We start from the raw sequence: 144179 nt of genomic DNA on the forward strand, positions 1-144179 counted from the left end.
TCCGAGAGGGAGCGCGAATCCACGGAGGTGGAAGTAGCAGCGTAGGGTTATCATAGGAGTCGTCCAATTATGGTTATTGAGCAGCGAGTTTGCGGTAGTGGTATGGGAGCACATCCGGTTTGGATGGTTGCTTAGGCTCGGCAGGAATGCATGGATGGAATCTCAGAATTCCAGATGGATTTGTTTTTGTGGTGAAAATTCATCCGGAAGGATGTTTGAGAGTGTCATCAGTGTATCGGGGTTTTCCTAACCCGAGGACACTAGAGCCAGTTTGGTGCGGTTATGAGATTGCGGTGGAGAACTCGTGGGAGTTGCTCTAGGGCCGAAGTTGTGTCATCCTGTCAGCAAAGAAGATAGAGTTGGGTTTCGGATTTCGATGGTTGAGTCTTGGTTAACCTGGTTTGGTGGATGCCAGGCGGTGCAATGCGGGGAAATTCTGAAGTAGAGTTGCTGCAGGCTTCGAGGACGAAGCCTAATTTAAGTGGGGGAGAATTGTAACACCCCGTTCTTTAAGTGTTTAAATATGAGTCCCTGAGATTTAAGAGGAAGGTTAATTCTGGTCCTTTTGCGAGAAATGAGTTTCATCCGAGAAGGTTTCGGGCTGTCGTATGTGTTAGAAGCACTGGGCTTCTCGTCACCCCATACGAATGTAAAGTTATTTGGGAGCGGGTTTAGATTAGAGGAGTTCCGGTGTTTTGAAGTTGATCTTTGTTTATAGCTCATGGTGGTATAAGTGGAAAAGGGTCCCATGCATGCATGGCATGCATGCATTTATTGGTGAAGTCTGGCTGGGTACGCCTAGCGTAAGCTGGACGTACGCCCAGCATAAGGGAGCGATAAGTTGCGGGTGGCTGGGTGAGTACGCCCAGCGTACCAGGGAGGTACGCCCAGCATACTCTCAAAAACTCCAAACCCTAATTTAGGGTCAGCCACTATATAAGGAACATGTTGGTTCACCCCTTAGCCTCCTTATGCTCATCCTTAACCTCAGAAAACCCTAGATCTCGTATTTCCTCCATTATTTGGGTGTGTTTGACCTTGGGAAGCTTATTTTGGCAAAAGAAAGGCTTGAAGGAGAAAAAGGAAGTTATCAAGGAAGAAGAGGAACGATTGGAGCTTGTAGATCTGAAGAGATACCATCCTCTGGAGCTTGTTTGAGGTATAAAGCTTCTTGCTTGACCTTCATATTGTATAAATCTATGTATTTTGAAGCTTTGTCCCCATTCTTGTCCCAAAAGTCCTCACCTTGTTGCATATTTCGATTTGGTCAAGATTATCTGTCCTTTAAGACCTTTAGGGAGGTCTTGAGTGAGAAAAATAAGGTCCCAAGGACGTCCCAAGTGATAAAGTCTGAGACTCTCTGAGTTCTAATCATTTTTGGCTTAAGGATCTTGAGTTTGGGCTAAAGAGCTTAAACCATTAAGTCATTATGTGGATTTGTTGAGCATCAGGGTTACGCCCCGTGTAGCCTTAGAGTACGCCCCATGTAGCGGGCCAAAGCCCCGATCCTCATTCACATATTCATTTCTGTACGCCCAGCGTACCAAGGAGGGTACGCCCAGCGTACTCCTCCTATTGGACTTTCATTTTGGGCTTTGAGTTTGGGCCGTTGGTGGACAGTTGGTTATTGGGCCAAGTCTGGAAATTTATGGATAGAGTATTTTGGGCCCAATTATTGTTATGGTCATTGGATCTAGGCCCATTTGATGAGGTGGGCCCAATTTGGTAAATTGGGCCAATATTGGACTTTGTATAACATTCGGACTTTGGCCTTGGCCCGATAAGTGGATGTATGCTTGGCCTAATGTTTATTTTGTTATGATGGTTAGTTCGGGATTTGCGGTGAGTTGGTGATTCGAGAGTCTGCTTCTTCAGTTCAGAGTATCGACATTCGCGAGGTGAGTTATCCTCACTATATCAACTGGGTCTAAGGCACCAAGGCCGACCCTTATCGGATTGAGATCTGGGTATTTGTTGCTATGTTATGGCTTTGATATGTTTGCATCCTGGTAGCTAGGATGGTATATGTTAGAGACTCGATTGAGATCGGTATCCTGAGAGGTAGGGTGATGCTATGCTAGTGACCGGTTAGGTCAGTATCCTGGTTAGGATGTTGATATGTTATGTGATCTGTTTGGTCGGCTTGTTGACTGTGAACTGTTATATGATTGTATGTTTATGTGCACATGGTTGTTTGGACTGGAGATGGGTTGAGGCGGGTCCTGCTTTGTGCTGTAGGCCAAGATACCCAGGGCGGACCGGTTGTTCCGAAGGCCCAACGAGCGGTCCGGATAGGCTGCAGGCCCCGAGAGGGCGGACCAGATGTGCCGAGGCTTGGAGAGTGGACCAGGCCGACTGAAGGCCTGGTGCGGGGGACCAGTCACACTGTAGACTCAGAGAGTGGACCAGGTGGATTGAAGGCCCGGTGCGGGCGGACCAATCACACTTCAGACTCGTTGTATGTGGCTAGACTCGGAAGGTGGACCAGGTGGATTGTTGGCCGGTGCGGCGGACTAGTCACACAGTAGACCCGAAGTGCATGGCTGTTCTGTGATTGGATATGTTATGGCATGTTATGCGTGTATGGTATATGTGGTTGGTATTTTGGGGTTATCTCAATAAGCTTTCGGGCTTACAGTTGTGGTTTTATGTTTTTCAGGTTGTTCAGGAGACCGTTGCTAGGTAAAGGCGTGATCGTACTGCTCCTCATGTTTTTGGTCGAGATGTGATTCTGGGAATACTTTAAATAAATTGTATTGAAAACCTTTTTGTAATAATTTTAATGGAATCGGGTTGTTTTGAAAAATTTTAATTGGTTGAAATTTTTCGGTCGTTACAAGTTGGTATCAGAGCAACTAATCACCACCCTTGGGTCTTGCAGCAGCAACAACTGCTGTGGCTGCAGCAACAGCAACATCAGTCAAGGCAACATAACGCTCGTCAAACGTCTCGATCAGCGTGGTCTTAATAGACTGAAACTGTTGGATAAGGTGTCTAAGTCCATAACTATTTCGGGTTAGTACTTGACCCGACCCGGCATGGTCCATTTGGGTTGCATGGCAGCATGCTCTGATACCAACTTGTAACGACCGAAAAATTTCAACCAATTTAAATTTTTCAAAACAACCAGATTCCATTAAAATTATTACAAAAAGGTTTTCAATACAATTTATTTAAAGTATTCCCAGAATCACATCTCGACCAAAAACATGAGGAGCGGTACGATCACGCCTTTGCCTTGCCACGGTCTCCTGAACAACCTGAAAAACATAAAACCACAACTGTAAGCCCGAAATCTTAGTGAGATATCCCCAAAATACCAACCACATATACCATACATGCATAACATCCCATAACATATCCGATCGTAGAACAACCATGCACTTCGGGTCTACTGTGTGACTGGTCCGCCGCACCGGCAAACAGTCCACCTGGTCCACCCTCCAAGTCTAGCCACATGCAGCGAGTCTGCAGTGTGATTGGTCCGCCCGCACCGGGCCTTCAATCCACCTGGTCCACTCTCTGAGTCTACAGTGTGACTGGTCCGACCGCACCAGGCCTTCAGTCGGCCTGGTCCACTCTCCGAGCCTCGACACGTCTGGTCCGCCCTCTCGGGGCCTGCAGCCTATCCGGACCACTCGTTGGGCCTTCGGAACAACCGGTCCGCCCTTGGTATCTTGGCCTACAGCACAAAGCAGGACCCGCCTCAACCCATCTCCAGTCCAAACAACCATGTGCACATAAACATACAATAAAATAACAGTTCACAGTCAACAAGCTGATCAAACAGATCACATAGCATATCAACATCCTAACCAGGATACCGACCTAACCGGTCACTAGCATAGCATCACCCTACCTCTCAGGATACCAATCTCAATCGAGTCTCTAACATATACCATCCTAGCTACCAGGATGCAAACATATCAAAGCCATAACATAGCAACAAATACCCGGATCTCAATCTGATAAGGGCCGGCCTTGGTGCCTTAGACCCTGTTGATATAGTGAGGATAACTCACCTCGCGAATGCCGATACTCTGAACTGAAGAAGCAGACTCTCGAATAACCAACGCACCGCAAATCCCGAACTAACCATCATAACAAAATAAACATTAGGCCCAACATCCATCCACTTATCGGGCCAAGGCCAAAGTCCAAATGTTATACAAAGTCCAATATTGGCCCAATTTACCAAATTGGGCCCACCTCATCAAATGGGCCTAGATCCAATAACCATAACAATAATTAGGCCCAAAATACTCTATCCATAAATTCCCAGACTTGGCCCAATAACCAACTGTCCACCAACGGCCCAAACTCAAAGCCCAAAATGAAAGTCCAACAGAAGGAGTACGCTGGGCGTACCCTCCTTGGTACGCTGGGCGTACATAAATGAATATGCGAATGAGGATCGAGGCTTTGGCCCGCTACGCGGGGCGTACTCTAAGGCTACGCGGGGCGTAACCCTGATGCTCAACAAATCCACATAATGACTTAATGGTTTAAGCTCTTAAGCCCAAACTCAAGATCCTTAAGCCAAAAATGATTAGAACTCATAAATTCTTAGACTTTATCACTTGGAACGTCCTTAAGCTCTTAATCCAAGGTCTTAATCCATTAAGACCTATATATCTCACACATGGAACAACTACAGCCCTTGGGACCTTATTTTTCTCACTCAACACCTCCCCAAAGGTCTGAAAGGACAGATAATCTTGACCAAATCGAAATATGCAACAAGGTGAGGACTTTTGGGACAAGAATGGGGACAAAGCTTCAAAATACATAGATCTATACAATATGAAGGTCAAGTAAGAAGCTTTATACCTCAAACAAGCTCCAGAGGATGGTATTTCTTCAGATCTACAAGCTCCAATTGTTCCTCTTCTTCCTTGACAACTTCTCTTTTCTCCTTCAAGCCTTTTTTTGCCAAAATAAGCTTCCCAAGGTCAAACACACCCAAATAATGGAGGAAATACGAGATCTAGAGTTTTCTGAGGTTAAGGATGAGCATAAGGAGGCTAAGGGGTGAACCAACATGTTCCTTATATAGTGGCTGACCCTAAATTAGGGTTTGGAGTTTCTGAGAGTATGCTGGGCGTACTCACCCGGCCACCCAAAACTTATCACTCCCTTACGCTGGGTGTACGTCCAGCTTACGCTGGGCATACCCAGCCATACTTCACTAATAAATGCATGCATGCCATGCATGCATGGGACCCTTTTCCACTTATACCACCACGAGCTATAAAAAAAGATCAACTTCAAAACACCGCCACTCCTCTAATCTAAACCCGCTCCCAAATAACTTTACATTCATACAGGGTGATGAGAAGCCCAATGCTTCTAACACATACGCCAGCCCGAAACCTTCTCGGATGAAACTCATTTCTCGCAAAAGGACCAGAATTAACACTTAAAGAACGGGGTGTTACAGCATGGCCCCCGTCTCAAGTTAGGCTTGAGATTCACGAGTACCATATCATCCTCAACTATACCCTAGATTGATGTGCCGGTTAACCACACGAGCTCCACCAACAGAATATAAAGAGAATGTGCAATTTTTATGGATAATATAAACTCACATTCTATTAATAAAACAGGATTTTTTTTTATACTTGTATTTAGAATACTTTTAGATTTACCATTATCACTATCAAACCATTTTGGTAACTCTATTCTCAAAATGCAATAGGGCGGTGAGGGTGGTAAGCGCGAAGCATATTAAAAACCGACCTCCTTAGGAATCAAAGAGACCTCCTTAAACCCCTACATTAGAACGGGTGAGCCTAGTCGAGGTAAGACTGACAGCGTCAATATTTAAACAAGCGAGGGCGCATGCTGTAACTTTCTTACATATATAGTAGACACAATTCTAATATATATAAATACAAGGGGTAAATTTAAAACTCTTTAAATTTAGTTGTCTATTATTAATTCTAATTAATTGCGATGACACAATGTAACAATTAATAAATCATGTGTGGTTAATATTCAAATTTATAAAACTCTATTATAAATAATATTATAATATTTGAAATCACTATTTAAATAATAAATATATATTCAAATTCAAATAAACACATTTAAAATAATGTATATCAATTATCAATATTAAAAAAAACAATTTAAATTAGGTATTTATCCATATTTAATAACCTTCATATTTGAAAAATGGCAAAAATCCGAAAAACCTAATTTTGCCGAGCTCACGTCGTGAGCTCCTAGCTCTCACGTCGTGAGCTGCGACTAAGGTATTATCAATTACGAATTTTTCAATAATCCTGCTACCATTCAATTTCAAAAAAGTATTTTCAGGAAACATGGATGTTGGGTGATAGTAACCATGAACCAATGGCTCTGATACCACTGTTGGGTTTTTCTACGCATCAAATACACTCTAAAACTAGGCAGTGGAAAAATCGAAACAACGATATACCTAAGTGTACATGCATCCTACGAATCTATGGCTTCATGCTAATTACATCAACCCTAGAAAACATAAAACGTAAGTAAGAAAACATACCTCTTATGTAGCCCTTGATCTCCATGGTTGAGATCTTGAACCTCCATAAAGTTGCATGGATGAAAGGACCCAAACCAGAATCCCTCTAATGGTATCACACCCAATGACACCAAAGAGTGGAATAAAAATAACTAGGAGAAGAGTGAATTTCACAAACCCAAAGGGGTTAGAAATCATCCCTAAGAGGGGGAGGAAGAAGGGTTGGCGAATACTTCAAGCCAAGGAGCAAGGAGGAATGGAATCCCTAAGGCCGTATTTATAGCCTTGGATGCCTCCTTAGGTTTAGTACTCCTTCCCATGTGGGATGGAGGCCTAACCACGAAATTTCACTACTTTCCCATGTGGGATGGAGTGATTTTCATCCAACCCTAATTCCATAAGGTTCTGGAACATTCCTGATTAACCAACTATCGATTAATGAACATTCAACCCTTTAATTAATTAAACTGTTAATTAATTCCCAATATATATTTCCAAAATATATTTCCAATTACTTTATTATTAATTATTAACCATAATAATTAGTAACTAATTTCTCCTTTATTTATTCTACTCAATTTGGGTCTTTAGGGCAACCCAAAAGGTGTTGGATAAGGTATTTAAGTCCATAGCTATTTCTGGTAAGTACTTAACCCGACCCGACATGGTCCATTTGGGTTGCATGGCACCATGCAATTGGATAGACTAAATGAGAAATAACACTTGGAGATTATTAATATATTATAAGTTCTAATATATTAATAATATTATTTAATTAGTTTGGTCAAGAATTAATTTAGAATTAATTAAGTGATCAAAAGATAACTAATTAAATATATGGGTTGATTATGTAAATCATCCATATCTTGTATTGTGGGCTAAGAGGCTCCATGGATTATGAAGTTGGGTTCCACCCATAGGATGCTCCATGGGAGTTAGAAACCCATGGGTCATTGAAATGAAGAGTCATGACACATTAGGGTTTACATGGTGTAACCCTAGATGTGTCAACACTATATCAGAGTCTCATACTCCACCAAAATTGGGTACACATATGAAACAAGAGGGCTAGGCCGATTTTAAGAAGTGTGTATTCTCTCAAAAGTCTTTCCAAGAGCATTTGGTGTTGTGTGAAGCATTTGAGGCATCACACTTGGGGTGCTAGGCTCACAAGGTTTCAAGGAACATAAGCAACAACAAGGTAAGTTATTCTATCTTTCATTCAAGTTAAAAATTGTTCCCCATGTATGCTAGATAGGAATATAACCTTGGAATTCAACTTTGCATGATAATTAGACAAACATAGATCCAAGGTTATTAGGGTTGCATGTACACTAAGGAAGTGTTAGAATGCTCAAAACCCATCAGTGGTATCAGAGCATAGGCTTGTTTGTTTGTTATTTGTGCTAAATTGTTGAAAAAAGTCGATTTTGTGCAATCTGCCTGATGAACTCGCCGAGTCCATGGGGGGACTCACCGAGTTCATGTGTATCTTCATCCTACTCGCCGAGTAGGTTCGTGCACTCGGCGAGTAGGAGCCTCAGAATGCAGATTTTCGACTTTAGTTGCTGGAAATGGACTAGAAACATTACCCTAAACTGTTTTGGTACTTGAAAACTTGTTTTAGATGGTATAATTTCTTTGCTAATCCATTTACAGCAACAAGTTATCAAATTACAAAGTTTTATGTGTAATTTTGATTCATGAAAGTGTTCATGTTCATGTTCTTGATCTTATGATGTTTAGATGATAATAGGAATTGTTTGTAATCTATGTGGTAGATTAATTCATGATCATTATGTGTTTTAATGGAGGCCATAACTTGTCCTCAAGTTATGGAAAACCAAAAGTCACTTTGCTTTAAAACCATTAAAAGAACAAATGGGTTATAAAAATGAAGAGTCTTCATTTTTAATACCCTAATTAACTCATAAGTTACAAGAAATGAAAAGTTTTGAAAGTTTATAAAACTTGCCCTCAAGTTTTGGAACAATTAAAGTCATGTTAAAAACTTTAGTTCCACCCCTTAGAATTTTAAAAGTTAAAATTCAACCCTTATACTTATAATATTATAAGTTAATATATATATATATATATATATATATATATATGTATGTATGTATGTATAAGTTCAAAGTTGTCTTACCGCTAGTACGCCTCATTCACGAATCCAGTCTATAAGGTGGGTATAAGTTGTTGCCTATAAAATGGCAACTTAATGGGTGTCCACTCTCACCCACCGCTTGCTTGACTGGTGGAGGGTCGTTAGCCAAACGGGTAGGACAAGGACTTATAAATTCTCACTAAAAGTATGATGAATATTATAAAGGAACTAAATGCTTTTATTGAATTCCCAATCTTAGTTACTTTAGGAAAAATGTGAATTTGGTGCTAGCCCATGGAATTCACACTTTGTACCTTACCAAGTCGTTGGTGGAGCGTGTGTGGTTAACCGACACACTAACTTGGACTAGTAAGGATCACGAAGGGTGACTTAATGTTTGTCATAGATCAATGGAGCGTGTGTGGTTAACCGGCACATTGATTGGGTGATAATATTAAGGGTACCAAGTGAATTGGTATGGTTATTCACACCTTGTTTTGTGATCCTCGGCATCCCAGTCACAAAATTTGAGAGGGCACACTCGAGATTGAAACATGCCATTGAAAAGTTCAATGAATCTCAAAAGATCTAGGAATTTCAAATCCAGTTAAAACCTAATAAATTATTTCGTTTTTCATGGTGGAAATTGGTGAATCGTCATTCGCCTAACTTCAAATATTTTATAGCTTGGATTACGGCATCCTTCTTCTAAATTATAAAATATTGTGTTGGGTCCTAGCCTTAATATTTTATATTGGGTGTTATATTAAGGACTTTGAATCAACTAACTTGATTTTCTCCTATCATAGATGTCTGGTTCAGACAACTATGATCTTCCCAAATCTCTTGAAGATGGTGTCCCTCAACATCATTGTCCTACCCGTTCGGCTAACGACCCTCCACCAGTCAAGCAAGCGGTGGGTGAGAGTGGACACCCATTAAGTCGCCATTTTATAGGCAACAACCTTATACCCACCTTATAGACCGGCTTCGTGAACGAGGCCTACTAACGGTAAAACGACTTGTTCTTATACATACATATATATATATATATATATATATATATATATATATATATATATAATAAACCATTAATGTTATAAATAGTATAAGTGTAGAATTTTAACTTTTAAAACTTCTAGTGTATGGAATTAAAGTTTGTGTGAGACTTTACAAATTCCAAAACTTGAGGGCATGTTTTGAACAATTCATAAACTTTTGGATATTCATAACTTATGAGTTTTAATTAAGTGTTTAATACTTTTAATGAAGAGTCTCTTGGAAATCCATAACTTGAGGACAAGTTATGAAGTCCATAAAAGCATTTATTAGAAAAACTCTTCTAAAGTGTAACTTATGACTTCTTAAAAAAACATTTAAAAGAAAAAACTTTTGGAATTCCATAACTTGAGGAAAAAATATGAATTCCGTTAAAACACATTAAGATCAAGAATTAACTAACAAACAATTTGCAAATAATTCCTATGATCTAACAAAACTCATATGAACATGAACATCCACATCAACAATTTCAAGAATCATATGAACACATATAAACTTGAAATTTTGATTATAACTTTGAAATTGGTCCACCATCATCATTACCACATCAAAAACAGGGTTTATGAGTCCAAAACAGTTTAAGGTAATGATACTAGACCAATTCCAGCACCAAAACTCGAAGATATGCTGTCTGGGGTTCCAACTCGTCGAGTGCATGAACCAACTCGCCGAGTTGGATGAATTTTGTCTTGGACTCGAAGAGTCCCTTTCATGGACTCGGCGAGTCTGCTGTGCAGACAGCACATAAACTTCGATTTTCAGCAATCTGCATCAAGTATTCAAGAAAACAAGCCTAGGCTCTGGTACCACTGTTGGGTTTTGAGCAATCTAACACTTCCTATGTGTGCATGCAACCCTAATAAACCTTGGATCTATGTTTTCTTCTAAAATACATGCAAATAATAATTTCCAAGGTTTCTTCCTAACTAGCATAACATAAGGATTATGAATCATAAAACTACTAGTAGAAATACATACCTTTTGATGGTGGTTGATTGCTTGGAGTTTGAGAGCCTAGCACCAATAATGTGAATGCCTCAAATGGAATCACAAATCACCACAAACACTTGGAAAATTTGAGAGAGTAGTATACTTTCTTATGAAATCGGCCACCACTAAGTCTCACACAACTAGTGTCACATTTCTTGCATCATATGCTTCTTTATATAGTGTGCATGGTTAGAGTGAAACCCTAATAACCCATGTCTTTTCCTTTCCAAGCATCCATGGGTTAAAAGCTCCATGGATCATCCATGGACTTTCATATTAGCTTAGCCCATTAACAAATGAGTATTAGCCCACACTATATAAAATATAATAGCCCATAATTTAATTAGTTTTCTTTTTAATCTCTAAAGTAATTCATAATTAATTTAAGACTAAAGCTAATTAAATAACATGACTTCATATTAATATATTATAACTTATAATATATTAATAAATCGTAAGTATACAATTCTCATAAAATTATCCATAAATCGTTTGGGTGAAGTGCAACCCAAATGGACCATGCTGGGCCGGGTCAAGTATGTACCAAATAAGTTATGGACTTAGACACCTTATCCAACATGTGGATCAGTTGCTGAAGCTTAATGTGAACTTCCCTGAGGAGCTTGTAATAGATATCATTTTGCACTCCTTACCATCGTGCTATGATCAATTCCGCATGACATATCACATGAATAAGGAAGAGGTCACACTCAGCAAACTTTAGGGTCTTCTCAAGACCGCAGAAACAGGTCTTAAGGGGAAGTCAGTTGTTAACACTCCTACTCCAAACTCCGCTCCGGTTTTGGCAATCGGGAAAAGTCGAGGGATGAAGAGAAAGAGCTCTTCGAAGGGTACCAGGGCTAGGACCCTTGATGGCTCTTCTTCAAGTGGAACCAAGAAAGGTTTCGTCACTCTTTCTTCTAACCTAAAAGAGGTTGAATGCTTCTATTGCCATGAAAAATCACATTGGAAGCGAAATTGCCCAAAATACCAGCAAGATGTGAAGGATGGGAAAGTTAAACCCAACCATGCAGGTATTTACACTATCTTATCTAATAACTCACCCCATTCTAATTCTTGGGTCCTTGATACCGTTTGTGGTATTCATATCTGTTATGATTTGCAGGGACTAAGAAGAAGTGAGAATGTGGAGCAAGGAAGAATAAACTTAATCATGGGGAATAGGAAAGCTTTACCTGTCACCAATATTGGAGTTTATACTTTATCGCTAAGTAGTGGGTTTAGTTTAGATTTGAATAAGTGTTGTTATTCGCCAGAAAAGGCAAGAAATATTATTTCCTTTCATGCATTGTATAAACAAGGTTTCACCTTTTCATTTGATAATGAAGTTGGTTCGATTAATGCTTTCTTTAATAATCTTCTTTATTTTAAAGCATTACCTTGTGATGGCGTCCATGAAACAGTAAATGTGGTTGGTAACCTAGGAAATAATGTATTGTGTATTGATTTTGTTAATAATAACATGGATAAAGCATCATTATGGCATTGTTGTCTTGGACATATAAGCAAGAAACGCATAGGCCAACTCCAAAAGGATGGGGTCTTGGAGTCATTTGACCTAAAGTCAGATGATAGTTGCGAATCATGCTTACTTGGAAAAATGACAAAGTCACCCTTCACAGGTTCGTGTGAGAGGGGTGAAGGTTTGTTGGATCTTGTGCACATGGATGTGTGTGGGCCCTTCAAATATGCCACTAGGGATGCGAATCGTTATTATTTGACTTTTACTGATGATTACAATAGATATGGATATGTCTACTTAATCAAGCGTAAGTCAGAGACTTTTGAAAAGTTTAAGAAATTTAAACAAGAAGTAGAGAATCACTTGGGCAGGAACATTAAGATGCTTCGATCCGATCGAGGTGGTGAGTATCTTAGTTCAGAGTTCCTCGACTATCTTAGGGAATGTGGGATTGTCTCACAATTGACACCTCCCAGGACACCGCAGTTGAATGGTGTAGCTGAGAGGCGTAATCAAACCTTGTTGGATATGGTTCGTTCCATGATGAGTCGAGCTTCGCTACCAATCTTATTCTGGGGGTATGCCTTAAAGACTGCCGCCCATATCCTTAATCTAGTCCCTACAAAGAAAGTTGCCAAAACTCCTCATGAGATGTGGACTGGTAAATTACCCAAACTAGACCACATCAAGATTTGGGGTTGTGAGGCTTTAATGAGACGCAAGATTCATGATAAGCTCGAACCTCGAAGCGAGAGGTGTATTTTCATCGGCTACCCACAGCAATCCTTTGGTTACCTCTTCTACATACCTAGTGAAAATGTGGTCTTTGTAGCTAGGAGGGATTTATTTAGAGAGAGAGAGAGAGGGTGCATAAGCCAAGGAAATAGTGGGAGGCAAGTTGGTCTTGAAGAAATTCAAGAGTTAAGCGGTGAAGGAACTTCAAACCCTAGCACTCAACTTGAGGAGGAAACTCCTGTTGAGCCAATTGACAAGTCTTTACCTCTGAGGAATTCCACAAGGGTTAGGAATGCACCTGAGCATTACTATGGACTCCATATTATTGTAGAAGTTGATACACTTATCACTGATGAGACACTGATAGGTCTGAATGAACCTAACAATTACGCGGAAGCCATGGCAGGCCCTGAGTCAGCCAAGTGGAAAGAGGCAATGGACAGCGAGATACAGTCCATGTATGACAATCAAGTTTGGAACTTGGTTGAGAATGTACCAGGTCGTAAGACAGTAGGGTGCAAATGGATCCTCAAGAAGAAGACCGACATGGATGGAAAAGTACACACTTATAAGGCACGACTGGTAGCAAAGGGTTTCTCACAAACTCTGGGAGTTGATTATGATGAGACCTTTTCTCCAATGGCTAAGATTAAGTCTATTAGGGTTCTGTTAGCCATAGCTGCATTTCATGACTATGAAATATGGCAAATGGATGTGAAAACCGCTTTCCTTAATGGAAAGTTGGCTGAAGATGTTTACATGAGTCAACCAAAAGGTTTTGTCATCAACGAGTACCCTAATAGAGTGTTTAAGCTTGAAAAATCCATTTATGGGTTAAAGCAAGCACCTCGCAGATGGAATCTTTGCTTTGATGAGAAAGTCAAGGAATTTGGCTTTTCTAGGAGTGAAGATGAATCTTGTGTATATGTCAAGGCTAGTAGGAGTATAGTCAGCTTTTTGGTATTGTATGTGGATGACATACTACTCATAGGAAATGACATCCCAACTCTACAGGAATTTAAGTCCTGGCTTGGGAAGTGTTTCTCTATGAAGGACCTAGGAGAAGCTGCCTATATTCTAGGGATAAGGATCTGAAGAGATCGGAGTAAAAGACTAATTGGACTTAGTCAGAGTACCTACTTAGATAAGGTGCTAAAGAGATTCAGCATGCAGGACTCCAAGAAAGGAGAGTTACCCATCCAGAGTAATGCCAGATTGAGTAAGACACAAAGCCCTAGCACTGAGGTTGAGATAGCAGAAATGAGTCGAATACCTTATGCTTCAACTGTAGGATCGATCATGTATGCTATAACGTGTACTCGACCTGATGTAGCTTTTGCCCTGAGCATGGTTAGTAGGTATCAGGGGAACCCTGGCAAGGCACAATAGACTGTGGTAAAGAATATCCTCAAGTACCTACGGAGGACTAAGGACTGGGTCCTTACCCTTGGTGGGAATGATGACTTGAGGGTTGTAGGGTATAGTGATGCTAGCTTTCAGACTGATAAGGATAATTTCCACTCTCAGTCTGGCTGGGTCTTTACCCTAAACGGAGGAGCAATTTCTTGGAAGAGTTCCAAGCAAGAGACAGTGGCTGATTCAACTTGTGAATCAGAGTATATTGCAGCTAGTGAGGCAGAAAAGGAGGCGATATGGCTGAAGAAATTCATTGGATACCTTGGAGTTGTACCAGCTATTAAAGAGCCAATGGAAATTTTCTGTGATAGTGAAAGCGTTGTTGCCTTAGCCAAGGAACCAAGGGATCACGGGAGATCCAGACACATCGACAAAAAATACCATTTTATAAGACATCGAATAGAAGAAGGACTCCTCGTGGCAAAAAGGGTATCATCGGATGAGAATCCAGTAGATCCCCTCACGAAGGGACTAACTCGGGTTACGCATCTCCAGCATGCTCGGAGCATAGGGCTGAAGGATGATATTAGATTTAGTAGTTACATAACCTCGAAATTTGTAAAGTGTAATTGACATTAGATGATGAATAAAAAGGTGTTTTATTTATGAGTAAAGTGTTGCTATCTCTTGTCGATCGTTTACTATATTTCTTTTGCATGTTTTGACTTCGAGAATAATTATGTTTGCTATATCATATTATTCAAACCTCCACAGTCGATCATATGTCGGAAGTAGGTATGAATCAAGACTATCATGATTGGTTGCAGAGGTCTAAGGTGTTGGACATGGCTACAACAATCATGAGTGCTCATAAGTTCTGAGCATTGGAATCAACCCACGCTCACTGGAATCACGTCATGGAATTTATCTCGAGTGATCGTGAGACGGTAACATCATATAAGTCTTCAAACCTAGAGATATGATTTGTTACTTACAAGTTGGTTATGCATTGATTGTACGAAAACGCATTGGTAACTCAATGTTATAAAACGTGCTTTTGAGTATAGTTCAATGAGTGGTAGAACAAACATATGCGTCGAAGTTTATCTGTTCCTTCTTGGATTAGAAGTTGATATCTGCGCCCCTCGATGATTTTGTTTTGACCTATGTATCAGGCCCGGTCAAAACTAAGTTGATGTGTTCAATTAAGTTCTTTTTCAAACAAATCGGAAATCGAGAAACAAACTGGTGGACAATAAGTAAGACATTGTTCCATGTGTTTGTCCGACTGATATCTAGAACAGAGGATTATATGATGACTTATCTTAAATGGTGTATCATCATCTTCTTAGTTCCGAGAGACCTTGAAAGAGCTACGATTTCCGGTCGGTTCCTGAAGTATTAGAGTTATAGTTATTAGACTTATCCAAGTGGGGGACAGTTGGATAAGCTGTCTAAGTCCATAACTATTTCTGGTAAGTACTTGACCCGACCCGGCATGGTCCATTTGGGTTGCATGTCACCATACAATTGGATAGACTAAATGAGAAATAACACTTGGAGATAATTAATATATTATAAGTTCTAATATATTAATAATATTATTTAATTAGTTTGGTCAAGAATTAATTAAGTGATCAAAAGATAACTAATTAAATATATGGGTTGATTATGTAAATCATCCATATCTTGTATAGTGGGCTAAGAGGCTCCATGGATTATCAAGTTGGGTTCCACCCATAGGATGCTCCATGGGAGTTACAAACCCATGGGTCATGGAAATCAAGAGTAATGACACCTTAGGGTTTACATGGTGTAACCCTAGATGTGTCAACACTATATAAGAGCCTCATACTCCACCAAAATTGGCTACACATATGAAACAAGAGGGCTAGGCCGATTTTAAGAATTATGTATTTCCTCAAAAGTCTTTCCAAGAGCATTTGGTGTTGTGTGAAGCATTTGAGGCATCACACTTGGGGTGCTAGGCTCACAAGGTTTCAAGGAACATAAGCAACAACAAGGTAAGTTATTATATCTTTCATTCAAGTTAAAAATTGTTCCCCATGTATGCTAGATAGGAATATAACCTTGGAATTCAACTTTGCATGATAATTAGACAAACATAGATCCAAGGTTATTAGGGATGCATGTACACTTAGAAAGTGTTAGAATGCTCAAAACCCATCAAAAGTACCCTGCTATTATTAGAAATATGACCAATAGTTAATGATCTTGGACACTATTCCAACAATAGCACGACCTATTGTGTCACAACTAGCATTTTAGCTAGGAAATTATGTTCTCATGTAATCATTCAACTATTTTAAAACATGTACTCTAAGTAAATATCACCCAGTGCTCATTTAAATGCACCTTCCATGTTCAACAAAGAGTCTAAAAACCCTAAGAATCCCGGTTTAAGTCCATGTTAGACTAGGATCACCTTATTGGCCCTAATGGACCAATAAGCATTCAATTCAATTATATTGGGCTTAGAAACCCTATTTGGATTCTAAATGGACCCAATTCATAAATCTATAACTATCTGGACCATTTGGGCCTAGAATGATTCATTCTAACCCTAATGGGCCTTATTGGGCCGTAATAACTCCAATTAACCCTAATGGACCATAAAATCCATCCTTTTATTCTAATTGGGTCGTGAACCATCAATAAGGGCCCAATGGGCCGCAAACTATTTATTGGACTTCACAAAATCAAGCATAACAAAGAGTGGGCCAAGAGAATTTAATTTCATCCATCTGAAGCCCAATTCTCGGCCCATGATAAAAAAGAGAAGGAAAACAAAGGAAAATATTATGGTGCCACCTCACTAATACATGGAGGTAATCCATGCAAATTACCCCCTAAACAAATACCAAGTCCCATACATCTATGCACCTATCACATCTTCATCTCTCTTCCCTCTCTTTTTCTTCCTCTCGGCAGAAGGTAAGCACACACACACACAACATCAAACTCTCTCAAACACTCAAAAGAATACTCCTTCCATTCCTCTCATATTTTCAAAGATCTAGGGTTCTTCAAGAAGATTTCTAACAAAAATCATCATTTTCATGGTAAGTCCTTACATATCCAAGTTATATAACTTCATTCTCATGTTAGATCACTCCTTCTAAGCAAGTTTTTGGTGATTAGACACCTAGAAACCTCCTATGTTTGAGATCCACTCAAGAAAGCTTGCTGGGACCAAAAATCTCTTCATCTCTTCTTTAAAACCGAAACATCAAAGAAAAGGTGAGTTCATACCCCCTTGTTTTTGGTTTTTATATGATTTTTGGTGGGAGAATACAAGTAAAATGTGTAAATCTATGTGTTATATCGATGTCTTGTGTGATTTCTTAATTTATTTTGTAAAAATGTGTTAGATCTTAACATATCTCTACCTCTTAAGCAACATTAAGTAAAAATTCATGAACTAAGACATCTTATACATCATATTATCTAGTTAAAGTGTTTATATGGTTAATATATAAGAATTCAAAGCAAAAATCTTGTTAAGGGTCATAACTGTCAAGAAAACGAAAGATAAGGGAAAAAAGTGACATTTACGGTTTCATAAGGATCAAACAAGTCCTACTTGTGTAAAAATGGATTTTTATGATAAACATGCTTTCCAAAGGGCCAAAAATGTAAATTTTAGCTTAATGGGCCTAATATTTGAGCCTCACAGTTTTGGGCCCAACTTTGCGAAAAGTGAAAGTTTTGGGATTAAAAATGTTATTTGACCAAAGTTTGAGTCATAAATGTAAATAAACCAAATTTAGGGGTGAAAATAACATTTATTTCTAAATTGGACCAAAAATGTAACTCTTATCAAAATTGGGCCGAAAGTGTCAATTTTACAAACAAGGGGCTGAAAATATAATTTTCTGCAAAACTTGACATAAATGTCAAAATATAAATTTTGGACTAAATCTGTGAAATTCCAAACATTTGGGACGAAATTACAATTTTTTATAATTATGAACTAAAATGTTATTTTTACAAAACTTTGGGCCTTAATTGAGAATTTGAGGATTATTGGCCAAGAACGTCGTTTTTACAAAAAGATGGCTTTTTAGAATCAATTCGGTAAACCTCGACCTAAAACAAACAACGAAACAATAACGAATGGAAGAAATACACCGATAACAATTTTATTGGGCCTAATATTCACATTACTTGGCCAATGGGCCTTAAGTTTATATTGAGCCCAATAATTTCCATGACATATTTATTGCGCCTTGCGACCCATTTACATGTTAATTTGGGCCTGAGCTATTGGTCACATGTTTGTTGGGCCTTGGTGGTCCATTTACATGCCTATTGGGCCAAATTACACTCTTACATGTTATTGGAGCTTTGTGGTCCATGTACATGATAATTGGGCTTGGACTGATATTCACATGCTTAGTAGATCGTAACTATACCTTTACATAATTCTTGAACTTCGTATACTTATATACATACCTTTTGATTTGAAAATCTACAACATACACGTAAACATTAAACATGGTGAACAACATAACAAACATGAAAGGTTGAGAATCTAGTGAGGCATGTCGGTTGGCACCTTTGAGTGTACAATCATAGCCTGTAGATATAACCAAAGTTTCTTGGAGGGAGAGCAGGAGTTTGTGTATAGATCTATACGGGCTGACCCCCATGCCTTAGCTGTTCGCTAGAGCTAGACTAGGTCAGTCTAGGGCGACAAAACCTTGAGCAAATACCAGCGTCTGGAAAATGCCAAGACATGCAACCTAGTCATTATCATGCATGGTTATAACGGCTCATATAGAGATCCAATACCAATTTAACATATCGAAAATTAACCCTTCGATTGTGTCAATACGAAACAACATAATTAATGATACAGGAACCTTGACATTTAAACTTACTTACAATACAAAGAAATTTAAACTGCAATCATATATGTCATTTCTATGAAATTCACACATGCATTTATACTTGATTTTCACATCGTTTTCAGACATTCTATAGAAAATATCGGATTTTATGGGTTTTACAAAAGATACAAAGACTATTAATCAAACATAATTATGAACTCACCAACCTTATATATGTTGACCATTTTCAAAATAACTTGTATTCTCAGGTAACCATTAAGTAGGAAGATTTTCAAGTGTGTATGGATTTATTTTGTGTAACATCACTCATCATACTCTTAATACTTTGAATTTATGTAATTTATATAAATGTACTTGATGTGAACAATGCTTGTTGTTATATGTAATGTTGGTGATGAATGTGTTATGTTTCATGTATATTCATTGTGATGATAATTCAATTGTTAGTCACACGAGCCCCCAGACATTTCCGCCGTCTAGTTTGGGGTGCGACAGGTTGGTATCAGAGCAATGTTTATAGTGAACTAGCATATCTAACCATACATGATATGAACTATAAGCACAATGGGACTAAATAACTCTGAACAATAAAAAAATTTCATACTTATGTGCGCATATTAGGATAATAACCTAATAATATTTAATAAAAGCTTACGTAGGAAATTGAACACTATGATTAAATCTGGTCAGTTATGTAGTCATAATAGGCATAAATATAGCCTAATCAACTATATTTATTCAGAACATGACCAACACGTGTTCGGGAGTAATCATAGCAGGAAATGAATCCAAAAGCCTACCTCATTCCCCAATAACTCTAGGGATAATCAAAACATGACTTTTTCATGCACCCTCATGCTGTCACCATGGATGACGCTCAGGAAGGAGCCCATTTTTATCAAGCCCTAGTGACTCATGGGATGCTTGAGGAGATTCCCAAAGAAGAACAAGGGGGAACCCCTGGCATTGGGCCTGCCGAGTACACTGATACAGACTATGAGTTTGATAGGACTGACGAATACATGGAGGACGATGGGGACACAAATGAAGCCCCCGTCGAACCACCTACCGATGAGGCACACCAGGACCACCCTGCCCCACTAGGGGATCCCGTTGATGAGGATCGTTCTCTGGAAGCAGAGGTTGCCACACTTCATCACCAACTATTTGCTATGGAGGCACGAGCAGTGCAAGCTGAGCAGGAAAGGGATAAGGTCATCGAAGAGATGACCGAGAGGGATCAGTTATTAGCACAACATTTTGGGATATTATTTCGCAACCACCATTAGGCACTTCTCAGTACGATCAGGATCAGTAGTATCTCTTAATAGTATTAGGTTTCCCTTAGGTGTACTATGTTCTGTACTATCGACCTTATGTTTTAGTGACCACACTACTCGTAGGGTCGTCAGGATGCCGGATTTTATATTTTCCCATGTACTGTATGCCTTCTGGCAAATTTTCATGTATCAAAAAAATTAGTATTAATGAAAATGCTTTATGTTTTATCATGACGTTTTCATCTGCTATGTGTTTTACTTCCTTGTTTTATATTAATGCATGGAATTACTTAAATACACACTATGCGCCTAGTCTATGGGATTCCAAACTCGCAAAACAATAGGAACTGAACATCTTTCCGTTCCATGATAGAAAGATGCATCAAAGACCCAACCGTGGAAACAACACAACACCAACCGCACCGGAAATAAAATTGGTTGCATTCTAAGCAGCAGTGTCTGTTGCGGTCACTGCAACACTTGCGCAGATTCACAATGGAAACAACGGAGAAGGCAATAGACAGGAAATCGGAAGCACAAATTGAGGAAAAAAACACGGAGCCATCCGAACATGCACCTACAAGGACTTCACCAACGCCAAACCTTGAACCTTTAATGGGACAGAAGGCATAATGGCACTGAAGCCATGGATTGAGAAAGTAGAATCAGTTTTTGAAATCTGTGGGTGTCCAGATGAGTGCAAGGTCAAGTTCGCAGCCAACACATTCACTGATCAAGCTCTCTCTTGGTGGAATGGCCACATAGAGGCCATGACACTCCCGGTGGAGATCGCGATGCCCTGGGAAGAGCTTAACGAAATGATGTTGGTTGAATACTATCCAAGAGGAGAAATTCAGAAGATGGAACAAGAGTTGTAGAACCTCATGATTCAAAACTCTGATATCGACACACACACACACACACTTATATATATATATATATATATATATATATATATATATATATAGGTTATATATAGGTTTAGTGAGCTATCTCTTCTATGTCCCGGAATGATCACCTCAGAAGGGAAAAAGATTGAGAGGTTTATCTGGGGATTGACTGCACCTATCCAAGGGAATGTCATTGCGGAAAATCATGAGACGTTTGATAGCACTAAGAGGCTGGCCAAGAAATTGTATGATCATGGCAACTAGAAGGGTGCCAAAACAGGAGAAGCGGAACTCAAGAAAGAAGGTGAGAGCAAGAAAGTGAATAAAACAAGCGAAAGGGAAAACAGAACTCAGAATCATCGAAGAAGCAACAATCTATGACTGTCCATGCTGCAACTCAATCTACCACCACACCACATGCTCCAGCCTCATCCATGCCAGATGCTCCAAAGGAGTATTTAGGAAATCTCCCCAAGTGTAACAAATGCAAATTCCACCATCATGGGGAATGTAGAGAGATGATTTGCACCAGGTGTAACCGGAAAGACCATACAACAAAGTATTGTAGGGCTCAACTTCAACAAAACCAAATTCCAAACAACAACAACAACAACAACAATAACAACACCAATGTTGGGGCCAGTTATACCAGTTACAGATGTGGGAAAACCAGGCATTTCAGGCAAAATTTCCCCAACGCAAATAATCAAGGGGCAGGAGCACCAGGGAGAGTGCTGACAATGGGTCAGGGTGAAGCAATGCAGGACCCAGCCGTTGTCACCGGTATGTACCTGTTGGATATAGTGTCTAAGTCCATAACTATATTTGGTATGTACTTGACCCGACCCGGCATGATCCATTTGGGTTGCACTTCACCCGAACAAATTATGGATAATCTTTTGAGAATAGTACAAGTTATGATTTATTAATATATTATAAGTTCTAATATATTTATATAACATCATATTATTTAATTAGTATTGATCTATAATTAATCTAGGATTAATTTAGAGATCAAAGATATTACTAATTAAATATGGGCTTCTATATTTATATAGTGTGGGCTAATGCTTATTTGGAATGGGCTAGGCTTGCATGGAAAGTCCATGGAGCTTTAACCCACGGATCTCATGGAAATGAAGAGACATGGGTATTAGGGTTTACATGGATGTAACCCTAATCCACCTCACTATATAAAGGAGGCTTTGGTTCTTGAAATAAAACTAGTGGACACCAGTTGAGGTGAGTAAAGCAAGAGGGCCGATTTTAAGATAGTAGTGACTATTCTCACAAAGTTCCAAGTTTGTGGTGATTTGTGATTTCCATTTGAGGCATCCACACTATTGGTGCTAGGATCTAAAACTCCAAGGAATCAACTACAACTACAAGGTAAGTATTTCTACTAGCTTTATTTGATTCAACTACCCCATGCCATGCTAGTTAGGATATGAACCTTGGAAAAATAAGTATTTGCATGTATCTTAGACAAACATAGATCCAAGGTTTATTAGGGTTGCATGTACACTTAGGAAGTGTTAGAATGCTCAAAACCCATCAGTGGTATTAGAGCCTAGGCTTGTTTGTTTGATACGTGATGCAAGATATTGAAAAAAGTCGAAAAACTTGTTGTCTGCCTGATGAACTCACCGAGTCCATGGGGGGACTCACCGAGTTCATGTGTATCTTCAACCTACTCACCGAGTAGGTTCATGCACTCGGCGAGTAGGAGCCACATAGTGCAGATTTTCAACTTTAGTTGCTGGAAATGGACTAGAAACATTACCCTAAAATGTTTTGGTACTTGAAAACTTGTTTTAGATGGTGTAATGTCTTTGCTAATCTATTTACAACAACTTGTTATCAAAATTACAAAGTTTTATGTGTAATTTTTGATTCATGAAAGTGTTCATATTCATGTTCTTGATCTTATGATGTTTAGATGATCATAGAAATTATTTGTAACCTATGTGGTAGATTAATTCATGATCATTATGTGTTTTAATGGAGTCCATAACTTGTCCTCAAGTTATGGAAAACCAAAAGTCAATTGAATTAAAACCATTAAAAGAACACAAGAGTTAGAAAAATGAAAAGTCTTCATTTTATTACTCTATTAAACACATAAGTTACAAGAAATGAAAAGTTTTGAAAGTTTACAAAACTTTCCCTCAAGTTTTGGAACAATTAAAGTCATATTAAAAACTTTAGTTCCAACCCTTAGAATTTTAAAAGTTAAAATTCAACCCTTATACTTATGATATTATAAGTTAATAATATATATATATATATATATATATATATATATATATATATATATATATATATATATATATATATATATGTATAAGATTAAAGTCATCTTACCGCTAGTACGCCTCATTCACGAAGCCGGTCTATAAGGTGGGTATAAGGTTGTTGCCTATAAAATGGCAACTTAATGGCTGTCCACTCTCACCCACCGCTTGCTTGACTGGTGGAGGGTCGTTAGCCGAACGGGAAAGACAAGGACTTATAAATTCTCATTAAAAGTATGATGAATATTATAAAGTAGCTAAATGTTTTATTAAATTCTCAATCTTAGTTACTTTAGGAAAAATGTGAATAAGGAGCTAATCAATGAAATTACACTTTACACTTTGTCTAAGTCGTTAGCGGAGCATGTAACTTGGACTTAACAAGGAAGGTAAAGGGTGACTTAATATTATCATAGTATCGATGGAGCGTGTGTGGTTAACTGGCACATCGATTGAGGGGTAATTTATTAAGGGTACCAAGTAATTTGCATGGTTACTTCACACCTCGTTTTGTGATCCTCGGCATCGCTGTCACAAAACTTGGAGGGCACACTCGAGATTGAAACATGCCTTTGAAAAGTTCATTGAATCTCAAAAGAATCTAGGAGTTTCTAAAAACCAAATTAAATATTTTTAATATTTCGACTTTGGTGGAAATTAGTGAATCGTCATTCACCTACCTTTCAAATATGTTATTACTTAGATTACAACATACCTCTTCTAAGTATAATATATTGTGATTGGGTCCTAGCCTTAATATTACATTTGGGTGTTTTATTAAGGACTATCTCTATATCTAAACTAATTCTTTCTTTCTTCTCTTACAAGATGTCTGCAAACAACACTACTTCTGGCTCTAATCCTAGTGGCTCTTTTTCTCTTATGAACTTATGTGGGAAAGTCACTTTGGATGGATCCAAATTTAATGAATGGATCAGAAACATCAGAATGATTACTCACTACGAGGATAAGGAATATGTCCTCGATAAGGAGATTAAGGAGATTGATGAGACAGTTGCTACTCCTCAAGAGATCGCTGAGTTTAGGGCACATAAAAGGGATGCCACCAAGGTGGCATGCATCATGATGGCCACTATGACTACGGATCTCCAAAAATCCTATGAAGATTTCTACCCCTATGAGATGCACCAAGACTTGATGGAAATATACCATCAAAGTGATCGTCAAGAGAGGTATGGAATCATCTCCTCCATGATAACAACTCGCATGAAGGATGGTAAACCCATCACGGGCCACATGCAGAAAACGCAAATATTAGTGGACCGTTTGCTGAATCTAAATGTGAACTTCCCCGAGGAGCTTGCAATAGATATCATTTTGCACTCATTACCTACATGTTATGATCAATTCTGCATGATATACCACATGAACAAGCAAACTTCAAGGAGTCATAAAGACCGCGGAAAGTGGTCTTAAGGGTAAGGTAGTTGTTACTACTCCTACTCCTACCAACTCCGCCCCTGTCTTGGCAATCGGGAAAGGACGAGGGAAGAAGAGAAAGAGTTCTTCGAAGGGTACCAAGGTTAGGGCCCTTGATGGCTCATCTTCAAGTGGAACCAAGAAAGGTTTCATCACTCCTTCTTCTGGCCCAAAAGAGGCTGAATGCTTCTATTATCATGAAAAGGCAAATTGGAAGCAGAGCTGCCCAAAGTACCAGCAAGATATGATGGATGGGAAAGTTAAACCCAACCATGCAGGTATTTACACTATCTTATCTAATAACTCACCCCATTCTAATTCTTGGGTCCTTAATACCGGTTGTGGTATTCATATCTGTTCTGATTTATAGGGACTAAGAAAAAGTGAGAATGTGGAGCAAGGAAGAATAAAGTTGATCATGGGAAACAGGAAAGCTTCACCTGTCACCAAGATTGGAGTTTATACTTTATTGCTAGGTAGTGGGTTTAGTTTAGATTTGAATAAGTGTTGTTATTCGCCAGAAATGGCAAGAAATATTATTTCCTTTCATGCATTGTATAAACAAGGTTTCACCTTTTCATTTGATAATGAAATTGGTTCGATTAATGCTTTCATTAATAATCTTCTTTATTTTAAAGCATTACCTTGTGATGGCGTGTATGAAACAATATCTGTGGTTGATTACTTAGGAAATAATGTACTGTGTATTGATTCTGTTAATAATAATAACTTGGATAAAGCATCATTATGGCATTTTCGTCTTGGACATATAAGCAAGAAACGCATAGGCCAACTCCAAATGGATGGAGTCTTGGAGTCGTTTGACCTAAAGTCAGATGATAGTTGCGAATCATGCTTACTTGGAAAAATGACAAAGTCACCCTTCACAGGCTCTTGTGAGAGGGGTGAAGGTTTGTTGGACCCTGTACACACGGATGTGTGTGGACCATTCAAACACGCCACAAGGGATGCTAATCATTATTATTTGGCTTTTCAAGGAGTGAAGATGAATCTTGTGTCTATATCAAGGCTAGTGGGAGCATAGTCAGCTTTTTGGTACTGTATGTGGATGACATACTACTCATACGAAATGACATCCCAACCCTGCAGGAAGTAAAGTCCTGGCTTGGGAAGTGTTTCGCTATGAAGGACCTTGGTGAAGCTGCCTATATCCTAGGGATAAGGATTTTGAGAAACAGGAGTAAAACACTAGTAGGACTTAGTCAAAGCACCTATGTGGACAAAGTGTTGAAAAGATTCAACATGCATAATTCCAAGAAATGTGAGTTACCCATTTAGAGTAACGCCAGATTGAGTAAGACACAAAGCCCTAGTACTGAGGCTGAGATAGCAGAAATGAGTCGACTACCTTATGCTTCAGATGTATGATCGATCATGTATGATATGACGTGTACTCGACCTGATGTAGCTTTTGCTTTAAGCATGGTGAGAAGGTATCAGGGGAACCCTAGCAAGGCACACTGGACTGTGCTAAAGAATATCCTCAAGTACCTACGAAGGACTAAGGACTGGGTCCTTACCCTTGGTGGGAGTGATAGCATGAGAGTTGTAGGGTACAATGATGCGAGCTTTCATACTGATAGGGATAATTTCCGCTCTAAGTCAGGCTGGGTCTTTACCCTAAACGGAGGGGCAATTACTTGGAAAAGTTCCAAGCAGGAGACAGTGGCTGATTCCACTTGTGAATTAGAGTATATAGCAGCAAACGAGGCATCAAAGGAGGCTATATGTCTAAAGAACTTCATCGGAGACCTTGGAGTTGTACCAACTATAAAAGAGCTAATGGAGATTTTCTGTGACAACAATAGTGCGGTTGCCTTAGCCAAGGAACCAAGAGATCATGGAAGATCTAGACACATTGACAGAAAATATCACTTCATCAGACATCGAATAGAAGAAGGAACCCTCGTGGCAAAGAGGGTGTCATCGGCTGAGAACCCAGCAGATCCCCTCACGAAGGGACTGAGTAGGGTTAAGCATCTCCAGCATGCTCGAAGCATAGGGCTGAAGGATGATATAAGTTTTAGTAGTTAGATAAATCATGAAATTTGTAAAGTGTAATTGACATTAGATGATGAATAAAAGGTTTTTTATTTATGAGTAAAGTGTTGCTATCTCTTGTCGATTGTTTACTATATTTTGTTTGCATGTTTTGACTTCAAGAATAATTATGCTTGGTATATCGTATTATTCAAACCTCCACAGTCGGTCATATGTCGGAAGTGATGGGTTTTTGCCATACCATATGAACATTCCTATGTGCACATGCAACCCTAATGCTTGGATCTAGGTTTCTCTAATTGAACATACATTGAATCCAAGACTTCTAATGGCTAATAGAGTATAATAACAATATGAAATCAGAGATTAGAAGTTTACCTTGAATCACTTGCTTGATCTTCCTTTCCTTGAGGCTTTAGAGTCACAATTGTCACTCCTCTAATGGCTTACAAACACCAACTAGCAAGAGGATGATTTAGGAGAGAGGAGAGGGGATCAAATCGGCCAGGGTTTCTTCCCAAAGCACAAGTGCCGATTTATCTTGACCCATAGGGTCTATTTATACTAGTTAGGCTCCTAGGGTTTCACCCTTAAACCCTAATTGGATAACTTAGGCCCTAAGCAATCCTAATCCCTTCATGATAAGCCTTTGGACGATTTTAAGGCCTATCCAAAGTCCTTAAACCGTCCACCCTTTATCCATAAGGGATTTATAGCCCAAAGTATAACTATCATACATTTGATAGTTTATGCCCCTTTATTCAATTAATCTCTTTAAGTCACCAAATTAATTCCTAATTAATTTATGACTTATATTAATCAAATAATAATAATATTATTCCTTATATTATTCTTATAATATATTAATAATATTTATTCTCTCATAATAATCCTATCAAGTTGCTATGGTGATGGCAACCCAAAAGGACCATGTTCAACCGGGTCAAATACTTGCCTAATATAGTTGTAGCCTTAGACACTATTCCAACAGTCTCCCACTTGGATAAGTCTAGTAACTATATATATATATATATATATATATATATATATATATATATATATATATATACAAGTATATTCCGATTAGCAATCCTAGTTCTCAAAGACGCTATCAAAGTCTGATCTAATCAATCTTGTCCATTAGATAAGGGATCGTACAATCCTCTGTTTAGATATCATGCTGACAATTCTATGGAACTAATTTGTCTAGCATTTGGTTTCTCGATCTCTGATTTATTTGACATAGAACTTAATCGAACACATCAATTCAGTTCTGACCGGGCCCGGCACATAAGTCAAATCAAATCATCGAGCAGCCGAGATATCGCTTTTACCCTCTTAGGATAAAAGTAACAGATAAACTTCAACTTATATGCATTTACTTATTCATTAATCAACTATGCACAACAATGCGTTTTATGAGATCAAGTTACTGATGCGGTTTCGCATTATCAATGTACAACCAATTAACAAATAACAAACCATATATCTTGGTTTTAAGACTATATGATATTATTGTCTTGCGATCACTCCTTTTATCACATTCCATAAGGTGATTCCAACAAGCGCGGGTTTGTTCCAATGCTCAAAACTAGTTCATAAGCACTCATGAACGTTGCAGCAAACTTTTGCTATGTCTAATACCATTTTGACAATCTACACACCAATTCATCACAATCTTCATTCATACCTACTTCCAACAAATGAATGACTGTGGATAATTTGAACAATTCGATTATTCTTAATAAACTCAATTATTCTAGAAGTCAAAACATGCAAAATGAAACAATAGTTAAACAATTAACATAAGACAGTAACATTACTCATAAATAATCCTCTTTTATTTAATCATCAAATGTTAATTACATTTATCTATTACACGTTTCCAATACTATCTAATCTAAACTAATATCATCCTTCAGCCCGATACTCCTAGCATGCTGCGAGTGCTTAACCCTACTCAGTCCCTTCGTAAGCGGATCTGCTGGGTTATCGTCTGATGATATCCTCTTCACTACGAGTTGTTCTTCTTCTACACGATGTCTAATAAAGTGATATTTTCTGTCGATATGTCGAGATCTACCATGATCCCTTGGTTCCTTGGTCAAGGCAACCGCTCCTTCATTATCACAGAAAATCTGCATGGGCTCCTTTATGGCAGGTACAACTCCAAGATCACCGATGAATTTCTTTAACCATATTGCCTCCTTCGACGCTTCACTCGCTGCAATGTACTCTGATTCACATGTTGAATCAGCTACAGTTTCCTACTTGGAACTTTGCCAAGTTACTGCTCCATTCAGGGTAAAGACCCAGCCCGACTGTGAACGGTAGTTGTCCCTGTCGGTCTGAAAGCTGGCGTCACTATACCCTCGCACCTTCAAGTCATCACTCCCTCCGAGGACTAAGAACCATTCCTTCGTCCTCCGAAGGTACTTAAGGATATTCTTAACCGCAATCCAATGGGTTCTGCTAGGATTCCCTTGATATCTGCTAACCATGCTCAATGCAAAGGCTACATCAGGGCGAGTACAAGTCATAGCATACATGATTTAGCCAACTGCGGAAGCGTATGGTACTCGGCTCATTTCTACTATTTCAGCTTCGGTACTCGGACTTTGAGTCTTACTCAATTTGGCATTACTTTGTATTGGTAATTCTCCCTTCTTCGAGTTTTCCATACTAAAACATTTTAGTACCTTATCTAAGTAAGTGTTCTGACTAAGTCCTATTAGTCTCTTAGTTCGCTCTCTCACTATCCTCATTCCTAGAATATAGGAAGCCTCTCCGAGGTCCTTCATAGTGAAGCACTTCCCAAGCCAGGACTTAGCTTCCTGTAGAGTCGGGACGTTATTTCCTATGAGGAGTATGTCATCGACATATAGAATGAGGAAGCTTACTAAACTCCCACTGGCTTTGACATATACACATGATTCATCTTCACTTTGTACAAATCTAAACTCTTTGACTTTCTCATCGAAGCAATGATTCCATCTGCGAGACGCTTGCTTAAGTCCATAAATGGACTTCTCAAGCTTACACACTCTATTTGGATGCTTCGGATCGAAAAAACCCTCTAGCTGAGCCATGTAAACATCCTCAGCCAACTTCCCATTAAGGAATGCGGTTTTGACATCATTTGCCAAATCTCATAATCATGAAATGCGACAATAGCTAGCATCACTCTAATAGACTTTATCTTCGCAACTGGTGAGAAGGACTCATCATAGTCAACTCTGGGAGTTTGCGTAAAGCCCTTCGCAACCAATCATGCTTTATATGTGTGTACGTTTCCATCCACGTCGGTCTTCTTCTTGAAGATCCATTTGCACCCAACGGTCTTACGTCCGGGCACATTATCAACCAAATTCCAAACTTGGTTGTCATACATGGACTGGATCTCGCTGTCCATTGCCTTTTTCCATTTCGTAGACTCCAGGCCTGCCATGGCTTCCTTATAGCCATTAGGTTCATCTAGATTTATTAGTCTACCATCACTAATATACATATCCCCTTCGGTAGTAATATGAAAACCATAAAACTGGGGTTGAACTCTAACTCTTTCGGAACGTCTAAGAGGTAAGGACTCGTCATCGGTTCAACCGAAGTTTCCTCCTCGGGTTGAGTGCCAGCGGTAGAGGTTCCTTCATCTATCGATTCTTGAATCTCTTCAAGCTCGATTTGCCTCCCACTGTCTCCTTGGCTTATGAGTTCTCGCTCTCGGAAAACTCCTCTCCTCGCAACAAAGACAAAATTGTCCTTCGGTCTATAGAAGAGATATCCAAAGGATTTATGCGGGTAGCCGATGAAAATACATCGCTCACTACGAGGTTCGAGCTTGTCGTGAGTATCTCGTCTTACGAAAGCCTCGCAACCCTAAACCTTGATATGTGCTAACGAGAGAGCTTTCCCTGTCCACATCTCGTGAGCTGTTTTGGCAACCTTCTTAGTAGGGACTCAGTTAAGGATATGGGCGGCAGTCTCTAAGGCATACCCCCAAAAAGAGATAGGTAGTGAAGCACGACTCATCATAGAGCGAACCATGTCTAACAAGGTTCGATTACGCCTTTCTGCCACACCATTCAATTGCGGTGTCCTAGGTGGGGTCAATTGTGAAACTATTCCACACTCCTTGAGATAGTCGTGGAATTCAAGACTTAGGTACTCTCCTCCTCGATCGGATCGAATCATCTTGATTTTCCTACCCAATTGATTCTCCACTTCATTCTTGAACTCTTTGAACTTTTCAAACGTTTCTGACTTTTGCTTGATTAAGTAGATCTACCCATATCTACTATAGTCATCGGTAAAAGTCACATAGAAGCGGTTCCCATCCTTTGTGGTTGATCTAAACGGTCCACATACATCGGTATGTATGAGGTCCAATAGACCCTCACCCCTTTCACACGTACTAGTGAAGGGTGACTTAGTCATCTTTCCAAGCAAACAAGACTCGCATGTGTCATCTTCCCTAAGGTCGAATGACTCCAACACTCCATCCTTTTGGATTTGGGCTATGCTCTTCTTGTTGACATGTCCAAGACGACAATGCCAAAAGGATGCTCTGTCCATACTATTGGAAGAATCCATGCATAAAACATCATTTCCTAAGTTATCTACAATCATAACAGTTTCATAAATTCCATTACACAGTATTGCTTCAAAATATAAGACACGATTTAGATAAGCAAGAATAGAACCATTCTCATTATTAAAAGAAAGTATAAAACCTTGTCTAAACAAACCATGAAATGAAATGATGTTTCTTGCCATTTCTGGCGAATAGCAACAATTGTTCAAATCTAAACATAAACCATTCCTAAGCACTAAAGAATACACTCCAATCTTGGTCACAGGCGACGATCTACTGTTTACCATGATTAGATTTATTCTTCCATGCTCCACATCCTTATTTCTTGTTAGTCCCTGCAATTCAGAACAAATGTGGTAACCACAACCGGTATCAAGGAACCACGAAATAGCATGAGATGAATCGTTAGATTTAATTGTGTATATACCTGCGAAAGATGTCTTGACTTTTATTTCCCTTATGGCTTGCAGGTAGTCTGGGCAGCTTCTCTTCCAATGCCCTATTTTATGGCAATGATGGCACTCTGCCTCCTTAGGGTTAGGCTTAGGCTTAGCGGGATCAACTTTGGTCCCACTAGAGGAGGAACCATCTCGGGACTTTCCCTTGCGGTGGCTCTTAGATGGAGCCTTCCTCTTCTTGCCTCTTCCTTGCACAATGGCCAAAATAGGAGCAGCAGGTGGACTGGGAGTGGGTGCAACAGACTTGTCCTTAAGGTTGCTTTCAGCAACCCTAAGGAGACCTTGGAGTTTGCTTAGGGTGACCTCTTCTTTATTCATGTGGTAGGTCATCCTAAATTGATTATAACACAGAGGCAAAGAGTGAAGCACCATGTCGATCGCCAAGTCTTCCCCAAAGTCAACATTCAACTTGCGAAGACGATCGACATACCTTTGCATCTTTTGCAGGTGCACGGTAAGAGATTCTCCATGACCCATTTTGGTGGAAATCATGTAAGTGAAAATCTCATAACGCTCTTGCCTCGTGTTTTGGTGGTATCTCTCTAACAAGTCTTGGTGCATTTCGTATGGATACATGTCCTCATAGGACTTTTGGAATTCGGCGTTCATCGTGGCTATCATGATGCAATGTACCTTCGTTGCATCACGTTCATGAGTCTCAAAAGCAGTCATTTCAGCCGGAGTAGCGATTTCTAGGTTGATCTTCTCGAGCTTCTCATCGACGACATACTCCTTGTCCTCGTAGCGAGCAATTGCGCGAATGTACCTTATCCATTCGCTAAATTTCGTCCCATCGAAAGTCAGCTTTTGACAAATGCTCATCAATGTGAATGAACTAGCAGCAGCGTTGTTTGTGTTTGACATCTACAAATAGAAAGGACAAAGATAGATTAGAATTTGAATCCCTAATAATCACCCAATAAGAAAATTAGGGCTAGGATCCAACAACAATATATACATATTAGAAAAGGGATGCCGTAATCTAACATTCAAACAATTTGAAGGTAAGTGAATGACGATTCACTAATTCTCCATCACAAAAACATAACTTTAATTTCTAAATGTATTGAGAATTCCTCGGTTTGGATGCTCCATGGAGGTTAAAATCCATGGAGCATAAGGAATGGGTAAAGTCATGAGTTACATGCTGTATCCCTAATAGCCACCATATAAAAGAATCCCATGGCTCAAGAAATCGTGCATTGTGTATGAGTGTGAGGGATAGACGATTTCAAGGAGTGTTCAAGTTTCTCTCAAGTTATTCCAAGTGTATTTGGTGTTGTGTGAACCATTTTAGGTGTCACACTCGGGGCACTAGGCACTCAAGCTTCATGAAGACTTTCTACATCAAAGAGGTATGTATTCCATCTTCTTATATTCATTGTTTTATATGCTAGAATAGGATAATACTTTGGAAGTTCATATTTGGATGTATAATAGAGAAAACATAGATCCAAGTTATTTAGGGTTGCATGTACACTTTGGAGTGTTAGAATGCTCAAAACCCAACAGTGTTTCTAGAAGAACTTCCGGGAATACCCCCAGAATGAAAAATCGAATTCTGAATCGACCTATTTCCTGGAGCCACTCCGATCACCAAATCACCTTATAGGTTGCCTCCTACTGAAATGCAAGAATTGTAATGCCAAGTAAGTGAACTCTTGAATAAAGGATTCATAAGACCAAGCTTCTATCCATGGGGAGCTCCCGTTCTTTTCGTTAGAAAGAAAGAGGGATCCTTCAGGATGTGCATTGACTATAGGGGACTGAATAAGCTCACCATAAAAAATTGGTACCCACTTCCATGAATCGATGATCTATTTGACCAACTTCAAGGGGCTAGTTACTTTTCAAAGATAGATATGAGATCCGGTTATCAACAACTCTAATTCCGGGATGAGGACATTGCTAAGACTGCTTTTCAAACTCGTTACGGTCATTACGAATTCGTCGTGATGCCCTTCGGTCTAACAAATGCCCCTGCATTTATGGAGCTCATGAATCGATTCTGCCGCCCATTCCTTGACAAATTCGTGATCGTTTTCATTGATGATATTCTCGTATACTCTCGAAGCATGGAAGAGCATAGTCTGTTGGATTAGTGTCTAAGTCCGTAACTATTTTGGTATGTACTTGACCCGATGGTGCATGGTCCTTTTGGGGTGCCTTCACCAAAGCAACTTGATAGGATGAATTATGGAGAGAAAGGATTAAATATGATTTATTAATATATTATGAGAATAATATATTAAAGGATAAATCATATTGTTTAATTAATATTAGTCAAGAATTAATTGGTAATTAGTTTTGTGACTAAAAGAGATTAATTAAACTTAAGGGACTGGAATTGTAATTATAAGATAATTGCAATTTGAGCAATGGATTGTCTTAAATTAAGGAGTCGACGAATTTTATGGGATACCCATGGGGAAATCGTCCAAGGCCTTCATTAAAGGAGTCCATGGGTTGCTTAGGGCTTAAGCATCCAAATTAGGGTTTCCTTGATAGATAACCCTAATTGCCTCCTATATATATAGATCCCTTATGACCCAAAAACGTGGCTAAGCATCCTTCTAGGGTTTCACACATTTTAGGGCAGCCTCCATCCTCTCTCCTCTTCATCGTCTTGCTATTGGTGTTTGTGAGCCATTAGAGGAGTGACATTTGTGACTCTAAGCTTTCTAAAGTCAATACAAGGAGGAATTGGATTGTTATTGCTACTTAACAATCAAGGTATGATCTTAAACCTATTCTCATGTTAATATGATTACTTGTATGCTAGAATTAGGGTTTATAGTCTTGGATAACTTGCATGTACAATAGAGAAACCTAGATCCAAGCATTAGTGTTTGTATGAGCACATAGGATGTTCTTATAGCCAAAACCCATCAGTGGTATCAAAGCCTGGTTGGTTTCTATTGTATTGATGCTTTGTATGATTGAAAAATTCGATTTTTGTGTTTCTGGAGGCTGGACTCGCCGAGTCCATACATGAACTCGCCGAGTCCATGCTGACTCGACGAGTCAGCTGGTCAGAATGATGGAAAACTGGGATTTCTTGCTGTTTTTGCTTGAGGATACTTGCCTTATCATATTAGATCAATATAAATCTGATTTTCTGATATATATGAGTATATTCTTGATCTAATTGAAGATATTTATCAATTAATAAAATATTTGTTTCCTTATGTGATAATTGATTATTTATTTTGATTAAATTGGTAAATTGTCTAGCAAGAAATCACTAAATAAATCAAATATGGATAATTATGTGATTAAATGTTAATTTAGATTATTTGTTATTTGATCCTTATGATTATGAAAAGTTTCATATTTTCCCCTATAGGTTTTATAGTTTAAATTTGACCTCAAAAGTTTTGTTGTTTTGAAATTTAAATACTTGAAACCCTATTGTTTTGAAAAAGGTTTCAAAACTTGCCCTCAAGTTTTGGAATTTAAAATTTTGGATTACTAGTCTAATTTGATGTGTATTTAAATTCTAAACCCTAATGTTTTGAAATGTTTCAAAACTTTCCCTCAAGTTTTAGAATTTAAAAGTTGATTAAAAGTTTAATTAGGAATGTTAAATTCTAAAACCCTAGTATTGTTTTGAAAAGTTCAAATCACACCCTTATGGTTTTATTAATTAATTAAGGTGTATAATTAAAACAGGTTTAATAAATCCATAAAAGTTTAGGTTTACAATTTAATTGAATTAAAAAAAATATATAATTGCTAAATATGACCACCTAGTATTTTAAAAGTGTAAAATACACCCTATACTATATATAACATTAAAAGTCTAACATTATATATATGTATGAGTAAAAGTCAGTCTTACCGTTATTAGGCCTCATTCACGAAGCTGGTCTATAATGGGTGTTTAAGGAAATTGCCTATAAAATGGCGATTGAATGGGTATCCACTCTTACCCTCCGCACTCTTGACTAGTGGAGGGTCGTAGCCGAACGGGTAGGATAGGACAAAACCTTCCATTATAAATATAATGAAGTACAAAAGTAACTAAATGTTTTACAAATTCCCAATCGTAGTTACTTAGGCAAAAGTGAATTGATGCAATTCCATGAAATTACACTTTGTGCCCTTGCGAAGACGTTAGTGGAGCGTGTGTGGTTTACCGGCACACTAAATGGTTCTAAGCAAAGGTTGCAAAGGGTGACTCAATGTTTTGTCATAGTTCGGTGGAGCGTGTGTGGTTTACCGACACATCGAATAGGTGACCGTAACATGTGAGGGCACCATGTCAGTTTGCATGGTTATTCACACCCGCTTTGTGATCCTCGACATCCCAGTCATAAACAAGAGGGGCATATCGAGATTTAAACATGCCATTGAAATTTTCAATGAATCTCATAGGATCTAGGAGTTTTCATAGATTTAAAACTTAAATTTCTTTTTTGTTTTTCGTGGTGGAAATTAGTGAATCGTCGTTCACTTACCTTCAAATATTCTGCAACTAGATTACGACATCCCTTTTCTAGGTTGTAGCATATTGTGTTGGGTCCTAGCCTTAGTATCTCATTTGGGTGATTTACTAAGGACTCAATCAATAAACTAACTTGAATTCGTTTTCTCCCGTTTTGTAGATGTCAAAGTTCGACAACTATGGTCTTCCCAAATCTCGTGGAACAAGCATTCCACATGATGATGGTATTCCACGATTCGATCGAGGAACAAGAAATCATGCTTCACTTCCTCCACCTCCTCCAATTGTTCTCCCTAACCCACAAGATCGAAGAATTGAAAGGTTCAACATCACTAAAGCCCTATTCGAAATGAAACATGAAGATGGTAAACCCGTGTGTGCCCACGTTCAAGGAATGAAATCACACATTGATAGGTTGATAATGTTGGGTGTGTCATTCCCGGATGAGTTGGCTGTGAATTGGGTTTTGCAGTCACTTCCTGAATCATATAATGAGTTCAAAAGAAAGTATTATATGCTGGATCATGACGATAACCTCATTGACCTAGCTTACATGCTCATTGCTACTGAATCAGAAATGATTTGGCGAAGCAATGGAGTGTATTTGTTGGGAAAGTCAACCGACCATTCTTCCGAGGACGTTCTAGGAGAATTGACCTGCGTCAAAGAGTATGGTTGTGCTTCAGGTAAAATCCACTATCTAAGTCCATTAAGTTCCTATTCGTTGATTCTTAATACATGATGTGATAAGTCCCGAGGACGTTCTAGGAGAATCGACCAATGGGTGGTGGATAAAAGTCTGCCCCATAAGCCTGAAGATTCCAAAGATGGGAGAGTCAAAGAGTATGGCTGTGCTTCAGGTAAAATCCATTATCTAACTCCATTAAGTTCCTATTCGTTGATTCTTAATACATGATGTGATAAGATTGCATTTGAATGTTTTGCAGGATCGGTGAAAAGAAAGGAAGCTTGATGAAAGAGCAAGATGAGTCTAATCACAAAGAAATGGATCTCGATCGCATGGACTTGAAGATTAGATTTTGAGCTTAGATATTTATGATAGAATTGTTAGGAATATTTGTCTACATAGTTTTCAATGGGTTTTACATTGTAAGGACAAATGTTTTCCGCTGCTTTAATAAATAAAATAAATTTTGGTTTGACTTATTTATTTATTTGTTTACTTACTTGCAATGAAATCATTATGGAAATTGATATTTGGATATTTCTACAACAAATGGATATGATTCTTATTTATGGTGATTATGGAAAGGTCGAGAATTTACCAAATAGGGAGAGTTTCTCATCACCCAAGTTTCAATTGGACAGAAATTTGGAATCACGCAACTTGGTTGCATTATGAATGAGAAATTTCATATTTGGAAATTAGACTAATTCGTTGAAAAAGTGTCAAGTGAAGGACTAGGAGATCGAGCACACAAAGTTGTGTGTTGATCAAGTTCGCCATAAGAATAACAAAGATATTCGTCATGATTTACTGAAGGTTTAGTAAATATGATTACACTTATAAGATTAAGTGTAATTGTGAATTGATTGAAAAGGTTTAAATCAATAGCAAAACGAATAAGAAGAATCAAGTAGGCAGAAAGATAAAAGTTTCTCCATTCTAAGAAGAAGGGAGAGTACCTTTTACGCTTTATGATAAGTCTTAATTATTAAGAACCATATCTCAATTGATCCTCTAAGTTAGTCTTAGTACAATTGTATATTTCAGAAGAGGAATCAAAAATTGAAGAAATGGTTAAATCAAGAAGTCAATCATACTTTGTTTCAAGACAAGTCTTAGAGTTAAGATTTTGACAATGAGTGGAAAGTATTAAGAAGGTTTATAACATTCATCAAATGTGGAAAGTTGTGATGTCTTGGATAAGACAAAGACCAACTAGAACCAATTTATGAAGTGTTTTTGATAAAAGATACACTAACTCTTGAATATTTGTTTGTTAAGAAATAGTTATTAACAAGAGAATCATAGATGTCAAGGAGTCATTGGGAGTCTTAATGGTCTTGAAAGGATTCAAGAACAAATCAAATAAACCTTATCGATCATCACTAGCACACGAGTTGAGGTTTACAACCTATCGTGTTGACATTATTTTGTTTATGTGTTGTTCCAATTGAGTTAATTATACATGTGAGACCTATGAGTTCTCATTTGAATGCATAAAAGGCAAGGACCTTGATCAATGAAAAAAATACATTGCTGGGAAAAGGTGAACTGCTTAACTACTTGGAAGACATGGTGGACAGCTATGCTACCATAAGGCAAGAAATCAAGACTAAGAAAGTTCGGTCCATATTAGTTTGAATTTGTCGTAAACTTTGGTTTTAACAAATTCACACGGATAGGAACACATACACCGTTTAAATCTAAGTGTCATAAGATTTCCTCCTTCATGAAAATGATTGTGAGGAAATACTTTCACTAAGAAAGATTTTAAGAAGATAGTGATTGTAAAATTGCATTCTCGAATTCGATTATGGTTACGGTATCCCTTTCCATGATTTGAATTGTGAGGTTTGGCAATTAGTCTTAATTGTTTAGAGACACATATGAACTATCTAAGGCAAAGGTGTATAAGTTTAAGAGGCCTTGATAAAAGATTATCAAAGCATTAAGTATTAGAAACATGGACTTAAGAAATTCAATAGGTATTGTCTTTCTGGAAGTTAAGATGTTTATGAATACATCATAAATGTTATGATTGTATGATTATTAAGGCACGTATTGCAAGTTGACAATATTAATTATAGAAAACAAGAGTTATACCTTGCAAAGTCGTAAGGGTTGTAAAGTTGTTTTGTTATAATTAAGGGAGAGAATATTATGCTTCATTTCAAATCTAAAGGCTTAGGTTGAGAAATGTTAATAAATTTAGTCAAAGGTACATAGTGTGTTCTTAAAATTGCGATTATGATTACGTCATTCCTCTTCACAATTCGATTTTTGAGAACATAGCAAATAAAACATTATACATCGTGTATCATACACTTCGGGTATAGGATCGATTGCAAATGCTTTAATATTTGACCATTCTAAAATTTTCCAAATGTCTAGCGCATTTAGAGGGAAAAGGGACTAGAATCGGTTTTGACTAAAATAATTAAACAACTATCAAAGGACAATCCAAAGTTCGACAAGGATTAGTTGCTTGTGAGTAGTTGGAAGCATGGTATTGGATGGACCATATCAACATTATTATGAATAGAAAATATTCTATTAAGAATAAGTGGTCATATGGAAAATACAGAAATGTTTCCATATTGGATGGACCATATCGACATTATTACAAATAGATAAGATTCTATTAAGAATGAGTTGTCATATGGAAAATATGGAAGTGTGTCCATATTTGAGAATCGAATATTGAAAAATCTATGTCTAGATTAGAAACTTTTATGCAAAAGGATGTTCAAAGGAATGTACTTTAAGTGAGAGACGTCATATCTAAGGAATTGTCTTGTAACAATCTCCGATAGAAGACTTTGTAATATCACTAGCAATAGTCTTTGTGACTTTGGTGCAGTGACATTACGAAAGGATAGTTGCATAGAATGTTAGAATCTAGCATATTCTATAAGTAGCAAGAATTTGATATTCTTTCACTTATGAAAAAGGATTTGGGGTTGTGAAATGAGAATGATTGGAAATGTGCTCAATTTGGTCTATTTCACAAAGTAAGAACCATAGGTAAACATTGTGTGCATGCTAAGAGCATGGGACAAGTGTAATAATTCAAGTAAGAAGTTGATTACCCGAAACGACAAATAATGAGTAATCGATATGGTGATAAATAAAAGGTGTTTTATTTATACTCAAAGGTTTTAAGGCCATATGGGATTAGTATTATTCTTGTGTTTCACATTTGCATGTTTTGACTTCCTGAATAATTTAATTGGTTAAGAACAGTTAAATTATCCGAACGGGCCACAGTTGTTCATATGTTGGAAGTAGGTATGAATGAAGACTGTCGTGAAATTGTGTGTGGATTGTCTAAAGAGCATTAGACATAAGCAAATGTTTGCTGCAACGTTCATGAGTGCTTATGAATATGAATTTGAGCATTGGATTAAACCCACGCTCACTTTGATCACTCCATGAATTGTATCACAAGTGATTGGTGAGACGATAACATCTTATATTCTTGAAACCGAGATGTGTGAGTTGTATCTTGGAAATCGGTTGCACATTGATAATATGTAAACGCACTAGTTACTTGGTGTTATAAAACATATTGTTGTGTGTGATTCGGTGAGTGAGTGCAAGCAAGAATTATATCAAAGTTTATCCGTTCCTTTTATCCAAATTAGGATAAAAGCGATATCTTTGGGCCCCTCGATGATTTAGTGAGGACAAACGTAAATGCTCAGCCGGGCTAGGGCTAATTTTATTTGTTCAATTAGTCAGTCGTCATAAATCGGAAGTCGAGAGATAGTACAGAGAGAATGATTAGAAATCATGTCTCATACGGTATCTAGAATGGAGGAATATATGATCCATTATCTAAAGGACACGCGTATCTGATAGGATCAGAGTTGACAACGGCTTTGGAAAGCTACGATTGCAGATCAGGATCTGAAGTCATACGCATAATAGTTATTAGACTTATCCAAGTGGGAGACTGTTGGATTAGTGTCTAAGTCCATAACTATTTTGGTATGTACTTGACCCGATGGTGCATGGTCCTTTTGGGTTGCCTTCACCAAAGCAATCTGATAGGATGAATTATGGAGAGAAAGGATTAAATATGATTTATTAATATATTATGAGAATAATATATTAAAGGAGGAATCATATTGTTTAATTAATATTAGTCAAGAATTAATTGGTAATTAGTTTTGTGACTAAAAGAGATTAATTAAACTTAAGGGACTGGAATTGTAATTATAAGATAATTGCAATTTGGGCTATGGATTGTCTTAAATTAAGGAGTGGACGAATTCTATGGGAAACCCATGGGGAAATCGTCTAAGGCCTTAATTAAAGGAGTCGATGGGTTGCTTAGGGCTTAAGCATCCAAATTAGGGTTTCCTTGATAGATAACCCTAATTGCCTCCTATATATATAGATCCCTTATGACCCAAAAACGTGGCTAAGCATCCTTCGAGGGTTTCACATGTTTTAGGGCAGCCTCCATCCTCTCTCCTCTTCATCCTCTTGCTATTGGTGTTTGTGAGCCATTAGAGGAGTGACATTTGTGACTCTAAGCTTTCTAAAGTCAATACAAGGAGGAATTGGATTGTTATTGCTACATAACAATCAAGGTATGATATTAAACCTATTCTCATGTTAATATGATTACTTGTATGCTAGAATTAGGGTTTATAGTCTTGGATAACTTGCATGTACAATAGAGAAACCTAGATCCAAGCATTAGGGTTTGTATGAGCACATAGGATGTTTTTTGTGTGATTAGGCGGAGGCAAGATCACATTTCTCCAGAGACAGATACTTATCGAGACAGCGAGGTGAGTCTTCTCACTATATGTTACCTAGAGTGGTATAATTGTGTGGACTAGAGGGTCTTATGTGTTATGTATGAGACTATGTGCTATGTGGTAGTTGTATGTTGTATGATGATATAGACCGGACCGGAGGGTCCAACGAGTTATGACCGGAACAGAGGGTCCAACGAGCTACGGTACTTGAGGGTCCTGCTGAGACACATCGACCGGTGGGTCATATTATTGCCTCGAGTGGCGTATGTGTTGTATGTGGTATTTTGGGGAACTCACTAAGAATTCATGCTTACAGTTGTTCTGTTATGTGTTTCAGGTACCAGTGATGAGCGCGGGAAGGTGCCGACATGATTCGTACACACTTGAGGGGTTTATGTTTTGGATTCTGGGAAGATGTTTTTGTGATAAATACATTTGATATAATATGCTTGATGTTATTTTGTGAGTAAATGAATGTTTTGAAAATGAAAAAAATTGTTTTGAAAATTTACGTTGTTACAAGTTGGTATCAGAGCCTTGGTTTGAGGGATTCGGATGCATCCTCGGGCGTATCTAAACTGAAAGTGAGGAGTTGAGGAAAATTTTGATAATGAAGTAAATTTTTTTTGAAAAGAGTAAAAGAATTTTGAGACAAACGGAGCAGAGCCATGTGTACGATCAGCCAGCGCCCGAACGACGAATTCCCCAAAAGTACCCTTACTTTATGTGTTATGAGATATGTTATATTATGCATGCTAGAGTAGGCTAAGTATAAATATTAGGACTAGAGTGGCCTGATTTGTGATGCCTTAGCCTAGGAGTTTTCTGCTGATGAGATGCTTCGAGGGCGAGTGGGTAGCAGTTAGCAGAGCATGAGAATAGAGTACTTGTAATCCAAGATCCAAGGAGAACTTGAAGTGAATGCTGATGCGGTGTGGTCAGTAGTATTAGGCCCGTACTACTGAAGACACCGGATCAGTGGGCATTTCAAGTAAGAATCTTTTGGACAACGGAGGACAAGTAGGGTTTCGTCATCGAGTATGAGCATGTTCGATCGAATCTCTGATAATTTTTGTTGTATTTCAGAGGCATCATGGTTGGGACTCGATACACACCTGAGATCAGTGGTGTCAGCGACGAGGAGATCCGTCGGTTGATTCATGAGGAGGTGGTTGCTGCCATCCGGGCTGAGATTCCTGAGATGTTTGGGGACATCAAGACCACATTGATTGAGACTTTTGATGAGCGGTACGCAGAGTTGACTGAGGCTACTGCAGCTGCAGCTACTGTTGCTGTTGCTGCTGCCAGACCTTAGGGAGGTGACTCGTTGTTGTTCCGGGAGTTCAGCGACACGAAGCCACCAGAGTTCGACGGGACACAGGACCCGATTGCCGCTATGAGGTGGATCTCTAACATCGAGGGATGTTTCTATACGTGCTCTTGTCCGGAGCTCTTGAGGGTTCGGTTCGCCTTGAACCAGCTCCGCCTGGGGGCGAAGGATTGGTGGAAGTTCGTGACGTCGAACTTTACTTTGGCTGAGATTTCTGAGGTGACCTGGGAGAGGTTCACCGCTATGTTTCGAGAGGAGTATGTTCCCCCGGTATAGAGGGAACGGTTGATCCAGGAGTTCTTGACCCTCAAGCAGGGTACTGATTCTGTGACAGTCATCACTAGGAAGCTCCATGAGAGGGCGATGTTTTGCCCTCAGCAGGTGTCGACTGAGCAGGCTCTTAAGAGCCGTTATCTGGGTGTTCTGAGGAAAGATATTCAGGAGTACATGGCGAACTCGACTTACCGGACATTTGCGAGCTCCAGGCACATTCCCGGAAGAGGGAGATCAAGCTAGAGACTCAGGCCAGGGAGGAGGCCGAGTCTTAGATGATGGGTCGGCGGCCGGTGCAGTCTCAGCTGGCAGCCAAGCGGGCTAGACCTGCTGATTCGAGATCTGGGGGCGCGAAGGGCCGCACTTGTGGGAAGTGCGATAAGAGCCATGAGGGGTCGTGCAGGGCTGGGGTATGCTACAAGTGTGGGAAGGAGGGGCATATCGCGAGGGATTGCCCCAAGGGATTCTCGGTTTGCTTTCATTGCAACCAGACCAGCCATCGAAAGGCCGAGTGCCCACAACTTCTTCAGGGATCAGCGCAGGTATCTGCGCCTGCTGTTAGGGTTACCGAGGTTCGGCCGGTGAAGGCTGAGGCCCCGAGGGCTCGTGGGATAGCATTTAAGTTGACTGCGGAGGAGGTTCGCGTGACGCCCGATGTTGTGGCTGGTATGTATTTTCTTTTCATATTTTATTTGAGTTGAGATTTTATGCTTATCTGATGATATGCGTAGGTACTTTTCTTGTGAGTTATATGCCTGCGTTGGTATTATTTGACTCGGGTGCGAGTCAGTCGTTTGTTTCTGTAGCATTTAGTCGGCATATGAGTGTCCGTCGAGAGGCATTGGATCGGCCTCTGCGAGTTTCCATAGCTGATGAGCGAGCATTGTATGCTTCAGATGTGATTCGAGGATGTGTCCTTGAGATCTTCGGGGTGGAGTTTCCGATAGATCTGATTCCGATTGCTATGGGGGATTTGTGTGTCATAGTGGGTATGGATTGGTTGAGCGGATATGGAGCTGTGATAGACTACGAGCGTGAATTGGTGACGATTCGAGACCCTAGTGGGGGAGTTCTTACGGTGTACGGCGAGGGTACATGTACGGGGTCAGCATTTTGTTCGGCCGCCAGAGCGAGACAGAGTCTACAACAGGGCTGTAGGGGTTTTGTGGCATATGTGATGGATGGGAGGGTTGATACAGAGAGACTGAAGTCATTTGATGAGGTTCTGGTAGTATGTGAGTTTCCGGATGTTTTTCTAGAGGAATTGTCGGGTGTGCCTCTGGAGAGGCAGGTAGAGTTCGGTATTGAGTTGGTTCCAGGAGCTGCGCTTATCGCTAAGGCGCCTTATCGCCTTGCGCCTCTGGAGATGCAGGTTTTATCCTCGCAGCTTCAAGAGCTGCTGGGGAAAGGGTTTATCAGGCCGAGCAGTTCGCCTTGGGGAGCTCCTATCCTTTTTGTCAAGAAGAAGAATGGTTCGCTCCGGATGTGCATCGATTATCGTGAGCTGAATAAGCTAACGGTCAAGAACCGTTACCCGTTGCCAAGGATCGATGATTTGTTTGATATGTTGCAGGGAGCATCTTGGTTCTCCAAGATCGATTTGAGGTCTGGGTATCATCAGGTGAGGGTGCGGGAGGAAGACGTCCAGAAGACAGCCTTCTGGACTTGTTATGGGCATTACGAATTCTTGGTGATGCCTTTCGGACTCACCAACGCACCAGCGGTGTTCATGGATCTCATGAACAGGGTGTGCAGACCAATGTTGGATCGCTCGGTGATCATGTTCATCGACCAGATTTTGGTGTATTCGAGATCCAGAGAGCAGCATGAGGAGCATTTGAAGGAGATCCTCAGAGTTCTGAGATCGGAGAGGCCTTATGCCAAGTTCTCCAAATGTGAGTTCTGGCTGCGGGAGGTTCAGTTTTTTGGGCATCTCATTAACCAAAAGGGGATATTGGTCGATCCGGCCAAGATTGAGGCGGTTATGAGGTGGGAGGTGCCGAGGTCACCCACCGAGATCAGGAGTTTTCTGGGTTTGGTCGGCTATTATTGAATATTTATTAAAGATTTCTCCAAGATCGCCGTCCCACTCACCAAGTTGACTCGGAAGGGTGTTGTGTTTTCTTGGGGTCCGGAGCAGTAGGCCTCGTTCGAGACACTTCGCCAGAAATTATGCGAAGCACCAGTGTTAGCTCTTCCGGAAAGGATGGAAGATTTTGTGGTATATTGTGATGCATCGATATTCGGATTGGGAGCGGTGCTTATACAGAGGGGGCATGTGATTGCATATGCATCGAGGCAGCTTAAGCCTCATGAGTCGAGATACCCCACTCATGATTTGGAGTTGGAAGCGGTAGTGTTCGATCTCAAGATCTGGCGACATTATCTGTATGGGGTCCGGTGTTCAATATACACAGACCACAAGAGCTTGAAGTATTTGATGGATCAGCCCAACCTGAAAATGCGACAGAGGAGGTGGTTGGACGTGGTCAAGGATTATGATTGTGAGATCCTGTACCACCCGGGCAAGGCTAATGTGGTAGCCGGTGCATTGAGCCGTAGGGTGGAGGGCGCCCCAATTCGAGACGTTTGTTTGAGATTGTCAGTGATAACCCCGGTGTTGGATGCTATTCGTGGGGCCCAGGTTGAGGCTGTGAAGCCAGAGAGTCAGAAGAGGGAGCGAGATGTCGGGCTGGTATCAGAATTTGTTACCGACAGTCGGGCGCTTATGAAATTTCAGGGCCTGATTTGGGTACCGTTTGTGGGTGGGACGCATACCATTTTGTTGGATGAGGCTCATCGATCGAAATTATCGATCCATCCTGGGGCCACTAAGATGCTTTTGGACCTGAAGAATGATTATTGGTGACCCTGCATGAAGAGGGATGTCGCATGGTTCGTAGAGACGTGCTTGACCTGTCGCAGGGTGAAGGCCGAGCACCAGCGTCAACATGGTAAGCTACAACCATTAGAGATTCCCGAATGGAAATGGGAACAGATTACCATGGATTTCATCACCAAATTGCCAAGAATCGCGAGGGGTGTCGATGCAATTTGGGTGATTGTGGACAGATTGACGAAGAGTGCTCACTTTCTGGCCATCAGTGAGAGCTCTTCCGCAGAGAAGTTGGCAGAGATGTACGTGAGAGAGGTGGTATATCGGCATGGAGTGCGAATCTTGATTGTCTCAGATCGAGATGTACGTTTCACTTCCATATTCTGGAAGAAGTTTCACGAGGATTTGGGAATGAGGCTGCATTTCAGTACTGCATACCACCCTCAGATGGACGGAAAAAGTGAGCGGACGATTCAGACGCTCGAGGATATGCTTCGGGCATGTGTATTGGATTTCGGAGGGAGTTGGGACACGTATTTGCCCTTGGTGGAGTTTTCTTATAACAACAGCCATCATTTGAGCATTGGCATGCCACCATTTGAGCTGTTGTATGGGAGGAGGTGTCGAACCCCTATTTGCTGGGGAGAAGTAGGGCAACCTGTGATGGGTAGTACCGAGATTGTGCTTCAGAAGACACAGTAGATCCAGCAGGTCAGGCAAAGGTTGTTGACCACTCAGAGTCGTCAGAAGAGTTATGCGGACAGGCGCCGGTCCGAGCTCGAGTTTCAGGTCGGCAACTTTTTTGCTCCTGAAGGTCTCTCCTTGGAAAGGAGTGATCCGATTTAGGAAGAGGGGCAAGTTGGGTCCCCGATATATTGGACCTTTCAGGGTGATCGCGAGGGTAGGCAGGGTAGCCTATCGTTTGGAGTTGCCAGCAGAGTTGGGTCAGATTCATGACACTTTCCACATGTCACAGTTGCGAAAGTGTATAGCCGACGATTCGGCAGTGGTGACATTAAAAGATATTCAGGTGGATGCGAGCCTGAATTATGCCGAGAGACCGGTGGCGATCAGGGATCGGAAGATCAAGGTTTTGAGGAAAAAGGAAGTGCCACTGGTGCAGGTCCAGTGGCAGCATCGGAAAGGGTTAGAGTTGACTTGGGAACCGGAGCGTGAGATGTGGGATAAACATCCTGAGTTGTTTGCAGAGTGAGACTTCGAGGGCGAAGTCTGATTGTAGTGGTGGAGAATTGTAACACCCAGATTCCCAGGTATAATATTTTGTTCCTTTATTTTGGGTTTTGTGGGGGAACTCGGCGAGTGGGCGTCTAGACTCGTCGAGTATGGTCGTGGTTTGGTACACGAGTTCATAGCTGGACTCGACGAGTTCATGAGTGGACTCGGCGAGTCCATGCTGTTTAATGAAACCCTAATTTCCATGGTTTGAGACCTATTTGTAGGGCCTCATGGCCGTCATTTGCGGCCACCAACCCAGAGAGAAACCCTAAGGAGACCTAGAGTGTTTGTGAGGAAGGAGAGGCTAATCTTGAGCTTTGGTGGGTGTTTTTGCAAGAAGGAAGTGTTTAAGGCAAGAGGAGGCTAAAGGAGGTGCGATTTATGGTTGTTTGAGCTCATAGAGACTGCATTGAGGTATTATTCTTGGACCTTCTTCAGTTTTGGTGTTGATTCTTTGTGTTAGGGTTTTCCTAACCCTTTTAGAGATTGTTTAAGTGGTATTTTGGTCCCTCCTCGAGTTTTTGTTCTGGATCTGGACCCAAAGAGGTCCAGAGACCTTAACCTTTGGATCTTTTTGAGTCATTTTGGAAGTGTTGAGCTTGGGATGTCATTTTTGGGGCTAAATTACCATTTTGGACCATTTCTATGTTATATATGTGTCAAGGTCCGAACATTACGTGATTATCATGCTTGGGGAGGCCAGATCTATGATTATATGGAACACATCTGACCTAAGAAGTTGTTTTGAGTTGGTGCATGGCATGAACTCGCCGAGTCCCAAGAGCAGACTCGGCGAGTAGTATGAAGGTTGCCCGTTAATCACTCAGTGAGTGGACTTGCCGAGTTGGAGGAATGACTCGGTGAGTCAGGCAGAGTCAGGGGTCTGAGTTCAAGTTGGAACTCGCCGAGTTGTTCTTGAGACTCGACGAGTTGAGTCGAGGTGGCCCCACGATTCATGCCAGGTGGAACTCGTCGAGTTAAGGGAAATAGTCGACGTGCCAAGAGAAAATCTAAGAGAGTCAGTGGACACGTGTAGACTCACCGAGTCGCCCTTGTGCACTCGCCGAGTCGGGTCAAGTTTGACCATTGACCTTGTTGACTTTTAGGGTTGAGTATTGTTGAATTGATGAGAGTATTACTTTGTGTGATTAGGCGGAGGCTAGATCACATTTCTTCCGAGACAGATACTTATCGAGACTGCGAGGTGAGTCTTCTCACTATACGTTACCTAGAGTGGTATAATTGTGTGGACCATAGGGTCTTATGTGTTATGTATGAGACTATGTGCTATGTGGTAGGTGTATGTTGTATGATGATATAGACCGGAGCGGAGGGTCCAACGAGTTATGACCAGACCAGAGGGTCCAACGAGCTACGGGACTGGAGGGTCCTGCTGAGACTCATCGACCGGAGGGTCATATTATAGCCTCAAGTGGCGTATGTGTTGTATGTGGTATTTTGGGGAACTTACTAAGCATTCATGCTTAGAGTTGTTGTGTTATGTGTTTCAGGTACCAGTGATGAGCGCGGGAAGGCGCCAACATGATTCGTACACACTTGAGGGGTTTATGTTTTGGATTCTGGGAAGTTGTTTTTGTGATACATACATTTGATACAATATGTTTGATGTTATTTTGTGAGTAAATGAATGTTTTGAAAATGAAAAAAATTGTTTTGAAAATTTACGTTGTTACAGGGTAGTTCAAGAAGATTCACACCATAAATCATCATTTTCTTGGTAAGTCCTTACATATCCAAGTTATATAACTTCTTTGTCATTTTAGATCACTGCTTCTAAGCAAAGTTTTAGTGATCATACTCCTAGAAACCTTCTAATTTCGAGATCCACTTAAGAAAGCTTGCTAGGACCAAAAATCTCTTCATATCCTCTTCAAAAACAAAACATCAAAGCAAAGGTGAGTTCATACAGCCTTGTTTTCGGTTTTCATATGATTTTTTGGGAAGAATACAAGTAAAATGTGTAGATCTATGTGTTATATGCATGTCTTGTGTGATTTCTTAATTTATTTTGTAAAAATAGGTTAGATCTTAACATATCTCAACCTCTTAAGCTGCGTTACGTAAAAATCCATGAACTAAGACATATTATACATCATATTATTAAGTTAAAAGTTTTATATGGTTAAGATATAAGAATTTAAAGCAAAAATCTTGTTATGGGTCATAATTGTCAAGAAAACGAAAGATAAGGGCAAAGAGTGACATTTACGGTTTCATAAGGATCAAACAGGTCCTACTTGTATAAAAATGGATTTTTGTGATAAAAATGCTTTCCGAAGGGCAAAATATTTAAATTTTAGCATAATGGGCCTAATATTTAGGCCTCACGGTTTTGGGCCCAAATTTGCGAAAAATGAAAGTTTTGGGATTAAAAATGTTATTTGACCAAAGTTTGAGTCATAAATGTAAATAAACCAATTTTAGGGGTGAAACTAACATTTATTTCTAAATTGAACCAAAATTGTTACTTTTATCAAAATTAGGCCGAAATTGTCAATTTTACAAACAATGGCCTGAAAATATAATTTTCTACAAAAGTGGGCCATAAATGTCAAAATATAAAATTTTGGACTAAATCCGTGAAATTCCAAACATTTGGGACGAAATTACAAATTTTTATAAATTATGAACTAAAGTGTTATTTTTACAAAACTTTAGGCCTTAATTGAAAATTTGAGGATTATTTGCCAAGAACGTTGTTTTTAGAAAAAGAGAATTTTTTATAATCAATTTAGTAAACCTCGATCTAAAACAAACAATGAAACAATAACAAATGGACTAAATACATCGATAACGATTTTATTGAGCCTAATATTCACATTACATGACAAATGGGCCTTAAGGGCCCATTCGAGTGTATATTGAGCCCAATATTTTGCATGACATGTTTATTGAGCCTTGCGACCCATTTACATGTTAATTTGGGCATGAGCTATGGATCACATGTTTGTTGGGCGTTGGTGGTCCATTTACATGCCTATTGGGCCTAAATTACCCTCTTACATGTTATTGGACCTTTGTGGTCCATTTACATGCTAATTGGGCTTGGACTGATATTCAGATGCTTAGTAGATCGTAACTATACCTTTACATAATTCTTGAACTTCGTATACTTATATACATACCTTTGGATTTGAAAATCTACAACATAGACGTAAACATTAAACATGGTGAAAAACATAACAAAAATGAAAGGTTGAGAATTTTGTGAGACATGTCGGTTGGCACCTTTGAGTGTATAATCGTAGCCTATAGTTATAACCAGAGTTTCCTAAAGGGAGAGTAGGAGTTTGTGTATAGATATATATGGGGTGACCCCCACGCCTTAGCTGTTCGCTACAACTAGATTAGGCCAGTCTTGGGCGACAAAACCTTGAGCAAATATTGGCGTTTGGAAAATGCCAATACAAGCAACCTAGTCATTATCATGCATGGTTACAACGACTCGTATACAGATCCAATACCAATTTAACATATCGAAGATTAACCCTTCGATTGTATGAATACGAAACAACTTAATTAAGTATACAAGAACCTTGACATTATTATAAATCAGAAAATATCAGATTTTCTGGGGAAATAGTATAATTCAATTATCACTTACTTACAATACAAATAAATTTAAACTGCAATCATATATGTTACAGTTATGAAATTCACACATGCATTTATAGTTGATTTTCACATCATTTTCAGACATTTTACAGAAAATATCAGATTTTATGGGTTTTACAAAAGATACAAAGACTTTGATTCAAACATACTTATTGATCGTTTTCAAAATAATTTGTATTCTCAGTCATTCGTTAAGCAGGAAGATTTTCAAGTGTGTATGGATTTATTTTGTGTAACATCACTCATCATACTATTAATACTTTGAATTTATATAATTTATTGTACTTGATGTGAACAAAGCTGGTTGTTATATGTAATGTTAGTGATGAATGTGTTATGTTTCATGTATTTCATTGTGATGATAATTCAATTGTTAGTCACACGATCCCCCGGACGTTTCCGCTGTCTAGTTCGGGGGTGTGACATATTGCTTGTTTGATATGTATGAATCATATGTTATATATGGTGTGACGTCCCCAAATTCATGGTCATTTTAAAATTTTTATTTATGGTTCTTTAAAAATTAGAGTATCCATTTTAAACAATAATCTTGCGGAATTTGTTCCCATTAAACATGATAAATGAAATGTATTTTGTTTAGATTAAAACATTGGAAGGTCATTGTCAATATAGAAACATAATCATCAACAAACCTTACATTCATTTACCGTAATGATTTACATCTCCGTTAATCTCTAAGTGTAATGTAGCTTTGTATCGACACTTGTGATACAAATAAAAAGAGTGCGTCTGGTTAGGAAACCCCTGGTGAGTACATAGGGTTTTCAACCCACAATAATATAATTATTATGTTTAATCGTCAAACAATTAACCCAACTTCCCATCCCCATTACCTTCTTTATTATTAAGGATCTACCCTAAGAATTATCTATCCTTCATTCATTCATTCCTAAGGATTGTCCTAAGGAATAAGCATGAAGTCCATCGCTGTTAGGGTTTATCTAACAGGCAATAAATGTATAGCTGCCGATGTTATATGTTACCCACTAAGTCCATAACTGCCAATGTTCATCTATATGGTACTAAATCCATAGCTGCCAATGTTCATTTGTAAGGCACTAAGTCCATAACTGCCAATGATCATCTATACTGCACAAAATCCATAATTGCTAGGGTTTTTAGAGTACATCTGCTCAACACATTGTTCACATCATGTAAGATCCCAAAAAGTAAGACCAAAAACTTCATTTTTAGATAAGTAATACAGAAACCAATAGTATGAAAAACATTCATCATGTCATCCCATAAAAAAACCAAATGTCAATAATCGAAACGTGTGACAATAAAACATCATCAGAGTATATCTCCCAAGATTCCCATGTGCGGAATAATGGTGTGATGCGCTGGAATAATGTCGGCTCCTTTCGAAGAAGAGGTACCTGAAACCAAAACTGAACATCGTAAGCACAAAGCTTAGTGAGTTCCCCCATCATACCACATAACCATACATTTCCAAGCATATTTGGCTGCCCGACTTACCCTGTCATGCATATCTGGGTGCCCGACCTACCCTGTCAAGCATATTTGGGTGCTCAACCTACCCTTGCAGGCATATATGTGTGCCCGACCTACCCTCCGGTTTGTTTCAACCAGTTACGGGGACTATTTCACCCCTACCACTACCACATAATAACATAGCAATAAGCACATAAATCATAACAGGTAATGACATACTAGAAAATTATCATGAAGACAGTTGTCTCTACCATAAACAACTACTAGTGGGCCGACATCGGTGCCTTCGACCCACTCCTACGGGAAGGTATCTCACCTCGTAAAGTGGAATGTAGAATCTGTGACAACTTGAAATTTATGCCGTCATTTTAACCTCTTTTTCCGTTAATAAAGTAGTTGTTATTAAACATTTTCCGTTAAATTTGGATTAAATTAATTAAATTGGAACTTTTATTTTGATTTCATAAGTGTCGGAACAAATTAGAAACACGTTAAAACTGATGGGTTTTGAGCATTCTAACACTTCCTAAGTGTACATGCAACCCTAATAACCTTGAGTCTATGTTTTCTCTATATACATGCAAATTTCTTTTTCAAGGTTATTTCCTAACTAGCATGGCATGGAGAATATATAAAACATAAAAACTAGTGGAAATACATACCTTGTTGTTGGTTGATTTCCTTCAAGACTTTGTGAGCCTAGCACCCCAAATGTTGTGCCTCAAATGCTTCACACAACACCACAAAACTTGGAATAACTTGAGAGAATACTTCTTACACTCAAAAATCGGTTATTCCCTCTCTAGTAACACTAGTGCCCGATTTTCCTAGCCATGAGGTCCCTTTTATAGTGGTATCGCAATTAGGGTTTCATCATGAACCCTCATAATTGTCATGACTCTTCCATTCTCATGACCCATGGGTTTGTAACTCCCATGGACTATCCATGGAGCTCCAAATAGTTATATCCATAACCCATAAACCATGGATCATTTAATCCACTATAAAAGTTTAGATGATTTTCATAATCAACCCCATATATTTAATTAGTTTCAGCTTGATCACCAAATTAATACTTAAATTAATATTTGATCAAGACTAATTAAATAATACTATTATTAATATATTAGAACTTATAATATATTAATAATCATAAGTGCCTTATTCTCTCATTTTGTCTATCCAAGTATTGCAATGCCATGCAACCCAAATGGACCATGCCAGGTCGGGTCAATTACATACCAAATAAAGTTATGGACTTAGAAACTATATCAAACAGTCTCCCACTTGGATAAGTCTAATAACTATATTTGCAAAATATGACTTCAAAATCCGACTAGAAATCGTAGCTCTTTCAAAATCTCTCGGAACTTAGATGATGATGATACACCATTTAAGTGAGTGATCATATAATCCTTTGTTCTCATGATATCAGCCAGACAAACACATGGAACATGGTCTTACTTAATTTTCAACATTTGTTTCTCGATCTCTGATTTGTTTCGACATAGAACTAAGTTGAACACATCAATTAGGTTCTGACCGGGCCCGGTACACAGGTCAAAACCAAATCATCGAGGGGCCCAGATATCGCTTTTATTTCTAGAAGGAACAGATAAACTTCGACTGATATGCTTGTACTAGCTACTTGTTGAATTATTCACAAAGGCACGTTTTATAACATCGAGTTACCAATGTGTTTTCGTAGAATCAATGAACAACCAACTCATAGTCAACAACTCATATCTCTAGGTTTGAAGATTTATATGATATTACCGTCTCACAATCACTCGAGATAAATTCCGTGAAGTGATGCAAGTGAGCGTGGGTTGAATCCAATACTCGGCCCTTATGAGTACTCATGAATGTTATAGCAACCATTGCATTGTCTAAAGCACTTTAGACAAATCATAAAAGCCAAATTCATGACAGTCTTGATTCATATCGACTTCCAACATATGACTGACTGTGGATGGTTTGAATAATCTGATATATACCATAACATAATTATTCTGGAAGTCAAAACATGCAAAGTGAAACACAAGAATAATACTAATCTTATAGGGCCCCAACACTTTGAGTGTAAATAAAAACACCTTTTTTTAAGAACCATATTGATTACTCATTATTTATGTTTCGATTAATCAACTTTATGCTTGAATTAAAACATTAGTTGTCCCATGCTCCAAGCATGCACACTATGTTTTTCCAAACAACAATTATGCCATACCCCAAGTATGCATACTATGTTTACATATGGTCCTCTCTTTATGAAATAGATCCATTGACAATATTCCAATGTGATCATTTCACAATTCCAATCCTTGTTGTAAATGCAAGAATACCAAACTCTTACCATTTATTCTAACTTATATCCAATGATCCCCTTGTAATGACTATGTACAGAAGTCATAAAGACTTGGCAACAGACATTACAAAGTATTCCAATGGAAAACAATTCCATGGAAATGAAGTCTCAAATTCAAAGTACATTCCTTTGATCATCCTTCTTAGCATTAAGTTCTTTAATCTTACACTGATTCAAAAAATAACTTCCACCTATGGTGACAATTCCATATTACCATTTTGACCATCACTTCTGAACAACAGTTGCCTCTGTTCAAAATATGTCAATATGGTCCTTACTTTATACTTCTAATTGTCCATGAGCAACCAATCTTTGGTAAACCTCAGATTCTCCTCGACAATTTTGCTTAATCATTTTAGTCATTTCCAGTTCTATTCCTTTTTCAGTCTTAATGCCCTAGGCATTTCGAAAATTTAGAATGGTTGAATATTATAGCACATGTAATCAAACCTATACCCAAAGCATATGGGACATGATTTATGCTATAAATTTTTTTTATTTGCCATGTTTTCATAATTTGAACTATGAAGAGGGATGCCGTAATCATAATCGAATTTTGAGAACGCAACATATATAGAAATTCCTTAAGTTGAACAATTCCAACATAAAATTCATATATATCCTTGACTAAAGTTGATAAAACTCTATCTAAGCTGCTATAATTGGAGTGAAGTATAAAATCCTCTCCCTTAATTATAGCAAAACAACTTTTCAAAGTAAATTGAAACTTTTGTTTTCTATAATTAACATTGCTAACTTGCAATACTTAACATAATCATCATAGTCCCACTAGCGTAATGATTACCAGCATAACATTTTATGCTCCCACTAGCTTTGAATGTACTCAGAAATCAACTGGACTTCTAGAAATCAATACATTATTGACTTTCTTACCAAAGTTCATATTTCTGATACTAGATTGATTTGATAAGACTTTATTAAAAAAATACACCTTTCCTTTGATATCTCACATGTTTGTCTAGACATTTTGCAATTCTCACTAGTTAGTGTGCCGGTTAACCACACACGCTCCACTAACTATATGAGAATGCAAATATCACAACCGCTATCTACTTAAAATCTTCTTATTGGAAGCGTTTCCTCACCATCATTTTCATGAATCGAAGAGAAACCTTATGACACTTAGATTTTATGGTGTATGTGTTCTTTTCCATGTGAATTTTGTCAAAACCATAATCACAAGACTAGGTTAGTGACACTTCCAAATTCATATGGACTGAACTTGTGCAATCTTAATTTCTTGCCACCCGGCAGCACAAGGGCCTACCATTGCTTCTAGGTTGTTATGCAAATAGTCGAGGATTCTCAGAACTCCAATGCAAAGCAAACCTTAACTGGGATGAGCACAGAATATGTCAACACGATAGGTTACAAACCTCAAGTCATGGGCTAGTGATTAACAAATCTCTTGTTTAGTTCTCGAACCTATCATAAGATCTTTTTAAGACTCCCACTGACCTCTTGACATATATGATTCACTTTTTCAAGAACCATTCTTTGACAAAAAAAATATTCAATAGTTAGTGTGGATTCTTATCAAGTTAAACACTTCCCATAATTGGACTTAGTTGGTCTTTCTTTTATCCAAAACATCACAACTAACCAACCTCAAATGTATGAGAGTAGGACACATCTTACTCTACATTTGACAAGTGTTATGAACTTTCTAAAGACTATGTCACTCAAGTTACAATCTTGGAGTATAACTCCAGGATTTGTTTTTGGAACGAAGTATGAATTATCTTTTGATTTAACCATTTCAACAATTCACGATTCCTCTCCTCAGCCAACATACACACTAAGGTGTCCTTCGAGGATCAATTGTGATATGGTTCCATAATCACTAAGATAATCATAAAACAAAATACACAAGTACTCTCCCATCTGTTCAGATTGGAGAAACTTTTATCTTTCTGCCTTATTTGATTTTTCTTATTCATTCTGCTATACATTGAAACTTTTCCAATGTTTCAGAATTACACTTAAACTTGTAAGTATAACCATATTTACTTAACTTTAGTAAATCATAATGAATAATCTTATCAACCTTTGTAGTGAACCTGACCAGCACACAACCAAGTGTAGCCAGTCTTTTAGTCCTTCACTTGACTCACATGTACATGTGAACAAGGAATTAGTCTTAATTTCCCAAAGATGAAAACTTCTCATTCATCATACAAATACAAGTTGCATGATTCCAAGTTTCTATCCAACTGAAACTTGGGTGATGAGAATCTTTCCTTATTTGGTAAATTATGACACTACCACTAATGAAAGAATCAAATCCATTTACCCATATTGCTTATCAATGGAAACATATAAGCAACAACCTTTTTTCACAAGTGCCATTGTAAGGATACTTAAAATAAATAAAATCAAAACCATTTTTTCTTTTATTTTAAAACTTTGCGGAAAACTTATCGTTACAACCTATATGAAAACCTTTTTGTTATGTATTCCTAAGCAATATGTTTCAACTCTTAAGTAACAACTCAAAATTCTGATCACCGAACCATGCGATCAAAATCCCTCTTCGCGATTAGAATCAACATATACTTCCTTTAAGTTTCTTCACTTTTCTTTTGATTCTTAAAACATCAACATGTGACCCTGTCACATCATGCAATAAGAATCTCAGAATAGAAACTTAATAGAGTTAGACGATGGACTTTACCTGGAGTAGAATCAAACATTTGACTTTACTATCCTTATGGACTTTTAGGTAAATTAGGGAGCTTCGCAACCAATGCCCTTCCTTTGGCAACAGAAACATATGGACTCTTTGGAAACGGTACACGAGACTATCACAGACTTAGCCTTTCGCTTTACCATTTTGTCAACCGAGTTGACTATGGCCAATCCCTTTCAATTGGGAAGAGAAAGTTTTTCTGGAATTCCAATGTTACCATTGTCAATGTCCATGGAAGTTTGGGAAGTTGATCTTCCAATCAAATTTTGCTTTACCAATGCCCCAAATCATTGTTGATTCAGCATCATCAAGCAAATAGGTAAGATCATTATGGGTCATGTCGTGATCTGTCATCAGGGAGTGACCAAGTCAACAACCAGCTACCATGAGACTTCGACACCCGACTCTCCCGGCTGGTCAATATGTGACTTAATCTCCAAGACCTAAGCACATATAGACTTTGTTTGCCAATAGGGATTGAGTGACTTAGAACTTATCAGGTCTTGAAACTTGTGGGATACGGAGATTTATTGGAGTAGGTAAAGGAAGTGAAGTATGATTTTCAGTCCCACTAATGCACAACAAAGGGATCGATCTTTCACCTTCATTGCCATTTGGGATATCATCTTCATTAGGAAGCTTCTTCCTAAAGATTTGGGAAGACCATAGCTTTCTAAACTAGACATCTATAATGGGAGAAATTCAAGTTAGTTGATTTAAAGTCCTTAATATAACAACCATTATGAAATATTAAGGCTAGGACCCAATAACCTATTTATAACTGGAAGAGGGATGTCGTAATCCAAATTATAAAATAGTTAAAGGTAGGTAAATGACGATTTACCAATTTCTACCATGAAAAACGAAATATAATTAATTTTAATTGGATTTGAAACTCCTAGATCTTTTGAGATACATTGAACTTTCATTTGCATGTTTGAATATCGATTGTGCCCTCTCAAGTTTGTGGCTGGGATGCCGAGGATCATAAACAAGGTGTGAATAACCATACAAATTGACTTGGTACCCTGAACAATATTACCTAATCGATGTGCCAGTTAACCACACACGCTCCACCGATCTATAATAAAGTCAAGTTACCCTTTGCCACTCTTACTAGTCCATGTTAGTTTGCCGGTTAACCACACACGCTCCACTAACGACTTGGTAAGGTACAAAGTGTAATTTTATGGGCTAGCACCAATTTCACATTTTCCTAAAGTAACTAAGATTGGGAATTTATCATGTATAGTTACTTTATAATTCATTATACTTTTAATGAGTATTTAAAGTCGTATCCTACCCGTTCGGCTAACGACCGTCCACCGATCAAGGAAGCGGTGGCTGAGAGTGGACACCCATTAACTCACCATTTTATAGGCAACAACCTTATACCCCCTTTTAGATAGGCTTCGTGAATGAGGCCTACTAACGGTAAGAATGACATATTCTTATGCATATCTATATAATACTAAAATTATAATAATAGTAAAAGCGTTGATTTTTAAACTTTTTAAAAATCTAAGGTTTAATTTGGAATTAAAGTATTAAAGAGTAAGACTTTTCAAATTCCAAAACTTGAGGGCAAGAATTGAAACTATTCCAAGTCTCTTTAATTTGTAACTTATGAGTTTTAATGGTTCATAAAAATGAAGACTCTTCATTTTATGAAACCTCTTTAGTTCTTTAATTACAATTTAAAGAAGTGACTTTTGGTTATCCATAACTTGAGCACAAGTTATGGACACCATCATTGCCAATAAGATCATGAATTAAACACACATGGAGGTTACACATAATTCCTATGATCTTCTAAAAACTCATAAGAACACAAATTCATGTCAAGCAATTTCAAGAAATCATATAAACATATACAATACTTTAAAATTGATAAAAGCCATGTAAAATGGGTTAACATAATCATTATCATTTTGAAAAAAAGATTTTACAAGTCGAAAACAGATTGGGATAATGATTTTAATCCATTTCCAGCAACAAAACACGAAAAGCTGCCCAACACGCTCCTACTCGTCGAGTGCATGATCCTACTCGACGAGTAGGATGAATTTGTTTATGGACTCGGCGAGTCCTCCCCATGAACTCGGCGAGTCCAGTCGTCAGTGAGCATATTTTTCGATTTTCAAGCAATTTTGCATCAAGTATACAGAAAACAATCCTAGGCTCTGATACCACTGATGGGTTTTGAGCATTCTAACACTTCCTAAGTGTACATGCAACCCTAATAACCTTGAATCTATGTTTTCTCTATATGCATGCAAATATCTTTTTCAAGGTTATTTCCTAACTAGCATGGCATAGAGAATATATGAAACATATAAACTAGTAGAAATACATACCTTGTTGTTGCTTAGATTCCTTCAACACTTTGTAAGCCTAGCACCCCAAATGTTGTGCCTCAAATACTTCACAGAACACCAAAAAACTTGGAATAACTTGAGAGAATACTTCTTACACTCAAAAATCGGTTATGCCCTCTCTAGTAACACTAGTGCCCGATTTTCCTAGCCATGGGGTCCCTTTTATAGTGGTGTCGCAATTAGGGTTTCATCATGAATACTCATAATTGTCATGACTCTTCCATTCTCATGACCCATGGGTTTGTAACTCCCATGGACTATCCATGGAGCTCCAAATAGTTATATCCATAACCCGTAAACCATGGATCATTTAATCCACTATAAAAGTTTAGATGATTGTCATAATCAACCCCATATATTTAATTAGTTTCAACCTGATCAGCAAATTAATAATTAAATTAATATTTGATCAAGACTAATTAAATAATACTATTATTAATATATTAGAACTTATAATATATTAATAATCATAAGTGCCTTATTCTCTCATTTTGTCTTTCCAAGTATTGCAATGCCATGCAACCCAAATGGACCATGCCAGGTCGGGTCAAGTACATACCAAATAAAGTTATGGACTTAGACACTATATCCAACAAAAACACCCTCAATTTTCATTTGGAAAAGTTTTAGATACAACTAAGTCGGGTTACAACAATTTAATTGGGTAAAATTATAAACCCACATTTAACGTCAGTATTGGGTGGATTCCCACTTGGACACAAACTCAAGCCTTATTTAAGGTTGGGTGGCCTTCATTTGAGCTTTTTCCCACCTCCTCATAACTTTCTCTCTCTACTCTCTCTCTAAAACTCGAGTTTTGATCCAAAAACGCCCCTTTCAAGCTCCAAAATCGTAAGCGATCTATCCTAACTTGTTTTTTTAACTTTTTAAGCATGCAAATCTATGTTTAAATTACCCAAAACATTCAAAAAATTGTGTTTACAGTTTGGGAACACCTCCCAAAACCGTAAACTCCTATAAGAGGGTTTTGAAGCCCCAAAACCTTTCCAAATCATTTCTAGTGTTTAGCAAAGACTTAAGGACTTGCATGTACGAGCTTAGAACACGAAAATAAAATCATTTGGGTTGTAAACATGAGTTTGCGGCCCAAGAACATTCTTGGACCGTAAACACACCTTCATAGACCGTAAACACCTTTTAAGGTGTTAAATTGCCCCTTAAACACCTCCAAAAGCTTCCATGAGTGTCTAGAACCTTATATTCCTTCATGTGATGCACCAAACCATGCACAAATGAGTAACACTTGAGTTAAAGGTTTGGGAAGGTCTCCCAAAATCGTAAACACCTCCAAAGGGTGTTTAAGTGCCCTTAACACCTTGCATGGCTTATATTTGGGTCTAGAACTTGCATGCTTAACCTACAAACTCCAAAACACTTGAAGATTGAACCAAACACGAGTTTACGGCCATAAACTCATGTGTTTACAGAAGTAAACTCACCAAGGGTCCTTCAAGAACCGTAAAATCCATTTCCATGGTCATTTCAAGTCCCGATCACTTCCTAAGCCTTTGATTCAACCCTTGAACCTTCCCTTGTGCATTATAAGACCATTGGTCAACCAAAAACACCCCACCCATGTGTTTACGACCGTAAACTTATGGGGGATATGGTCTTTTCTCCGTAAATACCCCTAAGGGTTTACACTTGGAGAGTAAACTCCTTATCTAGGCCCTACACTCCTTAGATGCAACCCGTATCACTTCCAACACTTGAGACAAAGTGTTTTCCGCGTCTCGGAGTGTATTATCTTACTTAATTAGTAGTTTAATGTCTAATTAGATACCATTGTATATCACTTCATGTTACATAGGATCCTCGTGTGTGTTCAAGCCCTAAACTGACACTTAGCATCCTAACCGACACATTTCTCGTCTAGTGAGTTCATGCCCCTACACCTTTTTTCATTTTTTTTTCATGTTTTTAGGGGGGAATACAAGAAAAATACAAGGAAATATTCTACTCAAACTTATTATTTCGTATGAAATATTTCATGTTTAGTATGTTCATAACATTGAAAATTGTATTAACCAACCGTTTGACTTGCAGAGTTAGTTTTCAAACTAATTGCGAAACCTATTATAAAATGTTATATTTTATATTTCACAAATGATTTTCCACATCATTACTGTTAAAATCATTAATCTTGGAACTTTAGATACGTCCTCTGAAACACTCCACAGAGATACGCGAGTGGAGGACCGCCTTTGTAACCAGAATCTAAAAACAGGATTTTCCGCAATATTACTTGTAAATTCGTTCTTATTAAGATTGGAGACACGTCCTCTGTAACACTCCACAGAGATACGCGAGTGGAGGACCGCCCATGTAACCAGAATCTCCTAGGTGGAGAGCATGACTTGAGTGTATAGATCTATATGGGGCTGACAAACCCCCACCTTGCTGCTAGCTACAGTGGGACCGGTAGGTCTACGGATGACAAAAGTCATACAATGATACCGGACTTCTTATTGCCATATCTAGTCTATCGTATGGTTATGGAACTCGCAACTTATATAACATAGATTTAATTTTTAGTAATAATGAACCTAGTGAACTAATAACCTTAGAAATTAGTTTACTACCTACTTAATAGTTTTATATACGTGTTAAAACTATCACACTCTACAAGGATAACCAGGCTTTCAGAAATACTTCATTAACGCTACAAGTATGGTAGATACTTGTACACTTCAGTCCGAAGCGATAACCAACCACCAACTTTTTAGGAAAATAAGGGTTTTTCCTGGGATAACTTAACTTTTCATAGACAGGCTGTTTAACAAATGGATAACCAAACTTCTTTTATAATAAAATATAGGATTTTGTTGGAAACAACTTTTTGCAAAGTTAAAGGAACATTTTCTTTCACTGAAACAAACCGCTTATGAACTCACCAGCTTTATGCTGACATTTTTAAAACTGCTTGTATTCTCAGGTTCTTGTTAGACAGGTATCCCGCAAACTTTTGGAGAAGACGGAGCATATAGAAGTCACGTCTTTACTTTTTTTTAAACTAATGCATTACTTTGTTCTCAAACGAATGTAAATATTCCTATGTAATGTAATGGTTGTGTTTACTCTGCTTATTATGTACATTGGTTTTGATACTTTATATGACATCCTCCGCCTCGGAACATTTCCACCATCGCTTTCGGGGTGTGACAGATTGGTATCAGAGCCCTTGTTTATAGTGAACTAAGTATACCGAACCTTACATGGTATATAACTATAAACACTAAGGGGCCGATGTGCTCTGAACTAAATGTATACTTTAAAATATAAGTATTTTTCAAAAGTATACAAGAATACCTAAACGCCAGAAACCGTAACCTCGAATAGAACAAAACATAAGTAATTGGGTGTTGTGTACTGCGGTTAAACCTGAGCAGTTATGTAGTAGTGTCTAGGGTCAATATAGCCTGATCAACTATATTCATTCGAGACACGGCCAACATATGCTTGGGAGTGACTGTGATGTGCAGCATGCCTAAAACTTACCAAATATCCAAACAATGAGTCATCGTTGCCGCGAAACATAAAATAATATAGGAGTATTTTAGCCAAAGCCGAATACGTTATAGAAATTCATTGCAAGTGTTGCTACTCATTCTTTCCTTAGCGATAGTTTACCTGCTTTGATAACTCCTTCCTGTTTTATCGCTTAGTAGGACACTGTATCTGCCATAATGAGATATATCTTGTTTCATATCTCTTGATACCATTTAGAGGACTTGCTATCCTCTATTTCCTGATCATTTTAGATCAAGATGCCTCCAAGGAAAAGACCCAGATTAAAGAACAACAATCCTCCTCCACCACCACCTTCCTCTCCATTTGATCTCACCATGTTCCAAGCAGCTGTTACTGTTGCTGTGGCTGCTGCCATGTCACAAATGAATCCCGGTGGTTCAGGCGGGTCAGGAGGTGGTACTCAGCCCCAAAACCAGGAAGGTAGTCAGGGACACCGGAAGGAGTGTTCCTACAAAGACTTTATGAACGTGAAACCCACACCCTTCAATGTCACTGGAGGTGTCATTTCCCTAACTCGATGGTTCGAGAAAATCGAATCTATTTTCAAAATCTGTGCCTATTCAGAATCTGATAAGGTGAAGCTCGCCGCCTGCACTTTCACCGATAAAGCCCTTACTTGGTTGAATAGCCGAGTCAAAACCTTAACCCTGCCTGTAGCCAATGCTATGGGTTGGGAGAGCATGAAGGAGCTTCTGCTTGCAGAGTACTGCCCCCGCGGCGAAATGCAGAAGCTGGAGCATGAACTCTGGAACCTAACGATGAAGGGTTCCGATATCGCCGCTTACACTTCCAGATTCGATGACTTGGCGCTTCTCTGTCCGGGAATGGTTACCCCGAAAAGCAAAAAGATTGAAAGATTCATCTGGGGGTTGACCCAGCCAACCAAGGCTAATATTTTGGCTGCGAAGCCAGACAGCTACGATAGCGCCAAATGCCTAGCGCAAACTCTAATAGACCATGGTGACGATCTCGAGGAATTGACCACCGCTACTGAACCGGCTAAAGGGAGCAGTGAAATTAAGAAGAAATCTGGGAGCAAACGGAAGAGTCAGAGTTCGCAAGGATCTTCCAAGAAGCAGCAAACTGTAGCAGTCCACACTGCTACTACCCCCGTCACTGTTTCTGCCGCTGCTACTACAGCTAAAACACCTACTAGTAGGTATGCTGGTACCCTTCCCCGATGCGACAAGTGTAACTTCCACCATAACCCCGGTCCATGTTGTAATAGCCCAAAAATACGAGCCAAAAATTTCATTTTTAAAACATATTCTTAGCGAACCTTAAAAATAAAATGTTCACTGATCATATCATTTCATAAAAGTTATCGCATGTCTTGAAAAATAGTTCATAAAAACATACTAAAGTTAGAGTAGAAATTCACAGGAGGGTCTCATATTGCGGAATACAAGGCGTGTGTGTGTGATGGGCCACTACCGCACCAACTCCTTCCCCTTCGAAGAAGAGGTACCTGAAATCAAAACTGAAAACTGTAAGCACGAAACTTTGTGAGTTCCCCCAACATACCACATACCATACAATCACATAACACACAAATATTGTCAGGCATATCTGGGTGCCCGACCTACCCCTTCGTTCCTCTCGACCGGATACTGACCAGTATATCTGGGAGCTTGCCTCCCCTTCGGTCCTTTAGACCGGACACTGACTAGCATATCTGGGTGCTAGTCTCCCCTTCGGTCATCTCGACCGGACACTAACCAATATATCTGGGAGCATGCCTCCCATTCGGTCCTCTCGACCGGATACTGGGGACTATTTCACCCCTACCACTACCACATAACACATACATCTCAAACTATCTAGCATGACTGGGCATAACTACCCCTTCGGCCCTATCGACCGGTGTTCCGGGGGACTATCTCCCCCCTAATGTCACTAGCACATAGCATCATATCATACTAGCACAATAACATATCACGGGTAGTAGAAACCTAGATGAATATCACAGAGACAAACATCGAACATACAATCCTAATGGTGGGCCGACATTGTGGCTGTAGACCCACCGCTACTGAACGGTAACTCACCTCAAAGTAGCTGTTGATCTGCGTGGGAACTGACTGTCTCCTGTTGCTGCTGCCCCGGAAATCCTCCGACTATGATCCCCACTAAACACTCACTCAAATGTTGCTAATCGACCTCAGGGTAAAACGAGCATTTACCCCTAACTAAGCCAAGAGTCAAAGTCAAAGTCAACTTCCAGTTGACCCGACTCGTCGAGTTGGCCTGCCAACTCGTCGAGTCCCTATCTCTTTGCCTTACCATTGTCCCATCTCCACTCGTCGAGTTTTGCATCGAGTCGACGAGTTGTCCTTCTAAACTGGTGATCAAACATCCTTCATCCTACTCGCCGAGTTGTATGAACAACTCGTCGAGTGCGTCTTCATTCGAATAACACTCTATGCTGGGACTCGCCGAGTCTGTTCTTGAGGCAAGAAGATTGCCTTGGACTCGCCGAGTCAGTGCATTTACTCGCCGAGTCTCTTCATCGGTGAGTCTGGCTTCCGACTCACTGAGTCACACCCCATGACTCACTACACCACTCCGCAAACATGAAAAGGGGAAAACTCGGGGACTCGCGACTCGACTCGCCGAGTCAGATGAACGACTCGCCGAGTCTGCCACATGCAAATACTATACATGCAATTCTGGTTGAATCCAACTCATACCATACATAGATCTGGGTTTCTAGGGCCTGGTTAACACGTAAAGTTTCCAACTTTACGTGTAAATAAACACCAATGAAGGTTTTAGGGCTCAAAATGCACTAAAAGAGTAGATCTAGGGCTTTCATGCAATATGGATCCATAAAGGCAGTAGATCCAAGCTCCTGCAGCTCAATCATGCCTAGATCTAGAGGCTAAACAACTTATTACAAACCCTAATACACGAACAAGCTTGGGGAAAGGCTCAAGAAGGACTTTCATGGAGCTACAAGGGACAATAAGCATGAAAACACGGGGAAACTTAGTTATACCTCAAGGAAATCACTGGGATAACACAAAGATGCCTAGTCTCCTTGTTCTCTTCTTGATCTACTCTCCTTCCCTCTCCAAATCTTCAAGAAAACACACCAAAATCCTTCAATCTCACAAGGAACAGGGCTTGAACGAAGTAGAGAGCTCTGAGGGTGAGGGGGGCGAGCTTGGGGGCGGATAAGAGGGTTTAAATAGGGTGCAAACCCTTGGAATTTAGGGTTTCATCAGACAGCTAGGACTCGCTGAGTCCAGAATGTGGACGTGCTCCTAAACCCGTCTCCACTCGGCGAGTCGGGCCTACAACTCGCCGAGTCCAAGGCTAAAAATGTTAAATACTTAGATAAATTTGACGTACCAGGAGCCAGGTGCTACAAATCTCCCCCACTTATTTTAGACTCCATCCTCGAAGTCTGCTGCTCAATCCTGAAATAGCTCGGGGTAATGCTCCATCATTTCCTCCACCGGCTCCCAAGTCCATTCCGAACCCTTTCGGTGCTGCCATTGCACCTTTATTAATTCCACCCTCTTTTTCCTCAGATCCTTCGACTTCCGGTCGAGGATTGCGACTGGGCGCTCAATGTAATTTAGGCTGTCATCAACCTGTATATCCTCTAGCGACACCACCGCCGAATCATCCACTAGGCACTTCCGCAGCTGGGAGACATGGAAGGTGCTGTGGATTTGACTGAGCTCGGCTGGCAGATCCAGCCTATATGCCACCTTCCCACCTGGGCTACAACCCTGAACGGACCAATGAATCTTGGGCCCAACTTGCCCCGCTTCCTGAATCGAATGACGCCTTTCCAAGGCGACACTTTCAGGAGGACCATATCCCCAACCTGGAAATCCAGGTCTGATCGACGCTTGTCAACGTAACTTTTCTGCCGACTCTGCGCAGTCTGAAGCCTGCTTCAAACCTGTTGGATTTTCTCGGTCGTCTTGAGCACCACCTCGGTGCTCCCCATGACCCTCTGGCCAACTTCACCCTAACATATCAGGGTCCTACACCTCCGTCCGTACAACATCTCGAATGGGGGACGGTCAATACTCGCGTGGTAGCTGTTGTTGTACGAGAACTCAACCAACGGAAGATAGGTATCCCAGCTACCACCGAAATCTTACACGCATGCCAACAACATATCCTCCAAAGTCTGGATGGTCCGCTCGCTCTGACCATCCGTCTGCGGGTGAAAGGCGGTGCTAAAATGCATACGAGTGCCCAACTCATCATGAAACTTCTTCTAAAACCTGGAAGTAAACCGTACATCTCGGTCTGATATCACTGACACGAGCACCCCGTGTCGCGCCACTATATCCCTGATATAGATATCGGCCAACTTTTCGGCCGAGATACTCTCCTGGATTGGAATGAAATGGGCACTCTTGGTCAATCGATCCACGATGACCCAAATCGAATCTACCCCTCGCGCAGTCCTGGGAAGCTTTGTGATAAAATCCATCGTAATAACTTCCCATTTCCACAACGGGATGTACAACGGCTGCATCTTGCCGTGCGGTCCCTGATGCTCGGCCTTGACCTTCCTGCAGCTCAAACACCGCTCAACGTACCATGCCACATCCCGCTTCATGCAGGGCCACCAATAGTCTAGACGAAGATCCCTATACATCTTCGTCGCCCATGGATGAATAGAGAATTAGGATTTGTGCGCCTCCTCCATCAAGATCTGGCACACGCCTCCGAGATACAACACCCACACCCTACGGTGTAGTGTCAATAATCCTCGGCTATCATAATCAAAGGAGGTGACTTGACCCACTATTCGCTCGCTCTTCCGATGTTCCTCCTTCATAGCCTCCTGTTGAGCTTCTCGAATTCGCTCTAACAATGGAGTCACCACCGTCATCCTCATACACACATCCCTGATCGGTGCTGCCTTACGGCTAAGCGCATCGGCCACTACGTTGGCCTTCCCCGGGTGGTAAAGGATCTCGCAATCATAATCCTTCACCACGTCCAACCACCGACGTTGCCTCATGTTCAGATTCGGCTGATCCATGAGGTACCTCAAACTCTTGTGGTCCATGTAAATGGTACATCGAACCCCATAGAGGTAATGCCGCCAAATCTTGAGGGCGAAGACCACCGCACCCAACTCAAAATTATGCGTCGGTTAGTTCGCCTCGTGAGGCTTCAGCTGCCTCGAGGCATAAGCAATGACATGACCCCTCTACATCAATACTACACCTAAGCCCGAGATGGACGCATCACAATATACCACAAAATCCTCTACGCCCTCGGGCAGGGCTAAGATTGGCGCCTCGCACAATCTCTGTCTCAAAATCTCGAACGATGCCTGCTACTCAGGCCCTTATCGAAAGACCACGACTTTCCTAGTCAACCATGTCAGGGGTATGACTATCATGGAGAAATCCTAAATGAATCTCCGATAGTAGCCTGCTAATCCTAGGAAACTCCGAATCTCGGATGGAGACTTCGGAACCTCCCATCTCATCACGGCCTCCACCTTGGCTGGACCAAAATCCCGCTCCGGTTGACGAGGTGCCCAAGAAACTACACCTCGCGCAACCAAAACTCATATTTGGAGAACTTGGCATACAAGCTCTCCCTCCTCAAGGTCTCCAAAACCTCTCACAGATGCTCCTCGTGCTCCTCCTGTGTCTTGGAATAAACCAAGATGTCATCAATGAAAATTATCACCGACCGATCCAGCATCAGTCTACACACGCGGTTCATGAGGTCCATGAACGCGACAGGAGCGTTGGTGAGCCCAAACGGCATCACCAAGAACTCATAATGGCCATAACGCATCCTAAACGCGGTCTTCTGCACATCCTCCTCTCTGAACCTCATCTGATGATATCCTGAACGCAAATCGATCTTGGAGAACCAAGATGCTCCCTGCAACTGATCAAAGAGGTCATCAATCCTCGGGAGTGGGTAACGGTTCTTCACCGTCACCTTATTCAGCTCCCGGTAATCTATACACATCTGATGTGACCCGTACTTCTTCACAAATAGGATCGGGGCTCCCCAGGGTGAACAGCTCGGTCGAATAAATCCCTTATCTAGAAGCTCCTACAGCTGCATAGACAACTCCTGCATCTCGGGAGGAGCTAACCAATAGGGTGCCTTGGCTAACGGAGCCGCACCAGGAACTAGGTTGATCCTGAACTCTACCTGATGCTCCGGAGGTATCCCAGGAAGCTCCTCTGGGAACACATCTGTATAGTCTCGCACCACTGGAACCTCGCTCACCGTCGCCTTACCCGTCTCCCGGGTATCCATAACATACGCGACATATCCCACGCAACCCTACTGAAGGTAGCGCCTAGCTCTCGCTACTGAGCATACAGTAGGTCCACGATGTGGCCTCTCTCGCCGTGGATCACCAACTCTCCCCCACTTGGGGTCCTAACCCATACTAACTGTTGTGCACAATCTATCACCGCCCCATTAGGGCTCAAGCAATCCATGCCGATAATCACCTTGTTCCCTCGCAAAGGGATGGGAACCAAATCCACCAAATAGCGCTCCTCAAATAACCTTAGGACACAATCCCTGAATACTGCTGATGCTCGCACCGATCAATCATCGACAATCTCTACCTCTAAAGGGCAATCCATCATGCCCGAAGACTCAGTAAACCTCTTGCGAAGCGCAAGGGAAACAAATGATCGGGTGGCACCCGAGTCAAACGACATGTGAACAGGAATACCGTTCACATGGAACGATCCTAACGCATATACACAGAGCACATATCAATATCATAACATCATAAAAAATAAGATAAAGGGAGAGAATCATACCCGTCACCACATCCGGTGCGGCGCGAGCCTCCTCTGTAGTCAGCTGAAACGCCTGGCTCCTCATCACTGGAGCCTCTGCCTTGCCTTGCCGGCCATCTGTAATCCGCAGTGTAGCTGGAGCTGGTGCCTTAACCGGCGTGATGCTGTCAACTGGGGGCAATTGGCCTTCTTGTGGCCCCTCTGGTTGCAGTGGAAACACAGCAACTCCGATGTCTGAAACATAGGTGCAGGGGTGGTACAATCCCTGCTGAAGTTCCCTAACATGCCGCACTTGTAGCAGCCTGACGATCCCAACTTGCACGCTCCCTCGTGCATCTTGTCGCATTTCCTACAGTGACCCCGCCCTTGCTGGCCTTTCGGCCCCACATCTGATCCCTTGGGCTTATTCCTCGAAGCCCCCATAGGATGCCCCTCCTCCGCCTTCCTCTTCCGAATGTGCTCCAGATCTATCTCCCTCTCCCTTGCCCTGGAAATCATAGAGTCCAGGGTAGGGCAAGCTGAAAAACTGACATGCTCCCAAATATCAGCTCGTAGCATGTCATGATAGCGGGTCCTCCTCATATCCTCATCACCCGCGTACTGGGGCACCAACAACGCCCTCTCTCGGAACTTGGCAGTGATCTCCGCCACAGTCTCCGTCGTCTGTCTCATGTCTGGGAACTCCCTGGCCAGCTGCTGAAGCTCGACAGCCAGCGCAAAATCTGCCCTGAACTTGGTCACGATATCCGACCAGGTCATAGCCTCGATAGCCGAGGCTCCCAACGAGTCACCAACAGACTCCCACCAATCCCTAGCTCGATCTCTCAAACATCCTGCTGTATATCTCACCTTCGACCCCTCAAGGTAGAAGCTAGTCAACTGTGCAGACTCAATTTCTACAATCCATCGTCTGGCAGCTATGGGGTCCTTCGCCCTGTGAAAATCCGGCGCACCACTGCCCCGGAAGTCCTTGAAGGACAGTATGCGAGATCCCGACTGGCCAGTTGCCATGTCGCTCCTGAATGCCCGGAGGCGATCCTCCATCATCTCCAATATCCCTTCCTTGATCGACTCGAAGATATTGGGGGCCGACTCAAGGATGCCTCTGGTGATCTCTGACGTGATGAACTCGCGCAGCCCCTCATCTACTGGCTCAAAACCTGATCCCGAACCCGATCCCTCTTCTGCACTGCCAACTGCTGGCCTCGAGCGTAGCACCTCCATTCTGAAATACACAAATAATAACTGTTAGCAATACTGATACCTCTGGAGGGATCACACCTACTACAAGTTCCCTGGTCTTATCTTGTCCTTCCTCAGTTCGGGTACGAATCCTCTGCTTTCAGTAGTACGAGCCCATACTACCTTCCACATCTATCCGCACCTTCTCTAAGGACTGCCTTGACTCCACCAGATCCCTTTCGCACATAAAGCAGGCACATAAGGCATCACTCCTAGATCCTTAGTCCTATTCTAGCATGCTGTTCTACTAAAACCGATAAGCATAACATAAGCTTGTATGGGTACTTTGGGGAATACTTACTTGAGCTTGGCCGGTCGCGCATATCACACACTTTGTTCTTTCTTAAAACCCTTTACTTAGCCTTTTAGAAAACATTTTCTTTTCCCAAAATCTTTGAATCCATCTATTTTAGTTCAAACACCCCCGAAGGTGTGTCCGAATCCCTCAAACCAGGGCTCTGATACCAACTTGTAACAGCCCAAGAATACGAGCCAAAAATTTCATTTTTAAAACATATTCTTAGCGAACCTTAAAAATAAAATGTTCACTGATCATATTATTTCATAAAAGTTATCGCATGTCGTGAAAAACATTTCATAAAAACATAATAGAGTTAGAGTACAAATTCCCAGGAGGGTCTCATAGTGTGGAATACAAGGCGTGTGTGTGTGATGGGCCGCTACCGCACCAGCTCCTTTCCCTTCGAAGAAGAGGTACCTGAAATCAAAACTGAAAACCGTATGCACGAAGCTTAGTGAGTTCCCCCAACATACCACATACTATAGAATCACATAACATAAAAATACTATCAGGCATATCTGGGTGCCCGACCTACCCTTTTGGTCCTCTCGACCGGATACTGACCAGTATATATGGGAGCTTGCCTCCCCTTCAGTCCTCTCGACCGAACACTGACTAGCATATCTGGGTGCTAGTCTCCCCTTCGGTCCTCTCGACCGGACACTGACCAGTATATCTGGGAGCTTGCCTCCCCTTCGGTCCTCTCGACCGGATACTGGGGACTATTTCACCCCTACCACTACCACATAACACATATATCTCAAACTATCTAGCATGACTGGGCATAACTGCCCCTTCGGCCCTATCGACCGGTGTTCTGGGGGACTATCTCCCCTACTGTCACTTGCACATAGCATCATATCATACTAGCACAATAACATATCACGGGTAGTAGCAACCTAGATGAATATCACAGAGACAAACATCTAACATACAATCCTACTGGTGGGCCGGCATTGTGGTCGTAGACCCACCGCCATTGGAAGGTAACTCACCTCAAAGTAGCCCCAGAAATCCTCCAACTATGATCCCCACAAAACACTCAGTCAAATGTTGTTAATCGACCTCAGGGTAAAATAACCATTTACCCCTAACTAAGCCAAGAGTCAAAGTCAAAGTCAACTTCCAGTTGACCCGACTCGCTGAGTTGGCCTGCCAAGTCGCCGACTCCCTATCTCTTTGCCTATCCATTGTCCCGTCTCTACTCGTCGAGTTTGGCATCGACTCGACGAGTTTGGCATCGACTCGACGAGTTGTCCATCTAAATGAGTTGTTCATCCGAAGTACACTCTATGCTGGGACTCGCCTAGTTGTATGAACAAGTCGCCGAGTCTATTCTTGAGGCAAGAAGATTGCCTTGGACTCGCCGAGTCAGGACATTGACTCGCCGAGTCTCTTCATGGGTGAGTCTGGCTTCCGACTCACTGAGTCACACCCCATGACTCACTACTCCACTCCGCAAACACGTAAAGGGGAAAACTCGGGGAATCGCGACTCGACTCGCCGAGTCAGATGAACTACTCGCCGAGTCTGCCACATGCAAATACTATACACACGATTCTGCTTGAATCCAGCTCATACCATGCATAAAACTGGGTTTCTAGGGTCTGGTTAACACGTAAAGTTTCCAACTCGACATGTAAACAAACACCCATGATGGTTTTAGGGCTCAAAATGCACTAAAAGAGTAGATCTAGGGCTTTCATGCAATATGGCTCCATAAAGGCAGTAGATCCAAGCTCCTGGAGCTCAATCATGCCTAGATCTAGAGGCTAAACAACTTATTACAAACCCTAATACACCAACAAGCTTGGGGAAAGGCTCAAGAAGGACTTTCATGGAGCTACAAGGGACAATAAGCATGAAAACAGGGGGAAACTGAGTTATACCTCCAAGAAATCACTGGGATAACACAAAGATGCCTGGCCTCCTTCTTCTCTTCTTGATCTACTCTCCTTCGCTCTCTAAATCTTTAAGAAAACACACCAAAATGCTTCAATCTCACAAGGAACAAGGCTTGAACAAAGTAGAGAGCTCTGAGGGTGAAGGGGGCGAGCTTGGGGGCGGATAAGAGGGTTTAAATAGCATGCAAACCCTTGGAATTTAGGGTTTCATCAGACAGCTGGGACTCGCCGAGTCCAAAATGTGGACTCGCCGAGTCGCCAACTTAAACGTGCTCCCAAACTCGTCTCCACTCAGCGAGTCGGGTCTACAACTTGTCGAGTCCAAGGCTAAAAATATAAAATACTTACATAAATTTTCCGTACCAGGAACCAGGTGCTACACATGTCATCAACTATCATGCTCCAACTGTGGTAAAAAGGGGCATACGATTCGATTTTGCAAAGCACCAACCCAATCAACCAATCAAGCTTCCGGAGCGGGTGTCGGTCAGGCCTGCTACAATTGTGGTGTAGTCGGGCATTTCAAGCGAAACTGCCCTAAGGCAGCAACAACTGACAACACCGGGAGAGTTCTAACTATGGGACAAGATGAGGCAGTCGCCGATCCCACCGTTGTCTTGGGTACGTTCCTTCTCGACAACTCCTATGCTAGTATCATTTTCGATTCTGGTGCTAAAAGACGTTTTGTTAGCCATTCATTCAAACATCTTCTTAAACATAATCCCCAACCATTAACCGAAACATTTACTGTCGAGATGGCTAACGGTGAGAAAGAGAACGCTAATGATATATTTATAGGTTTTCCCATTGACCTAATTCCAGTTTCCATAAAAAGCTTTGATGTTATCATTGGCATGGATTGGTTGAGTCCTAATCATGCAGATATCCTTTGTTATGAAAAATCCATCCGTCTCAATCTCCTCTCTAGCTAGACTCTCATGATCTACGGTGATAAACTTAGTTCAAATCTTCGCATCATTTCATGCATCAAAGATCAAAAGCTTCTGCGAAAGGAGTGTTACACATTCCTACCTCTTGTAATCAATGAGAAACAGGAAGTTAAATAACTCGAGAGCATCCCGAAGTCTGCAACTTTCTTGGTGTTTTTCCTGAAGAGCTTCCAGGAATTCCTCTCAAACGCCAATTCGAGTTTCGCATCGGCCTAATTCCTGGAGCAAAATCCTGTAGCCAAGTCTCTGTATCGCTTAGCACCGGCAGAGATGCAGGTGTTATCCAGTCAGCTCAATGAGCTACTCGACAAAGGGTTCATCAGACCGAGTTCCTCACCCTGGGGAGCCCTGGTATTATTTGTGAAGAAGAAAGCTGGATCCTTTCGGATGTGTATAGACTACCGTGAGCTGAACAAATTGACCGTCAAAAACCGTTATCCTCTTCCTCGAATCGACGACCTTTTCGATCAACTTCAGGGAGCCACTTACTTCTCAAAGATAGACCTAGATCAGGGTACCATCAGCTTCGAGTCCACGAGAATGATGTTTCCAAGACAACATTCAGGACTCGATATGGTCACTACGAGTTCATAGTGATGCCCTTCCGTCTAACCAACGCACCGACAGTGTTCATGGACCTGATGAACCGGGTGTGTCGCCCCTTTCTGGACAAGTTTGTTATCGTGTTCATTGACGACATACTTGTCTATTCCCAAAGCGAAGAAGATCACAAACAACACTTGAAGTTAGTGTTGGAAACTCTTAGGTCGGAGAAGCTATATGCAAAATTCTCCAAGTGCGAATTCTGGATTCGGAAGGTAACTTTCCTTGGTCACATGGTAAGCGAGGAGGTGATACACGTGTACCTGTCCAAAATCAAGGCGATAGAGAATTGGTCGGCACCGAAGACACCCATAGAAATCCGTCAATTCTTGGGTCTCGCCGGCTACTATCGTAGATTCATTCAGAATTTTTCCAAGATCGCCAAATCCCTAACCACTCTGATGCAGAAAGGTGTACCCTTTTTTTGGAGTGAAAAGCAAGATACAACATTCCAAATGTTGAAGCGAGCCCTGTGCAGCGCACCTATCCTGTCCCTGCCTGAAGGAACAGAAGATTTCATTGTCTATTGCGATGCGTCTAATCAGGGTTTAGGCTGTGTGCTTATGCAGAGAGGAAAAGTTATTGCTTATGCCTGAAGATAGTTGAAGGCACATGAAGTTAACTATACGACTCACGACCTGGAGTTAGGAGCAGCGGTCTTCGCACTGAAGATTTGGAGACATTATCTCTACGGAACCAAGTGCACGATCTTCACTGACCATGAAAGCTTACAACACATCTTCGATCAAAAGGATTTAAACATGAGGCAACAGCGATGGGTAGAACTGCTCAGTGATTATGAGTGTGCAATCCGCTACCATCCCGGCAAGGCCAATGTGGTACCAGATGCCCTTAGCCGAAAGGAAAGCTCAAGCAGTAAGGCGAAGACATTGATGATGACCATCCATTCCCACTTATCCGTACATATCCGAGAAGCCCAGTTGGAAGCCCTAAATCTAGAGAACGTGTCGAACGAAGCTCTGAGAGGAATGGATAAGAATCTTGAGATCAAAGGTGACGGAGTCTACTGTTTCTTGGATCGAATTTGGACCCCAAAGTTCGGAGGTTTCAGGGAAGTTGTTATGAACGAAGCTCGCAAGACTAGATATTCTGTGCACCCGGGTTCGGACAAGATGTACCGGGATCTCAAGAAACTATACTGGTGGCCAAACATGAAGGCCGAAATCGCTACCTTCGTGGGTAAGTGTTTGACTTGCGCCAAGGTGAAGGTTGAATACAAGAAACACTCAGGTCTGCTCCAGCATCCCGAGATACCCGAGTGGAAATGGGATATGATTACCATGGATTTCATCACCAAGTTACCAAAATCTCCGCGTAGGTACGATACCATTTGAGTAATTATCGACTGTTTGAAAAAATCCGCTCACTTCCTTCCGATTAAAGAATCATTCAAGACGGAAAAACTTACGCGAATCTACATCCAAGAGATAGTCCGACTGCACGGTGTACTTGTGTCCCTTATCTCCGATCGAGATAGCAGGTTTACCTCATGGTTTTGGCAGTGCCTTTAGAAAGCTCTTAGAACTAAGATGGATATGAGTACAACTTATCATCCTCAGACTGACGGACAGAGTGAGAGAATAATTCAAACCTTGGAAGACATGTTGAGAACATGTGTCATCGATTTTGGAAAGTTATGGGACACTCATTTACCCTTGATTGAGTTCTCGTATAATAACTGCTACCACACCAGCATCAAGGCTGCCCCGTTCGAAGCCCTCTATGGTCGCAAGTGCAGATCCCCTCTGTGTTGGGGCGAGGTAGGGGACACGCAGCTAGCTAAGGGTTGAGTCCCCGACAGTGCTCTCATTGGTCCTAAAATCATCCGCGAAACCACCGAGAAGATCATCCAGATCTGAGAACGACTAAAAGCTTGACGAGACAGACAAAAGAGTTACGCCGATAAACAACGAAAGCCCTTGGAATTCCAGGTTGGAGATCATTTCCTATTCAAGGTCTCACCCTGGAAAGGCATGATACGCTTTGGAAAGCGCGGGAAAATTAACCCGAGGTACATAGGACCTTTTGAGATCCTCGCTAGGATTGGTCCCGTCGCCTACAAACTCCGACTAGCTCAAGAACTTAGCAACATCCATCCTGTCTTCCACGTCTCAAATCTGAAAAAGTGTCTATCCGATGAAACCCTCGTGATGCTTCTTGATCAAATCGAAATCAACGAAAGTCTGAACTTTATGGAACAACCAATCAAAATCATGGATCGAGAGATCAAACGTACGAAACAAAGCCGCATCCCGATAGTGAAGGTTCGCTGGAATGCCAAGAGGGGACCCGAGTTCACTTGGGAGCACGAAGACTCAATGAAACAGAAATATCCGCATCTCTTTCCAAATCCATGATTTCTAACTTAATTTTGAATTCCGGGACGAAATTCCCTCTGATGAGGGGATAATGTGACAACCTGAAATTTATCCCGTCATTTTAACCACTTTTTCCGTTAATAAACTAGTTGTTATTAAAAATTTTCCGTTAACTTTGGATTAAGTTAATTAAATTGGGACTTTTATTTTGACTTCATAAGTGTCAGAACACATTAGAAACACGTTAAAACACCATCAATTTTCATTTGGAAAGTCTTAGATACAACTAAGTCGGGTTACGACAAATTAATCAGGTAAAATTGTAAACCCCCGTTTAACATCGGTATTGGGTGGATTCCCACTTGGCCACAAACTCAATCCTTATTTAAGGATAAGTGGCCTTCATTTGAGCTTTTTCCCACCTCCTCATAACTTTCTCTCTCTACTCTCTCTCTAAAACTCGTGTTTTGATCCAAAAACGCCCTTTCAAGCTCCAAAATCGTAAGTGATCTATCTTAACTTGTTGTTTAACTTGTTAAGCATGCAAATCTATGTTTAAATCACCCAAAACACTCAAAAACTTGTGTTTATGGTTTAGGAACACCTCCCAAAACTGTAAACTCCTATAAGAGGGTTTTGAAGCCCCAAAACCCTTCCAAATCCTTTCTAGTGTTTAGCAAAGACTTAAGGACTTGCATGTACGAGCTTAGAACACCAAAATCATATCATTTGGGTAGTAAACATGATTTTACGGCCCAACAACATTCTTGGACCGTAAACACACCTTCATAGACCGTAAACACCTTTTAAGGTGTTAAATTGCCCTTTAAACACCTCCAAAAGCTTCCATGAGTGTCTAGATCCTTATATTCCTTCATATGATCGACCAAACCATGTGCAGATGAGTAACACTTTTATTTACGGTTTGGGAAGGTCTCCCAAAACCGTAAACACCTCCAAAGGGTGTTTAAGTGCCCTTAAGACCTTGCATTGCTTATATTTGGGTCTAGAACTTGCATGCTTAACCTATAAACTCCAAAACACATGAAGATTGAACCAAGAATGAGTTTACGGACATAAACTCATGTGTTTATGGAAATAAACTCACCAAGGGTCCTTCAAGAACCGTAACCTCCATTTCCAAGGTCATTTCAAGTCCCGATCACTTCCTAAGCCTTTGATTCAACCCTAGAACCTTCCCTTGTGCATTATAAGACCATTGGTCACCCAAAAACACCCCACCCATGAGTTTACGACTGTAAACTCATGCGGGATATGGTCTTTGGGCCGTAAACACCCCTAAGGGTTTACACATGGAGAGTAAACTCCTTATCTAGTCCCTATACTCCTTAGATGCAACCCGTATCACTACCAACACTTGAGATAAAGTGTTTTCCACGTCTCGGAGTGTATTATCTTACTTAATTAGTAGTTCGATGTCTAATTAGATACCCTTGTGTATCACTTCATGTTACATAGGATCCTCGCGTGTGTTCAAGCCCTGAACTGACACTTAGCATCCTAACCGACATATTTCTCGTCTGGTGAGTTAATGCCCCTACACCTTTTTCCGTGTTTTTCATGTTTTCAGGGGGGAATACAAGCAAAAGTACAAGGAAATCTTGTACTCAAACTTATTATTTCATATGAAATTTTTCATGGTCAGTATGTTTATTACATTGAAAACCGTATTAACCAACCGTTTGACTTGTAGAGTTAGTTTTCTAACTAATTGCGAAACCCATTATAAAATGTTATATTTTATATTTCACAAATGATTTTACACATATTTACTGATAAAATCATTAATCTTAGAACTTTAGACACGTCCTCTGAAACACTCCCAGAGATACGCGAGTGGAGGACCGCCTTTGTAACCAGAATCTAAAAACAGGATTTTCCGCATTATTACTTGTAAATTCGTTATTCCTAAGATTGGAGACACGTCCTCTGTAACACTCCACAGAGATACGCGAGTGGAGGACCGCCCCTGTAACCAGAATCTCCTAGGCGGAGAGCGTGACTTGAGTGTATAGTGATGGGTTTTGAGCATTCTAACACTTCCTAAGTGTAGATGCAACCCTAATACCCTTGGATATATGTTTGTTTAATTATCATGCAAAGTTGAATTCCAAGGTTATACTCCTATCTAGCATACACGGGGAACAATTTTTAACTTGAATGAAAGATAGAATAACTTACCTTGTTGTTGCTTATGATCCTTGAAACCTTCTAAGCCTAGAACCCCAAGTCTGATGCCTCAAATGCTTCACACAACACCAAATGCTCTTGGAAAGACTTTTGAGAGAATACACACTTCTTGAAGTCGGCCTAGCCCTCTAGTTTCTTATGTATAGCCGATTTTGGTGGAGAATGGGATTATTATATAGTGTTGACACATCTAGGGTTACACCATGTAAACCCTAATGTGTCATGACTCTTCATTTCCATGACCCATAGGTTTGTAACTCCCATGGAGCATCCTATGGGTGGAACCCAACTTGATAATCCATGGAGCCTCTTAGCCCACTATACAAGATATGAATGATTTACATAATCAACCCATATATTTAATTAGTTATCTTTTGATCACTTAATTAATTCTAAATTAATTCTTGATCAAACTACTCAAATAATATTATTAATATATTAGAACTTATAATATATTAATAATCTCCAAGTGTTATTTCTCTCATTTAGTCTATCCAATTGCATGGTGCCATGCAACCTAAATGGACCATGCTGGGTCGGGTCAAGTACTGACCCAAAATAGTTATAAACTTAGACACCTTATCCAACATGTAGATCTATACGGGGCTGACTACTCTGCACCTTACTGCTAGCTACAGTGGGACCGGAAAGTCTACGGGTGACAAAAGTCATAAAATGATATTGGACTTCTTATTGCCAGATGTAGTCTATCGTATGGTTATGGAACTCGCAACTTAGATAACGGAGATTTACTTTTTAGTAATAATGAACCTAGTGAACTATTAACCTTAGAAATTAGTTTACTACCTACTTCATGGTTTTATATACGAGTTAAAACTATCACACTTTACAAGGATAACCAGGCTTTTAGAATACTTCATTAACGCTACAAGTATGGTAGATACTTGTACACTTCAGTCCGAAGTGATAACTAACCACCAACTTTTTAGGAAAATAAGGGTTTTTCCTGGGATAACTTAACTTTTCATAGATAGGCTGTTTAACAAATGGATAACGAAACTTCTTTTATAAGAAAATATGGTGTTTGCTTGGAAACAACTTTTGCAAACTTAATGGAACATTTTCTTTCACAGAAACAAACCGCTTATGAACTCACCAGCTTTATGCTGATATTTTTAAAACTACTTGTATTCTCAGGTTCTCGTTAGACAGGTATCCCGCAAACTTTTGGAGAAGACAGAGCATATAGAAGTCACGTCTTTACTTTTGTTTAAACCAATGTATTACTTTGTTTTCAAACAAATGTAAATATTCCAATGTAATGTAATAGTTGTGTTTACTATGCTTACTATGTACAGTGGTTGTGATACTTTATACGACGTCCTCCGCCCCGGAACGTTTCTGCCTTCGGTTCCGGGGTGTGACAGAATCTCACGGTAATAAATCTCTAGCGATAGGTCTGAAGACTCCCTAAGATATCATTACCACAATAATACTTAATTAAAAACTAATAATCCTTCTGAGGGTAAAATGACGATTTTACCCCTTATCTAATTGGGCGAATGCCTAGGGCCCATCGCCATAGCATGAAAGGCCCCAAATCTATATAGTCTTCCCCAAACCTGCAAGTGGCCCACCAATGGCCCGATTTTCTAAATTGGGCCCAACTCCTCAAATGGGCCTTATTAAAAGCCCAATAAATCCTTAGCCCAAAGTAAATAATTTCGAATTGCCCATTATGGCCCAAAGGGCGCAATACCACCAATCACATATTTAGGACAAAAGACCTGATTCCATAGTGGGCCATGAGGCCCAATAATCCATGCCCAAAGTTCTAAGGCCCAAAAATCCATATCCACCAACCTACATGCGTACGCACGACGTACCTGGCATGTACGCCCAACGTACATTGGCCTTGACCAAAAGCGGGAAGTTGATCCAGTACGCCCAACATACTAGGGTTTACACCCAACATACTGGCCAAATTCCTTAGGACCCTTTTGGTGACTTAATCCATTAAGTCGTAACGTCCAAAACATAGATCCAGGTCCTTTAAGACATCATAATCCATAAAGTTACAAACTTTATATCTTTGGTTGTGACCATCAAAAACATGCATGGTTGTGGCTTAACCATTAAGGTCTAACTTTTATGACTCTAAATTTGTAAGGACGTGAATTTTCAAAACTATTTTTCATTTTAAAACATACTTTCATTCACACGATAATCATAAAAACATAATGTGTCCACTGTAACATAACAAAACACGTCCCAAGATCTCAATATCATAAACTCTATAAGTGTGTACGGATCATGCCGACGCCTTCCCACGATCCTCGCTCGTAGCTAAAACACATAACATAACAACTGTAAGCATAAATGCATAGTGAGTTCCCCAAAATACCACATACCCCACATACGCCTTTCCAGGCCATGACTCTGCAGGATCTTCCGATCCATGTGTCTCAAGGGACTTCCGTCCCAAATCCCGGTAGACCTTCCAGTCCTACCCATATCCACCGTCTGGTCCGTACCCTCTTGACCTTCCGGTCCATATCATCTTGACCTTCTGGTCCTTACCATACGTAACATACATAACACATACATAAATATCATCTTGACCTTCCGGTCCTTAACATGCATAACATACATAGCACATACATATCACATAACCACATATATCACATACATCATAGCATAAAATACCTTCCAGTCACACATAGCTGATGGGTTTGCGCCATAAGAACTTTCCTATGTGCACATACAAACCCTAATGCTTGCATCTAGGTTTCTCTAATTGAACATGCAATGTATCCAAGAATTCTATTGATAGATCTAGTACAAACATTAAAATCATAGCATAAGAAATCAGATCTAAAGGAATACCTTGAATTGCTTGCTTGAATCTTCTTGTCTTTGAAGCTTAGAGTCACAATTCTCACTCCTCTAATGGCTTTCAAACACCAACTAGCAAGAGGATAATAATAGAGAGAGAGAGGAGGGTGAGAAATCGGCTAAGGTTACTCCAATAACAAAGGTGCCAATTTCCTCAACCCCATGGGTCTTTATATACTAGTGAGCCTCCTAGGGTTTGACCCTTAAAACCCTAATTGGATAACTTAGGCCATAAGCAATCCAATTTCCTTATTGATAAGCCTTTTGACGATTTCCAGGCTCTTGCAAACCCTAAAATCGTCCACCCTCTTATTCATAAGGAATCACAGCCCAAAATACAACTATCATACAATTGACAGTTTATGCCCCTTTATTTAATTAATCTCTTTAAGTCACCAATTAATTCATAATTAATTTATGACTTATATTAATCAAATAAAAATATTATTATTCTTAATAATATTTCTTCTCTCATTATAAATCATCCTGTCAAGTTGCTATGGTGAAGGCAACCCAAAAGGACCATGCTCAACCGGGTCAGATACTTACCAAATATAGTTACAGCCTTAGACACTAATCCAACAGTCTCCCACTTGGATAAGTCTAGTAACTATACATGCAAATACAAACCGATTAGCAATTGTAGCTCTCAAATATGTTGTCAACTCTGATCTTATCGGTTATGTCATTTAGATAAGGGATCGTATAGTCCTCTGTACAGATAGCATGCGGACATAATCATAGTCCAATGTTTAGTTTCTCGATCTCAGATTTATTGGACATAGAACTTTATCGAACACATCAATTCAGTTATGACCGGGTCCGGCACATAAGTCAAATCAAATCATCGAGCGGCCGAGATATCACTTTTACGCTATTAGTATAAAAGTGACAGATAAACATCGACTTATATGTATTTACTTATTCGCTAATCAATCATACACAACAATGCGTTTTATAACATCAATTAACTGATGCGGTTTCGCATCATTAATGCACAACCAATTAACAAATAACAAACCATATATCTAGGTTTTAAGACCATATGATATTATCATCTTGCGATCACTTACAATATATATATATATATATATATATATACCGTAAAGTGATTCCAGCAAACACAGGTTTGTTCCAATGCTCAAAACTAGTTCATAAGCACTCATGAACGTTGCAGCAAAAATTTGCTATGTCTAATACCATTTAGACAATCTACATACCAATTCATGACAATCTTCTTTCATATCTACTTCCAACATATGAACGATTGTGGATCATTTGAATAATTCAATTCTTCTTAATAACTTAATTATTGAGGAAGTCAAAACATGCAAAGTTGAAACAATAGTTAAACAATTAACCTAAGACAGTAACTTTACTCATAAATAATACTCATTTATTTAATCATCAAATGTCAATTACATTTATCTATTATAAGTTTCTAAAACTATCTAATCTAAACTAATATCATCCTTCAGCCCAATACTCCTAGCATGCTGCATGTGCTTAACCCTACTTAGTCCCTTCGTAAGTGGATCTGCTGGGTTATCTTCTGATGATATCCTCTTAACCATGAGATGTCCTTCTTCTACTTGATGTCTAATAAAGTGATATTTTCTGTCGATTTAACGAGATCTACCATGATCTCTCGGTTCCTTGTTCAAGGCAACCGCTCCTTCATTATCACAGAAAATTTCCATTGGCTCCTTTATGGCAGGTACAACTCCAAGATCAACAATGAAGTTCTTCAATCATATTGTCTCCTTCGATGCTTCGCTTGCTGTAATGTACTCTGGTTCGCACGTTGAATCAGCTACGGTTTCTTGCTTGGAACTTTTCCAAGTTACTACTCCTCCATTAAGGGTACAGACCTAGCCCGACTGCGAACGGTAGTTGTCCCTGTCGGTCTGAAAACTGGCGTCACTATACCCTCGCACCTTTAAGTCATCACTCCCTCCGAGGACTAAAAACCATTCCTTGGTCCTCCGAAGGTACTTAAGGATATTCGTGACCGCAATCCAATGGGCTCTGTCAGGATTCCCTTGATATCTACTGACCATTCTCAAAGGAAAGGCCACACCAGGGCGAGTACAAGTCATAGCATACATGATTGAGAAAACTGCGGAAGCGTAAGGTACTCGGCTCATCTCTGCTATCTTGGCTTCGGTACTCGGACTTTAAGTCTTACTCAACTTGGCATTACTTTGTATCGGTAATTCTCCCTTCTTTGAATTCTCCATACTAAAACGTTTCAGTACTTTATCTAAGTAAGTGTTCCGACTAAGTCCTATTAGTCTCTTACTTCATTCTCTCACTATCGTTATTCCCAAGATATAGGAATCCTCTCCGAGGTCCTTCATAGCGAAGCACTTCCCGAGCCAGGACTTAACCTCCTGCAGTGTCGGGACGTCGTTTCCTATGAGTAGTATGTCATCGACATACAGAACGAGGAAGCTTGCTATACTCCCACTGGCTTTGACATATACACATGATTCATCTTCGCTTCGTAAGAATCGAAACTCTTTGACTTTCTCATCAAACCCAAGATTCCATCTGCGAGACGCTTACATAAGTCCATAAATGGACTTCTCAAGCTTACACACTCTATTTGGATGCTTCGGATCAACAAAACCCTCTGGCTAAGCCATGTAAACATCCTCAGCCAACTTCCCGTTAAGGAAAGCAATCTTGACATCCATTTGCCAAATCTCATAATCATGAAATGTGGCAATAGCTAGCATCACTCTAATAGACTTTATCTTCGCAACTGGCGAGAAGGTCTCATCATAGTCAACTCCGGGAGTTTGAGTAAAGCCCTTCGCAACCAATCGCGCCTTATATGTGTGTACATTCCCATCCACGTTGGTCTTCTTTTTGAATATCCATTTGCACCCAACGGTCTTACGTCCGGGCACATTATCAACCAAATTCCAACTTGGTTGTCATACATGGATTGGATCTCGCTGTCCATTGCCTCTTTCCATTTAGCAGACTCCGGGCCTGCCATGGCTTCCTTATAGCTATTAGGTTCATCTAGATTTATTAGTGTACCATCACTAATACACGTGTCCCCTTCGGTAGTAATATGAAAACCATAAAACTGGGGTTGAACTCTAACTCTTTCGGAACGTCTAAGAGGTAAGGATTTGTCAATAGGTTCAACCGGAGTTTCCTCCTCGGGTTAAATACCAGCGGTAGAGGTTCCTTCATCACTTGATTCTTGAATCTCTTCAAGCTCGATTTTCATCCCACTGTCTCCTTGGCTTGTGAGTTCTCGCTCTCGAAAAACCCCTCTCCTTGCAACGAAGATAACATTGTCATTCGATCTATAGAAGAGATATCCAAAAGATTTCTGCGGGTAGCTGATGAAAATACATCGCTCACTACAAGGTTCGAGCTTGTCGTGAGTATCTCGTCTTACGAAAGCCTCGCAACCCTAATCCTTGATATGTGCCAACGAGGGTGCTTTCCATGTCCACATCTCATGAGGTGTTTTGGCAACCTTCTTAGTAGGGACTCGGTTAAGGATATGGGCGGCAGTCTCTAAGGCATACCCCCAGAATGAGATAGGTAGTGAAGCACGACTCATCATAGAACGAACCATGTCTAATAAGGTTTGATTATGCCTTTCTGCCACACCATTCAATTGTGGTGTCCTATGTGGCGTCAATTGCGAAACTATTCTTCATTCCTTGAGATAGTTGTGGAATTCAAGACTTAGGTACTCTCCTCCTCGATCGGATCGAAGCATCTTGATTTTCCTGCCCAATTGATTCTCCACTTCATTTTTTAATTCTTTGAACTTTTCAAATGTTTCTGACTTCTGCTTGATTAAGTAAATATACCCATATCTACTATAATCATCTGTAAAAGTCACATAGAAGCGGTTCCCATCCTTTGTGGTAGATCTAAAGGGTCCACATACATCGGTATGTATGAGGTCCAATAAGCCCTCACCCCTTTCACATGTGCTAGTGAAGGGTGACTTGGTCATCTTCCAAGTAAACAAGATTCGCATATGTCATCTTCCCTAAGGTCGAATGACTCCAACACTCCATCCTTTTGGAGTTGGGCTATGCGCTTCTTGTTGACATGTCCAAGACGACAATGCCACAAGGATGCTATATCCATACTATTGGAAGAATCCATACACAACACATCATTTCCTAGGTTATCTACAATCATAACAGTTTCTTAAATTCCATTACGAGGCATTGCTTCAAAGTATAAAACACCATTTAGATAAGCACAAATAGAACCATTCATATTATTAAATGAATATCTAAATCCTTGTTTAAACAACCCATGAAAAGAAATGATGTTTCGTGCCATATCTGGCGAGTAGCAACAATTATTTAAATCTAAATTCAATCCATTACTAAGCCCTAAAGAATACACTGCATCTTGGTAACAGGCGACGATCTTCTGTTCCCCATGATTATATTTATTCTTCCGAGCTCCACATCTCTACTTCTTCCTAGTCCCTGCAAATCAGAACAAATGTGGTAACCACATCCTGTGTCAAGAACCCAAGAAATAGTGTGGGATGAATTACTAGATTTAATTGTGTATATACCTGCAAACGACGGCTTGATCATTCCATCCTTGATGGTTTGCAGATATTCCAGGCAGCTTTTCTTCCAATGCCCTATTTTGTGGAAATGATGGCGCTCTGCCTCCTTTGGGTTAGGGTTGCGTTTAGCAGGATCAACCTTGGTCCCACTAGAAGAGGAACCATCTCGGGACTTTCCCTTGCAGTGGCTCTTTGCCGGAGCCTTCCTCTTTTTGCCCTTTCCCTGCCCTATAGCCAAAACAGGAGCATCGGACGGATTGGGAGTTTGTGCAACAGACTTGTCCTTAAGGTTTCTCTCAGGAACCCTTAGGAGTCCATGGAGCTTGCTTAGGGTGACCTCTTCCTTGTTCATGTGGTAGGTCATGCTAAATTGGTTGTAACACGAAGGTAAGGAGTGAAGGACCATGTCGATAGCCAAGTCTTCCCCAAAGTCAACATTCAACTTGCAAGGACGATTAACATACCCTTGCATCTTTTGCAAGTGTACGGTTAGAGATTCTCCATATCTAATTTTAGTAGTGATCATGTTAGTGAAGATCTCGTAACGCTCCTGCCTCGCATTTTGATTGTATCTCTCTAATAAGACTTGATGCATCTCGTACAGATACATGTCCTCATAGGACTTTTGGAATTCGGCATTCATTGTGGCTATCATGATGCAATGAACCTTTGTTGCATCACGCTCATGAGTCTCAAAAGCAGTCATTTCAGCCGGAGTAGCGATTTCTGGATTGATCTTTTCAAGCTTCTCGTCAAGGACATACTCCTTGTCCGCGTAACGAGAAATCGTGCGAATGTATCTTATCCATTCGCAAAAGTTCGTTCCATCGAAAGTCACCTTTTGGCAAAGGCTCATCAACGTGAATGAGCTAGCAACAGTGTTGTTTGTGTTCGACATCTACAAATAGAAAAGACAAAGTTTGATTAGAATTTGATCCCAAATTATCACCCAATATGAAAAGTTAGGGCTAGGATCCAATAACATTATTTACATATTAGAAAAGGGATACCGTAATCCAACATGCAAACTATTTGAAGGTAAGTGAATGACGGTTCACTAATTCTCCACCACAAAACATAACTTTAAGTTTTTATTTAGAATTCCTGGATTTTGATGACATTCATTGAACTTTTCAATGGCATGTTTAAATCTCGATATGCCCCTCTCGTTTGTGACTAGGATGCCGAGGATCACAAAGTGGGTGTGAATAACCATGCATATCTACACGGTGCCTTCATTGTTACAAAAACCTATTCGATGTGCCGGTAAACCACACACGCTCCACCGAACCATGATAAATAATGAATCACCCTTCGCCACCTTTGCTTAGAACCAATTAGTGTGCCCGTAAACCACACACGCTCCACTAACTTCTTAGCAAGGGTGCAAAGTGTAATTTCATGGGTTTGCATCAATTCACTTTTCCTAAAGTAACTTGGATTGGGAATTTGAAAATCATTTAGTTACTTTGTATTTCAATATTATAGTTTTAATGAGGAGATAGGGTTGCCCTATCCTACCGGTTCGGCAAACGACCCTCCACCGATCAAGCAAGGTGGGTGTGAGTGTACACCCATTAAGCGCCATTTTATAGGCAGCAACCTTATACCCACCTTATAGACCGGCTTCGTGAATGAGGTCTACTAACGGTAAGATTAGCATTTTAATTATACATATATATATATATATATATATATATATATATATATATATATATATATATATATATATATATTAAGCTTGTAATCATATAGTAGTATAGGGTTGAATTTTAAACTTGTAAAATTCTAGGGTTTGAAATTTAAATTGTATAAATTAAACTTTTAATTACAAAACTTAAATTTCAAAACTTGAGGACTAGTTTTAAACTTTTCAAAACATAAGGGATCAAATAACAAATAATTTAAATTAACCATTTAATGTCATAATTATCCATATTTGATTTATTTAAATGTTTCTTGCAAAACAATTTACCAATTCAAATTAAAATAATCAATTAATATCATGTAAGGAAATTATTATTCAACTAATTGGTAAATATATTTTGCTAGGTCAAGAATAGACTCACATATATGTTAAAATTCGAATTTTATTGACCCATAAAGATTATGGAAAGTTTCCATAAAAAAACAGCAAGAAATCCCGAAACAAGCTCCTTCTGATGCACGAAGTCGCCAAGTACCACAATGGACTCGCAGAGTTGAGGCCTACTCGCCGAGTCCACTATGGAATTCGCCGAGTTCATCAGGCATAGGGACAAAAATCCAATTTTGCACTCAACAAGCAATCAACCAATGCATCAAATCAATAGAAACCAATCAAGGCTCTGAAACCACTGATGGGTTTGAGCCATAAGAACTTTCCTATGTGCACATACAAGCCCTAATGCTTGGATCTAGGTTTCTCTAATTGAACATGCAATGTATCCAGGACTTCTATTGACAGATCTTGTATAAACATTCAAATCATAGCATAAGAAATCAGATCTAAAGGAATACCTTGAATTGCTTGCTTGAATCTTCTTGTCTTTGGAGCTTAGAATCATAATTGTCACTCCTCTAATGGCTTACAAACACCAACAAGAAAGAGGATGATAATAGAGAGAGAGAGAGGAGGGTGAGAAATCGGCTAGGGTTACTCCAATAACAAAGGTACCGATTTCCTCAACCCCATGGGTCTTTATATACTAGTGAGCCTCCTAGGGTTTCACCCTTAAAACCCTAATTGGATAACTTAGGCCCTAAGCAATCCAATATCCTTATTGATAAGCCTTTGGATGATTTATAGGCTCTTCCAAACCCTAAAATCGTCCACCCTCTTATTCATAAGAAATGACAGCCCAAAATTCAACTATCATACAATTGACAGTTTATGCCCCTTTATTTAATTAATCTCTTTAAGTCACCAATTAATTCATAATTAATTTATGACTTATATTAATCAAATAACAATATTATTATTCTTAATAATATGTCTTCTCTCATTATAAATCATCATGTCATGTTGCTATGGTGAAGGCAACCCAAAAGGACCATGCTCAACCGGGTCAGATACTTACCAAATATAGTTACAGCCTTAGACACTAATCCAACAATAGGTACCCTTCTAGGTACAGTATAGTGAGAAGACTCACCTCAATGAAGTCAGATAAGCTCTCGTGCTCAACGTCCCAAACTAGCCTCTTCCTGTTATTCAAATAACATTCCCGATCAATACTCTCTCATGATCTCTTCTCTACAGACTGCGTAGAAGGCCATTCTACCCTTCCTGAACTCTCCTGAATCAGTCTTGACCAGAACCCTAGAGTCAACGAAAGTCAACGGTCAAATTTGACCCGACTCGTCGAGTGCTCAAAGGTGACTCGGTGAGTCCATGCGGGTCCTCTGAATCCTTTCAGTCTCTCTTGGCTCGTCGAGTCTTTCTTCCACTCAAGGAGTTACACCTGTCACGAATCGCGGGGCAACCCCGACTCGACTCATCGAGTCCGCTCATGAACTCGGCGAGTTCATTCCATGCTCACACTCAAATGACCTTCTGAGGTCAGATCTGTTCCTCTAATCGATAGATCTGACCTTCCTAAGCTCAATAAACACGTAAAGGTTCGAACTTGATACTCATGCAACGTCAAAATGACTTTACTTGATTATTTAGCCCCAAATACAACATCCTAAGTCCAATCCTTTCATAACTCACCATAAAGCAAGATGGATAAGGTCCTCTGGACTACTATGTGTCCAAATTTGAAGCCTAAACATGATAAGGGACCATGTCCCCAACAAATCATCCCAATAAAGGGTATAGAAAACCCTAGATCCATGGATTCCTTAACAAAACAGATAAAGGATTGATATGCTACCTCAAGGATGATGTCCTTTGCTTGTAATCCACAAATAAGCAAGCTTATTGGCCTCCTTTAAGCTGGAATCAACTTCTTCTTGCAAAACAAACCCACAAAGGTCCAATAATGGCTTCTTCTCTCTCACAAACGCTCAAGCACTATTAGGGTTTCTCTCAAGGGTCTGGTAGCCGCAAATGGTGGCTATAAGGGTCCTTAAATAGGTCCCAAACCCGAGAAATTAGGTTTTCATTTAACAGCATGGACTCGCCGAGTCCACGTATGGACTCGTCGAGTCCTTCATTAAACGAGACCAGAACATACGCGATCCCGCTCGGCGAGTCTCAGCGTCCACTCGCCGAGTCCCTCTCTAAAATTCAATATAAGTACATTAATAAGATACCTGGGAATCCGGATGTTACAATTCTCCCCCACTAGAATCAGAGTTCGTCCTTGAATTCCTACTCGACAAACAATTTTGGATGCTGCTCCCACATCTCCAACTCCGGCTCCCAGGTTAGCTCGGACCCTTTCCGATGTTGCCACTGGACCTACACCAGTGACACCTCCATGTTCCTAAGAACCTTGATCTTCCGATCCCGGATCTCGATTGGCCTCTCCACATAATTCAAACTCACATCCACCTGAATATCCTCCAAAGGTACCACCGCCGACTCGTCGGCTATACATTTCCTCAACTGTGATACGTTGAAGGTGTCTTCAAACCAGCTCTACTCCGCAGGCAGCTCTAACCAATATGCTACCTTGCCCACCCTTGCGGTCACCCTGAATGGACCGTTGTACCGGGGCCGAAGCTTTCCCCTCTTCTTGAATCGGATCACTCCTTTCCAAGGGGATACTTTCAGGAGTAAGAAGTACCCCACCTGGAACTCCAGCTCGGATCGTCATCGATCCACATAAGTCTTCTGATAACTATGAGTCGTCAGTAACCTCTGTCTAACCTGTTGTATCTGCTCTGTTGTGTGAAGTACTATCTCAGTGCTACCCATCAGATGCTGCCCTACCTCTCCCCAGCAAATGGGAGTCCGACACCTCCTTCCATACAACAACTGATACCAAATTGTAATGACGTGAATTTTCAAAACAATTTTTCATTTTAAAACATACTTTCATTCACACAATAATCATAAAAACATAATGTGTCCACTATAACATAACAAAACATGTCCCAAGATCTAAATATCATAAACTCTATAAGTGTGTACGGATCATGCCAGCGCCTTCCCGCGATCCTCGCTCGTACCTGAAACACATAACATAACAACTGTAAGCACAAATGCTTAGTGAGTTCCCCAAAATACCACATACCCCACATACGCATTTCCAGGCCATGACTCTGCAGGATATTCCGATATGTGTGTCTCAGGGGACTTCCGTCCAAAATCCCGGTAGACCTTTCGGTCCTACCTATATCGACCTTCCGGTCCGTACCCTCTTGACCTTCCAGTCCATATCATCTTGACCTTCCGGTCCTTACCATACGTAACATACATAGAACATACATAAATATATTCTTGACCTTCTGGTCCTTATCATACATAAAATACATAGCACATACATATCACATAACCACATATATCACATACATCATAGCATACAAGACCTTCCAGTCACACATGGGTACCCTTCCAGGTACAGTATAACAAGAAAACTTACCTCAATGAAGTCGGATAAACTCTCATGCTCAACGTCCTGACCTAGCCTCCTCCTATTATTCAAATAACATTCCCGATCAATACTCTCTCATGATCTCTTCTCTACAGACTCGGTAGAAAGCCATTCTACCCTTCCCTGAACTCTCCTGAATCAGTCTTGACTAGAACCCTAAAGTCAACGAAAGTCAATGGTCAACTTTGACCCGACTCGTCGAGTGCACAAAGGTGACTCGGAGAGTCCATGTGGGTCCTCTTAATCGTTTCAGTCTCTCTTGGCTCGTCGAGTCTTTCTTCCACTCGACAAGTTACACCTGTCACGAATCGCGGGGCAACCCCGACTTGACTCGTCGAGTCCGCTCATGAACTCGGTGAGTTCATTCCGTGCTCACACTCAAATGACCTTCTTAGGTCAGATCTGTTGCTATAATCCATAGATCTGACCTTCCCAAGCTCAATAAACACGTAATAGTTCGAACTTGATACTCATGCAACGTCCAAATGACTCTACTTGATGATTTAGCCCCAAATACACCATCCTAAGTCCAATGCATTCATAACTCACCATAAAGCAAGATGGATAAGGTCCTCTGGACCACTATGTGTCTAGATCTTTAGCCTAAACATGATAAAGGACCATGTCTCCAACAAATCATCCCAATAAAGGGTATAGAAAACCCTATATCCGTGGATTCTTTAACAAAACAGAAAAAGGATCGATATGCTACCTCAAGGATGATGTCCTTCACTTGCAAACCACAAATATGCAACCTCCCTGGCCTCCTCTAAGTTGTAATCAACTTCTTCTTGCAAAACAAATCCACAAAGGTCCAATAATGGCTTCTTCTCTCTCACAAACGCTCAAGCAGTATTAGGGTTTCTCTCAAGGGTCTGGTAGCCGAAAATGGTGGCTATAAGGGTCCTTAACTAGGTTTCAAACCTGAGAAATTAGGTTTTCATTAAACAGCGTGGACTCGCCGAGTCTACGTTTGGACTCGCCGAGTCCTTCATTAAACCAGACCAGAACATTCGCGATCCCACTCGGCGAGTCTTAGCGTCCACTCGTCAAGACCCTCTCTAAAATTCAATAAAAATACATAAATAAGATACCTGGGAATCTGGATGTTACAATTCTCCCCAACTATGCACTCACTTGTTAAAGTGATGACTCCAAATTCGGGCAGTGCTTCGCTTCTAACAAAATTCTTTTCCTTCGAAGAATCCTAGTATCATTATTACTAAATTTTGATTAACATATATTCCGACTAATTATTAGTCTACATTTATCATTAACTCAAAGTCTACTTCATGATCTATCAAGTAAGGATCAACTAGGAAGGACAGTTGGGAGGCAGGACCATTTCGGCATATAGCTTTTTTGAAATCCAACAACCAAGCCCAACGCGACCATTCTAGAAACCTCTCCTGTAAGTAGATTCATAAGTATGAAGACTTTGAATCACTGATAAATCTTGTTTATAGGTTCATAATAACGATAATGAACTTAAACATAAGTTATAAATAAATTAGGGTAGGCATAACTCACTTACAAGGAAGTTTAGCGAGGAACCGAGTTCTGCACAACCGGAACTTCTGAGCCAAAATCTCCTCTTATCGGAGCCTTCTAATGCTCCAGGATTCGACACTAACACCTAGGAGGTGCTTGGGAAAGGGAAGAGGGTTTGGGGGTGTTTGGGAGAGAATTAGAGTGAAATGGTGTGGAAAAATTAGAAGAAATGAGCTCTCACTACTACAAAACACCCTTTTACAATACATAATGTGTGTCGTAAAATGCTCAGACGACACGCAAATGCGTGTTAAGGAAGACCCTGTCATAATGCAAGATGACACGCAAATGTGTGACGTCTATTTACGACATGCGTTTACGACGCGCTCTAACGACACACAATGCGTGTCAAGGAAGGACCATTCATAAAGAAGATGACACGTATTTGCATGTCGTATCCTTGCGACACACATTTATGACTTGCATTGCGTATCATTAAAACCCATTGCATAAAGAATGACGACACACATTTTTGTGTGTCATAGTTTTAAATGTTTTAAAAAGTATACAGTTTGATAGATTTAGTATTTTCAAATTAAATAACACATTAGAAGTCCCATAATACAAAATAAAATATGATAAATAAGAAAGATAATTCATTTCACTAATATGTCAAATACAAATAATCATTCCAATAGTAAGTAAATGTAATACATTGCTAGTATTGCATAATATTTATTATAAAAAAACAAAACGTGTACAACCGGTTGGATCCCATTAAATGCTTGTTTTTCCATCAATTCCTCAAAAGTATCCGCCCTACTACCCCTGCAATTCACTCAACACATCTAATCAATCAAAAATTTCAACAATTAATGTCTTTCCTTGTTAAAGTTAGTTCATTTACAACTATATGTTTAGATATACAAAGAAAAATAAAGTTAAAGGAGAATAAGAAAATACTAAATGGTAGAACCTTAGTTTCAAAATGATCCAAGTGGGTAACAGTGTTAGATAGGCCACCAGACCTACAAACATGTAAACAGACAAACGAGAACGTTAGCAAGGCCAAGTGGGTAATAGCATCCCAACAACTTTGCTTGACACTATGCACATTAACAAGACTTTCCCAATTCGTAGTTAGTAAGATGTTTTTTTAACTAATTCTCATCCACAAGGTTTACCCTTTGTATAATTAGTGAAGGGTAATTTAGACATTTAACTCCAAAGAATTATATTGTCTTAGATAGTTGCATGTTACAGCTTTCCCTAATAGGCAAGCTTTTGATCCAACTAAATATTTGACCATCCAATACCCCTGTTAAACAAAATTATCATTCAACATCATATATTTAAAAAACCATAGCAAAAAATAAAAAAAGATAAAAATAAATACATCCATAATGGTTGGAATCAATTTGAATTTTGAATCACAAAAGGTGTTTGTTCCGTTAATAAATCTTTCCAGCATAGAGTGTTTAGCAATTGGCCTATAATTCAGTTTAGTTGGCACCTGAAAAGGAAAATCAATGTTGTCACCATTAGCAAAAAGTCGACCATAAGTCATGTCCCCATTAAGCCAAAAAAAAAAAAAAAAGAATGTAGGGCCACTTTGGTCAAAACTGTTAAAATCATAATTTTTTTTATCAAACAAATAGTATGCAGGGGCATTTTGGACAAAAGAAACGACCATAAGTCATGTCCCCATTAAGCCAAGAAAGCACATTAATAACTGAGGTAATTTATAGAAAACCAATTTTGTGATGAGTATATACTGCTTGCCTTGAGGATTATCATGGCAAAGCCCTCGTTACCACAACATAACTAACCAATCAAACATATCTTGTAATGTTTCCATAGGATCACCAACAACCTTCAAATGATTATCACAACATTCATATGTCTGGAGCAAAAGGTTCATCTGCACAAAAGTCGAAGTCTTAAGTTGAACATTGATAAAATCCTTTCCATTATTCAATCCCACCACCAAGCATACCTTTCCTAAACTCAATGCTAAATAAAGATCTTCCAACTATTTGACTGCTTCAATTACAGAGGGAAACTAACAAATTTATATAAATTTTAATAAGTACAAAACGTAATGAAATAATATAGAAATTGTGTTACCGACTTATTGAAGCTGCCTCCCTTAGAACAACATCAACTGCTTGAATAATCTCCTGGGGGATATCATGTTGTCTACCACTTAAAAAGTGTCTCAAATGGTGCAGATCTTTTCTGGACACAAACTTGATGTTCACCTTAAATTCCTTTTCGTGCCTACAATATTCATACCAACATTAACATAGGACAATGGTCAATGGTTTTTGAAAAAGCAAGAATTAAGAAACAAATGATGGAAAATAAAATTTATAACCATTACTCTCACTGATTTTCACCACAAACTCTTTAGACTCAAATGGAAGAGGGCCAGCAGCAAACACAGTCTTCATGCCATCATAAGCCAACAACATGTTTCCCAAATGTGATTGCTTGTATAAATCACTGACAAGTTTCAAGATCGCATGACTTCTTGGTTTTGATATTATCTCAGGAATAATTATAACCTAAAAATTTACAATAACAAAACACAAAGTAAATTATAACCCATATATCTCATGTTCAAAATACACATTTCCTATTAAACCAACAAATAAGGAAGAACAAAAGGATATAGAGAAAAATGGCATACACTAAATAACAGATAACACAATTGCATTATCCTTACATTGCAACGTATAAAAAGGGTAGTCTGTCTGGAATATTAATATAAACAAACCCCAAATATGGTAACGTGTACGTACATAAACAAAATGAAGAACAACATACATTTTCATTTAACAAGTTAAAATTAGAGCTGATTTGCTTTGGGAAAATTAGTTTTGAATGCACAACTGTGCATATTTCTCTGTAAACATTTATACACGATTCTCCTAAAACAGAAAACTAAATAACGTGATCATGTGCACACATACATTCCCAACCTACAGTCAAAAAAACATAATTCGAAAGTAATCTACAAAGAGAAAACTTACATCATACTAGTAGGGATACTCTTCTTCGAGATCGATGAGAAAATGATTCGCTCGGATAATGCATTTCTGACCTACAGTTTCATATGCAGTCCTTGAGGTCCATGTCGCACCCCAAAACCAAGAATGACAGAGACATTCTGGGCGGAGGACGTCATGTAATGTATCACAACAATGTAAAGTAGTAAACAAGCAACAACATCATCCATTGCATTAATAGTATAATTTTAAATACATGTGTGCTCTTTCATATCATAAGACAACATAATGAATGTTCAAAATAAAAGACGAGTTAGGACTGCTCCGTCTTCACAAAACTTGGTCGTCATACCTATCTATTTGTGAACTGAGAATAAAATTTATTTTGAAAGCGAGTATCGACAATAAAGCTGGTGAATTCATAAGTATTAATGTGTCTTTGATTTGTAAAACTGTAATGTAAAGACTTGTAAACATTTGGAGAAAAGTTTGTATCAGTATGAAAACGTTTGTAAGTAATTGTAAATGTTTGAAAACCCTAGAAAATCCTATACTTCCTACTAGTATTGTAACACCCCAAATTCTGGTATGTTATTTATATAACTATTTTTCGAGTTTTGAAGAGGAACTCGACGAGTCAGTAGCTAAACTCGTCGAGTAGAGTCGGGATTTTGAGCACGTTTAACTTGGCTACTCGGCGAGTCTGCCAGTCTGGATGAAACCCTAATTTAATGGGTTTGCACCCTATTTAAACAACTTTTTGGGACCCCAAGTCAGCCCCCATCACCCCCATAGCATCCTTCTTGATACCCTAGAACCCTCTTAGCTTTTTGTGTGTTTTGGTGTCATTCTTTGAAGATCTTGTGAGAAGAAGGAAGGTGGATCAAGAGGAGAAGAAGTAGATCCAAGATCTTTGTGGCATTTCAGAGTATAGTGAGGTATAACTCGACCCTTTTCTATTGTTATGCTTTAATCCCCTTTATAAAGCCATTAAATCTATTCTTGAACCATTTCTTGGCTTGGTAGTAGCATAGAGGACTCATTGAGATGAATAGCCTTTGGATCTAACTAGGTTTGAGTTCCAGAAGCCTAGATCTAGTACCTTTATGGAGCCATTTTGCATGAAAGCTCTAGATCTACTCTTATAGTGTGCTTTGAGCCTTAAAACCTTCATTTGATGTTATTTACACGTAAAGTTAGAAACTTTACGTGTTAATCAAGCCCCAAGAACCCAGATCTATGAACGGAATGAACTGGTTTCAAGCAGAATCGAGTATATAGTGATTGTATGTATAGGACTCGGCGAGTCGTTCTTCAGACACGACGAGTCCAATCGTGAGTCCCCTGTTTTCCCCTTTTGGAGTTATGCCGGGTGGAACCAGGGAGAGAAAGATGGACTCAGTGAGGTGGAGGTTAAACTCATTCATGGAAGGACTCGACGAGTCAATGCCCTGACTCAGCGAGTCCAAGGCAATATTCATGCCTCAAGAGCAGACTCGACGAGTTGTTCATACAACTTGGCGAGTTACAGTCAGAGTGTTCATTTATTGAAGGAGAACTCGACGAGTTGATCATACTGTTGGAATAGTGTCTAAGGCTGCAACTATATTAGGCAAGTATTTGACCCGGTTGTGCATGGTCCTTTTGGGTTGCCTTCACCATAGCAACTTGATCGGATGATTTATTAAGAGAGAGTAAATATTATTAATATATTATGAGAATAATATAAAGAATAATATATTGTTATTTGATTAATATAAGTCATAGAATTAATTGGAATTAATTTGGTGACTTAAAGAGATTAATTAAATAAGAGGGTATAAACTGTCAATTGTTTGATAGTTAAACTTTAGACTGTAAATCCATATTGATATGGATTGGACGGATTCTAGAAGCTAAAGGATAGCTCAAATCGTCCATTGCTTATCTAAGGAAAGCATTTGGATAGCCTTAAGAGAAGATTATCCAATTAGGGTTTAGGTTGTAACCCTTAAGAAGTCTACAAGTATAAATAGACCCTATGGCATAAGGAAATCAGCACCTAACCTAAAGTAGAGAAGCCCTGGCCGATTTCCTCCCCTCTCCTCTCTCCCAAATCATCCTCCTTGTTATTTGGTGTTTGTAAGCCATGAGAGGAGTGACATTTGTGACTCTAGAAGCTCCAAGACAACAAGATAAACAAAGGAATTCAAAGGTATGATTCTAGATCTGTTTTATCATTGTTCTTATTCCTAAATAGTCATTAGAAGTCTTGGATTCAAAGCATGTTTAATTAGAAAGCCTAGATCTGAGCATTAAGGTTTTGCATGCGCACATAGGAAAGTTCTTATGGCTAAAACCCATCAGTGGTATCAGAGCCTAGATTGGTTTTCATTAAATTGTTGCTTAATTGTCTGAAACTAAACTGCAAAATTCGATTTTTGTGTTTCTGAGTCATGGACTCGGCGAGTTCCAAAGTGGGCTCGACGAGTTGGCCTAACTCGGCGAGTCCCTTTGTGCACTCGGCGAGTCCAAGCGTCAGGAATGGCCAGATTCGGGATTTCTTCATGATTATCTTATGGAAACTTACCTTAAACATAATAGATAAACCCTAATCCGATTTTTTGATATATATGACTATAATCTTGATCTAATTAAAGATATTTATCAACTAATAAAATATTTAATTTCCTTATATGATAATTAATTAATTATTTTGATTATTTTGGTAATTATCTTGAAAGAAATCTTGAGTAAATCAAATATAGATAATTGGGAAATTAATTGTTAATTGAAATTATTTGTTATTTGATCCTCCATGTTTTAAATGTTTAAAACTTGTCCTCAAGTTTTGAAATTTATATTTTGTAATTAAAAAGTTTTAATTTAGACAACTTAAATTTCAAACCCTAGATTTTTAAAAGGTTTAAAATACAACCCTATACTAATATGATATTACTAGAATAATATATATATATATATATATATATATATATATATATATATATATATATATATATATATATGTATAACTAAATGCTAGTCTTACCGTTAGTAGGCCTAATTCACAAAGCCGATCTATAAGGTGGGTATAAGGTTGTGGCCTATAAAATGGCGCTTAATGGGTGTACACTCACACCCACCGCTTGCTTGATCGGTGGAGGGTGGTTAGCCGAACGGGTAGGATAGGGCAACATCATCCTCTCATTAAAAGTATAATAAGTAATACAAAGTAACTACACATTTTTAAAATTTCCCAATCTTAGTTACTTTAGGAAAAGTGAATTGATGCAATCCCATGAAATTACACTTTGCACCCATGCTAAGAAGTTAGTGGAGCGTGTGTGGTTTACCGGCACACTAATTGGTTCTAAGCAAAGGTGGAAAAGGGTGATTCATTGTTTATCATAGTTCGATGGAGCGTGTGTGGTTTACCGGCACATCGAATAAGTGATCGTTACAATGAAGGCACCATGTGAATTTGCATGGTAATTCACACCCGCTTTGTGATCCTCGTTATCCCAGTCACAAACAAGAGGGGCATATCAAGATTTAAACATGCCATTGAATAGTTTCAATGAATCTCATCCAAACCTAGGAATTCTCAAAACATTTTGGACTAATAGTTAGGTTTTGTGGTGGAGAATTAGTGAATCGTCATTCACTTACCTTCAGTTTATTTGCATGTAAGATTACTGCATCCCTTTTCTAGTATGTAAATGTTATTGTTGGATCCTAGCCCTAATTTTTCTTATTAGGTGATAATTAGGGATTCTTATTCTAATCTATCTTTGTCCTTTTCTATTTGTAGATGTCGAACGCAAACAATGTTGCTGCTAGTTCTTTCACGTTGATGAGCCTTTGCCAAAAGGTCACCTTTGATGGAACGAACTTTAGCGAATGGATAAGATACATTCGCACCATTGCTCGCTATAAGGATAAGGAGTATGTCCTCGATGAGAAGCTCGAGAAGATCAACCCTAAAATCACTACTCCAGCTGAAATTACCGCTTTTGAAACTCATGAGCGAGATGCAACGAAGGTACATTACATCATGATAGCCATCATGAACTCCGAATTCCAAAAGTCCTACGAGGATATGTACCCGTACGAAATGCATCAAGACTTATTGGAGAGATACCACCAGAACGCGAGACAAGAGCGTTATGAGATTTTCACTAACATGATTTCCGCTAAGATGGGTCATGGAGAATCTCTTACCGTGCACCTACAAAAGATGCAGAGGTATGTCGACCGCCTTCGCAAGTTAAATGTTGACTTTGGGTAAGACTTGGCGATCGACATGGTGCTTCACTCTTTGCCTCCGATGTACAATCAATTTAGGATGACCTACCACATGAACAAAGAGGAGGTCACCCTAAGCAAACTCCAAGGTCTCTTGAGGGTCACTGAGAGCAACTTCAAAGACAAGTCTGTTGCACCAACTCCCAATCCACCCGCTGCTCCTGTCTTGGCTATTGGTCAAGGAAAGGGAAAGAAGAGGAAGGCTTCGTCTAAGAACTATCGCAAGGTTAAAGCCCGAGATGGTGCCTCTTCTAGTGGGACCAAAGTTGATCCCGCTAAGCCCTGCGCTAACCCTAAGGAGGCAGAATGCCACCACTGCTACAAGATAGGACATTGGAAGAGAAGCTGCCCAGAGTACCTGCAAGCCATAAAGGAAGGAAAGATCAAGCCATCTTTCGCAGGTATATACACAATTAAATCTAACGATTCTAATCATGCTATTTCTTGGGTTCTTGATACCGGTTGTGGTTACCACATTTGTTCTAATGTGCAGGGACTAAGAAGAAGTAGGGATGTGGATCAAGGAAGAATCAATCTAATCATGGGGAACAGAAGATCGTCGCCTGTGACCAAGATTGGAGTGTATTCTTTAGTGCTTAGGAATAATTTATGTTTAGATTTGAACAATTGTTGCTATTCGCCAGAAATGGCTAGAAACATCATTTCATTTCATGGTTTATATAGACAAGGTTTTAGATTTTCTTTTAATAATGAGAATGGTTCTATTTTGGCTTATCTAAATGGTGTCTTTTACTTTGAAGCTATACCATGTAATGGAATTTATGAAACTGTTATGATTGTTGATAACTTAGGAAATGATGTTTTGAACATAGATTCTTCCACTAGTAAAGCATCCTTGTGGCATTGTCGTCTTGGACATGTCAACAAGAAACGCATAGCCCAACTCCAAAAGGATGGAGTGTTGGAGTCATTCGACCTTAGGGAAGATGACACATGCGAATCTTGTTTACTTGGAAAGATGACCAAGTCACCCTTCACGAGTACGTATGAAAGGGGTGAAGGTCTATTGGACTTAATACATATCGATGTATGTGGACCGTTTAGATCAACCACGAAGGATGGGAACCGCTTCTACGTGACTTTTACCGACGATTATAGTAGATATGGGTATATCTATTTAATCAAGCAAAAGTCAGAAACTTTTGAGAAGTTCAAAGAGTTCAAGAATGAAGTGGAGAATCAATTGACCAGGAAAATCAAGATGCTTCCATCCGATCGAGGAGGAGAGTACCTAAGTCTTGAATTCCACGATTATCTCAAGGGGTGTGGAATAGTTTCGCAATTGACACCTCCTAGGACACCGCAGTTGAATGGTGTGGCAGAAAGGCATAATCGAACTTTATTGGATATGGTTTGCTCTATGATGAGTCGTGCTTCACTACCTATCTCTTTTTGGGGGTATGCCTTAGAGATTGCCGCCCATATCCTTAACCGAGTCCCTACTAAGAAGGTTGCCAAAACACCTCACGAGATGTGGACTGGGAAAGCTCCCTCGTTGGCACATATCAAGGTTTGGGGTTGCGAGGCTTTCGTAAGATGAGATACTCACGACAAGCTCGAACCTTGAAGTGAGCGATGTATTTTCATCGGCTACCCGCAGACATCCTTTGGATATCTCTTCTATAGACCGAAGGACAATGTTGTCTTCGCTGCGAGGAGAGGAGTTTTCCGAGAGCGAGAACTCATAGGACAAGGAGACAGTGGGAGGCAAATCGAGCTTGAAGAGATTCAAGAGTCGATAGATGAAGGAACCTCTACCGCTGGCTCTCAACCCGAGGAGGAAACTTCGGTTGAACCGATTGACAAGTCCTTACCACTTAGACGTTCCGATAGAGTTAGAGTTCATCCCCAGTTTTATGGTTTTCATATTACTACCGAAGGGGACACGTATATTAGTGATGGTACACTAATAAATCTTGATGAACCTAATAGCTATAAGGAAGCCATGGTAGGCCCGGAGTCTGCGAAATGGAAAGAGGCAATGGATAGCGAGATCCAATCCATGCATGATAACCAAGTTTCGAATTTGGTTGATTATGTGCCCGGACGTAAGACAGTTGGGTGCAAAGGGATCTTCAAGAAGAAGACCGATGTGGATGGAAACATACACACATATAAAGCGCGATTGGTTGCGAAGGGCTTTACTCAAACTCCCGGAGTTGACTATGATGAGACCTCCTCACCGGTTGCGAAGATTAAATCTATTAGAGTGATGCTAGCTATTGCCGCATTTCATGATTATGAGATTTGGCAAATGGATGTCAAGACCGCTTTCCTTAACGGAAAGTTGGCTGAGGATGTTTACATGGCTCAGCCAGAGGGGTTTGTGGATCCGAAGCATCCGAATAGAGTGTGTAAGCTTGAGAAGTCCATTTATGGACTTAAGCAAGCGTCTCGTAGATGGAATCTTTGCTTCGATGAGAAAGTCAAACAGTTTGGATTTGTACGAAGCGAAGATGAATCATGTGTATATGTCAAAGCCAGTGGGAGTATAGTAAGCTTCCTCGTTCTATATGTCGATGATATATTACTCATAGGAAACGACATCCCGACTCTGCAGGAGGTTAAGTCCTGGATCGGGAAGTGCTTCGCTATGAAAGACCTCAGAGAGGCTTCTTACATTTTGGGAATAAGGATAGTAAGAGAAAGAAGTAAGAGACTAATTGGACTTAGAGAAAGTACCAATACAAAGTAATGCCAAGTTGAGTAAGACTCAAAGTCCGAGTACCGAAGCTGAGATAGCAGAAATGAGCCGAGTACCATACGCTTCCGCAGTTGGCTCAATCGTGTACGCTGTGACTTGTACTCGCCCTGATGTAGCCTGCACTTTGAGCATGGTTAGTAGATATCAAGGGAATCTTGGCAGAGCACATTGGATTGCGGTGAAGAATATCCTTAAGTACCTTCGGAGGACGAAGGAATGGTTCTTAGTCCTCGGAGGGAGTGATGACTTGAAGGTGCGAGGGTATAGTGACGCCAGTTTTCAGACCGACAGGGACAACTACGATTCGCAGTCAGGCTGGGTCTTTACCCTGAATGGAGGAGTAGTGACATGGAAGAGTTCCAAGCAGGAAACCATAGCTGATTCAACGTGCGAATCAGAGTACATTGTAGCGAGCGAAGCGTCAAAGGAGGCAATATGACTGAAGAACTTCATCGGTGATCTTGGAGTTGTACATACCATAAAGGAGCCCATGGAGATTTTCTGTGATAACGAAGGTGCGGTTGCCTTGACCAAGGAACCGAGGGATCATGGTAGATCAAGACATATCGACAGAAAATATCACTTCATTAGACATCGTGTAGAAGAAGGACAACTCGTAGTGAAGAGGATATCATCAGAGGATAACCCAGCAGATCCGCTTACGAAGGGACTGAGTAGGGTTAAGCACTTGTAGCATGCTAGGAGTATTGGGCTGAAGAATGATATTAGCATAGATTAGATAGTGTTAGAAACATGTAATAGATAAATGTAATTAACATTTGATGATTAAATAAAAGAGTTTTATTTATGAGTAATGTTACTATCTTATGTTAATTGTTTAACTATTGTTTCACTTTGCATGTTTTGACTCCAGAATAATTGAGTTTATTACGAATAATCGAATTATTCGAATTGTCCACAATCGTTCATATGTTGGAAGTAGATATGAATAAAGATTGTCATGAATTGGTGTGTAGATTGTCTAAATGGTGTTAGACATAGCAAAGGGTTGCTGCAACGTTCATGAGTGCTTATGAACTAGTTTTGAGCATTGGAACAAACCCGCGCTTGCTGGAATCACCTTGTGGAATATGATTTAAAAAGGTGATCGCAAGACGATAATATCATATAGTCTTAAAACCTAGATATATGGTTTGTTATTTGTTAATTGATTGTACATTAATAATGCGAAAACGCATCAGTAACTCCGTGTTATAAAACACATTGTTGTGTATAGTTGGTTAATGAATAAGTAAATGCATATAAGTCGAAGTTTATCTGTAACTTTTATCTAAGAAGGTAAAAGCGATATCTCGGCCGCTGGATGATTTGATTTGACTTATGTGCCGGGCCCGGTCAGAACTGAATTGATGTGTTCGATTAAGTTCTATGTCAAATAAATCAGAGATCGAGAAACCTAAATGCTTGACTAACCATTCAATAGGATTGTCAGCATGATATCTAACAGAGGACTATACGATGCCTTATCTAAAGGACAAGATTGATTAGATCAGAGTTTGACAGAGTCTTTAAGAGCTACGATTGCAAGCCGAATTGCACTTGTGCATATAGTTACTAGACTTATCCAAGTGGGAGATTGTTGGAATAGTGTCTAAGGCTGCAACTATATTAGGCAAGTATTGGACTTGGTTGTGCATGATCCTTTTGGGTTGCCTTCACCATAGCAACTTGATAGGATGATTTATTAAGAGAGAGTAAATATTATTAATATATTATGAGAATAATATAAAGAATACTATATTGTTATTTGATTAATATAAGTCATAGAATTAATTGGAATTAATTTGGTGACTTAAAGAGATTAATTAAATAAGAGGGTATAAACTGTCAATTGTTTGATAGTTAAACTTTAGACTGTAAAACCATATAGATATGAATTGGACGGATTCTAGAAGCTAAAGGATAGCTCAAATCGTCCATTGCTTATCTAAGCAAAGCATTTGGATAGCCTTAAGAGAAGATGATCCAATTAGGGTTTAGGTTGTAACCCTTAAGGAGTCTACAAGTATAAATAGACCCTATGGCATAAGGAAATCGGCACCTAACCTAAAGTAGAGAAGCCCTGGCTGATTTCCTCCCCTCTCCTCTCTCCCAAATCATCCTCCTTGCTATTTGGTGTTTGTAATCCATTAGAGGAGTGACAATTGTGACTCTAGAAGCTCCAAGATAACAAGATCAACAAAGGAATTCAAAGGTTACTGTTTTATCATTGTTCTTATTCCTAAATAGTCATTAGAAGTCTTGGATTCAAAGCATGTTTAATTAGAAAGCCTAGATCCGAGCATTAGGGTTTTGCATGCGCACATAGGAAAGTTCTTATGGCTAAAACCCATCACATACAACTCAGCGAGTCGGATGCAGATTGACTCAGTTTTAGTCTCCAAGTGGAACTCGTCGAGTCTATGCGAAGCTCGATGAGTAGTAGCGAGCAGAAGCAAGAATGTGAGAGTAAGGAATCGACGAGTTGGTGACCCAACTCGACGAGTCAGGTCAACTGAATGTTGACTTTGACTAATAGGTTGACTTTGACCAAGGGTAAGATAATTCATTTTACCCTCTGTATTATTATCTGTTTTTGATTGAGGGTACTTATGGAAATTGTAGCCGGGGAGAAACCAGAGCCCCAGCAGACAGATTCCGGAGCAGTTCTTTGAACAGCTAGGCTACGAGGTGAGTTTCCATCCAGTAGGAACGGGTCTAAGGCCACAATGCCGACACGATTAATTAGTAGTAGTTTCCGAACCTCGGTCTGATGCAGTAGTTAGAATGTTTGAAGCCTTCGTGGCTCAGACAGGATTTGTGTGTGATGTATTTCGGGTATGGCTCGACTCAGTATGCAGTCTATGTTGTTATGCCAGTTGATATGTGTATGCTATGCTATGTTCAGTAGTTCCGGACTTTGGTCCAATGCAGTCAGTTTCAGGCTTCGATCCGATGCAGTTAGTTCCAGACTTCGGTCCGAGGCAGTTAGTTTCGAACATCAGTCGGATGCAGAGGGCAGGGCCCTGGTTAGTTCCGGACTTTGGTCCGATGCAGTTTTCGGGCTCCGGTCCGATGTAGTGGGCGGGGCCCAGTAGTTGTTTATATGTTTGTATGGTATGTGGTAGTTTGGGGGAGCTCACTAATCTTTGTACTTACAGTTTCAGTTTTGGTTTCAGGTACTTCCGCCAGTAAAGGGAAGAGCTCGGGATGATGGCATCGCACACACCATAGCTTTAGTTTTATTCCTGGGAGTTTTGTTCAGATATTTAGCCATGATTTGATACAGTTTTTGATACGACACTTTTATTATTGCTTTTGAGATACCCGACGTATGGTTTCTATTATATGACATTTAGTGTTATGACTTTTATCATTATCTAAAAACAAAATTATTGGGTCGTATTTTATGGATGTTTCCAGTTGGTATCAGAGCCTTGGTTTAAGAGATTCAGGCACACTCTCGGGTGTGACTGGACTTAAACTGAGGAAATGGTAGAAGGATTTTCAAAAGTGTTTTCAAAATGATTTTTGAAAAAGAAAACCTAAAAAGAGAAAGAGTTTTGAGAAAAGGAAAGGGTGTGGTGCATGCGATCAGTCGAGCTCAAGTAAGTAGTCCCAAATTACCCATACAAGTTTATGTGATGATTATGAGTTTCAGTTTCAGTAGAACAACATGCTAGAATAGGACTAACGATCTAGGAGGATGCCTTATGTGCCTGCTATATGTGTTTCAGCTTTATGAGAATTGCATGCTAGTTTTGAGTAGACAACAGTAGGATAGCCTGTTTAGGTTATGCCTGATAGTATGAGCTTAGCATTGTATGCCGGTACAGTTCCTTGTAATGAGGATAGAATTTCTTGAGTAGTTTCCTGTGTCTGAATATTGTTTGCTATATTCTTTGTGGGGCTCTGAGTGATGTGAGTTAGCCATTTGGTGACTATGTCACATCACATGTGAACAGGGTTGAATAATGTCAGAGTGCTAGACCTGGCCCTATTGCGCAACTCTAGTATGAGTTTAACCGTTGTGGGGACGGGCCTTTTACTCGAAGGATTATCTAAGCCTCGCCACATGTGATGGTATTCAGGTGATGACTAATTGGCATTACAAGGGGGCCTTTCAGCAGCTGAGGACTAGTTTGGGTAGAGTCAGAGATTTCCCTAGGGGAAGCCTAGGATGGGAATAGTAGAGATTGGTAGCAGTAGTAGTCACTTGGTGGAGTCAAAGCAATACTTGAGGAAAGTACAGATAGATGTGGCAGGTAGTATGGGCCGTACTACTGAAAGCAGAGGATCCGTACTCGAATCAAGGAAAGTTGAGATGAGACCAGGAAACTTGTTGTAGTAGTGAACCCTTGAGATATATCTATGTTCCTGAAGTTTATTATGATGTGTTTTCAGAATGGTGGTATTACGCCCAAGGCTAGTAGTCGGCAGTTCAGATGCCGGAGGGGGATCAAGATCAGACCCGGAGGTCGGGCAGTTGGATGAGCAGACTAGGGAGTTTCTCTGTTTAGAGATTTCTCGCCCAATACTTGAGCAGAATCCTATGATCTTTGGTTCGATCAAGGAGGGTATCTTAGAGTTGATGGACGAGAGGTTGAGCACTTTCCGTGCTGAGGTAGCGACCATGATGGGGTCGCGCATGCTTACTTTCAGGGAGGTCCGTGTACGTGGAGCCCCAGATTACCATGGGGCGTGGGAATCCATAGCGAGTACTAGATGGTTGACGGATGTGGCCAATGCTTTCCGCACGAGCAGATGTCCCGAAGGGGACAAGGTCAAATTAGCGTCCTGTCTTCTAAAGGTCAGGGCACGGGATTGGTGGGAGGAGGTCGGACATGCCATTGGAGATGACGCAGCTTTGGATGCTATGACCTGGGTTGATTTTACTACCAGGTTCAGAGCTGAGTTCGCACCAGTCATTGAGGTGCAGCAGTTGGCCAGAGAGTTTCAGGATCTTACCCAGACTACAGAATAGTGGCGAAGATTACCGCCAAGTTCAGGGAGAGGGCACTTCTTGTTCCTCAGTACGCGGCTGATGAGGAAATGAAGAAAGATCGTTATCATGAGATGTTGCGGAGTGATATCCGCCAGTTTGTGAGCCGGTCTAGCTGTAAAACGCTGGATGAAATGATTGCTAGGGCTTGAGAGAGAGAGATTGACCTCGAGATGGAGAGAAAGAGGAAGCCGGAGGCGACTCTAGGTTCAGGGAGTTCGGGCAAAAAGCCCAAGGGTTCAGATCACAGATCTAGGAGTCAGCAAAGCCACGGTCGGTGTGGAAAGTGTGGGAGATTGCACGATGGGGCGTGCAAGGCAGGGAGTGTCGGTTGCTACAAGTGCGGCCAGACTCGGCATATGAGCAGAGATTGTACAGCCACTACTACCGCCGTTGCGGCATCAGATCTAATTTGCTTTCAGTGCAATCAGAGGGGACATAAAAAGTACAAGTGTTCGAGTTTAGCCGCTGCAGGGAAGGTGTCAGCACCTGCTCCTGCTACATTGAGGATTGCGGATGGCCGTCAGGGCCAAGTTGAGATGTCGGTGGCGAAGAGTAGGGCTTTTCAGCTGATGGAAGAGGAGGCGCGAGCGACTACTGATGTGGTGACGGGTGTGTATTTCTCCCTTACCTATGCACTTATTATTGATTGTTTCTTATGGTTATATGTTTTGTATAGGGTCGTTTTCAGTGAACGGCATTTTGGCTACAATACTGTTTGATTCGGTGGCCACCCGATCATTCGTCTCTCTTGCGCTTAGCAAGAGGTTTAGCAGAGCTCCAGGGGAGCTAGATTGTCCACTTGAGGTTGAGATAGCAGCTGATAGGACCATTAGGGTTGCAAGGGTACACAGAGGATGTTCCCTGCAGTTATTCGATGAGAAGTTTCCGGTGGAATTGGTCCCTATTCCCCTACAAGGGAATAAGGTTATAGTAGGCATGGACTGGCTGAGCCCCAATGGGGAGGTGACAGATTGTGAGCTACAGTTAGTGAGGGTTCGCACTCCCGGTGGGGAAGAGTTAGTGATTCAAGGCGAGAAGCCACAGTGTGGACCAGTTCTGTGTTCAGCAGCGAGAGCGAGGCGCTACTTCCAGCAGGGTTGCACCGGTTATATTTCCTATGTTGTAGATGCCCGGTAGAAGGGCAAGTTATCGGTTGATGATGTTCCGGTTGTGCGAGACTACCCGAATATATTTCCAGAGGATTTGCCTGGAATACCTCCCGAGAGGCAGGTCGAGTTCAGGATTGACCTGATCCCTAGTGCGGCTCCGATAGCCAAGGCACCATATCGGTTGGCTCCCCCAGATATGCATGAGTTTTCTACGTAGCTGCAAGAGCTGCTAGACAAGGGTTTTATCAGATCGAGTAGTTCGCCCTGAGGAGTACCGATTTTGTTTGTGAAGAAGAAGGACGGGTCACATTGTATGTGTATTGATTACCGGGATTTGAACAAGGTAACGGGGAATAACCGTTACCCACTTCCGAGGATATATGATTTGTTTGATCAGCTTCAGGGAGTGTCTTGCTTTTCCAAGATCGATTTACGCTCTGGGTATCATTAGATGCGAGTCAGGGATGAGGATGTGCAGAAGAGTGCTTTCAGGACCCGATATGGTCATTATAAGTTTGTGGTGATGCCGTTTGGGCTCACCAACGATCCATCCGCATTCATGGACCTCATGAACCGCATGTGCAGACCAATGTTGGATCTGTAACAACCTGGATTCCCAGGTATTACTTATTCTTATAATTTTGGTGTTTTGTGAGGGGACTCGGCGAGTTGGAGCTCAAACTCACCGAGTATGATCGCGGTTTGGGCACGGGTTCGCGTCCGGACTCGGGGAGTCCAAAAGGTGGACTCGGCGAGTCCACGCTGTTTAATGAAACCCTAATTTCCAGGGTATGAGACCTATTTAAGGGGGCTTATGGCCGTCATTTGCGGCCACCAACCCTAGAGAGAACCCTAAAGAGTCTTTGAGCGTTTTGTGAGAAAGAAGAGTAAGATCCTTGACTATTTGTGGGTGTTTTTGCACATAGAAGAGGATCAAGGCAAGAGGAGTCCAAAGAAGGTGCTAATCCAGTGATTTCTGAGCTCAGAGACTTCATTTGAGGTAACCATTCGTTCCTTTCTCAGTCCTTGGTATGAATCTTAGAGTTAGGGTTTCTTTGTGGAATGATCCATGGAGTAATTGGTCTCTTCTTGTGTTGGTACTTTAGATCTGGACCCAAAGAGGTCCAGAGACCCTTTTCCCTCATGCTTTATGGGTGTTAATGGAGGCCATGAGCTTAAAATAGCATTCTAGAGACCACATCATCAAATAAGGCCTTTGGACCTTTGCATGAGCACCAAGATTGTAACTTTACGTGATGTATGTGCTTGGAAGGACTGGATCGATGGGTTATTGGAACGGATATGACCTCAGGAGTGAGTTTGAATTGATGCATGGCATAGACTCACCGAGTCCAAAGAACAGACTCGGCGAGTAGCATGAAGATTGTCCATAACCACTCAGCGAGTGGTCTTGCCAAGTTAAGGGGTTGACTCAGTGAGTCAGGGAGAGTCAGAGAGGGTTGATGGGTGGACTGAGTCAAGATGGAACTCGCCGAGTTGTTCTTGAGACTCGACGAGTTAAGTCGTGGTAGCCCCGCGATTCATGCCAGGTGGAACTCGTCGAGTCAGGGAAGTACTCGACGTGTCAAGAGAGGATCCTAGGGAGTCAGTGAGCACGTATAGACTCGCCTAGTCGCTCTAATGCACTCGCCGAGTCCAGTCAAAGTTGACCGTTGACCGTTGACCAGAGTTGATCAGTGTTGACTTGATAGGGGTAGTCAACCTTAGTTGTGAAAGTATTAATTAGAGATATATTATGTTATAGGAGGATTATAGCTCGGGGGATCGAGCACGAGTGATTTCCGGGATTTGCGAGTTAGCGAGATACACGAGGTGAGTCTTCTCACTATACTTTACCTTGAGTAGGTAAGCAGAGTTATGTGACAGAGTATTTGTATGCTATGTATGTTATGTGTTGTACTGCATTATTTCTATGAGATTTATGATGTGCATGTTTATAGAGTTGGAACCGGAAGGTTCGCTGAGTTAGAACCACAGGGTTCACAGAGTAGGGTCCACGGACCCACAGAGTTATAGCCTCGAGTGGCTAATATTTGTTATGTGTGGTATTTTGGGGAACTCACTAAGCTTTGTGCTTACAGTGTTAGTGTTATTTGTTTCAGGTACTAGTGATGACCGTGGGAAGGCGCCGGCTTGATCAGTACACACACATGAGATTTTTATGATATTAGATCTTGGGAATTTTATATAGCATGGATTGAGTTTGAAACATTAATGTTTTTATGAATGTTAAATGATTTGTGTTTTTATAAAATGCGAAAATTTGTTTTGAAATTTACGGTGTTACAGGATCAGTCTGTGATAGTGTTCATTAATGATATCTTTGTTTATTCCAAGACCTAGGAGCAACACGAGGAGCACCTGAGGGAGGTGCTAGAGACTTTGAGGAGGGAGAGACTTTTTGCAAAGTTCTCTAAGTGCGAGTTCTGGTTGCGCGAGGTGCAATTCATTGGTCACCTCGTAAACCAGAAGGGTATTCTAGCAGATCCGGCTAAGATAGAGGCCATCATGCAGTGGGAGGTCCCGAAGTCTCCATCTGAGATTCGGAGCTTCTTAGGATTGGTAGGGTACTATAGGAGATTTATCCAGGATTTCTCCAACATAGCTGTACCGCTCACCTGACTGACTAGGAAGTCAGTGGTGTTTCGCTGTGGGCCTTAGCAGCAAGCAGCATTCGAGACCCTTAGACAGAGATTGTGCGAGGCATCGATTCTTGCCTTGCCAGAGAGAGTAGAGGATTTTGTGGTCTACTGTTGATGCTTTGATCAGAGGCGATGGTTAGATTTATTGAAGGATTATGATTATGAGATCCTTTATCACCCAGGGAAGGCCAATGTGGTCGCCGACACCCTGAGCTGCAAGGCGGCAGCAGCCCAGATCAGGGATATATGTCTGAGAATGACAGTGATTACTCATTTATTGGAGCGAGGTCGTGTGATAGTCTACGCCTCGAGACAGTTGAAGCCTCACGAGGCTAACTATCCTACACATGATTTAGAGTTGGGGCAGTGGTGTTTGCCCTCAAGATTTGGAGACATTACCTTTACGGGGTCTGTTGTACCATTTACACGGATCAAAAGAGTTTGAGGTACCTCATGGATCAGCCGAATCTGAACATGAGGCAGAGGCGATGGTTAGATTTATTGAAGGATTATGATTATGAGATCCTTTATCACCCAGGGAAGGCCAATGTGGTCACCGACACCCTGAGCTACAAGGCGGCAGCAGCCCAGATCAGGGATATATGTTTGAGAATGACAGTGATTACTCCTTTATTGGAGCAGATCAGAGAGGCACAGCTCGAGGGCCTCAAGGAGGAGAGGCAGATGTGTGAGAGGATCGTAGGCCGAGTAGCTTCCTTCGACTATGACAATCGAGGATTGTTGACCCTTCATGGGAGAGTTTAGGTGTCGTACTGGGGAGGGGTACGGCAGGTCCTGATGGATATGGCTCACAAGATATGGGGACTCGTCTCCTTTTCGGCACCGTTTTCCTCCCTCGGACGGACGGGCAGAGCGAGAGGACGATCCAGACTCTCGAAGACATGCTCCTGGTATGTGTTATATATTTCGTTGGCAGTTGGGATACATATCTTCCGTTAGCGGAATATTCGTATAACAATAGCTACCATGCGAGTATTGACCGTCTCCTTTTCGATGGGATGGGACTCTTCTCCTTTTTGGCACCGCTTTCCACCCTCAGATAGACGGGCAGAGCGAGAGGATGATCTAGACTCTCGAAGGCATGCTCCGGACATGTGTTCTATATTTCGGTGGCAGTTGGGATACGTATCTTCTGTTAGCGGAATTTTCGTATAAAAACAGCTACCATGCGAGTATTGACCGCCCTCCTTTCAAGATGTTATACGGGAGGAAGTGGAGGACCCCGATCTGCTGGGGCGAGGTCGGTCAGCGTGTCATTAGGAGCACCAAAGTGGTGCTCAAGATAACAAAGTTGATCCAACAGATTCGTAGTAGGCTGGAGACTGCGCAGAGTCGGCAGAAGAGTTACGCCGACAAGAGGCGTTCAGACTTGGAGTTTCAGGTGGGTGACATGGTCCTCTTAAAGGTATCACCCTGGAAGGGTGTCATCAGATTCCGAAAGAGGGGCAAGCTGGGCCCCAGGTTCATTGCTCCTTTTAGGGTTTTGGCTCGGGTGGTTTGGGTCGCCTACCGATTAGATCTTCCGTTAGAGCTTAGCCAGATCCACAACACTTTCCATGTTTCTCAGTTGAGGAAGTGTTTGGTGGACAAGTCGGCAGTAGTACCCAGGGAGGATATTCAAGTTGATAGCAGCCTGAATTATGTCAAGAGACCAGTTGCGATCTTAGATCTGAAGGTAAAAACCTTGAGGAACAAGGTAATTCAGTTAGTGAAGGTACAGTGGCAGCACCGGAAGTGTTCAGAGTGGACATGGGAGTCCGAGGAGGAGATGCGGGAGCATTACCTAGAGTTGTTTCCAGATTCACCGGCAGCAGACTTCGAGGACGAAGTCTGAGTCAAGTGGGGTAGAGTTGTAACACCCCAAATTCTAGTATGTTATTTAAATAATTATTTTTTAAGTTTTCAAGAGGAACTCAACGAGTCAGTAGCCAGACTCGTCGAGTAGAGTCAGAATTTTGAGCACCTTTAAGTTGGCTACTCGACGAGTCCTTGTTCTAGACTCGGCAAGTCCGCCAGTCTGGATGAAACCCTAATTTCAAGGGTTTGCACCCCATTTAAACAACTTTTTGGGACCCCAAGTCAGCCCCCATCACCCCCAAAGCATCCTTCTCGAAACCCTAGAACCCTCTTAGCTTTTTGTCTGTTTTGGTGTGATTCTTTGAAGATCTTGTGAGAAGAAGGAAGGTAGATCAAGAGGAGAAGAAGGAGATCCAAGATCTTTGTGGCATTTCAGAGTATAGTGAGGTATAACTCGACCCTTTTCTGTTTTTATGCTTTAATCCCCTTTGGAAAGCCATTAAAGCTATTCTTGAACCATTTCTTGGCTTGGTAGTAGCATAGAGGACTCATTGAGATGAATAGCCTTCGGATCTAACTAGGTTTGAGTTCCAGAAGCTTAGATCTAGTACCTTTATGGAGCCATTTTGCATGAAAGCTCTAGATCTACTCTTATAGTGTGATTTGAGCCTTAAAACCTTCATTTGATGTTATTTACACGTAAAGTTGGAAACTTTACGTGTTAATCAAGCCCCAAGAACCCAGATCTATGAATGGAATGAACTTGTTTCAAGCAGAATGGAGTATATAGTGATTGCATGTATACGACTCGGTGAGTCGTTCTTCAGACTTGACGATTCGAGTCGCGAGTCGCCTGTTTTCCCCTTTTCGAGTTATGCCGAGTGGAACCAGGGAGTGAGAGATGGACTCAGTGAGCTGGAGGTTAGATAAATTCATGGAAGGACTCGGCTAGTCAATTCCCTGACTCAGCGAGTCCAAGGCAATCTTCATGCCTCAAGAGCAGACTCGACGAGTTGTTCATACAACTCGGCGAGTCACAGTCAGAGTGTTCATGTATTGAAGAAGAACTCGACGAGTTGATCATACAACTCAGCGAGTCGGATACAGATTGACTGAGTGTTAGTATCGAAGAGGAACTCGTCGAGTCTATACCAAGCTCGACGAGTAGTAGCGAGCAGAAGCAAGAAAGTGAGAGTAACGACTCGACGAGTTGGTGACCCAACTCGACGAGTCAGGTCAACTGAATGTTGACTTTGACCAATAGGTTGACTTTGACCAGGGGTAAGATAGTCATTTTAGCCTTAGTATTATTATCAATTTTTGATTGAGGGTACTTATGGAAATTGTAGTCGGGGTGAAACCGGAGCCCCAGCAGACAAATTCCGGAGCAGATCTTTCAACAGCTAGGCTACGACGTGAGTTTCCTTCCAGTAGGAACGGGTCTAAGGCCACAATGCCGACCCGATTAGTTAGTAGTAGTTTCCGGACCTCGGTCTGATGTAGTAGTTAGAATGTTTGAAGCCTTCGTGGCTCGGACATGATTTGTGTGTGATGTATTTCAGGTATGGCTCGACTCAGTATGCAGTCTATGTCGTTATGCTAGTTGATATGTGTATGATATGCTATGTTCAGTAGTTCCGGACTTTGTTTCAATGTAGTCTGTTCTAGGCTTCGGTCCGATGCAGTTAGTTCCGGACTTCGGTCTGAGGCAGTTAGTTCCGGACTTCGGTCCGATGCAGAGGGTAGGGCCCTGGTTAGTGGACTTCGGTCCGATGCAGTTTCCGAGCTTCGGTCTGATGCAGGGGGCGGGGCCCAGTAGTTGTTTATATGTTTGTATGGTATGTGGTAGTTTGGGGGAGCTCACTAAGCTTTGTGCTTACAGTTTCAGTTTTGGTTTCAGGTACTTCCGCCAGTAAAGGGAAGAGCTCAGGATGATGGCATCACACACACCACAACTTTAGTTTTATTCCTGGGAGTTTTGTCAAGATATTTAGACATGATTTGATACAGTTTTTGATATGACACTTTAATTATGGCTTTTGAGATACCCGACGTATGCTTTCTATTATATGACATTCAGCGTTATGACTTTTATCATTATGTAAAAAGAAAATTTTTGGGTCGTATTTTAAGGATGTTTCAATTATAAAAGTAGTCTTCTACCAAGACTCGATTGTTTTGAAAGTAGTCTTCTACCAAGACCCGACTGTTTTATAAGAAAGCATCACTGTAAATGTGACGATTTTTCCCTGTTTAACTATTATTATAAATGTCATACTCTACCTCATCGATTATATGTATGAGTCAAAATGTAAAGGTAATAAGGAAACATAGTTTATCTATATCAAATATATCCTACCTCGTCATTCATGTGAATGCGTCACAAAGTAAAGGAAGGAGAATAATATAATAACTAAAGATGTATCCTTTTGTATTAGGATATTGACGGCGTGGAAACTCGCTGAACAATACTATCGTGGACACCCGTCGATGCTCCTTTTCCCTCCTGTAGCTAAAAGCTTTGGGTGTGGAATGGTAAGTCCCGAAACGTTTGTAACAGATCCTATGTAATAGTATCTATTAAACGTATTAATGTAGACGTGTTCATGTAATATTATCTCTGTAAACGTATCAATGTAAACGTATCTATGTAAGCATATATATGTAAATGTACTCATGTAAGCGTATCTATGTAAACGTACTCATGAAAGCGTATCTATGTAAACGTATTCATTTAAGCGTATCTATGTAAACGTATTCATGTAACCGTATCTATGTAAACGTCTTCATGTAACACGTAATGTATTAGTATAGATTCATGAATGAACTGACTCTTGTGTGATTCCTTGTGCTTGGAATTATAAGTAGTATCACCTAACTATACTTATTATAGTTACTAGTAATGTACGAGTATATCCGGAAGTATAGCTTTGCTACCCAAAGGTACTGAACTGACTAATGGAACCTTTATACCTATATATGTATACATGATATAACTTTAATATTTATACGACATTCGGACGAGCAACCGATGCCCTAAGGCCACATCCCAACGAGGAAAAGGAAATAAAGCAAGCTAACCGTCCTAAGTCCTTTAAACATTATTTATATAACTATACATATTAAGACATGCATTTTACAATATAAAAGCATAAAAGAAGTTTTGTAAAACCTTTGAAAAGTTTAATACTAAGAAACGATGACTTGATGTCAGTTTATAAAAAGATTTGAAAGTATTTTGTTTGATAAAGCAGTTTAAGTACAAGGAAAATCTTTGTTTGAAACACATTTGTAAAAGAGTTTGAAAGGAAACTGATAGTATATAAGACAGTTTTATAAAGAGTTTTAAACATTTAAAAACATTTCAGAAAGTCATTTGAAGAAATCTATTTGGTAAAACAATTAACGTATAGTAAATCCAATTGCATGCTAGTTATTAATCACATGTGATTGTTATAATAACTAAAAATGATTCAACTTGTATCCCACCCCCCCCATAAAGCATTTTTAAACATTTACAAAACATTTAAAAGGATAATTAATGGTTATGAACTCACCTGCAGTGAGTGGATCGGTTGGAAGTGTTAGACAAGTGTTCGGTGTCAAGTGAAGACTTAAACACACACAATGATCCTAATAACATATGAAGACATATGTATATATATAATTAGTGATTATTGTTGGATTAATGTCTAAGTCCATAACTATAATTGGTAAGACTTGACCCGACCCGGCATGGTCCATTTGGGTTGCATACCATCATGCACTTGAATGAGAGAAATAAGACACTTATGGTTATTAATATATTATAAGTTCTAGTATATTAATAATAATAATGATAAGATTATTTAATTAGTATTGATCAAGAATTAATCTAGGATTAATTAAGTGATCAAAAGAAGACTAATTAAATATATGGGTTGATTGTGTAAATCATCCATACTTGTATAGTGGGCTAATGCTCCATGGATAATCAAGTTGGGCTAAAACCCATAGGATGGTCCATGGATGCTCCATGGTGTATTTGTACCCATGGATCCAAGGAAATGGAAAGTCATGACAATTAGGGTTTACCCTAATTGTAACACTATATAAAGATCTTATTCTTGACAAAATTGCAACTAGAATCACACTAGTATGATTCTAGAGAGGGCTAGCCGATTTTGATGAGTGTAGAATTCTCTCAAGTCATTCCAAGTGTTTTGATGATTGTGATTCCATTTGAGGTGTCACACTTGGGGCACTAGGCACTCAAGCTTCATGAAGACTTTCTACATCAAAGAGGTATGTATTCTATCTTGCTATAGTTATTGTTTTGTATGCTAGATTAGGATAATACCTTGGAAGTTCTTATTTGCATGTATAATAGAGAAAACATAGATCCAAGGTATTTAGGGTTGCATGTACACTTAGGAGTGTTAGAATGCTCAAAACCCAACAATTATAACACTAGTTAAACATGTATAAACATCCTAATGTGAGGATAACACTTTGGTCAAAGTGTTAAGAGGCTATCGGGTTGCAACAAAAGTGTGCAAGGCCTTATACGGGAGTTTATGGTCAATGGACCATACCTTAAGGAGTTTACAGCCCAGGGGAGTTTACTCCTAGCCGTAAACTCTCAATTGATCACCAAATGAGGCTTAAAACTATTATGTCTTAAGTGGTTAAGTGTTCCAAGGCTTAAACAAGAGGCTAAGTGGGTTTAAGGTCCAAAAATGGTCCTTATATGTGTTTACGGCCTAGGGACCACTTCCCCATGAGTTTATGGGCGTAAACTCATGGTATGAAGTACCATTTCGTGTATTGAAGTCCTTAGTTCAATGGTGTAAGGTTCTATGCTAATATCCAAGGCTTACTAAGGTGTTAGGGTGTCATTTGCACCCTTAAAAGGGGTTTACGGCCCAAGAACATTCCTTGGCCTTAAACTCCTGGAATCACATCAATCTTTGTGATTTCTAAGCCCTAAACATGTTAAACCTAGTGTAAAACGAGTTGGAACAAGAGTACTTACGATCTAGGAGCTCGAATGGTCGGTTTTGGCCAAGAACACTAGTGTGTGTTCTTGGTGGAACTTGAAGATCTAGAAAATGGAATGATTTCATGGATGAAATCGTGTAAGATTACTAGTTCATGCAAGATATCAAATAGTTAAGACAATAAGCTTACGAAATTTGAAGATCGGGGACGAAGATCGGGATGATACTTGGGAGGATTTCAGCCAAAGGGAAGGAAGGAATGAACAAATGACCAACATATCATCTTATAAGCAAGAGTTTGTGGCCCACATGGAGTTTACGGCCGTAAACTCCAATGTGTTGGTCCTTGCAGGGGTGTTTAAGGTCATTTCTTTGAGCTATAACTTCAGCCGATAAACCCCGACACTTATTCCTTAAGTGTATAAGGCTCAGAACGCTCAAATAAATTCATAATTGTGCTAAAAGATAACAGCAATGAGTTTGACTTTCCATGAAGTGTTAGACTGAACTGGGTGGAAAATTTCGGGTTGTCACAGGCCGTGTGAAAGCATTTGCAAAGTCACACTACAAATATCCTAAACCATATGCACATTGCATCCATCTACAGAACCTAAGGTCGGGTGCAATTGAGTTGTGACTATCGAAGGTCTCCGGTCGGTAGCTTCATAGGGGATGCGGCAACGAGCAAACCTTACATTCGAGAAATAGAGTTGATTCGAATGCCTAACTGAATATGAATCGATGACTCAATCTTTGGGATTTATGAGAATGAGAAACTGAGAAAGGAGATTCGTGTGGAAAAAAAGAATCTAAGATTTATAAGAAAGCTTGTAAGAAAGGGAATCTTAGACTGTTCGTTGGTATGGTTTGATGGTGGTTGCAACTGCTACGGTTTGTATAGAGAAGGGAAGGAGAAAATGAAGGTCGTCGTCTGGTGGAGAGGATAAAATGACTAGATGTAGAGGAAGCGAGTCTTTGGGGATTCCCTCCCCCCCTATGTTTGTAATATTTTTGGTTGGACAGTCATTTTAGGGCATGCACAAACGCGCATCCTCTATCCATTAAATTTTGGAAAACTAACATTATTTTTAGGACACACAAAAAATGTGTATCATTAATCAATGTGTGCATTGTTTGCGTGTCATTATAGGGTTGTTTTCTAGTAGTGTCTATTTATCGGCTGCAAGTTGTGCATACATCGGTAATACTAAACACATACACTGTCGTACTCAGTACACGGGGCGTACCAGGACATACGCGGGGCGTACGCACCCACCTCTCAACATCACATGAGAAGCCATGGGGAGGAAGGTGTGGCCCAAACCTTGCCATGTGTCACTCACTGGTTAATCCCAAACATTAGTTATCTGCTAAATCCTGTAACTTTTTGCATACGGGCTCCGTTTTTTATGTTCTTCATATCCATGCGTAGGTAGCGAAGTGATCTACAACTTTCATTTAGACTCCATCGACTAATTTTGACTTTATTTTTAAAGTTACGTTTTAACAGACTTAGACAGTTAAAGTCCATTAAAAATTCATAACTTTGTCATCCGACATCCATTTAGACTCCATCGACTAATTTTGACTTTATTTTTAAAGTTACATTTTAACAGACTTAGACAGTTAAAGTCCTGGCTCTGCACTGTTGTGCTAAATCTTAGAAAAATCATAACTTCCTAATACGAAGTCAGATTTGGACGTTCTCTATATGCATGCTATAAAATCCCAAATTTCAGTAGTTTGAGTTAAGGGCTTAAAGTGTAAATTGAAGAAGGGACTCGACGAGTAGGTATACTTACTCGCCGAGTCGGAGCAGGTTTTGGGTCATGAATTAAGTGACCATCTCGCCGAGTCGGAAGTTGGATTGGACGAGTTGGTGCTGGAATGAGAAAACCATAATCTTGAGTGTTGCACCCTATTTAAATGACTTTATGTCCTTCTCTTTGCCTCTTTATTGCCCTTGAGAACCAGAAAACCCTAATCTCGTGTGTGTGAGGCATTTGGAAGGAGATTGAAGCTTTCAAAGTTGTTTCTAGTAGAAGAAACTTGAAGATCAAGACGGCTTGCATCAAGAGAGTGGTGTAGATCCATAATCCACTTCAGTTTGGGCACATCTTGGAGGTAATAAGCTGTTACCTTCCCTCTTTTGCATCTAGATATATTCATGAAAGAGATTTGGGGACATTTTGGTATGTTTGAGATCTATTTCGGGTTTGGATTTAGATCTGAGGTTGCTACTCTAGATCTAGACTTGTGTTGGTCTTGATTGTCATAAAGCATCAGTCAAAGAGTTGTTGGTAAAGCCCCTTTGTCGTAAGCCCTAGCCCTAGAGTGAGTCTGTGACAACCCGAAGTTTATTTCATCGATGTAACCCGTATTCATCAATAAAACTTGTCTTTATCGATTTGTTTCGTTTACATCTTGAATTAGATTATTTAATTTGAGATTTTTATTATGAACTCGTGAGTATTCAAGCCCATTAGAAACACATGAGAATACCCCAAATTATTTTTATTCCGTCGGATTACAAACAATTAAATCGAGTACGACCATAAGCCTAGTTTAACGTCTATATCGGGTAGATTTCCACCGGGCCATAAACTCAACCCCTATATAAGGGATTGAGTGACCACATTTTTAAGCTTTTTCAGCCTCTTATAACACTCACTACTCTCTCTCTAAAATCCGATTGTGATCCAAAAACCCCCTTTCAAGCCTGAAATTGGAACCTCGCGTGTAATCAAGCCCCGAACTGACGTTTAGCATCCAAATCGACACGTTTCTTCACTAGTGAGTTCATACCCCTATGCCTTTTTCCGTGTTTTTCAATGTTTTCAGGGGGGAGGGGGATACAAGCAAACTATAAATGTTTTCGAAACTTAAAACTGATGTAATTCTATAAATATCTGGCAAACTTTTAGATATCTTTACCCCTTATGTATTATGCAGAGCATAAGGGATGTTTTATCGAATATACCTACATGGACTTCAATTACTGTAAAGGAAACAATCAAACCAATTAAATTATTATGGCAATAATATGGGATTTTCTTGGATAACGACTTTTCAGAAAACCAAAGGAAACATGTTCTTTTTACATAAACACACAACTTATGAACTCACCACCTTATGATGATTTTCAAACTGCTTGTATTCTCAGGTCCACATTAGACAGGTACCCAACGATCTTTTGGAGAAGATGGAACATATAAAAGACTCATCCTAGCGTTTGTTCATATGATGTATATGTATAAACCTGTATCACTTTACTTTCAAACAAATGTAAACACTTTTATGTAATGTAATGGTTATGTTTACTTCGCTTACTATTTACATTGGTTGTGATACTTAACATGAAGTCACCTCTGCCCCAGAACGTTTTCGCCTTCGGTTTCGAGGTGTGACAGATTGGTATCAGAGACCTTGTTTATAGTGAACTAAGTATACCAACCCATACATGGTATAAGACTATAAACACTAAGGGGCCTAAGTGCTCTGAAACTAAAAGTATGCTTTAAAATATAAGTATTTTCAAAAGTATACAAGTATACATAACCGCCGGAATCTGTAACCTCGAGTAGAACAAAACATAAGTAAATGGGTGTTGTACACTACGGTTAAACATGGGCAGTTATGTAGTCGTGTCTAGGGTCAATATAGCCTGATCAACTATATTCATTCGAGACATGGCCAACATGTGCTTGGGAGTGACTGTGGTGTGCAGCATGCCTAAAACATACCTAATACCCAAACAATGAGTCATCGTCGCAGCGAATCATAAAATACTATGGGAGTATTTTATCGAGCCAACTTTGTTATAGAAAATCCTCATTCAAGCGTTGCTCCTCAATCATTACTTTTAGCGATAGTTTGTCTGCTTTGATAACTCATTCCTGCTTTATCGTTTAATAGAATTCCATATCTGTCATATCTCTTGATTCAGTTTAGAGGACTTACCATCCTCTCTTTCCTGATCTTTTTAGATCAAGATGCCTCCAAGAAAGAGACCCAGCTCAAAGAAAAACAACCCTCCGCCACCACCTCCTCCTCAATTTGATCCTGTGATGTTCCAGGCAGCTGTTATTGCCGCAGTGGCAGCCGCCATGTCTCAAATGAACCCTGCTGGCCTCGGTGGTCCAGGAGGTGGTACCCAATCTCAAAACCAGGAAGATGGTCAAGGACACCGGAAGGAGTGTTCCTACAAAGACTTTATGAACGCGAAACCAACATCTTTTGATGGCACTGGAGGTGTTATCGCCCTTACTCGATGGTTCAACAAAATCGAATCTATCTTCGAAATCTGTGCTTGTTTGGAATCTGATAAGGTGAAGTTCGCTGCCTGTACCGTCACCGATAAAGCCCTGACTTGGTGGAATGGCCGAGTCAAATCCTTAACTCTACCTGTAGCCAATGCTATGGGTTGGGAGGCCATGAAGGATCTTCTACTCGCTGAGTACTGCCCACGGGGCGAGATGCAGAAATTGGAGCGTGAACTATGGAATCTAAAGATGAAGGCTTCTGACATCGCCACTTACACCTCTAGATTCAAAAACCTGGCACTTCTCTGTCCGGGAATGGTTACCCCGGAGAGTAAAAAGATTGAAAGATTTATTTGGGGGCTGACCCAACCAACCAAATGGAATGTTTTGGCTGCAAACCCAGACACTTTCGATAATGCTAAATGTCTGTCGCAAACCCTGATTGGTCATGGAGACAATCCTGATGAGGAAGTCACCACTCCCGAACCGGTTAAAGATAATGGTCGTAGTAAAAAGAAATTCTCGAACAAACGAAAGGCGCAAGGTTCACAAGAATCCTCTATGAAGCAACAAACTGTGGCAGACCATGCTACTACTACTCCTGCTGCTGTTTCTGCCGTGGGATCCACCACTCAGACTTCTACTAGTGGATACACCGGTACCCTTCCTTAGTGCAGCAAGTGCAACTACCATCATCGTACTCCCGGGCCATGTCGTGAAAGACTCTGCAACAACTGTGGCAAGAAAGGCCACCTTGCTCGAAACTACAGAAAACCATCCCAATCAACCAATCAATATTCCGGAGCGGGTGTCGGTCAGGCCTATTATAATTATGGTGAAGCTGGGCACTTCAAGAGGAACTTCCCCAAGGCAATAACAACTGGCAACACGGGGAGAGTCCTAGCTATGGGAAGAGAGGAGGCTGTCGCCGACCCCACTGTTGTCTCGGGTACGTTCCTTGTCGACAACTCTTATGCTAGTATCCTTTTCGATTCTAGTGCTGAACGTAGTTTTGTTAGCCATTCATTCAAACGCCTTCTTAAACATAATCCCCAACCATTAACCGAAACATTTACCGTCGAGATGGCTAACGGTGAGAAAGAAAATGCTAGCGATATATTCATAGGTTGTACCCTTACCCTGAACGATCATTCCTTCCCCATCGAACTAATGCCAGTTTTCATTAAGAGCTTTGATGTTATCATTGGCATGTATTGGTTGAGTCTCAATCATGCTGATATCCTTTGTTATGAAAAAGCCATCCATCTCAATCTCCCCTCTGGCCAGACTCTCATGATCTATTGCGATAAGCTTAGCTCCAATCTTCGTATCATTTCCTGCATCAAAGCTCAAAAGCTTATGCAGAAGGAGTGCCAAGCATTCCTAGCCCATGTCATCAACGAGAAACAGGAAGTTAAATACCTTGAGAGCATCCCCGAAGTCTACAACTTTCCTGATGTCTTTCCCGAAGAGCTCCCGGGAATTCCTCCCGAACGTCAAGTTGAATTTCGTATCGACCTAATCCCTGGAGCTACCCCCGCAGCCAAGTCTCCATATCGCCTAGCTTCAGCAGAAATGTAGGAGTTATCCAGCCAACTCAACGAGCTACTCAGCAAAGGGTTCATCAAAAGGAGTTCCTCACCCTGGGGAGCTCCGGTATTGTTTGTAAAGAAAAAAGATGGATCCTTTCAGATGTGTATCGACTACCGTGAGCTGAATAAGCTGACTGTTAAAAACCGATATCCTCTTCCTCGAATTGATGACCTCTTCGATCAACTTTAGGGATCCAGCTACTTTTTGAAGATAGACCTTAGGTCAGGGTACCATCGGCTACGAGTTAATGAGAGTGATGTTTCCAAAAAAACATTCAGGACTCGGTATGGACACTATGAGTTCGTAGTGATGCCCTTCGGTCTAACCAACGCACCAGCAGTTTTCATGGACCTGATGAACCGGGTGTGTCGACCTTTTCTAGACAAGTTCGTCACTGTGTTCATTGATGACATACTTGTCTACTCCAGAAGCGAAGAAGATCACAAACAACACTTGTGCAGTGTTGGAAACCCTTAGATCCGAAAAGTTGTACGCGAAATTCTCCAAGTGCGAATTCTAGATTCGGAAGGTAACTTTTCTTGGTCACGTGGTTAGCGAGGAGGGTATACACGTGGACCGTTCCAAGATCAAAGCAATAGAGAATTAGTCGGCACCGCAGACACCCAAAGAAATCTGTCAATTCTTGTGTCTCGCCGGCTATTACCGCAGATTTATCTAGAATATTTCTAGAATCGCCAAACCCTTAACCACTCTAACACAGAAAGGTGTACCCTTTTGTTGGAGTGAAAAGCAAGAAACTGTGTTCCAAACGTTAAAGCAAGCCTTGTGCAGTGCACTTATTCTGTCCCTGCCCGAAGGGACGGAGGACTTGATTGTCTACTGCGATGCGTCCAATCAGGGTTTAGGCTGTGTGCCTATGCAAAAGGGAAAGGTTATTGCTTATGCCTCGAGACAGATGAAGGCACATGAAGTAAACTATACGACATATGACTTGGGGTTAGGAGCAGTAGTCTTTGCACTGAAGATTTGGAGACATTATCTCTATGGAACCAAGTGCACGATCTTCACTGACCATAAGAGCCTGTAGCACATCTTCAATCAGAAAGACTTAAATACGAGGCAGCGGTGATGGGTAGAGCTGCTCAGTGATTACGAGTGTGAAATATGCTACCATCCCGACAAGGCCAATGTGGTAGCAGATGCCCTTAGCCGAAAGTAGAATTCAAGCTGCAAGGCAAAGACATTGACGATGACTATCCATTCCCACTTATCTACACAGATCCGAGAAACCCAGCTGGAAGCCCTAAAACCAGAGAACATGTCGAGCGAAGCCTTGAGTGGAATGGATAAGAAACTTGAGATCAGAGGTGACGGAGTCTACTGTTTCATGGACCGACTCTCGACCCCAAAGTTCGGAGGTTTCAGGGATGTTGTTATGAACGAAGCTCACAAGACCAGACACTCCATTCACCCGGGTTCAGATAAGATGTACCTGGATCTCAAGAAACAATCCTAGTGGCCAAACATGAAAGCTGTTGGATAAGGTGTCTAAGTCCATAACTATTTCGGGCTTGTACTTGACCCGACCCGGCATGATCCATTTGGGTTGCATGGAACCATGCAATTGGTTAGACTAAATGAGAGAAATAACACTTGGAGATTATTAATATATTATAAGTTCTAATATATTAATAATATTATTTGATTAGTTTGATCAAGAATTAATTTGGAATTAATTAAGTGATCAAAGGATAACTAATTAAATATATGGGTTGATTATGTAAATCATCCATATCTTGTATAGTGGGCTAAGAGGCTCCATGGATTATCAAGTTGGGTTCTACCCATAGGATGCTCCATGGATGCTCCATGGGAGTTACAAACCCATGGGTCATGGAAATGAAGAGTCATGACACATTAGGGTTTACATGGTGTAACCCTAGATGTGTCAACACTATATAAGGATCATATTCTCCACCAAAATCGGCTAGAGGAAAAAGAAACTAGAGGGCTTGGCCGATTTTGACAAGTGTGTGTTATCTCAAGAGTCTTTCCAAGAGCATTTGGTGTTGTGTGAAGCATTTGAGGCATCACACTTGGGGTGCTAGGCTCACAAGGTTTCAAGGAACACAAGCAACAACAAGGTAAGTTATTCTATCTATGATTCAAGTTAAAATTGTTCCCCATGTATGCTAGATAGGAATATAACCTTGGAATTCAACTTTGCATGATAATTAGACAAACATAGATCCAAGGTTATTAGGGTTGCATGTACACTTAGGAAGTGTTAGAATGCTCAAAACCCATCAGTGGTATCAGAGCCTAGGCTTGTTTGTTTGTTATTTGTGCTTAAAAGTTGAAGAAAGTCGAAAATCTTGCTGTCTGACTGATGGACTCGGCGAGTCCATGGGGAGGACTCGTCGAGTTAATGTGTATCTTCAACCTACTCGGCGAGTAGGTTTATGCACTCGGCGAGTAGGGTCGACAGAGTGCAGAATTTCGACTTGAGTTGCTGGAAATGGATTAGAATCATTACCCTAAAATGTTTTGGTACTTGAAAACTTATTTTAGAAGGTGTAATGTCTTTTCTAACTCATTTACAACAACTAGTTATCAAAATTACAAAGATTAAATGTGATTTTGATTCTTGAAAGTGTTCATATTCATATTCTTGTTCTTATGATGTTTAGATGATCATAGGAATTATTTGTAACCTATGTGGTAGATTAATTCATGATCATAATGTGTTTTAATGGAGTCCATAACTTGTCCTCAAGTTATGGAAAACCAAAAGTCTCTTGGATTAAAAACCATTAAAAGAACACAAGAGTTAGGAAAAATGAAAAGTCCTCATTTTATTACTCTATTAAACTCATAAGTTACAAGAAATGAAAAGTTTTGAAAGTTTACAAAACTTGCCCTCAAGTTTTGGAACAAGTAAAGTTAAGTTAAAACTTTAGTTCCAACCCATAGAATTTTAAAAGTTAAAATTCAACCCTTATACTTATATTATTATGATTTAATAATTATATATATATGTATAAGAACAAAGTCGTCTTACCGCTAGTACGCCTCATTCACGAAGCCGGTCTATAAGGTGGGTATAAGGTTGTTGCCTATAAAATGGTGACTTAATGGGTGTCCACTCTCACCCACCGCTTGCTTGATCGGTGGAGGGTCGTTAGCCGAACGGGTAAGACAAGGGACTTATTAATTCTCATTCAAAGTATGATGAATATTATAAAGTAACTAAATGTTTTATTAAATTCCCAATCTTAGTTACTTTAGGAAAAATGTGAATACGGTGCTATTCCATGAAATTACACTTTACACTTTGATTAAGTCGTTGGTGGAGCGTGTGTGGTTAACCGGCACACTAACTTGGACTTAACAAGGTAGCTAAAGGGTGACTTAGAGTTTATTATAGTATCGATGGAGCGTGTGTGGTTAACCGACACATCAATTGAGTGATAAACCTTAAGGGTACCAAGTGATTTGCATGGTTACTTCACACCTCGTTTTGTGATCCTCAGTATCCCAGTCACAAAACTTGGAGGGCACACTCGAGATTGAAACATGCCTTTGAAAAGTTCATTGAATCTCAAAGAATCTAGGAATTTCTAAGAACCATTCAAAAACCTAATACTAAAATATTGCGGTTTTCGTGGTGGAAATTGGTGAATCGTCATTCACCTACCTTTCAAATATGATATAGCTTAGATTACGGCATACCTCTTCTAAGTTATATTATATTGTGATTGGATCCTAGCCTTAATACTACATTTGGGTGTTTTATTAAGGACTCTTTTACCCTTATGAACTTGTGTGGGAAAGTCACCTTTGATGGATCCAACTTCCATGAGTGGATCAGAAACATCAGGATGATTACCCGCTACGAGGACAAAGAATATGTCCTTGACAAGGAGCTTAAGGAGATTGATGAGTCCACTGCAACTCCTCAGGAGATCGCTGAATTTCGGGCACATGAAAGGGATGCTACGAAAGTGGCTTGCATCATGACGGCCACGATGACAGCGGAACTCCAAAAGTCTTATGAGGATTTCTACACTTATGACATGCACCAAGATTTGATGGAAAGATACCATCAAAGTGCAAGACAAGAGAGGTATGAAATCATCTGCTCCATGATAACAACCATGATGAAGGACGGGGAATCCGTCACGACCCACATGCAGAAAATGCAAAGGTATGTGGATCGTTTGCTGAAGCTTAATGTGAACTTCCCGGAGGATCTTGCAATAGATATTATTTTGCATTCCATACCATCGTGCTATGATCAATTCCGCATGACATATCACATGAACAAGGAAGAAGTCACCCTCAGCAAACTTCAGGGACTTCTCAAGACCGCAGAATCAGGTCTTAAGGGGAAGTCGGTTGCTATCACTCCTACTCAAAACTCTACTCCGGTTTTGGAAATCGGGAAGAATCGATGGAGGAAGAGAAAGAGATCTTCGAAGGGTACCAAGGCTCGGACCCTTGATGGCTCTTCTTCAAGTGAAACCAAGAAAGGTTTCATTACTCCTTCTTCTGACCCAAAAGAGGCTGAATGCTTCTATTGCCGTGAAAAAGGTCATTGGAAGCGGAACTGCCCAAAATACCAGCAAGATGTGAAGGATGGGAAAGTTAAACCCAACCATGCAGGTATTTACACTATCATTTCTAATAACTCACCCCATTCTAATTCTTGGGTCCTTGATACCGGGTGTGGTATTCACATTTGTTGTGACTTGCATGGACTAAGAAGAAGTGAGGATGTGGAGCAAGGAAGGATAAACTTGATCATGGGGAATAGGAAAGCTATACCTGTTACCAAGATTGGAGTTTATACTTTATCGCTAAGTAGTGGGTTTAGTTTAGATCTGAATAAGTGTTGTTATTCGCCAGGAATGGCAAGAAATATTATTTCCTTCCATGCTTTGTACAAACAAGGGTTTACCTTTTCATTTAATAATGAAGTTGGTTCTATTGATGCTTTCTTTAATAATATTCTTTATTTTAAAGCATTACCTTGTGATGGTGTGTATGAAGCTGTATCTGTTGTTGATAACTTAGGAAATAATGTTTTGTGTATTGATTCTACTAATAATAACTTGGATAAAGCATCATTATGGCATTGTCGTCTTGGACATATAAGCAAGAAGCGCATAGGCCAACTACAAAAAGATGGAGTCTTGGAGTCGTTTGACCTAAAGTCAGATGATAGTTGCGAATCATGCTTACTTGGAAAAATGACAAAGTCACCCTTCACAGGTTCGTGTGAGAGGGGTGAAGGTTTGTTGGACCTTATACACACGGATGTGTGTGGACCATTCAAACATGCCACAAGGGATGCTAATCGTTATTATTTGACTTTTACTGATGATTATAGTAGATATGGATATGTGTACTTGATCAAGCATAAGTCAGAGACTTTCGAGAGGTTTAAGGAATTTAAACAGGAAGTCGAGAATCAATTGGGCAGGAACATTAAGATGCTTCGATCCGATCGTGGTGGTGAGTATCTTAGTTCAGAGTTCCTCGACTATCTAAGGGAATGTGGGATAGTCTCACAATTGACACCTCCCAGGACACCATAGTTGAATGGTGTGGCTGAGAGGCGTAATCGAACCATGTTAGATATGGTTCGTTCCATGATGAGTCGAGCTACGCTACCAATCTCATTCTGGGGGTATGCCTTAGAGACTGCCGCCCATATTCTTAATCTAGTCCCTACAAAGAAAGTTGCCAAAACTCCTCACGAGATGTGGACTGGTAAAGTACCTAAACTAGACCACATCAAGATTTGGGGTTGCGAGGCTTTCGTGAGACGCGAGACTCATGATAAGCTCGAACCTCGAAGCGAGAGGTGTATTTTCATCGGTTACCCACAGCGATCCTTTGGTTACCTCTTCTACAGACCCAGTGACAATGTGGTCTTTGTAGCAAGAAGAGGAGTCTTTCGAGAGAGAGAGAATTTATAAGCCAAGGAGACAGTGGGAGGCAAATTGATCTTGAAGAAATTCAAGAATCAAGCGGTGAAGGAACTTCAAACTCTAGCCCTCAACTTGAGGAGGAAACTCCTGTTGAGCCAATTGACAAATCTGTACCTCTGAGACGTTCCACGAGAGTTAGGAGTGCACCTGAGCATTACTATGGATTCCATATTACTGCAGAAGGTGAGACACTTATTAGTGATGAAACACTAGTAAGTCAAGATGACCCTAACAGCTACGAGGAAGCCATGGCAGGCCCCGAGTCTGCTAAATGGAAAGAGGCTATGGATAGCGAGATACAATCCATGTATGACAATCAAGTTTGGAACTTGGTTGAAAATGTACTAGGTCGTAAGACAATAGGGTGCAAATGGGTCTTCAAGAAGAAGACCGACATGGATGGTAAAGTACACACCTATAAGGCTAGACTGGTTGCAAAGGGCTTCTCTCAAATTCCTGGAGTGGATTATGATGAGACCTTTTCTCCGGTAGCCAAGATTAAGTCTATTCGGGTTCTGTTAGCCATAGCTGCATTTCATGACTATGAAATATGGCAGATGGATGTCAAAACCGCTTTCCTTAATGGAAAGTTGGCTGAAGATGTTTACATGAGTCAGCCAGAGGGTTTTGTCAGTAATGAGTACCCTAATAGAGTGTGTAAGCTTGAGAAATCCATTTATGGATTGAAGCAAGCACCTCGCAGATGGAATCTTTGCTTTGATGAAAAGGTCAAGGAATTTGGCTTTTCTAGGAGTGAAGATGAATCTTGTGTGTATGTCAAGGCTAGTGGGAGTATAGTTAGCTTTTTGGTACTGTATGTGGATGACATACTACTCATAGGAAACGACATTCCAACCCTGCAGGAAGTTAAGTCCTGGCTTGGGAAGTGTTTCGCTATGAAGGACCTTGGTGAAGCTGCCTATATTCTAAGGATAAGAATCTTGAGAGATCGGAGTAAAAGACTAATTGGACTTAGTCAGAGTACCTACTTGGATAAGGTGCTGAAGAGATTCAGCATGCAGGATTCCAAGAAAGGAGAGTTACCCATCCAGAGTAACACCAGATTGAGTAAGACACAAAGCCCTAGCACTGAGGCTGAGATAGCAGAAATGAGTCGAACACCTTACGCTTCGGCTGTAGGATCGATCATGTATGCTATGACGTGTACTCGACCCGATGTAGCTTTTGCCTTGAGCATGGTTAGCAGGTATCAGGCAAACCCTGGCAAGGCACACTGGACTGCGGTAAAGAATATCCTCAAGTACCTGCAGAGGACTAAGGACTGGGTTCTTACCCTCGGTGGGAGTGATGACTTGAGAGTTGTTGGGTATAGTGATGCGAGCTTCCAGACTGATAGGGATAATTTCCGCTCTCAGTCGGGCTGGGTCTTTACCCTAAACGGAGGAGCAATTTCTTGGAAGAGTTCCAAGCAAGAGACAGTGGCAGATTCTACTTGTGAATCAGAGTATATTGCAGCTAGTGAAGCAGCAAAGGAGGCGATATGGCTGAAGAACTTCATTGGAGACCTTGGAGTTGTACCAGCTATTAAAGAGCCAATGGAAATTTTTTGTGATAGTGAAAGTGCTGTTGCCTTAGCCAAGGAACCAAGGGATCACGGGAGATCCAGACACATCAACAGAAAATACCATTTCATCAGACATCGGATCGAAGAAGGACTCCTCGTAGCAAAGAGGGTATCATCGGATGAGAACCCAGCAGATCCCCTCACGAAGGGACTGAGTAGGGTTAAGCATCTCCAGCATGCTCGGAGCATAGGGCTGAAGGATGATATAAGTTTTAGTAGTTAGATAACCCGGAAATTTGTAAAGTGTAATTGACATTTGATGATGAATAAAAGGTGTTTTATTTATGAGTAAAGTGTTGCTATCTCTTGTCAATCGTTTACTATATTTCTTTTGCATGTTTTGACTTCCAGAATAATTTTTTTTGGTATAACATATTATTCAAATCTCCACAGTCGGTCATATGTGGGAAGTAGATATGAATCAAGACTGTCATGTTTGGTTGTAGAGGTCTTGGACAAGGCTACAACAATCATGAGTGCTCATAAGTTCTGAGCATTGGACACAACCCACGCTCACTGGAATCACTTCATGGAATTTTATCTCGAGTGATCGTGAGACGGTAATATCATATAAGTCTTCAAACCTAGAGATATGATTTGTTACTTACAAGTTGGTTATGCATTGACTGTACGAAACCGCATTGGTAACTCGATGTTATAAAACGTACTTTTGTGTGTAATTCAATAAGTGGTAGAACAAACATATGAGTTGAGGTTTATCTGTTCCTTCTTGGATTAGAAGCTGGTATCTGGGCCCCTCGATGATTTTGTTTTGACCCATGTACAGGGCCCGGTCAGAACTAAGTTGATGTGTTCAATTAAGTTCTATGTCAAACAAATCGGAAATCGGGAAACAAATGCTGGACAATAAGCAAGAAAATGTTCCATGTATTTGTCCGGCTGATATCTAGAACAGAGGATTATATGATCACTTATCTTAAATGGCGTATCATCATCTTCTCAGTTCCGAGAGACCTTGAAAGAGCTACGATTGCCGGTCGGTTCCTGAAGTACTAGAGATATAGTTATTAGACTTATCCAAGTGGGAGACTGTTGGATAAGGTGTCTAAGTCCATAACTATTTCGGGCTTGTACTTGACCCGACCCGACATGGTCCATTTGGGTTGCATGGAACCATGCAATTGGTTAGACTAAATGAGAGAAATAACACTTGGAGATTATTAATATATTATAAGTTCTAATATATTAATAATATTATTTGATTAGTTTGATCAAGAATTAATTTGGAATTAATTAAGTGATCAAAGGATAACTAATTAAATATATGGGTTGATTATGTAAATCATCCATATCTTGTATAGTGGGCTAAGAGGCTCCATGGATTATCAAGTTGGGTTCTACCCATAGGATGCTCCATGGATGCTCCATGGGAGTTACAAACCCATGGGTCATGGAAATGAAGAGTCATGACACATTAGGGTTTACATGGTGTAACCCTAGATGTGTCAACACTATATAAGGATCATATTCTCCACCAAAATCGGCTAGAGAAAAAGAAACTAGAGGGCTTGGCCGATTTTGACAAGTGTGTGTTATCTCAAGAGTCTTTCCAAGAGCATTTGGTGTTGTGTGAAGCATTTGAGGCATCACACTTGGGGTGCTAGGCTCACAAGGTTTCAAGGAACACAAGCAACAACAAGGTAAGTTATTCTATCTATGATTCAAGTTAAAATTGTTCCCCATGTATGCTAGATAGGAATATAACCTTGGAATTCAACTTTGCATGATAATTAGACAAACATAGATCCAAGGTTATTAGGGTTGCATGTACACTTAGGAAGTGTTAGAATGCTCAAAACCCATCAGAAAGCCGAGATCGCGACCTTTGTGGGCAAGTGTCTGACTTGCGCCAAGGTAAAATTTGAATATCAGAAGCCCTCGGGTCTGCACCAGCAGCCCGAGATACCTGAATGGATATGGGAGATGATTACCATGGATTTCATAACCAAGTTACCCAAATCTCCGAGTGGGTACGATACCATTTGGGTAAATATCGACCGTTTGACAAAGTCCGCTCACTTCCTCCTGATTAAAGAATCATTCAAGATGTAAAGACTTACGCGAGTCTACATCCAAGAGATAGTCCGACTGCACGGTGTACCTATGTCCATTATCTCTAATCGAAATAGCAGGTTTACCTCAAGGTTCTGGCAGTCCCTTCAGAAAGCTCTTGGAACTAAGCTGGATATGAGTACAGCATATCATCCTCAGACTGACGGATAGAGTGAGAGAACTATCCAAACCCTGGAAGGCATGCTGAGAGCATGTGTCATTAATTTCGGAAAGTTGTGGGACACACATTTGCCCTTAATCGAGTTCTCTATAACAACAACTACCACACAAGTATCAAGGCTGCCCCGTTTGAAGCCCTCTACGGTCGCAAGTGCAGATCCCCTCTATGCTGGGCCGAGGTAGGGGACACGCAGCTAGCCAAGAGTTGATTCCCCGACAGTGCTCTCACTGGTCCTGAAATTATCCGCGAAACCGCCGAGAAAGTCATCCAAATCTGAGAATGACTGAAAGCTTCATGAGATCGACAGAAAAGTTACGCTGATACACAACGGAAACCTCTGGATTTCCAGGTTGGAGATCATGTCATGTTGAAGGTATCGCCCTGGAAGGGTAGGATACGCTTTGGAAAGCGCATAAAACTTAACCCGAGGTACATAGGACCCTTCGATATCCACGCTAGGATCGGTCCTGTAGCCTATAAACTCCGATTACCCCAAGAGCATAGTAACATACACGATGTATTCCACGTCTCGAATCTTAAGAAGTGCCTGTCTGATGAAATCCTAGTAATCCCTCTTTATAAGATCGAGATCAACGAGAACCTGAACTTCGTGGAAGAACCAACTGAAATCATGGATCGAGAGATCAAACGTACGAAGCAAAGCCGCATCCCGATCGTGAAGGTTCGCTGGAATGCCAAGCGGGGACCCGAGTTTACTTGGGAGCGCGAAGACTCGATGAAGCAGAAATATCCGAATCTCTTTCCAAATCCATGATTTGTATCTAAATTTTGAATCTCGTGTCGAAATTCCCTCTAACGGGGGGATAATGTGACAAGCCGAAGTTTATTCCATCGATGTAACCCGTATTCAACAATAAAACTCGTCTTTATCGATTTGTTTCGTTTACATCTTGAATTAGATTATTTAATTTGACATTTTCATTATGACCTCGTGAGTATTCAAGCCCGTTAGAAACAAATGAGAATACCCAAAATTATTATTTGGAAAATTTTAAGTTTTATTCCGTCGGGTTACAAACAATTAAATCGAGTATGACCATAAGCCTAGTTTAACGTCAGTATTGGGTAGATTTCCACCGGGCCATAAACTCAACCCCTATATAAGGGATTGAGTGACCACATTTTGAAGCTTTTTCACCCTCTTAAAACACTTTCTCTCACTACTCTCTCTCTAAAATCCGATTTTAATCCAAAAACCCGCTTTCAAGCCTCAAATTGGAACCTCGCATGTAATCAAGCCCTGAACTGACATTTAGCATCCAAACCGACACGTTTCTTGACTGGTGAGTTCATACCCCTATGCCTTTTTCCATGTTTTTTAATGTTTTCTTTGGGGGGGGGGGGGGAGGAATACAAGCAAACTATAAATGTTTTCGAAACTTAAAATTGATGTAATTCTATAAATATCTGGCAAACTTTTAGATATCTTTACCCCTTATGTATTATGCGGATCATAAGGTATGTTTTATCGAATATAACTACATGGAATTAAATTGGAGTAAAGGAAACAATCAAACCAATCAAATTATTATGGGAATAATATGGGATTTTCTTGGATAACGACTTTTCAGAAAACCAAAGGAAACATGTTCTTTTTACATAAACAAACAGCTTATGAACTCACCAGCTTTATGCTAATTTTCAAACTGCTTGTATTCTCAGGTCCACATTAGACAGGTATCCAACGATCTTTTGGAGAAGATGGAATGTATAAAAGACTTGTCCTAGCTTTTGTTCATATGATGTATATGTATAAACCTGTATCACGTTACTTTCAAACAAATGTAAACACTTTTATGTAATGTAATGGTTATGTTTACTTTGCTTACAATGTACATTGGTTGTGATAATTAACATGAAGTCACCTCCGCCCTGGAACGTTTCCGCCTTCAGTTTCGGGGTGTGACAAATTTGGACCTTTAACTCCTTGGTTTCACATAAAGTTTGCAACTTTACGTGGGCGTTATGCCCTAGAAGAGTGGATCTACAATTTGGAGCCCCTGCATGGCTCAAAAAGCCTCGGTATGGATGAAGGACTATACAGACTCGGCGAGTTCCTTGGATGGACTCGGAGAGTCATATGAAGATCGGCATGGACTCGACGAGTTGGAAGAACAACTTGGCGAGTCTGTTGAAGATTGCCTTGGACTCGGGGAGTCTGTTCTTGGACTTGGTGAGTCAGGTCGTAAAACCCCAATCTCTTCTGGTTAAGACTTGGAGTAGTGAGTTGAGTAGTGATTCAGTGAATTTGGTGGGATAGGACTTAGAGAATATTGAACTCGACGAGCTATGGGGTGATTCGGCGAGTAAAGTCAATCGGAAGGTTGACTTTGACCAGGACTTTGACCAGAGTTGACTTAGTTGACCTCGGGAGGACAGTTTAGTCTAAGTTTTGTTATGGGTATTGGTTGCGCAGGGAGCTAGAGGAGCAGCATTTCAGAGAGTGGTCGGCTAGCAGCCAGAGGGTTTTCGGCCGAGTTCAGCAGCTCACGTGAGTTTCCTTCCAGTAGGAACGGGTCTACGACCAAAATGCCGACCCGTCTAATTAACAATAGTTCAGTGTGCTTGATTTCTTTGTGATTCAAGCATGTTTTTTGTGTTATGTGTTCCAAACTTCGGTCCGATGCAGTATGCAGTATATGTGTTTATGCTATTAGTGATGATTATGCTATGCTATGTTTAGCCAGTTAGTCCGGGCTTCGGTTTGATGCAGTTAGCCAGACTTCGGTCTGATGCAGGGGCAAGGCCCCAGTCAGTCCGGGCTTCTGTCCGATGCAGTTTCCGTACTTTGGTCCGATGCAGGGGGAAAGGCCCCAGTTAGTCCGGACTTCGGTCTGATGCAGGGGCAAGGCCCCAGTTAGTCCGAGCTTCGGTCCGATGCAGTTTCCAGATTTCGGTCCGATGTAGGGCCAAGGCCTAGTTAGTCTGGATTTTGGTCCGATACAGTGGGCAAGTGATTTATACATTATTGTATGGTATGTGGTTGTTTGGGGGAGCTCACTAAGCTTCGTGCTTATAGTTTTCAGTTTTGGTTTTAGGTACTTCCGGTAGCAGAGGGAAGAGCTCGAGATGATCGCATGGCAAACACCATAGTTAGTCAACCTGGGATGTTTCACTCTGATAATAAGATTATGTTTTGAAATAATACTCTGATCTTATGTTAAGAATTATGTTATTCAAACGAAGTTTTTAGTCATGATTTTTGGTCGTTTCAAGTTGGTATCAGAGCCTTGGTTTGAGGGATTTGGGCACTCTTTTGAGTGTGGCTGAACTCAAACTGAGGAAGTGGTAAAAGATTTTCAAAAGAGGAACATTTTCGAAAAGAATTTTTAATGAATTTAGAATGAAAAAGAGTTTTCTTTAAAATTGAAAGGGTGTGGTGCATGCAATCAGCCAAGCTCAAGTAAGTACTCCCAAATTACCCATACAAGTTTATGTTATGATTATCAGTTTCAGTTTTAGTAGAACAACATGCTAGAATAGGACCGAGGATTTAGGGATGATGCCTTATCTGCCTACTATATATATATATATATATATATATATATATATATATATATATGTGTGTGTGTGTGTGTGTGTGTGTTTCAGTTTTATGAGAATTGCATACAAATATTGAGTAGACAGTAGTAGGATAGTCTGTTTAGGTTATGCCTGATAGTATGAGCTTAGCATTGTATGCTAGTACAGTTTCTTGATATAAGGATAGAATTGCTTGAGTAGTTTCCTATGTCCGAATGCTGCTCGCTTTGTGCTTTATGGGACTCCGAGTGAGTGGATTTAGCTATTAGGTGAATACGTCAAGTCACATGTAATCAGGGTTGAATAATCTTAGAGTATTGGATTTGACCGTATTGCGCAGCTCTCGTTTGAGTCTAACCGTTGTAGGGATGATTCCCCTAGTTGAAGGATTATACGAGCCTCGTTACATGTGATGGTAGTCAGGTGATGGCTAATTGGCATTACAAGGAGGCATTCAGCAGCTGAGGATTGGTTTGGGTGGAGTCAGAGATTTTATCAGTAGCAGTAGAAGGGACTTGGTAGAGTCAAGCCAGTTCTTGAAGAACGTACAGAGAGATGCAGAAGGTAGTATGGGCCCGTACTACTGAAAGTAGAGGATCCATACTCGATTCAAGAGGGGCCATGAAAAAGCCAGGGAACTTGTAGTGTGTATGTGTAATCCCTCAGCAATGAAGTGTATTTTGATAGTTATAGTGATGTTGCATGAAAGGCCAGTGGACGGATCAGACATCAGAGATGGATCAGGCTCGGGTTTAGGGACTGAGCAGTTCGAGGAGCGTATGAGAGAGTTTGTATCAACTGAGATCCGACGCAGTATCTTAGACCAGACTCATGAGATTTTTGGTGGTCAAGGAGGGTATACTAGAGATTTTGGATGAGAGGCTTGGAGCCTTTCGCGTAGAGATGATGGCTTTGATAGGAGCACGTACGTTGTCATTTCGAGAGTTTAGGGCTTGTGGAGCACAAAATTATCATGGGGATAGGGACCCCATTGCTAGCAGCAGATGGTTGGCAGATGTTGCCAATGCTTTCCGCATGAGCTAGTGTCCCGAGGGGGACAAGGTCAGACTCGCCTCATGTCTTCTGAAGGGCAGAGTGCGGGATTGGTGGGAGGAGGCTGTTCATGCCTTGGGTGATGATGCCGCATTGGACATGATGTCATGGAGTGATTTCTCGGCTAGGCTCAGGGTTGACTATGCACCAACTATTGAGGTGCAGCTGTTGCCACGAGAGTTCCAGTATCTTCAGAAGACTACTGAGACGGTGGCGGAGATCACCGCCAAGTTTAGAGAGAGGGCTCTCTTGGTTCTGCAGTATGTGGCAGATGAGGAGATGAAGAATGCTCGATATCATGAAATGCTGAGATATGACATCTGACAGTTTGTGAGCAGGTCCAGCTGCAAAGCACTGGAGGACATGATTTCTCGGGCCAGTGAGAGGGAGATTGATCTGGAGCAGATCAAGAAGAGGAAGTCAGAAGAGGTTCAGGTAACCACGAGTTCGGGAAAAAGGTCCAAGGGGTCAGACTCAAGATCAAGGATTATCAGAGCCGGAGCCGATGTTAAAATTAGGGTAGGACGCACGAGAGTACGTGTAGGAGTGGTAGTGGTGGTAATTCTGGCTACTTCAAGTGCGACCGGACTGGTCATTTTAGCAGAGATTGTGCTATTACCACCATTTGGGGGTCAGATCTGATATGTTTCCTTTGAAGTCAGTGGAGCAATAGGAAGGCCGAGTGTCTGAGTTTGTTTTCGGCAATATAGATGATATCACCTGTCCCTGCCATCTTGAGGATCACCGACGGCCATCAGGGCCGGGTAGAGTCGTCTATGGTGGGAAGCAGGGCTTTTCAGTTGTCTGCAGCGGAGTTGCGAGCTGTACGCCAAGAACTACCAGAAAATATTAGGCTAGCAGCTAAGCTTCAGGGTCAGTTAGTGACTACTCAATCAGTTAATGAGGTAGCCGGGGTAGCTCGGCAGAAGGAGATTGGTTTGGATGGGCAGTAGGGTAAAAGGAAGCGAGCACTTATTTTTGGACAATTGGAAAGAAGTGAAGAGTCATACTCAGCTGACTTGGGTGTTGGAAATCAGGAAGACCTTGAGGTGTGTGGTAAGTGTGGAGGAACTCATGGGTTTGCTTGTCACAAGATTCAGGTGTTTCAAGTGCGGTGATAGGGGCATGTGTATCGAGATTGTAAGAAGGATTAGCTATGTTTTCATTACCACCAGCCTAGTCATTTATAGTCTTGCTGTCTTGTTTTTGTGGTGGAGAGAGTCTAGGTTCAGGCGCCCATTTTTCCGCATGAAGTCAAGATCAAGCCGCACTGGACCGCAGTAGCGGTAGCAAGTATGTGTGAGACTCGGTAGCATCTCACTACCTTCGGGAAGGTATGGTTCGGGTATAGATTGGTTATATTCCACAACGAGGAGTACCTGAGGGAGGTGCTAGAGACTGTGAGGAGGGAGGGACTTTTTGCAAAGTACTCTAAATGTGAGTTCTGGTTGTGTGAGGTGCAAATGGTTAGTTACCTTGTCAATTAGAAGGGTATTCTAGTCTTTCCGGCTAAGATAAAAGTCATGATATAGTGGGAGTTTCCGAGGCCTTCAATTGGGATTCGGAGCTTCCTGGGTCTAGCAGGTTATCATCGGAGATGTATTCAGATCCTTGGAAGTGGTGTGATCTCTTGGACTAGTTAGTATTGGCACACTAGCAATGGTAAGCGTGGTTTTCAGCAGATTGCGCATAGAATGGAAAGAAGGATTGAGAATCCTTCCAGTATTGTGTGTTGTAAGACGTTAGTTGAATCAAAGTGGGGGAGAATCATCCAAGGATTCAGAAGTAGGAGCAATTTTGAAACTGGGATAAGTTTCGCATCCTTGTCAGAAAAGGGAGACAGCCCAGGCAGTTATATGATTTGAGGATAATGTGTTGGATTAGTGTCTAAGGCTGTAACTATATTTGGTAAGTACTTGACCCAATTGTGCATGGTCCTTTTGGGTTGCCTTCACCATAACATCCTGATAGGGTGATTTAGAGAAAAGAGATATTATTATTAATGTATTATAAGAATAATATATTAAAAGAATAATAATATTATTTGATTAATATAAGTAATAAATTAATTAGTAATTAATTTATTGACTTAAAGAGATTAATTGAATAAAGGGTTATAAATTGTCAAATGTGTGAAAGTTGTATTTTGAGCTAAGAATCCTTATGGATATGGGTTGGACGATTTTAAGGAAGTGGATCACCTAGAAATCGTCCAAGGGTCTATCCAATTAGGGTTTTAAGGTGAAACCCTAGGAGCTCACAGTATAAATAGACCCATAGGGCTGAGGAAATCGGCCACCCTTGTGATTGGAGTAACCATAGAGCTGATTTCCCACATCCTCATCTCTTTCAAATCATCTTCTTGCTAGTTGGTGTTTGTAAGCCATTAGAGGAGTGACATTTGTGACTCTAAGCTCCAAGAAGAAGAAGGCTTTCAAGCAAGTAATTCATGGTATTATTCTAGATATGTTTTCATATATTTTCAATTGTTAGTTTACATTAGATCTAGCCATGAAAGTCTTGGATATGTTGCATGTTCAATTAGTGAAACCTAGATCCAAGCTATATGGTTGTATGTCCACATAAGTAAAGTTCTTATGTCCAAAACCCATCAGTGGTATCAGAGCCATGATTGGTTACAATTGAATATGATGCTTAACAATTTTACTTGCTGAAAATCATTTTTCTTGCCCTCTGTCGACCCAACTCGGCCAGTCAGTGTTTGGACTCGGCGAGTTGGCCCTACTCGGCGAGTCCAAACCTTCACTCGGCGAGTCCGAGCGTCAGACAGAAGATAATTCGGGATTTTGTTGTTGTTTTGTCTTCGATTGATACCTAAATCGTTTTATTATGTAAAAATCCAAATTTTTAACTTAATTTAATGATTATCCTTGACATAAATATAGATAATTTCAAATCTTTTAAATATTGATTATTTATATGATAAATATTGGACTATTTAAGATTATTTGGTAATTATCTAATGACTAAAATTGGATTAGGTCAAATATAGATAATTATGAAATTAATTGTTTAATTTGAATTATTTGTTATTTGATCTCTATTGTTTTGCAAAGTTCAATTTCTATCCCGAAGTTTTGAAATTTTAATTTTGTGATTAATAGTGTAATTTAGAAGAATTTAAATTTCAAGCCCAAGATTTTTACAAGTTTAAAATTCAACCCTATACTACTATATTATTAAAAGCTTAATAAATATATAAGTAAAATTGAAATGCTAGTCTTACCGTTAGTACGCCTCATTCACGAAGTAGGTCTATAAGGTGGGTATAAGGTTGCTGCCTATAAAATGGCGCTTAATGGGTGTACACTCACACCTACTGCTTGCTTGACTGGTGGAGGGTCGTTAGCCGAACGGGTAGGATAGGGGAACTCTCTTTCCTCATTAATAAGTATAATGAATCTATAAAGTAACTAAACTATTTTATAAAAAATTCTCAATCTTAGTTACTTTAGGAAAAGTGAATTGATGCAATCCAATGAAATTGCACTTTGCACCCTTACTAAGAAGTTAGTGGAGCGTGTGTGGTTTACCGGCACACTAATTGGTTCTAAGCAAAGGTGGCAAAGGGTGATTCATTGTTTATCATAGTTCGATGGAGCGTGTGTGGTTTACCGGCACATCAAATAGATGATTGTAACAATGAAGGCACCATGTAGATTTGCATGGTAATTCACATCCGCTTTGTGATCCTCGGTATCCCAATCACAAACTAGAGGGGCATATCGATATTTAAACGTGCCTTTGAAGAGTTCAATTAATCTCT

Source organism: Lactuca serriola, chromosome 8 (genome assembly GCF_051521515.1).
Source record: "Lactuca serriola cultivar US96UC23 chromosome 8, Lser_US96UC23_V15, whole genome shotgun sequence".
Classification (NCBI taxonomy): Eukaryota; Viridiplantae; Streptophyta; class Magnoliopsida; order Asterales; family Asteraceae; genus Lactuca; species Lactuca serriola.